Source organism: Hippichthys cyanospilos, chromosome 6, assembly GCF_059441005.1.
Source record: "Hippichthys cyanospilos isolate Australia breed blue-spotted pipefish chromosome 6, RoL_Hcya_1.0, whole genome shotgun sequence".
In the NCBI taxonomy this organism is placed as follows: Eukaryota; Metazoa; Chordata; class Actinopteri; order Syngnathiformes; family Syngnathidae; genus Hippichthys; species Hippichthys cyanospilos.
Window position 1 is genome coordinate 3,764,151 of NC_142374.1, and position 144,179 is coordinate 3,908,329.

Below are 144,179 nucleotides of genomic sequence, written 5' to 3' on the forward strand. Positions count from 1 at the left end.
TGTCCTTAAGGCAGTCGTTAACACGGGCCTCGACTTATCAGGTATGGCCGTAAAAGTTGGATTCGCATATTTAATTAGGCAAAGTTTTTTACATCAGATACCCATCCTAACACAACCTTGTGTGTGGCATCCTAATAAAGGCAATGTTATAACTTTAACCTCTATTGTAAGCCTATGTAAATTGTCAAAAGTTTGCAGGTACAAAATATCTAGCCCAAAGCACTGCATTGACTAAAACCCTGTTGGTATTCTGCAGTATACTGTGTTATGGTAACTGGTTTGCCCAATGACTTGGTTATCAAAAGACTTGCACATCTATCTGGATTTCTTTTTCCTCACAGAACTTCCACAAACGCTGTCGTGCATTCTATGACCTATGTTAAGAACACTGTGCCCTCGTAAGAACCTTGAATTGTCAAGGGGATCACATCCCAGACATGTTTAATCTGTGTGTATTTGGAACTATGTGGGTTGAGATATGCCAAAGCTGATACTTGGCTCTTGTGATGCTTGTCTGGTGAGCGATATGATGCATAAGAGATCAGTTTCACACAGCGCAGAGGTTTGTACACGCAGAGGATGGTTATGGCAAAAGAGTTGATCCACTATTCAAAACACAAGCCATGTAAATTGACTCAAACTGTTGTATTTTGATAATCTAAACAAATTGATAAAGTTCACTGAGTCCATTGTTGTGAAAAACCCACTGACGAAGGTGTGAGCTGTCCTTTAGCACTAAAGTAAAGCGGCAGATTTTACTGTTATGATAAATCATCTGTGTTAGGACTGCCCTATAGGCCACGCCCATTATCGCAACACCGTAATATTTGGTGGGGGCATTAGATATTTCTGGAGACCTCTCAGACAAAATTTCAATGCTATTCAATGGGCTCAACAAAGTACATAAAAATGTTAAAGCTGGTATATTTCTTGCTGCCACTAGGTGATGCTGTCTACGATGAGGAATGAGTTTGAATTTACCATTTGTATCGGACTACTATCAAATATATGAAATTTTGAAACGATTGGATCATCTGAGTTACAGATTCTTCTGAATTACAGAAGCTTTTACTGTTACGGTGAAACATCGGACTTTGAGGTGACGAAGGAGGCCATGCCCATTAGCGAAACATGTCTCGATGCACTTCTCACAAATTTTCAGATAAATTACGTTAACAGCCTTAGCACAGTACATTAAAGCATAAGAAAGGACTTTTGCCACTGGGTCGCGGCCATAAAACTTTTTTTCAGGGAATGGGCGGAGTAACGTTTTGGCGGTCTTTTCAAGCCAAAATGAAAGGAAAAAAAAATCTATAAAAAGTAAATGTTGATTTTGAGGACACTTGCTGTACTTATTGGTAATGACAAAACAAATTTTAAAATCGATCGAAGGCAAAGCTAGCATTTTTGATGCTACAGGCCAGTCTAATTTTGACATTTTTGGTTATTGCTTACACTTTCTAATAAGTGGCGGCCATCATTGGGAAATTTTCCCAAATCATGGAATTAGGACATCACCTGCTTCTAAAATACTCCATACTAAATACATTTACAAAAAAAACAAAACAAAACTTTCGTACATGACCTATTTTGCTGTTCATGGTCCTTTTTTCACCCAGTATTTCACCTGTGCCAGTTAATTTGAGATCAAGACAACGACTGGCCGTTAAGGTGGTCTTTCCAAACATAATTTGCATTTTGGCAGATTTTCATTTTTAAAAGTCCTGTCACGTTGCCAAACAGTGATTGGCTGGTTTAAGTTGATGTGCCACCACAAGCTGAATATATATGGAACTTTTACTTGGGATATCATCCAGGCACAGGAATTGTGACAACATGCGTCAGGAGGCATTAGTCGAGTTCTGGGTGGGGTTGTGACCATGTAGGGGGCACTACAACCTTGGAATGCCGTGATCTTCAACCGTCCGATGTAGCTCAGCAGTGATGCCAAGAAAGTTCTTCTTTCATCACCCTGTTTGAATAGCATCCCTATTTACTTTGTGTTAGTATTTGGTCCTTCCGTATATTCTATACAATGTATTCTTTATTTATTTTTTACTAATTGACGCACACTCATGGTGTTTGGTGCTTACGGGATGCAGCATAAGTATGGGAGCTGATGATGTCATGCCTCGTGATGATTGGTTGGTGACTTCCTCTCCTCCCCCCCTTTCTCCCCGTTTGCCTTCTTTTAACGGTCCATCCTCATTCACTACATCATCCGCCCACTCCTCTCTCCATCTCCCATCTTACTGCTGTCTAGCTCTCTCTCGTCTCTGCTCTGCTCCTGCCAGGAAGATGATAGTGACGATTCTGATGTGACAACGAGCCTGGCCAATGATCGAGCATGAAGGCAGAACAAGGGGTGTGTCCACTGGCTAGTTTGCGGCTGATTCAGGAGTAGGAGAAGGAAGAAGGGGAGAAACAGGGAGGTGGAGTAGACGGAGAACGCACTCCGGTTTAACAAGAGGGAGAAGAGGAGGAGGAGGAGGGTGGAGGCTGTCACCACTCCATGGGGGCTCAATCCGTGCTGTCATGGACAAATATCGACCAAAGAGGCCCACCACGCTAGCTCTAATGCCACAACGACCACAAGCCGGCACCCAGGTAGGGATTAGGGAAGGGTCCACCCTTGTGATTTGTGTGTCATTGAAATGAGGTGTGGGAATACTGTATGTATGTTTCTGTTCGTCTGTGTGAGAGAATATGGGTGGATCCTCTATTTAAAAGCAAGCATCAGTAACCCACTGTAAGTGTTTTTGTGTTCGGGGATTCTGTCGACATCATGATACAGCGATGGATGCTTGTTTGTGTGTCTGTCTTTGCAGTCAGGTACCTGCATAGTTCCTTCAAAACAAAACACATTTACTACCAGCGCCTATATACTAGAAATTCTATCTCCTTTGTGTTTATTAGTATTGCTGTCAGATTTTCACAGATGTAAATGCAACATATTGTCTCCGTAGCAATTCAGCACAAAAGAGATGATGGGTGTAACACTGAATATGCTGATGTAATTTTCGGGGAGATATACATTGTAGACAGGAAGTGCATACGAGCAAACCCAGATGACTCATAGTTTCATTAAGACTATATAAAGAAGCTCAGCATTTGCCAGGATCCAGCAATGAGAAGTGTTAGTAGGCCACAACTGGCAGGAGTAGTATCCCTTTAAATGAGCTGCATCCTGTTTACGGTGTCAGTTCGTATCAGACTGGAGTCATCCCACAGCAACATCCCTTTAGCATTAGCATTCAACTTTCTCAATAAAACGTCTTCTGCCACTTCATACAAGAGTAGGAATAGACAAACTAAGGTTTGCATACAATTATGCATTGAATATTAACTGGTGACTGTAGTCCAAACTGTAAAATCTTTGCCTTTTGACCAAAGGCCTTAAGCCTGACACTTTTGATTGACTCTTTGAGGATATTTTTTAGTAATACTTAAAATCCCACTGATGTGTTTTATATCTTTTGAGAATCAAGTGAATGAGTTAAGTCTTGCATAAGTTGATGGCTAAAGTGTTGTAATTACATGTCAAGCTTGACATGACCTTTCAGGCTTCTATTATGGAATGGTTACATGGACAGCAAGCACACACACGCACATGTACACACACACACACACATACGTGTGTTTGCGTGTGTTTGTCTGTGTGTATTTGTGAAACCTGTCTATTAAAATATAAGACAACGGTTCCATTGAGTGTTTCTTGACCAAGAAATACAGACATGAGTAAATTGAAGAAACTGAGATCAATGGACCACAAGGACATACAGCATTGCCAATTAACTATTATGTCAGGACAGATATCATCTATAACCCTCGAAAAATCAATTACAGTAGTAAAACATGAGTGTTGTACAGCTGTTGAACAGTAAACTTTCAAAGAGAGGTCCAAGTGAAAAATATAAATTGAAGATTGGAGCATAGGAGAGTGCAGTGGAAGATTTATGACCTCTGCTATTTCAAGCATCTTGGATTAGATGTCTTCAGTAGTTTTTTTTATCATTCCAAATCAATATTTTTGCACTGATGTGCAATGAAAAATTATTGATTTTTCTTTTTTGTCAAAGAAAGAAAAGGAAAGCAAAAGAAAGCAAAGAACCTTTGCTTTAAGAAAAATTGAATATCTAATTAACATTCCGTACATTAAATGGGATGACAGGAATCTACATGTTTTAACAAATACAATTTTTCACAGTCACTGATATATTGTGATTGTAGTTTCATTCATTTAGAATTCTACTACACCATACCAGGATGTGCTAATACTGTATTAAAACGATTTGATCATTATTTATTGATTTATTTTATAGTAGAAATGTTTGTCAATTTTAATGTACAATGCATATTGTAAAGAAAAACAAATGTTTACATGTACAAACAAATAAATTCTGGGCACGTTTTCATATCGCAAAACACAATTAAGAGTTTCTTTGATATACGGTAGTTACTTCAGAGCTTGCTGTAAAATCAACCTCCGACTTCTCTCATGGCAAAAGCCGTTTGACTGGCTGCTATAAACTTTGTTCCTCTAACCACTGAGCCAGCTGGACTGACCCCAGGATTTGCATTAGCCAGATCATATGCAATACCACTTACTGTAACACAAACCAAATGTAATACAGTCCTGAAGTCAGTATGATGATCAAAATTGTTCTAGAGCAATTCATTGTTCATGAAAAAAAATCTCCTTTATTTTCATACTTATGGCGTTATATTTGTGCCACAATTACGCACGCGCGGAAAAAAAAATTGAGCGGAGAAAATCAAACTGAGCGAGCGAAAACAGATTTTGAGAGCAAGAAAAAAACTATTGAGCGCGTAATGATAAGAGTTTGAGCGCGCGCCGATGGAGTTTGAACACAGAAAAAGAAATTGCTCGCTCAAAATTCCTCTTTGCTCGCTCGGGATAGCCCTCTCTCGCTCAACATCTCGCTCTCGCTCGCGATACTCCTCTCTCCCTCGCTCAACATCGCGTTTGCTCAACATCGAGCTCTCGCTCGCTCGAGTCGTCCTCTGCGCTCGCTCAGTTCTGTTCACGCGTTACGTTTGTGCCACAAAACCAGCCAATCAGAGCTTGTAAAAGCACTTTGATTGACACAGCTTAGTATCCAATGAGATTGCTTGTACGCTATCCGTTGACGCACTCTCGTTTGCCCTGTGTTCACCCGAAAAGGGCAAACGAGTGTGCGTCAACACGGACTTGGGCTGGAGAATTACTTTTAATATTATTATTATTACTGTATTGTATCATTTGACAGAAATACCTTGTTAGTTTTTGTACTTTAATAATATAAGCCCACCCCTCCCGCCTACGTCGATGTGACGCACTCTCGTTTGCTCGTTCCGGGTGAACACAACAAGCAATCTCATTGGATACAAAGCTGTCAATCAATGTGCTTTTACAAGCTCTGATTGGCTGGTTTTGTGGCACAAACGTAACGCGTGAACAGAACTGAGCGAGCGCAGAGGACGACTCGAGCGAGCGAGAGCTCGATGTTGAGCAAACGCGATGTTGAGCGAGGGAGGGAGGAGTATCGCGAGCGAGAGCGAGATGTTGAGCGGGAGAATGCTATTGCGAGCGAGCAAAAAGGAATTTTGAGCGAGCAATTTCTTTTTCTGTGTTCAAACTCCATCGGCGCGCGCTCAAACTCTTATCATTACGCGCTCAATAGTTTTTTTCTTGCTCTCAAAATCTGTTTTCGCTCGCTCAGTTTGATTTTCTCCGCTCAATTTTTTTTTCCGCGCGTGCGTAATTGTGGCACAAATATAACGCCATACATACTTTACTCTTAAAATTGTGTGAGCAAACAGTTATGACAAATGATGCAGTGTATCAAAAAGCAGAGCTAAAATTTCAGTGACATGCTTTTAGTCATTTTATATTGTCAGTCGAATGCTATACACTAAACAATATATATAAAGTATAAAACAGGGAGAGCTACTTCTTTGGTACTGAGTAATATGAAGGGCTACCAGTTTATGTGAAAACACCTATCATGTTCATGATTTCGCACAATAATTAAGGAACAGTTGTTCTAAATCTGTAAATCCAGTGTAATATGTAATAATGTAAAAGTAATTGTTTGTAACATACCTAGAAAATCACAATATTCTGTCACTTGTAAGCTATTTGTAGAACAGGCCTACGGGCTACTCATGTGATGGGCAGGGGATACCTATGGCACCACGTTATTGACCCCTGGTATAAAATATTGATTACCTCTTGTGATCCAGCCTATTCATTTTCGTCCACTGTTCTGTCCATTTTTTCTCATCATGACAGAAATTATTTGCGTTCCACCCAATTACTTATGTGCATCATGGGAAAGGCCAGGATGTCTTCAACTGAGCACATCATTCAATAGAATAGAATAGAATAGAATAGAATAGAATAGAATAGAATAGAATAGAATACTTTTATTATATCCGGTATACAACAAAATTAAAAGCCCGAATGAGTCAAAAGATACAGACCAAAAACAAATATCCACCACAGTGGACACAAATGAATAGACAAAGTCTCAGGAGGATATGGTTGATAATGTCTTTAAACGTGATCCCAAGTGTAATTATGTAGGGCAGTTGTAAATACAATAGGTGTGAAATATGATAGAACTCTGAGGACAATTTATAAGAAATCACCAATCCTAATAAGAGTGGGGTGTCAAACTCAATAACTCCAGGGATTGTAATTTAAAATATAGGTCCCTATTTTCATGCCTAGCAGAAATCTAGAGCAAAGTGGAGTTTCAGTGACAATTTTGCGAGTGCCGTTTTCTTTTCATTGGCATCAGTTTGCGCCATTGTGGGACTGGACAGGGCCAACTTGATTCCTGGCCAATAAGATCAGCCCTCCATCACTCCCTTGAAATTCAGTGCAAAAAACAACAGGTGGTCTACATAGGGCAAGCATAATAAAGGTGTCCCTGCAGGAGATTGGCGCAAGCAAAATTATGAGATCGCCTATTGCAATGATGTAAAGTTGGCGCTGAGAAATATACCAAAGCATTTGAGAAAAAGTGTAACAGCAAGCACTAAAAATGTTACGACTAAAATGATTTTGGAAATAAAATACAAAAAAAAGAAAAACTGGATATCAACAGCTAAAAATTTTGTAAGACCTTGGCTTGAGACCTCAAGTGTTGCAGATGAATAAAAAATGGGAATCAGTACCAGAGAGGTGCACGTCTACTTCTTCAGCAATGTTCTTTAGCAAGGCATCATTTCCCTCAAATCACATACCTTTACAGTCATGCCTTTAGAATCTACTTTAAAGAATGTGGCATGTGTATATGCACATTAAAAAAAAACAAAAAAACATCACTTACCCTGTTCAAGGTTACAGCAGGACATGGAACCTATTCCAAAAGTGGACTACCTATTGGACTGGTCACCAGTCAATCATAGGAAAAAATGTCCTCAGATGGAATTGATAGCAAGACAGACATGTGCTGTATATGCCCTCATGCTAACTAGCAACCAGTCCAGGCAACATACTGTAGCAGTAAATTAGCAGGCAGATTGAATAATGTATTTCATGTAGCAGTATTCCAGTTACTACAAAAATATGCTGTACTATTTTTATTCTTGGCTATTTGCCAGGTACTTTGCTGCATGGGCTGCACCCGAAATAATGTTTTGGAACTGATCTAGTTTATCCTCTTTGATTTTTGGTGTCACCTCTGGCTGCTGTTTATATTACATTTTGTAGTGAGGAAAGATGATGTTGCATCAATTGAGGGCAGTTAGTCGGTGCATTGAGTTTTTCATTGAAAAGAACACATTTGCATCTAATTATCGGTTTGTATTTAAAAGAATCACATTTGTAGTTCAGTTATGTGATTGACTTAATCAAGAAAACCGAGGGCTCCTATTAGTCTGTCGTTAATGGGGAGCTCATATTTCATGTGCACTTTATATTCGCCATTTGAAGACCCTCACTGTCCTAGTAAAAATTTCAAGCGTTGAAAGCAGTCCGTGGTGATAAAAAGGTCTACAGTGTATTTAAATTTGGCCTTGCGTTGCGCCTTGCTAAGCACTGGACAATACACTGACAGAAAATAGACTAGAAGTTAGACCAGCTAAAAGCAGGTCTATGTTGTGGTGCAGGGGGTTTAATCAGATTTTATTAGACTTGATTGGGAATCTGAGACTCTGAGCTTTGTGGATTTATGTGGTGGATGTCATTGTATTTCATTCATAAATAAGACAACAGCATGCCTCTTGTAATCATTGTAGAAATCAATGCATTGAGCAAATTATTATTATCTTTAACCTTTTACGTTTTACCCTCTATAAATAGTATAATTTGTCTATTGAATTGTGATTTGTATATCTTTACCTAATGTTGTATCCCTTGCAAGAAAGCAAACAAAAACAAAAAATCTGCTTAATAACATGACTATTTTTTTCTCCCTGTGCTCACTCTAACAATGATGGCAGCACTACCACCTACTGTAGTGGATGTGCAGTTGCTTTTTATTCTCAAGGACTCCTACTTTATTTGAGAATTGCTAGTGGCATGGCGCCGATCATTCAGTCATACTGTGCTTCATTCAGTTTTTACTTTGACATAACTACTCTTTTTTCCATTACCTTCCCCCAGGACACAATTAACAACAATTCTTTAGGGAAGAAGGAGAGCTGGAAGGATTCTCGATCTTCATCCCCGCATATTACAGGTATTTCACTATATGTGAAAAAATGGTAAATGAGTAAAATGTAATGATATTTGTAAATTATCAGTTGTTGTGAGCAAGAAAAATTTGTTAGCTTAAAGTGTCCCTCTGGAGATCCCAAATTGAGGTCTTGATGGAATAGATGGTGTTTCAATTTTTGTGTCTCCCAAAATCACCATTGTTAGTTTTAATTGTACATTTTGGGAACGGCTGTGACGTAAAGTCGTTGACAGGGTCATTCCTTGCCACGCTTATATGCCAGATCGTTGTTGTCATTGCTAAAATGGGGTGATCGGACAAACGTCATGAGGAAATGGTCCAACGTGGCTATTTATTTGAGCCAGAAAAGTCCTCCGATTCTGAAATGGCAATGAAAATTGCAAGACTGAGTTACCAGATGAAGAATATGATGAGTTGCATTGCAGAGATTGGACATGGCAGAGCTGGAGGCTGTTGCTTCCATCAGATGCCAAAGACTGATATTGAGTTCTTTTGTTGCCACCAACACACACTTACAATGGAAACAATCCATGAAAATTGACTAAAATGCTTAACTTTGAAGGCTGATTTATGTATGTCGGCAACAAACATCGCTGCCTTGATTAAGTGTGTGCGTGTCGCTCCTGATCAGCTGTCTAACTGGTAAAGTTTTTCATCAGCACAGAAGACCACTCTCTCTTCCTGAATTGCAATCCAGACATTACCCTGCTATTTTGCAGTTCAAAGATGGATATTCTCCATTTTAACGCAGTTCCAGCCAGACTTGTGTGAACAGTTAAGTCTCTCGCTGATTGCCAGAGCCCCCTTTGATGTGCTACCTCAATTATCTCTGCATGTTCAGCTGTCTAATGGGTAAAACCTTTTCGACAGCACACAAGACTGTTCTTGAAATGTAATCTGAACATTGCTTGACGCTCAGCTATTTTGCTGTTCAGAGCTGGATATTCTCCGCTTTAACATGTCCAGACTTGTGTCAAGTTAAATGGATTGATCACCCCAAGCGCCCTTTTTAACACGCTATCTGTTGTCTTAGCATGGCAAGCAGTCTTACCTCATCACACCTTTTCAGTTTTGCTTTTGGCTATATAATAATAAGGTGCATGATACATATTCTAGCCTGCAAACAGTGCAGTATTGGTATGACATTGCAAGTCAAGTCAAAAGTCAGCCAAACAAATTACATACAAATCTAAATAATTTATGGAACCCAAGACTGTTTTTTTTTGCTTAATGTTGTCTTTACCAGACTTTTCGCAATTTCCACATCAGGTTACCTAATAAATGATCTGATGTTTTTTTTGTGTGTGTTAAGGGGATCAAACGGAACCCGATAGCCAATCAAAACCAGAGGATAAAGTCCGACCCTGCGCCCGCCGCCCAGCGCCTAAACCTCCAACAGGCAATGGGGTCAACAGCAAAGCCAGCGCTCAAGCAACAGTTGGCGACACTCGGGCTCGACCTCGAGAAAAACAGCCCCTTGGAGCAAGGCACGTTCAGTCCCTTAGCATGCCTAGAAGCCAACAGAGAGGGGGAGCAGTGGGATCGGGAAGAGGAAGAGGGGGAGCGAGGGGAACAGGTGTGACGAGAGAGAGGAGCTTGGGGGACATCAGAGGGAAGGATGGCGTAACATCAGTGAGGGAAGAACGAAGAGGTGCAAGACTATGTGATGAGTCCAAAGGGAAGGAGAAAGACAAAACCATAAATCAAAGAGCAAAACAAACAAATGGACTTAAAAGCTCAGGCTCAGATGGGAGGGGAAAAGTATGTGCCAAAAAGGATAACCTGGATGGAAGGGGGAAGCTCAACAACTCGCTTTCTAACCAGGCTTACCTGACAGCCATGGTGGTCCCACGCACACCGGTAGCACCAAGAAAAGAGGACAAGACCCGGGTCCAAGGTAATAAATCATATTTGAATAATAATCACAACATGACTCATTTGCCAACATTGAAATTTACTGTATATTGTCTGTGTATTATAAAAGTTTGCTTTTAATTTAAAAGTGTGAGGAGCAGAATGTGGACCGAGAAGCAGACAGAACACAAAAGGGGAAAAGTAGAGAGTCCTTATGTAGAAAAAAAAGCAAACACTAGACTCAGGAATTAGACTTGTAAAATTGATTCAGAAACAAACTAGGAAGACAGTTTGACACAGCAACTTTGAGAGCATGATATTCTGACAACATGTCACTCAGAACCAAGATCAGAAATACCGACATCAAAAGTATGTGACATAATAATTTACAAAGGTAATAAACGCATAAAATTGACAAATACGTGACCATTATGACAAAGGTGAAAAATATATTTCCTCAGCAACTACATGGCACTGCTTTCACAGCAATTTACCTTTTAATATTGCTTTTTTAACCATCAATATGAATTAACGTTAATTGTCATTATTTTTATTCATAGAGAAAAAAAATAGTCTTCCTATAAAAAGTCATATTAATGTATCTGAAAGTAAGACCTGGTCTGGGTAGTGAGTCCCAAATACAGCTTGGTGCAAAAACTGGTCCAGGTAGTGAGTCCCAGACTCACACTTGTGGTTGAGCGTGATGTTTGTTGTGAACAATCTCTGATAATCATAGAAATCATACAACAAAGCCCCTCTTTGAGTCAGGTCACGGGTACTATTTGAATGAACAGGGAAGTCCCCTGCAACATAACAAGGAAGCACTTCTTAAGAAGAATTAAAAATAATCTTCGATAAAAAAAAATCTATCAAAATGCACATGTTTTTGAGCTGATCTTTGATTATTTGCTTGTTTTCCAAGGCCAGAACCACGACAGGAAAAGTCCAAAGTCCAATGTTCGGTCTCAGTCGAGCAGTGAGGGGCCATCCAACAGAATGTCCCTGAGCTCAGACACTGAAGGACCTCCACCAGAACCCCAGCATCCTCCTTCATCCCATCGAGCAAACCCTGACATCCATGAAGAAGAAGCTGAGGGACTAGCTTTCTCCCAGAAAACCCAACAAAGTACAGAATTCTGCCCTGAAAGTGAAGCAAAATCAGGGAAGACGCAGTCAAAAGTGAAGTCACTGCATGGTAAGGGTGATACTGTGACTGAGGATGAGAGCACCAAATGTGTGTCTCAGGGAGGTTTTACAGGCACACACACTATACCAAAGAGTGAAGCATCTGCGGTGTTAAATAAGGACTCCATTAAACATACAACAGAGGTAGATGAACATGCACTACTGGAACTGGTCGGGGTCAAGGACTGCTTGCACAGTAAGAGTGGACACAATGATGACAGTGATGCGGAGACGGTCTATCAGTCAGCCAATGAAGAAGAAGACCCTGAGTATAAGGAGGAGAGGAAAAGGAAAGAGGAAGAAGCAAGGAAGCAAGGTGAGACATTTTTCATTCAAACTTACAAGGAAAAGTTCTTATTGAAAAATGTATATTCATCCTTCATATTTAATTTTAGGATTTGTGGTCTGAATGTTATTTTCATTGTTTTCTCTGATTTAGAGTCCTATTTTTAGTATTTTGAAATACAGACCACAGGTATTCATTCAGCAAATCTGATTATTTCAGCAAATTTGTGATGGATGTGGAGCTGTACCGGTCTGTCGTGGTGAATAGAGAGCTGAGCCGAAAGGCGAAGTTTTCTGTTAACCAGTCGATCTATGTTCCTGCCCTCACCTATGGTCACGAGCTGTGGGTTCGGAAGAATGAGATTCCGGATACAAGCGGACAATATTTGTTTCCTCCGCAAGATGTCTGGGCTCTCCTTTAGAGATAGGGTGAGAAGCTCGGTCATCCGGGAGGGATTCGGTGTTGAGCCAGTGCTCCTCCACCTCATGAGGAGCCAGTTGGGGTGTCTCTGGCATCTGCTGAGGATGGCTCACGGATGCCTCCCTCAGGAGGTGTTCCGGGCAAAGTTCCCGATAAAGTGGTAGCTCATGGATGGATGGATGAATGATTATTTTTTGTTTTTTCTGCTCCAAGGTCGGAGGAAAGAAGAAGACTTGAAGAGAAAGGAGGAAGAGAAGAGAAAGATCAAAGAAGAAGACTTGAGAAGGCGGCGGGAGGAAGAAGTGAAGAGGAGAAGGGAGGTCGTGGCGAGGGTCAGCAAGCATCCCAAAATAATGTCAGTCAAAACATCAGACCAAGAGGAATCTAATGGCGGGAGGGCAAGTGCTCCCAGAAGCAAGAAGTTCCTCAACCTGTTTTCTTCTGACAATAACTACACTTCTGCTGGTTTGTTCCCTCTTGCGCTGCTGTAATTTTCATTCGCGAATGAAATATCATCGCACATTAATTTTTCACTGTATGAGATACATTGACAAAAGTACTTCGACCATCACTAAATTGGAAGACAGTCAGGTCTTTCTAATAATATGCTTTATGAGCCCCACCAGTCTAAGTCTGGGCATTCTCATTCTTGCGTGAAATATGAATTGGCCTGGGCCGGTAACTGGTTTAACATTTTATCTTAGACTTAAAAAGTCAAGGTTTTAATAGCACATTTTGATTGGCTGCTTGCAGAGGTGAGTAAACGGGCCGCTTCTTTGAAGATGATTGACCCTAATTAACGTGTTTTTCTCTCTTGCCTTAACACCCAAAATCCATCCAACCATTTTCTAAAGTCGCTTCTTTTTTTTTTTTTAAATCCACACACGGGGCGTCCATTTTGACACGTACAGTGTACTTGCTGTACATGAAAAACAATTTCTGGCCAGCCCACATAAGTGCATGTGTACACATGCTTGCATGTCTTGGCAGTACGGATGCTTGCAACACCCCCTGTGGCCCGCGTGACACCGGACATCTTCCCTGTATGCCAAATGGCCCTCAAGCCCTGCTGTCGACGAACATGACAGCACAATCCACCTGTTTTTAAGGGGAACAACTGAGCGAGACTGTTTTCTGGGCTTGGTTGTGTGATGTTTTCAAGTTGAACAGTGATTGGTGTTACCTGACAACTCTGATGTTGTTCTCAGTTGTTCTTCAGCAAGTGTCAAAGTGATTCCCCCATGAACTGGATAAAAATGGGTGGATTTTTCTGCTTAATTCATATTCCACAAACACAGTACTGACCGAAATGCAGTGTTGAGACTGTTAGGGATGCATAGAACATATTATTGTTAAGAAATGTTTGACTTGACAATGCTCTAAAGTCCTAGGTCTCTCAACAAAATAATACACTTTTCTCACATGAAGGTTGTCATAAAAAGTGAAATACTGAAAACAAGCGACCATGAAATGTATCCATATATTTCAGGTGCTGGCTCTTTTGGTGTGTTTTCTTGTGTTTTGGATGGAGTGGAGCACCAGCAAAGCCACAGGGCCGTGTACAGGTACAGGTATCCTTCTAATTGTTTACTTGTGTCAATTAAGACATTGGACTGAAATGTGTTGCTCTTTATTCGCGATTAGGTTTGTGCCCCGTCATTCTGATGAGCTATACCTGGAGACAGATGACCCAGTTTTAATTCTTAATCAGTCTGAGGATCTGTGGTGTCAGGGTTACAACATGAGGACTGGATCTACTGGAATCTTCCCTGCTTTCTATGCTGTCAGGCTAACCAAAAACACTAACAAAGGTGAAAAATTCAATATGAATGTCACTGTCTATATTAGTTTACATGGGAGTATGAACTTGGTGCATTCAGTGGTATTGTGGCCAATGGTTTGTCCTATCGCCTCAAAGCAAGCAAGTGCAAGAATAAGTATGCAGTAAAAGGCTCAAAAAGGTTTAATGCTGGACTAGCAGATGAGACACCTTTACAGACCCAAGGCAAATCAATCAATTCATCAAATTTTATTTGTATAGCCCTAAATCACCGATGTCTCAAAGGGCTTCACAGATGAAAAGAGGTCATGTGGAGACTTCTTTCGAGAAAAGAAGTCGTACAAAGACATCTTTTCAGTATAAGGTACACAACAGCATCCCCTGTCAAAGCTCCCAGAAGGGGAAGGAAAAACTCAAAAAACCCCAATTAGGGGAAAATCAGAAACCCTCAGAAGAGACCACAGCTGGGAGGAGCCCCCTTCCAGGCCCACAGGTTGAGGTGGATGCTGCATGTACCAAATACAGACAAATAGATACACATTTCAGACAAGTACAGGTAAACAATATAGATTACAGAAAACATATTGTGCTATATAGCGCAATGATGTATTGACGAGCAGGCAAAGCCATTGGGCAGGAACCATCCCACATTCCAACCAAGTGGACCACAGACGGCCGATCTCCTAACCCGCGATGGTCGATCAGCGCACGGCCAAATCCTGTTATGTCACTGTCGGTCTAGTTAGCTTACTAAAGTTTAGACCAGAAGGTTTTAACCCCCTCTTGTCTTGATTGCAAACTTGCCAATTTTCTTTACTTTTCTTTACTTCATAAGTTGAATGATAAACTTTGATTTTCTTTCTTCATCTCTTTCACAGGACAAAAAGAAGGTTCGATAGAGCAGTTCCTGGTGAGATTCTTAGGTTCTGTTCAAGTCCCCATACACAAGGGCAGTGATGTGCTGTGTGCTGCCATGCGCAAGGTAAACAATCATGCATGCCGTATGGAAACCTGATGGCATCTCCTGGCGTTATGGCATCTTTGCACTGGACACTTACAGCTTAATGAGGCACAATGTGTTTTTTTGACACTAGGCATCTAGTGCAACCTGTAGAGCCTGGAAGTCTCCTCCCACCTGTGGTCCTTTCTCAAGGTTTTTTTTTTTTCATTTCCCCATTTGGGGTTTTTGAGTTTTTCCCTTTTTCTTTTGAGAGCTTTGTTCAAGGGGATGCCATTATGTATTTGTAATGTCCTGTATACTGTAACCCTATATGTATAGGAGTTTTCGATTACCGATGTTGGAACACTGTATTAACCTGTTTCTTTGTTCGCCTTGATTGTGGGTTTTGACTAAATTAAGAGCAGCTGTAACAAAGCCACTGTTTACTTATTGTTGTTTTGTTTGGACAAACATTTTTTTAGAGGGGGTCACCTATGTGTTGACTGTAACGACTGCAATTGGTTGGCAACCAGTTCAGGTTCTCCCCGCCTACTGCCGAAGCCAGCTGGGATAGTGACCAGCAAGCCTGCGACCCTTGTGATGATAAAGGGCTAAAGATAATGGATGGATGGGTGAATGTAATGAGTATTTGAAGGAATTGTCTGTAACTTGTTAAAAGGAGTCTAAAACAATGATGATTTTTATTGTTTTTTTTGGGAGGAGGGGGGTTGAGCTTGGTGTCAACAGGAGCACAAAAATGTATTCAGTGACCATGAATGACATTTTCCCTTACAGCAGTGCTTATCAAACAGTGGGGCGGGCTCCTTGAGGGGGGTGAGAGGTGATGTCAGGAGGGAGCGCAGATGACCTCAGGGAAAAGGCTTTGTTTATATCATGTGAAGTTTAATTGGAATAAAAAAAGGATTTTTTTTCTTTCTTTTTTTTTTTTTTAAGTTTTAGCCACTTTGATGCACTTGGTCATATTTTTCAGTTTTAAACTAAGCTGTAACCCGTAAAAACACTGTAATTAACGGTTGTTAAAAGTTGACTTTTATTGCTTTTTTCTTTTATTAATATATATTTATTATTATATATCCTCAGGGAAAAGGCTTTCTTTTTGCAATGAGAAGTGTCATTGCAATAAAATAAGGATTGGCATTATGGGGGGGTATTTTGATGCAATTAGTTATTTTTTTCTGTTTTAGAATAATCTGTACTTGTATAACACTGTAAATAGTAGTTAACAGTTGTTGAAAGTGAACTCATTTTTCTTTTTTGTTTCGTTAAGGTTGAAAATGATACAGGTTTAAGTATACTTTTATATAGTTTTTATAGATAATAATCTTATTTATAGTCACCGTGTTGAGAAGCACTGCAATACAGAATGTAACACGAAAGATATGTTCTTTGGATTACAGAAACAGTGATGTTTGCTAGTTTTTTTTTAGAGATTTTGCTTCACCATGGATTATCACAAAGGAATTTGGCTCAACTAATGCACAAAAAAAAAAAAAAAGATTACTCTTTTGCAGGCAGAATTTTCCATGTAACTCTTGATGTGTTTTGAATGGTGCTGATAAGCTCACGGACTGATTTTTAAACTCATGTGCCAACAGGTTGCATATAACAGGCGATTAGCAGGGCAGCCTCCTTCAGCCTGTGTGGTGGAGGTCAGTTTAAGGGGTGTGAAGATCAGCGTCCAGGACCAGTGTCACTCGGCTCATAGGGTATGTGCAAAAAGACAACCATTCAGTTTTTGTGCATTCATCTTTTTATTTTTTGTCTCTCTTTTAGGGAGAACAGTGCTTCCATTTCTTCAATTTGAAGAACATCTCATTCTGTGGTTGTCATCCAAGACATAGCAAGTAAGTGGAGACAATTATTTAGCTTAGCTATTTTATTAGAGATAATCTCTCTAGGCTTGATCCTTTAGTGTCATTTTATTTCTATGCTCATTGCAAGTGATCCTAATTATGGTACTGCAGGTACTTCGGTTTCATCACCAAACATCCTGACCAACAGCGCTTTGCCTGTCATGTGATGATGGCAGACACAACTTTACATCCTCTGGCCAAGTCAGTAGGGTAGGATGTCTTTTATTCTGCTCTGTCTTCCACATAATAAATTATACACTTCAGTTTTTCAAATTTATAATAGCTCCTCCGGGTACAGCACCATACTTACTGTTTTCAAAGTATTGTATTGAAGAATTGAGCGTCTGGGTCCTTGCTAAATACATTTTGTAAATCGTGATAGACGGCGGGCACACACTCTAAATTGATTTCTTCGCGCTCGAGAGTGGCACGCGGAACATCTGCGTAGTTGGCGGCTCACAGGGAGCGTGGCAAAAGGGACTCCATCCAGTAATAGCCAGCTTGGTCCAATTAATGCTTGGGTTGTGATGAACAACCAATCACGCACCAAATCACAGTTAAGGACAATTTAGTGTTTCCAATACACCTACCATGCATGTTTTTGGAGTGTGGGATGAACTGCCCGGTGGAGAACGTGCAAACTCCACACATGAAGGCCGAAGCCAGCTGGGATTGAACTTGGGTCCCTTACCTCTAAGGCGTACAAGCTTAGCACTTAACCATCGAGCCACCTGATCTGGACCATTAACACCAATATCTTAATTATTTTAACCTGAAGAAAAAGGTAACAAACATTTCGCTGATTTAAAAAAAAAAAATCTAAATCAGATTAATCATTAGAACAAGAGAACGAGAATGAGATCCAGGATAGAAGTGGCTGAAATGAGTTTCCTCCGCAGCGTTTCCTGGCTCTCCCTTAGAGATAGGATGAGAAGCTCGGTCATCCCGGAGGGACTCTGTATCAAGCCGCTGCTCCTCCGCATTGAGAGGAAGCAGTTGAGGTGGATCGGGCATCTGGTTAGGATGCCTCCTGGATTCCTCCCTCGGGAGGTGTTCCAGGCATGTCCCACTGGGAGGAAACCCAGGGGTTGACCAAGGACACGCTGGAGAGACTATGTCTCTCGGCTGGCCTGGGAGCGCCTGGGTGTCCTCCCAGAGGAGCTGGAAGAAGTGGCCGGGGAGGGGGAAGTCTGGGCTTCCCTGCTCAGGGTGCTGCCCCCGCGACCTGACCCCGAATAAAGCTGTAGCTCATGGATGGGTGGATGGAGGGATGAATTTTGATGTAGAAATTTCATGTTGTTGACAGTGATTGAAAAAAGTTTAGAACTCCTGGGCAGACTTGAGAACTGCAACCACCTGGTGCTACATGTGCAATAACACCACACAGTGCAAAAGCGAGACCCTGTTATGTGTTTGCATATTCAATAAACGTGCTAGTAGATTTGAGGCACAGTTTCAGCTTCTTTTCAACGCTCTTGGTCCTGAAGCGTCAAATTCCAGTCCACTGTAACCTTCATGGACTGGAGTATGATGGTTCCGGACTGAGAGGGTTTTAAATAATTTTTTTCTGCCGCATAACTGAATGGTATTCCTCCATGTTTTACAGGAAGGCCTTCCAGCAGTATTACAAGGAACACATTGGATACTCTTGTCCCACTGAAGACATCTTCATTGAATAACACTTCTTTTTGCTTCGAGCAATCGTATGTCCTAAATATTACTGGTGTGCATGTGCAAACCATCCATTTGTGCAGATTTTCAATCAGCAGGGGTACCCAGCCTTTTTTGACCCCAGATTTACTTTTCAAGCAACCCTGCAGCAAATGACCGCACAATATTTTTTTGTGTGTGTCATGCAATTATTAGACATCACATAACATCGCAATACATGGATCTCTGTGCTCCCATCCAACTTGACAGGCAGGATATAAACCGGTTTGATATATTGTTGCCAGAGGTCTTTTATTGGATATACTTTGGCAGCTAAAACATGTTGTCACAGTGTGTGTAAGCATAATAAACCTGCTATAGATGAAGTAGGATAACTTGTTTAATGCTATGTGCACATTGAAGACCTTGAGAAGATTTGCGAAAGACTCTTGGAAGACTACCATCTCACATCTAAAGACAGATTTGAATTTAATCCTAGTCTCAGACTGAGATTTATAAAGACTGAATATTGCAGGGTCATAAATTAAAAGATTACAACTAGATTTTTTACGCATTCTCTGTCGACAAAGAATTTTTTTCACCATCAGGCTATTGGTAGAAACATACAAAATGGAGAAGTTAGAAAGCTGCTCTGCTTTATGCAGCAGTTTGTTCAGGAAAAAAAAAGATAGAATGCAGCAGAATTTTGGCATTGGTTTAGTAATACAAAATATACATACAAATTTGTAATTATTTGTCATTTTATCACATAACATATTTAAATACATTTTCAGTTATGTCACCAGCAGTGTCCATGCCACTTGGTGTTCATACCCACTAATATCACTCGTTGCTGGCTTGGGAACGCAGAGCGCTAATGAATGAGCTAAAACAGCAACTATCAACAGCTAAAAGTGCCAGTGAAGTGGTTACCACAGCGATCTGTTGGATCGTGTACTGTAGCTCCAGATATCATATCTTGACACTTTAATCGATGACTCTTGACTGTAGTGATAGAAGAGAATCGGTGGGCTGTCGTTACCAAAGTTCTGTCACCCGCTCCTTTATTTGGATGCTCCATTTGTGTGGAGCATCAGCGTTTTCGCCGGTGTTTCTCCTACGTTCATGCTGCTTTTGTGACTGCAAAGTTTCCTATTTATGGTTTTGTTAGAGTCCATCTATTGGTTGTTGGTTGTGTCACGTCGCCGCAAAGGCTGAAAGACTTAAAATTTTACCAAACTATTTTGATATCATCTTAGGTCCAAGATTGGGAAAAGACTAACTTTGAAAGACTAGCATGCCACACTACTCGATCAAGATGACAGAAGATGCCAATAAATAAACCTTTTAAGCCTTCCTTAAGGCTTCTAGTCATTAGTTTACGATATCATTAGGTGTGAGCCCAGCATAAGTTAACCAATCATTCAAAGTTCGTTGATATCTGCGCTGCATCAAATTCATAAGACATATATTTTCACTTTGGAGTTTTTTTTCTTGTTTCACGATTCATATTAAAATCGTGTCATCACTTGTAATTACTAGTTTACAACTCTGTCCATTTAGATACTACAAGAAAGTTTAAACAGAGGAATCCTTTTGGAAAACAGGGGAACCATCTTCAACCACAAGGAAGAAATCCAGTTGCCTTTGGAGGCAGTCTTGGCGTTGGGGTTACACCGCAAACTGGAGCGCCTCAATGACCTGCGTGAGACTGCTTGCATGATAGATTTCCTTCGATCTTCATTCACATACAGGCAACTACTCTCGCCTGCAGCTACTGTATGTTACATAGAGATGTCTAGATGGAAGTTTGAACAGCTTGGACCACATGTGAACTATCCACAATTGTAAATGTAAAGCATATCGGCCCCCCCGGACCACACATATTCGATACAGAATGTGCTTTATGTCTACGTCTGGAAGCATAAAAAGACAACAAAACAATTGTTATTTGATCAATCTAGACAATTTAGTGACACAAAATTTGGGCAAGATCAGCAAATTCAGATCGATGCATTCCTTCAGTCAGGCAAATTTGACCCTTTAATCATGTAAAAATATGAGTCATAGCCACAAAAGTAACTCTGTGAGCCATCTTAAACGAACTGGTTTCCTGACATATTTACATTTGTATGTTCTTGTCATGCGCTGGAACAAAACTGTGTTTCTCTCCTTCTCATAAATTATTTTTTTGTATCTTTAGTTTTTTCTTTTGAATACTGTTAGTTTGCTTTGCTGTAATTAATTCTTGAAAGCACAGATTCACAATTGATCTTTGCTCAAAAAAACGGCAGTTCTAGATTTGAATGAAAGGGGCATGAAGTGCACATCTCAGCAAGATGCGTCACATTTCTATATTGTTAAAAAATAATAATCCTTGTGCCTCTCCAGTCTTTAAAATGTCTTCAATGACTCAGCACAGCAAACAAGGGCTTTTTATCAAGAACTACAAAAGGCTGTTAAAAGGTTAGCGCTATTAGATAATGTATCATAAAATAATGGCCCTGCTTCTTTCTTTGCACATATATGGAAAAAGTGTTGAAAGAGAACACATAGAAAAGTACACATTTTTATCTTAAAGCCCCAAGACAATCTACTTTTATCAGTTTCCAGATGACCTATTGTTTATTATTATTTATATTGTACTATTAACTTATTATTTTTCTTCACCACAAAATTAGTATTTCTGATTAAGGGTTGCTTGACTTCAGATTTACGCAGAAGCTGCACAAAAAGCACTGATATGGGCTGGGATAATGCTCAAAACCTGTCCTTGTTTTTCACCCACCACAGCAGCGGGTTCTGCATGGTGGGAATTTGCCATGTATACAATTACGACGGTCCTCTTTCTGCTGTGAAATAATTTACTAGTGTCCTTCCACCTCTATTGTGCAAAGGTTCCTCAAAATCCTACATGAGCCATTTGTCCCATGAACTGGTTCCCCCCTCACTTTAGAAAAGCCACATCTTCAGAAATAAATAACAATTTTAATCAATAATGGTTCTGCGCTCACCGAATCCAAAGCACTCATTTCTTGCTGCAAGCAGCTTTGCCTCCTCCTTGAGCCAAAAACATGTGATTTGTGACCTGTTGACATCATGCTTTAAATCAGGGGTTCTCAAACGTTTTGCAGCCAGGGACCCCTTTTTGGAAAGCAAATTTTCCAAGGAGCCTCATTGCAAATGTTTTGGGGAAAAAAACTTTTAAGCCACTGCTTCTCAATTATATTTAGCAAAGTGCATCAAAATGCCTGAAAAAAAAGATGCCCATCCTTATTTTATTGCAATTACACTACACATGGCAAAAACAAAGCCTTTTCCCTTGGGTGGGGGGTGACCCACACAAACACACACACACACACTCACCGTGCAAACTCTAAATAAGATTATCTATAAAAGTTGTATAAGTATACCTAAAATTGTATCCTGCAATTTAAATTAACTTTCAAAAACTGTGAACAACTTTTTAAAACCTTTATACAGGTTGCTCTCAATCTGACCCCCCCCCCCCCCCCCCCCCCCCACACACACACACACACACACACACACACTGGGCCTAACTCACTATTTGAGAAGGATTGATTTCATCCAAACAGAGGTGCCCTTTTTATTCACCAACATATTCAATTTGATGATTATATTTTTTTTTTATAAACTGCACGCTTCCTCGTCAATTTTCCCCAAACACGTTGCTGCCAAATATTTACTGACTAAGTAATCAAGCTTTTTGATGATGACATAAATTACATGGGTAAATTAGACACATTTTCAAAGTATGACTTAAAAAATATATATATATTAAACTGGTTGATTGAATTTATTGGATTGCTTTATTGAAGACTTGTGAATACATTCACAATTTGATATAAAATACAAGAAAATTAACACAAATATATTTTTTATTAATAACCCAAATTAATGCACGGACCCCCTGTAATCAGGCCACGAACCCAACTTTGAGAACCACTGCTTTAAATGATATTGTGGCCTAGTAAAGCCGACAAATTGACTGGACTGTGCAACATGTGCTCCTGACATGCTTTTATAGGTCTGTGCAGCGAAAAGACCCAAGTGTTTTGTACATTTTTGTATAATGCGCAATGCTGCAGTATGTTGTCATATCAGTCAACATCACCCTCAACCAAGAGTGCAGATGGGATTTTGAATGGAAAGCAGGCTAAACAGGAAACATTCTTGTAAAATACAATGCGTACCGCTCAATTAGTGTTACATGACGAAACTCTTATTTGTCTGCCCCACAAAAGCTTATTTTAACATGTTTGGATATAAGACATTTACATCCAACGTCTACATGAAATTCACAATTCAAATAACGTAAATACTCAGTATTATTGTGATTGTGGTAATATGGGGATTGTTCTGTAATGACTACAGCAAAAAAAAAAAAAAAAAGTTTTCATTTCATATTTAAATCATCTTAGAACAAATGCTGTTTATTTCTGACTATAGATTCTCAATCTTTTATCATTGTGACTAGCTACCCAACATGACAGAACAATTAACTGCCACATCTTGTGACTAGGGCCACAGGCATAGGATATGATAGCAGCCTACTAGGATTTTTTTTAAATTTTATTTAGAAAATGCTATAATTGCGTCCATCTCATTTCTGAACATCAAAAGAGGCACTGCACAAGCAACTACCAGTTCCTTAGGCATCAAATCAGCAAACCCCACAAACGGTAGAAAAAACAAAACAAAATGAAAAAATAAAAAACAGTGCGCTTGGAGAAGAACAAAACAAAACAATTTCAACAAAGTAGGGGTTCTCAAACTATTTGGGGTCTGGACCCCTTTTTGAAAGGACATTTTTCAAAGATGTTTGCGGAAATAAAACATATAGAGAAAATAATGATTTAAGCCAAACAAGTGCCCTTTTATTCAGCAACAGATTCAATTTGACAAGTATATTTGTTAATTTTCAGCAATACTGAAATTTAAAAAGTACAAATTGCAAATTGCATGCCTCCTTATAACAATTATTTAGTCCAAAACAGCATTATAATATAAAATTCCGCTTTAGCTTTGCTGGTTTCATCGCCTCATTAGTGACTTGTAAAAATATATGAAACTGGTTGAATTGATTGCTTTATTGAAGATTCATGAATACTTCCACAAATTAACATGACATAAAAGGATACTAACACAAATCTATATTTTCATCAATAACAAAAATGAATTCACTGACCCTCTGCTATCAGGCCACGAGAACTCGGGGGTTCGCGGATGCCACTTTGAGAACCACTGCTTTAAAGTAGATTTGAAATCAACTTGAGATCAGTAAATGATACTAGATGTACCTTGCATAGGAGAAAATGAGTAACAAACTAGTGGAATTTGTTCCTTCTTGCTATAATGTTGAGCAAAACTTTATTTTTAGTGTGTGGAGACTGATTATTTGTTCAAATATGTTTATTTGTTTCTCATTTTATTAAGTATTCCCCACCAGTTGCCTACCCCTGACATACGCTATGCAGCAACAATGTCATCTATTTTGCCGCAGATTTTGGAGTGGACGGGGCAGATTATGGTCATCATCCTAAATTTAAGGGGTGCGTGACCTTCATCCCCAGTGCCATCTGCACCCATTCCCTTAGCTCACGTGACCTTACTTTTGTTTTTTTCTGCTTAAATCTGATCACACCAGTATGGCCTCTAGAATAAGAATGGTATATATCAGATTTAAGAAGGAAATGTATTTTGAAGTTTTATGCAAAAAAAAAAAAGGTGCCTATTTATTTTACTTTTATGTTTTGTTTTGGGTTCTACTTGTATTTTCTGATCTCTTCAGATGAGTGCCGTATATGTACAGCTTGGTATTCATGGCTTCACTGATATGGCTAACATGGCTATTTCAGGTGGAAAAAATAAGCGGTAATTAAGTCAGCAAACCTCAGGTTTTGAGCTCAAAATGGCATTTTGAAGTAAAATAGAAATATTAGAACATGTAGGGATAATGTAACAGAAGTTATAAATTACCAGCTTTAGGGGGAAAAAGACAGAACTGGAGCATTTCATGATTTCCCTGAACACCATTCCACTGTTCAGATACAGTGGAGGTTGTTTTGTTCATTAGAAAATCATATTCAATCTCTTCAATCAAGCATTTTAAGGGTCAATTGTACGTAATTACTGTATCAATAGAGATGGTATGTTTGTATAGATTTATTCTATACACGAAAAAAAACGAATTGGAATTTGGAGAAACACTGCATGATATTGATCTTGAATTATGCACAGACTGACGCTGATGGTTATTCTTGTCAATAAAACACATTCACAATTGCAGAAAAGAGTTTCATTTATGTATGTAATTTCACATGTCCTGTACCACCTGCATGCCCACACAGCATTAGAACAGCTTGCAGAACCTATATCCAACACATGACTTCTTACTGGTGCACTCTTAATTGAATCAGCTGGAAATCGGCTAACACGAGCTACTGTTAGCTGCAACAGGCACTTGATGCTAATGGCAAACTGTAGTCCCACTGCTCTAGCTCGTTCTATTACAGTAATTATTGTAAGCAAGAATACGGCTGATATAAAAGTGCACATTTGTGCGTCAAAACCCAGCTTATCTGGCTGATGGATCAATCTTCCTTAAATGGTGTCGAATTTAAAAAATAAATAAATATAGTCTAATTTTTAAATGACCTTTTATAGGACAGACCCATACTTTTGGTCTTCATTTTTGGGAAAAAAAAAAAAAAAAAGTGTGTCTTATAATTGGGGAATTACGGAAAGTCACGTGAGTGGCTTGACAAGTGTAGATAAGCTGAAAAATGCAAAAATAGTCATTCAATAACGTCTACAAGTATTATGATCGGTCTTTTGTGCCAGAAAGTACTTTTGCCACCTTTAACGAAAACTTCTTGTCAAAGGTGTGATCAGTTTTGGTTTTGGAAATATCAGCACAGTCACAGTTGCATCTTTAATAGCGTTAACATATCCTTCTGTCCAATACCCCCTCCAAAAAAGATAAAAGACCATTATGTAGCTTAGTGTATGAAGGACTGCAGGTCAGATGATAGAACCTTTCAGTCACGTTGTTCTCAAACAAGCATAATAAATTACATTTGTACAGTAAGGTCCTCCTTGTGATACTTCCTTAAATTAGAGATTCCAGTATGTCATGCCACTATACTACTCGGGAATGAAATTAATTGGTGTTGTGATTTGACAAGGTCAAGAAAGTTTTGTCATGTACTATAGGAAAACCATGGCGAAAGACGACAGCTCAGTTTTCAGAGGAATCTGTCTCCTCTGTAGAGCCGTCACTCTCTACCTCCATCTTCCTCCTGTGGTGAATATTCCTTCTCGGGGAGGCCTTTCTCTGCACCTCCTTCAACATCCCCACTGCACTGCCACTGCTGTTGCTGCCTGGGCTGACTGAGATTTGTGCAATGCTGTGGAGAGAAAGTGACATTGGACCAATTTAAGGAAAAAAGGGAGAGAGAGGAATCTTTAAAAAAAAAAAAAAAAAAGAAGCAAGTTGAATGTGGTACAATCATAAAGAGAATGCAATCTATACACAGCTCACAGTTTGTCCAGTTCCTGGTCCATCTCTGGGTCATTCAGTACCTCTGTTTTACTCGGTAAGGCTCCTGTGACCAAAATGCAAACAAGATTTTAAATTTGATAAAACCACTTATCCATCCAACACTTTTCAATCCTGCCTTTGTAGTCAGTGCTATGCTAAAAAATAAATAAATAAATCATCATTCAATCAATACATCCATCTATCCTCAACCGCTTTATCAAAGGTCAGGTCGCGGGGGCAGCCGCTTGAGCAGGGAAGACCAGACTTCCCTCTCCCTGGCATTTCCAGGCCAGCCGAGAGACATAGGCATCCTTACCAGATGCCCGAACCACCTCAACTGGCTACTCACAACACAGAGGAGCAGTGGCTTGACACTGTGCCCCTCCCGGATGACTCAGCTTCACACCCTATCTCTATGAGAGAGCCCAGACATCCTGCGTAGGAAACTCATTTCGGGCCCTTGTATCCGGGATCTAGTTCGTATGGTCACGGCCCACAGCTCGTGACCATAAGTGAGGGCAGGAACGTAGATGGACTGGTAAGTAAAGAGCTTCGCCTCTCAGCTCCGCTCTTTCTTTACCACGATAGACTGGTACAGAATCCGCATTACAGCAGACGCTGCACCGATCCACCTGCCGATTTCACGTTCCATCCTACCCTCACTCGTGAAAGAGACCCCAAGATACCAGCCGCTTCAAACTGCTCCAGTGAGAGTTGGAGGTCATGGCCTGAAGAAGCCAAAAGTACCACATCATTATTATTTGACCATTATCATGCAGCCTTAGTTTAAACCCTTTTTTGATGTTGTAATCTGCACAGGTGCAGTGGTTATGGACACTGATAATGGCACATGGGCACGAAAGCAAAATACTGTACAATAATCCCTGATCTGTTGGACTTTGTAGATAGAACAGTTGAGATTTAAAAAACAAAAAACAAAACAAAAAAAAACATTAAGCACTAGTTAGACAATTGAAGACCCTACAATTTTAATTATACACACACACACACATATATATATATTATATATACATATATATATATTATATATACATTATATATACATATATATATATTATATATACATTATATATATATATATATATATATATATATATATATATATATATATATATATATATATATATATATATATATATATATATATATGACCATGATGCTTAGCAGCGTGTATAAAGTAATTTTAAAGCAAAGAGACACATGGGATGATGACTGTGGGTATAACATATTGACAAAAGGAAAAATATTTACCAATCATTTGGTTTACGGTTTCATTTTTAGCCAGGCTCATCATCAAACTGTAGTATGACACCTTGTCAGTCTCTTCCAGTGCTTTTTGTAAGCAGGACCTGGGTGGGTGGCTACACACAAAGCAAACGCACAGAGGTTTAGATTATGTAAATCTAGCAGAGTCCTTCAGGGCAGATGGTGTTTGGATGAAGTAAACAAGAGGGCGTGGAGTTCCAAATGATCGTTTGGTGGCATCTACAGGCAGCAAAATGAAAAGCAGGAATTTGTGGACACAAAATTTACAAAATGGAGAAAATGTGGTTTCTATTACAAAATTGAGAAAATGTATCGTTTCTATCAATGGAAAACAAACCAATTGTGAAATTAACCGACAACCATTTTGATAATCAATTAAGCATCTAGAGAACGTGTTCAATTAAAGTCTACAACCTCTGAATTTCAGGAAAATATTCGAGTATTTGTCTACAGTGTTGAATCAAATTAAGACATTTGCAAACATTGGCTTTTACTTTGAAAATCAATTAGAGTGTTGGCCTATTTTCTGAAATGTCCTGGTATTGATAAAGAATATAATAAAGAATGGAAAGCCAAAGATAAATACCGGTAAATAAAGTATCTGATTTAGCAAGATTATTTGAAAATACAATTGGCAGATTATTTTAATATTAAAATAATTTAGTTTCAGCCTTAGTATTGTGTAACAAAGAAAAGGAAATTCAGTGCCACTCTAAACCCACCATCAACTTGGGTGATAAGCAGGGCAGTAATGCCTGGTTGCTACTGTATTAAAAATACTTGTACACTTAATTTTATCAGACCAGAGAATCTTGTTGCACACATTCTTTGAGGCCATCATACAGTCTAAGGCAGCTATCCTGGTTTGCAGTCCAGACTTTTATCTTGCCCTGAAAAGAGGTTTCTATGTGGCTTCTGACACAGGGCCCATCTTCCAAAAGCTATGCTGTAGATTGGTTTGAAGGCTTTAAGTTGTGTTCTTCTGAAACTTCTTCCCACTTTCCTGGAGGATCTTTGGAGCTGATCTATTTCATTCAGTTTCATGTCCCCAAGGCTCCGTTCCCATAATTGCACAGTTCTGTGAACAGTTTTGCCACCTGTCTGTAAATTCTATCTGCCATTTTTAGTCAAGTCTGTCAAGTGAATTCTTTTGTCTGTAGAATTTTTCATTTATCAAGATACTTTTTTTTGCCATTATGGGTTGCAAAATATTGATGTAGAATAATGAATGTGATAAAATCACAGTTTCTTGAAAGTAAAAAAAGAAAAAAAGGGGCTGGAAAAATTCTGAATGTATTGTATATTTTGATGTCTTCCACGAGTTTTTGTTTTTGGTTTGTTGCCTTAAATAAAACTGGTCTACCTGTATTTGATGCGGTCACATAGAGCATCTAGACACTCAGCTAAAGTAGAAGCCTCCACTTCTAAAACCTGCTCCTTATTTTCTTCGGCGGCCAAGCAAGGAAGCTGTTCGACAAATGTTGATGTGGGAACAATAACAGTGTTTGGACTCTTCCCAGCTAACAGATCTTGGTAGATCAGTAGCACGCTATCCAGGAATTCTGTAAGCACAATTGGGAGTAATCAATCTACAGTATGAAAAATTTGATTTCTTTACTGATTATGCAAAAGGCCCCTTCTTTATATGAGTACTGTAGATCCAGACAACATGAAACAGTACCTTGGTAGTAGAATTGTAGCTGGAAGGCATAAAGGAAGTCCGAGAAAGACATCAAGCAGTCTAAACCATCATCCATCAAAACAATTCTATAGGGAATAAAGAAGTATAATTGTTCAACACACTGTACTGCCAAAAACAACTGCTCAAAAACTGTGTTAAATGGATAGTATTTGGCAATTTGCGGAAGTACATTAAAAATATTTTAGACATCAAATTATTTATAGGCAAAACAATAACCTTTCACACCTGAAATGGCTTAATGAGCGGAGTGTCCCTTTAAATGAAAATCACAGTCACATCAATCTAGTGTTAAGTGAACACATAGTGTATTTACAAATCATAATTATTCATAATGTCTGACTAAAACTGTCTTGGCTGTCTAGAGGCATTTTCCCCTAGCTGACTTCAAATAAACATTAGAAGTTTGTCCCACTAGCCCGTTTAGGAGGTCACTGAGTAAAATAGATAAACTTGAACTCGGGTAAAACCACAACGGAGTTTACCCTTTTAAAATCTTTCTCAACCCAACACTAAAACTGAGATTATTGGCTAAACAGTCAAGCACATTCAGAAAAAAGTTTGAGAACCTCCCCAATACCAGGTCAACAAAGCATCACAGATGAAGCTCGCACTTCCAGTACACACATTCAAAATGATGTTGAACAAGAAAAAACATTTCCGGAATTGATACTGGAATTTTGTGATGTGTTACATTGCAATGAGCAGACCTAGCTGCACTCTTTACTATCTCCATTGGGAAGTCTGGACAAAGCAACTGGAGCAGGGAGCTGTACTCCAACATGGAAAGCAGCTCTAGAAGCAACAAACACAAGATGGAAAACAGATGACTTGACTTGCAAAAGGCAACAGTACTGGACATTTTGGATGCTTGTTATAGTATGCATTTGGCTTGAAAAAAAAACACACACACACACAAAAATGTGTGTCCATTTTTGTATTTTTACATCAAAATCAACAGTATCTGTGAAAAACAAAAATGTTTAAAAAATGCTGGAGAAGAATGACCAACGTCCAAACACAGGCAAGTATGTATTTGACAATGAGTCAGTTAATATTTTGTTCACATCTACTTCTGGAAAATTGTGCGACCATTTGTCCTCAAAAATGTTCTCAGGCCATTAGGTAATATTCTGACAGTTTAAGTGTTTCTCTCACCTCCACTTTTGCCAATCTGCCGGTAGCATCTCCAGAAGACCTTAATGAATGAGGCTCTATTATGAGGTGTGCCTCTAATATAGTTAAAGTCTCTGAAGAGGATATGGTTACTATTCTTCACGCTGCTGAAACTGCAAAAATACAAATACATGTTTTAATCACAGCCAAGTGATGCAGATTAGACTGCACGTCATGTAAATGAATAGCGTCAGAAATGTAACATACTATTCAGCAAGGTAGCGGATTACACCAAATTGGGTGTATTCCTCTTTATGTTCCAACAGTTGGGTCAGAGCATCACTCAGGTAAAACAACACATTACTGTCAGCTGTGAAGCAAAGAAAAAAACAATTGAATAAAGACGTTTACATTTCCAAGCTTTGGGGGAGAAGGCGAAGGAAACGTGAACTACTGCAGTCTCTGAAAGAATGTACCGAGATATTCGTCCACAGTGATGATTGGGTTAAAGCAATTCAATCCTGACGTCATGCTGATAAAAAGAGTAGAACATGACACGTAACCTTAGTAAAATAGACAAAGATGGAAAAATATACACAGTAATCGCTACAGGAGGCGTGACTGTCTGGCGCTGCAGTCTTGAGAAAAAAAAAATCCTTCGATCGTTCCCCAACGTACCCGGATTGTGAGTCACGTGTGAATAGCCCTGAAAACACAGAAGCGAATGATTGGTTCCGACCCAGTATTTACGTTGCAAGTGAAAGGGCTTTTTAAAAAAGGAAATTTAAAAAATGATTGAAGATTGAATTGATTGAAGACTGAATGCTGTTTTGGGTTTATTCTCTTAGATTATATTTTGATAATGTATTCAACGTGTTAATTTATAGGATATGTGATAGAGACTGAAATTGTTGTGCTGTACCGTGCAAATATTGCAATTATGAAGCACAGCTGGCTCCAGCCTTCCTGAGTGGACTTTGCACGTTGTGCCCAAGCCCGCATGAGCTCTCTCCAAGTACTCTAACATCTTCATGCATGGTACATGCATAGTACATGCATAGTAGGTGAATTGGACGGACACTCCTAATTAAGGGTCATCAACCATCTTGAAACCGAGAGCTACTTCTTTGGTACTGAGTACAGTGAACCCTCGCAACTTCGCTGCTCCAATATTGCGGATTCACCACATTGCAGATTTTTTTTTTCCATTACGTAGATTCACTCCAAGGAATTTTTCTTTTCAATACATAGTGAATTTTTGCAATAGCTCCCAAGCGTGCTGCTCCCGCAAAGGCTTGTACTGAGACTAAACGCCATCAATACATAATGATAATTGCTGAGAAGGGGGGGGGGGGGGGGGCGAGTTTGCTGTGCACTTCACGGTAGATCCGGAAAAAAGAGCATTGCTGAGAACTTTCACTTTTCTGGGATGTGACAGAGCCAATATTTTCACCGACAGCACCTTTATTCTTTGCGGCAATACTCGCCTGCCAAAAAATAAAAGTTTCAATATTGCAATCGAGTGGCCGAGACCGTGCTAAATATTGTGCTGACAATGCTGCGCTATCGTTAGCTTAGCACAGTAACTACGGTTCAACGGTTGTTAAGTGAAGCAAACACTGCCCATACCAATTGTCCCAAGTTCTCGCTTCCGCCGTTCGACAAGCCAGGTGAGGGTTCTTGCTTGGCTCTGTTTCATATTGAAAGCTCAGCTGGCCGTGTTGGATCGCTCCCGGCAACCGCAAAGCGGCTGCCATGATTCATCCCTGCCCCCTGCGTGAGCCGTTGAATGTTCCCGAAGTTGATTGGCTGTGGCGACTCGAAACGCGGAAAAAGTAAATAAAAATTAACTTCACTCGAAAGGCGCTTCTCGCGACCGCGCGCAGCCATTTGCGTCGCTCCATTCGCGCCGCCAGACGTGCATTCGCGCCCAGGCACGCGAACTCCATTGACTACGATACACAACGCTTCGCTTGTTCGCCTCGTTTGCGTTCGGTGCACGCGTACCATTAAACTAAATCATCTCCAAAACATTATTTCGTGTGCAGCCCACGCGGCCCGGTACCAGTTGATCCACGGACCGGTACCGGTCCGCGGACCTTGGGTTGGGGACCACTGCACTATTGTACTGTGTATCAGGTTTAACAATTTAAGATTTAAGTAAATATGTGTACTGCAGTAATATTTGTCTTAAATAATATGTATAGCATGAAGACTTCACGTTTAAAAAAAAAATCAAAAACATTTTTTTTGGGGGGGGGGGGGGGTATTTATTTTTTATAATGTGAAAAGTGGGGGCGCTACTTGGGGGATTTTCAGCTGTCGCGGCCGGGGCTGGAATGTATCTACTGTGATTAAGGAAGGTTCACTGTATTACGAGGGGCTACCAGTTTATGCTTATCTCAGATGTCTTAGGGCAGGCATGTCCAAACCCGATCGTGGAGGGCCACCTATCCTGCATGTTTTTGACATTTCCGTCATCCAATGCAGCTGATTCAAATGATCGGGTTTGTTGTCAGGCTTCCGCTGAGCTTGCTGATGAGCTGATCATTTGAATCAGGTGTGGTAGGAGGACAGAAACCTCCAAAACATGCCGGATAGGTAGCCCTCGAGGACTGAGTTTTGACATGCCTGTTTTAGGGCATAGGTCTCAAACTCCAGTCCTCGAGGGCCACAATCCTGCATGTTTCCATTGCTTCTGTCATTAGCGCACCTGATTCAAATTATTAGCTCATCAGGAAGTGCTGCAAGAGCTTGTAAATGATCCTAATCATTTGAATCAGGTGAATTTAGGAGAGCGGCATGAAAAACATGCAGGTTTGTGGCCCTCAAAGACTGGAGTTTGAGACCTATTTCTTAGGTGTAGGTACACTTTGAAGTGGTTGCCAGCCAATCACAGGGCGCACAAAGATGAACAAACATTTACTCACACAAATCACTTAAGGACAATTTAGAGCGTCCAATTCACCGACCATGCATGTTTTTGGAATGTGGAAGGAAACTGGAGTGCTCTAAGAAAAGCCATGTAGGCACAGGGTGAACATACCAACTCCACACAGGAAGGCTGGATCCAGATATGCCGCCAAAGACGCTAATGCCGTTGACGTTAAGAGAGGGAAGTCAGTTGTTTCTGGACAGAATTTGGCTGAACTACTTCTGCCTAGCAACATGTTTGTGGATAAATAAAATCACATTATGCATATTTGTGTACTGGTATTTTTTATACTATATCCAGCTGTATGGACAGAATTTGATTTCTACTAGAGGGGAAAATTATCCGGATTTAAATTGCCCTGGTTGTCCTTACATTTCACCCGGATGGTGACATCTGGTCAAAATTTCACATGGCATGACTACTTCATTATCACACTATCAGGTGTGTGCCATCCCTTGGCTGAAATACTGTGAGGATGATGTGGGGCAAAAATGACCCAAAAATGGTCAAAATACTGCAGAAGGGTTGATTTTTACTTGTGTCCATTCTAAGATTGTCATTGTTCAAAAACATATACAGACACGTGTAAAAGCTCCTCGGAAAAATTGCAAGTGGTTTGGGTTGTGGTTTAAAGGAGAAGCATATTTGGCAGTGATCAAATACTGTATGTTGCTACAGTATGAGCTGTCATATTACAAACATTATGAAATATTGCCAACTTCTGCATAATTGTTTGTTGTGATGGGTAAAATATGGAGTTTAAGGTTTACAGTGTCTTGTTAATAACTACTGTGTAATATATATTACAAGGAGAGTGACAAACATACTGTACATATAATTTAATACAGTGGAGTGCAGGTAGGGCTTTCATAGTTTTATCAGTAACCAGTATCCTAAGCACTGGTTGGACAATTGAAGACCCTACAATTTTAATTATACACACACACACACACACACACACACACACACACACACACACACACACACACACACACACACACACACACACACACACACACATATATATATATATATATATATATATATATATATATATATATATATATATATATATATATATATATATATATGTATACACACAAGCAATCAACATAACTGTGTGTGTACATACAGTTGCATACAAAAACGCAACGTAGTCAAATTTCAAGATGTTCTAACTCGTTTCATGTTTATTTTCCTAGACCAATTAAAAAGTTCCTCTATTGAAAGTTACCCCCTTAGGGTGGGGTTTTGGTTCAAATTTGACCAATCGGTGTTCGACTTTTGACACAAGAAATACATGTCCCCAACGCCCATATAAATACAATAAATAAGATGCGCGCGATTCTTGTAACAGTAGCTGATCAGTGGTACAGTATATTATAATCTATTTATAAAACGAATAAATAAATTAAAAAATAATTACCGAGTATGGAATCATAATAACAACGCTCAGACTCGCCCATTCTTTCTCCGCCCTTGGAGACGATTCAAATTAAAACAAGTTGGATTTAACGAACAGCGTTACACCGGAAGTGGCGAATACCATAGCGTTAATTGATTGAAATTCTCTCCCAAATATGCACCATATTTTGAAAAACAGAGCATAATGTCATAATAACATAGTCAACACTAAATACAAGAGAGTTTAGTTCTCTAGCACGTGGTCCAGTGTGTAGTTTTTTTTATTATTCCCCGGATGTTGCATTTTGAGTCGATCGAGGTGGGTAAATCTCGATCGAGGTGGTTGCATTTCACGTCAGTCTCACCACCCGACGTCTAGCATCACGGTCTCCAAGAACCCATAAACAGGTATTTGTTCAATATAAAAGTAATAGGTGTCTCTTCTTGGTTAAAGGGTGTATTCGGCAGATTGACAGTGCCATAGATTAGCGGGTTTTAGTTGAGAGGCATTGCGTTGATAGGCCTGTTTGTGTTGGCGCCGATGGTTAGCTCGTAGAGCAGCTAAAGGTGGCTATCGTCCGCAGTGAACAAAACGCGTCTTCCGTGGCAGCTACACGGTTGGCATATACTGTACATCAAAGCTTGTTCACTTTTTATTTATTTCTTCAACATTCGTTGCTTAGTAAGGGTATACGAGTAGGTCTTGCTTTTCCAGTCGAAATGTCTTCACCATGAATGAACGGTGATGCGCGCTAGCTTGCTTGTCACTGTTGATGTTGAGTGCATGACGTTCACCCGCTTAAAAAAACAAACCAAATGCAAAACGTCTTAAAACTGTTCCAACAAACAGTTAACAATGTATCATAACACCCGATCCATGGAACAAAGTGGTGTTGCAGGTCTGAGTGAATTCACAACACTGGCGCCAGGCCGTGCGAAATTTTGTACCTCCAAAATAGTCACTTATCAGGCGACCTAAAAACTGCACGTTCCTTCAACCATTGATATTGCATAATCAAAAAGCCGAAGTCATAATCCACAATGTACATGAGTTCGCTATTTGTATAACTAACACCTACACGCGTGAACTTAGAAGTGCTGATTTAATTTGAAATTAAATTAACTAAACTGAATGTGTATATTTGTTCCGTCTTCTAGTATGCGTGTGCGTGAGAGATTCACCTGTTAAAAGCACTATATTATAGTGTTTAGATATCGGTATTAGTGTAAGGGCTTTCTTTACAAAACTACATCAGATGTTTGTTATTCTGACTCTAATGTGGTATTAGTGTAATGGTTTTGTGTACACAACTACTTTAAATGTTTGTTGTTCTGATTATAATGTGGTCAAGTTTATTTCTGCTTTTACTAAAGGTTTCTTCAATGTATCTAACAAAACAAGCAGGCCACTTAACTCTCATCTTTAGTTGTCTGAGGGTGTCTGTGATCGTGGATTTAACTAATTCTTAGCATCTAGGCTAACTAGCATAATTTAATAATATAAAGTTAAAGTTCTTATTTTACCATGTCACTCTATGTGCAATGTCAAAACATGTAAAAAAAACAAAATAAGCAAAGTGCATTCGTGACATAATAGCATATAATAATAATAATCTCTCTAGTCTACTCTTCATGTGCTCTAAATGTTGAGTCTGGATCTTTGTAACTTGTCACAAATAGAAGGTAAGAGGCAAAACACATCATGAGCCGGAAGAAAAATGAACAGATACTTAGTTACCTGTTTGCCAGAGTGCAGAGTGATATGGTTGATTTGATGTGTGTGTGTGTGTGTATATATATATATATATATATATATATATATATATATATATATATATATATATATATATACACACACACACACCGTGTATTTATTTGATGCTGACTAAACTAGGCCGTTTTGAGAAAAAACATTTTTATTTCATTAATTGGATTAGGGTTAGCGTTGCCACAGGAAGGCAAGAACAAAAGCCAAATACATGCCCAAAAATTAATAGTGCTCTTCCAAGGTATGGTGTGATTTTCTGAGTTCTTCTTGGGTCAACTTCATTTTATTTAAGATAAGCATGTAGTGTTTCTCAAATTTTGGCGAACTGAAGTGTGGAACCTTAGGGAGATTCACCTTTAGAAGTTCCTCACCAAACCGTTTTTGCTTGATGGACCTTAATCAATATAAAATGGGAAGTAATGCCCCACCATTACCACACATTCATTCATTAAGTGCTAATGCTTTTGAGTGCAAGGAGTGGGGTCAAGTAGCTAAGTCATGCCGTTGAAGACATGACCATATTTTGAGACGTTCTGCATGAACTCCATTTTGAAACAGATATACAGTAACATTAAAGAAATTGAAGACTTATAAATAGATTTTAAAAAAAGTACTGTCAATCAAAATGACCTGGAACACTGTAAGTTATGCAAGAAATAAAACAATGTATGATAAAATGTAAACACTTTTAACTGACCTATGTGCACAAATGTGCTAAGACTAAGTTATAGTATTAAACATTTTTTATGTTCATAAATTTGTAACACAGGAATCCTAACTTCATCATGCACTCCAATCCACCCTCACAATAAGTGAAATCCACAATATAGAAATACCAGATTTAAATAGTCCATAAGCATGTTTTTTTTAGCAGCTACTACAGCAGGTACAGTAGCAGCAAATGCCAGACAAATTAAAGTGAATTCTTGCTATGCCCTTTAGGATGCAATTCACATTAGCATGTCTATGTTTTGAAGGTATATACAAATTTCCACTGCTGCTCTGATCATCTCAACGCTGTCTCAATCTGTAACAATTGCAAAAGTTCTGGTAATTGTTCATCTGTGAATTGGGGATAGAAGTAGTTTTTCTACAAATAAAATGTATTGACGTTAACCTGAGTTTCAACTGTACACTCAAATGCAAAAGTCTTGACTTTGTTTTTAACGGCTGAAAGGCTTCACTGGTTTCACACTTTTACTTAGTTGTTATAAGCTGATGAATAGATGGTTTATCCATATTCTACTGAGTTTAGCTATCCTTAAAATTGTGTTGATTTTCCAGTTGAGTACCTTTTGGGGAAGCCTGCCGCTGCAAGTGGCAAAATGGGGGACGATAATGAATGGATGAAGCTTCCCATTGACCAGAAATGCGAACATAAGGTACTTGTTTTCTGATAATTGTCTGGTGAAATGATGCTCCATACCAGTGGTTCTTAGCCTTTGTACCTTTTTTTGTGGGGTATTGGCCACCCAAAATGTAGGACTAGACTTGAGCTAGGATCCAAAATCCAGTTTGTGCATTTATACATTTACTGTGAACCTTTTGATTTCCAGGTGTGGAAAGCCCGTCTAAACGGTTATGAAGAAGCGCTGCAGTTGTTCAATAGGATAGATGATGAAAAGAGTCCAGAGTGGGGGAAGTACCTCGGCCTGATAAAGAAGTTTGTCACAGAGTCAAATGCAGTTGTGCAGCTTAAAGGCCTTGAAGCAGCCCTGGCCTACATTGAGAATGCCCACGTTGCTGTCAAGTAAGTAATGAAAAGTTCAGTTCCAAAATCCTTAAATAAATAAGAAATGCAGCTATTAAAAAAAAAATGCAGTGATTAAAGTGTTTTAAACTTATGGACATTGAATATGAATGTATTTTGGTGCCAAACACAAAAAGGTCTCAAAATAATTCATACAACAGGGTCTGAAAGTTTGCTGTGCCCAAAGCCACAATTCAAAGATTCAAAGAGATTTATTGTCACATGTCACAATTGAGCCAAGGTGTGATGGCCCTGTCATAACTTAAACTGGCCACGGTATATACTGTGACACAGGTGTTAAACTCCTGCCTTTGAGGGCTGACATCCTGCATGCTTTCTAACTTTGATTCTCAAACACCCCTTATTCAAATGAATAAGACCATTTTCAAGTGCCTGCAGAGCTTACTAATGAGCTAATCATTTGAATCGGGTGTGTTGAGGAGCGAAAACCTGACAAACCGCTGAATCGAGGTCTGGAATTCGACACATACAGTATGTAATGCAGTAGCATAAAAGTTGTGATGACTTTATTTTGTATACAATTGCATTTCTGGATTACCGTCTATTCACCTCAGTAGAGTCAATGTATTGCTGCTGCTCAAATTAATGATAATAAAAAAAATTGATTAGTGTTATATTCCACTGTAATTATACAGGAGAATGCACGGTTAATACAGTACAAGCCTCGAAACTAAAAGGCTTGCATAGTAAATTTAATTCGTAAATTCAAATGTAAACACGTGGACTCAATAAATTGAGAATCAATCGCCTGCTGACTGTCCCAAATTGCATTTGAACGACAGTTCATTTGTGTACAACCCAGTCAACCGCTGTGCAACTAATTTATGCGTCTTGCACGTGGCACCGTGGCAAACTGGTTTGCATGTTCACCTTGTATGCAGTAGTTTTGTGTTCGCTTCTGGCTCCGGCCTTCCTGTGTGGAGTTTGCATTATTCTTGTACATAAGTACTGTATTCGTTATTAGATCTGAAAAGACATGGAGCTGATTTTTCTTTTTTACAGAACAACAGGTGATGTGGTGTCAGGGGTCGTGACCAAAGTGTTTAACCAGCCAAAGGCCCGGGCTAAAGAGCTAGGCACGGAAATCTGTCTGATGTACATTGAGATTGAAAAAGCCGAGGTGGTGCAAGATGAGCTTCTGAAAGGGCTGGACAACAAGAACCCCAAAATAGTTGTGGCCTGTATTGAGACTCTCAGGAAAGCTCTAAGGTCAGTTTTGTTTTGCCCCATAGAGAATATCACTGTAAAGAAAACACATTTTATGACATTTTTTATTTCATCATTTGGTTTGCAAAAAGCCAGTTGAGATATTTGTGAAGATAAGTCGAACTTGTATCTACTTGAGATGTGTGACTACTACAGTCAATCTACCCATTGAAACAATGTTCTCAAAACTTAAATATATGAATAATTTTTCCTCGGGTGTCTTTCAGTGAGTTTGGATCCAAGATCATGACTTTGAAGCCGATAGTGAAGGTTTTACCCAAACAGTTTGAGTCCAGAGAGAAGGCAGTGCGAGACGAGGCAAAGCTGCTTGCTGTCGAAATCTACAAATGGATTCGAGATGCTTTGAGACCTTCTCTGCAGAATATCAACTCTGTGCTGGTGGGACATGATCATCTCTGGAAACAAACCCCACTGAAACTACTTTTTGAACTAGTGCATTAAATGACACTGTGTCATTGCCTCATCTGCAGCTGAAGGAGCTTGAAGAGGAGTGGGTGAAGTTACCTTCAAGCCCACCCAAGCAAAGCAGGTTCCTGCGCTCCCAACAAGACTTAAAGGCCAAGTTTCAACAACAACAAGCACAAGGAGAAGAATCTGGTATTTTAAAATAACAAACAAACAAAAAAAAAAAACATTGCTAATGAATGTTGCGCGAATTGTACTTTGTTTTTACTTAACAATGTAGTTCAATCAATATTGCTTATAATATTCATTCTTGCAATTTAATGTAGTTGTTTTTTTGTTGTTGTTTTTTTTTGCTATGGTTCTGGGCTCCAACTAAAGTTTTTCACGCGTGCACCAAATTTTTCTTGATTGCTCCAACACTGAAGGTAGTTGCACCTAGGCATGGCACGAAAACAGTTTCTGATGGCATACTAACCTTTAGCAAAAAAAATCACGGTACTGAATTAAACTTTTTGCTGTACAGTATAAGCATTTTTCTACATTATAGAAAGTTTTATTTTTAAACAAAATATAAAAGACATAATTTGTGACAATAACAAACATTTACCATGCTAAATTAAATAAATAAAATCAAAACAAACTTTTGTTGACCATTAAACGTATACATGAATTCTATCTGATTGAACACATCCAATTTAAACAGAAATATGGGCACTTACTTAATTTGAAATTAACTACCATTGAATGATGGCAGTTTTTTTTTTAAATTATTATTAATCAAACATTCAACTACTATGTTTATGAATTAATAGTGCAATGTGGAATCTGCCATTTCATCTTGACAAGAGTCTATTTCCCCATTCACGCTTGGTTTGTCTTGCTTTCTCTCTCTTGCTCACTCACCACTAGCTCATAACCTACTTGCAACGATACCTGCTGTTTTTCGAAAACCGAAAACTTACACCATAGCCGACTTTATTTGTTTGGACGGGAGGTAAAGTTGGATTTTTTTCCCCCACCTTGTTAAGCCACACTCGAGCAGGCTGGACAGCTTGTGTCCTACCTACTGTAGAGCGATAGCATATAAAATGCTCCGTGAAAGTAGCATATGATAACATGTTAGCCACGTTGCCCACAGTAGTTAGCCACAGGAGCAAAATTATTTTGATACTAAAGACCACAAAGCAGTAAATGGCCAATATGATTTTCCTGCCGCAATGAGACTCAATGGGAGGAGGCGCCCACTGCACACTGCAATTGCCCGTAAAGGCTTACAACGCGGCAGAGGAAAGAAAACAAAACAACCGAACGCTTTTGACAGATTTGGACGGATTTAAATAACTGACTTTTAAAAGTCCGAATATTGGCACATGCTTTGTTGTACCAAACTTTTTAATCGCATCACATGCAGCTGCCGTCTTATACAAATTCTTGAACAATTTATCTGAATTTTCATATTTTTTAAAATTTCTCAAGAATATCACAACCAATAATTCTCTCAATGACTCTGTGTAAATAAAATATTTTTATTTATGTTTTTATGGTCACGTAAGAAAAAAATCAGTTCACCCACGAGCCCTTATTGAGCATAGGCAACAGCCCTGTGGATGATATATTGTGCAAAAATGTAGACGTTTAAATGCAATTCCAGCTTTTCAAAAAAAAAAAGCCACAAAAAGGCTGTTTCTGCTATTTTTATTTGCAAGAAAGAAATCTAAGAATGAGTTTTAATCAAGTTTTGTTATGCAAATTTTAAGTGTTGTTAAACCCGTCTGATTGGTTTCCCTTGTAACCTGCTTTTTACAGAAGATGAAGAGGAAGAAGCAGTGGCATCAATGGACCCTTATGAGCTAATGGAAGCTGTGGATATTCTTTCCAAGATACCCAAAGACTTTTATGATAAAATTGTGAGTAAAGTTACCTTAACAATGTACAAAACCCATTTTGCCATTTTCAGCAATAAAATGTTAATATTTAGCCTACAATTGATCTGAGAACTGTGTATGGGATGAGATACTGTACAAATCCCACAAGATGAGATATCTCACAAGATTGAGTCCACGAGAACGAGATATAACACTTGCAAAATTTTCAAAAAACAAAAATAACTGCTAATATCAACTTTCAAATTTCAAAAGGATTTTTTGATTGAGCAGGCTGCAATAAAGTATCTTAAGTTTTTCCATATCCTGCTGCAATAACCAAAGATGCAGGTGAGATTTCTCAGAATAGATGAACATGAACAAAATAAAACACTTCCTTTTCACACGCTGCTTCAAGAAAAGTAGCAGCTGAGCTCTTTCATAATTCAATGAAAAAATTGTTTAAAGTGCCAAACATTAAATAAAAAAAACATTAATGCAAATATTAACCACAATATTGAGTAACTACAATAGTGATTTTACTTCTGGGCACCACAACGAGCCATCCGTGGTGCAGCAAACTAACATTTGTTTACTTTTCAATGTTCATGTTCTTTTTTAGAAATACAAGCATGTCAACATTATCAGGGTTCAATTTTTCTCTTTGGGCAGTAAATATACCACCTGCTGTGGAAAAAGAGATGCTCACTGCCAACTGATGTCGCAGGGATGGAAAGGCGCACTTTTGACATAGCCGCAAGCAAAAGAGTCAGTTGTGATGGCAAAGATACTTGCATCTTTCATGGCATCAATTACCTCAGCTTTGGTTTTCTTGTAAAGTGTTGGAACTACTGTGCGCCTAAAGTGATGTCGTGATGGAGCCTCATTCAGCGGTCAAGGGTGTGTGTGAATAAGCTGCCGAAATCCACTGCCTTCCACTGTCGAGAATGGCTTCATATCGAGCCCGATGTATATACAAATATCCCGTGTTATTTTGGTAGCTCTCGCACTTTATGGGTCCAGTGGCGATGCAAAAGCCTTTCTTATTGACTGCTTGTTAGAACTGTTTTGTAGATTAGGTTAGGTGCATACCGTTACCTACTATACGACTGTAACACTTACACTTGTCCATTGCACTTCTGGCTCAGTAAGCCGTATCCTCCAAAAAAGTGAAAATAAAATGAATCTCGTGGCATGCCGGAGGGAGAAATTTCATGGTGTTCGACCTCGTGAAATCTCATCTTGCGATATCTTGTCCCATCCCTACTGCGAAAAAATAACCAATAACAAAACAAAACAACAACTACAAATAACACCTTTTAAAACATTTTCTCCACTTGCCAGTGACTGAAAATGACTTATGTGCTCAAGGCTCTGTTACAGCTTAGCTTGTGAAAGGCATATGACCAAACCCAGAAAACAGGTCAGTCATGATGGGTCATTACCTCAGCCTTTAGCACACGTGAATTTTCAGTCAACAGCAAGTGGGGAAACCGTGCTTTAAAAAGGTATTAATTGTATGTTAAAAATAATCCAAATATAGACAAAATGTTTATCTTTTACTCCTGAAAATGGATAAATCTGTTTCATATTCCTTAAAGTGTGTCTGCAGTGGTCATATGCACCCCTAAAGTATCGAGGTTATTTATTGCATTCTTCAACTATAATTTAGTTGTAAATTCTGCCTCTTTTCTTCAGGAAGCTAAAAAGTGGCAGGAGAGAAAAGAAGCTCTGGAAGCAGTGGAATCTCTGTCAAAGAATCCAAAACTGGAGAGCGGGGATTACGGAGATCTTGTTAGAGCACTCAAGAAGGTACGTATTGGAGTTGTTTGCCTTGTTCACTTTCGCCTAATGTATTGCTGGGTCTCTATGGTAAGCTAAGAGCAGTGGTTACACTGGTATAGAGATACCAGTCAGTTCAAGTTTAAACCAGCCCGTACAGGTTTTAAAATGTGTTTGCATTTTATTTCACGATAGAAACTTTGGCTTACACACAGTTCTGTGAAAATTTTTGCCACCTTCCTGATTTCTGTATTTGTATGCATATTTATCACTCACAGAGGTTTCACTTCATCAAACCAATATTTAGCTAACACTGAGACAAGCCAAGGATATATAAAGTGAAGTTTCTAAATAACGTATTTTTCGGACTATAAACCGCGACTTTTTCCTCATGATTTGAGCCCGTATCTGCTCAAGGAGTCAGTTTATGAAACAACTATGAAATAGAACTGCAAAGATGTGAATCAATGGCTTTTTAAAATATATTATTAAAAATATATTTAAATATATTTTTAATAATATTCATTTTTGTCATTTTTGCTGCTGCGGCTTATATACCAGTGCGGTTTATAGTCCGGAAAATATGGTCATTAATTTATTTGCAAACATTGCCCCGGTTTCGTGTTAGTCCCCCTTGAGACAAATTGTCATTTAAAAACTGCATTTTGTATATCCTATTACCTCCTATTTGAAAGGAAACCTTTGAGAGTGAAAAATGTGCTACAAACACAAATAAGGGAGGGGGCAAATACTTTTAGCCAGACTAGTTGAGGTAACAACGTGCGTGATACATTTATTATTAATCCTGGGAAACTGCACTCACAGGTATAACCCCCTGTCTTAAAACTAGTTGTATGACAAAGAACAAAAGTATTGTTATTGGAGGCTGTATTACAATTTTCGCATATTGTACTGTCTGATGTGTTATAGGTTGTGGGGAAAGATGCCAATGTCATGCTGGTTTCAATGGCAGCTAAATGTTTGGCTGGACTGGCCTCCGGTCTCAGGAAGAAGTTTGGGACATATGCAGGACAGGTAAGTTGTAAGAATAATTTAGTTGTAAAGCAACACCGGAAAATAGAGAATGATCCAGCATGAATCGAGTGTATTTTATTATTAATGCAAATGAGCCCTAAATAAGAGGTGCAATTGCAGGTTGTTCCAACTATCCTGGAAAAGTTTAAAGAGAAGAAGCTTCAGGTTGTCCAAGCCCTTCAAGAGGCCATCGACGCCATTTTTCTTACAGTAAATATACACCAACTCAAGCACAGAATAACTCATTTAATCACCTGTGAAAAGGGTATTTCAGAAAGTAGTGGTATTTCATGTAAACCATATGCATCGATTACATTAGAAGGACATTCACTGGTTGCAACTTTTTGTGACCCTTTTGAATTTATTTGGCAATCCAGTTTATCATGTAGACTAGTATTCTGTTGAGTTATACACTATAAGTCACGCAATGCTAATGAAATTAAAGGACCAATAACCTGATATTTTATTCTTTCCACTGTGTAATATGTGCATGTAAATGACATGACGCACATTGGGTATTTATTTACTGATTAAATATGAGTTTTATTGTACCGATATTTCTTACCAGGAAGTAAAACACCTTGTTTGCAGATACTGCGCCTCTTACCGTGTGGCCGCCTTGCCCCCTTCATGACATCGGTCAATACCGACGGGCCACGCAACATGCATCCATCATCTTGACCGCTTATTTTCACGATGCTCGTGGCTGATGGAGAATTATCCAATAGCATGAATACGGGGCCAAAAACGTCGTTTTACTGACATTGAAATGCGAACCGGCATCAATAAATCGGTCTCACTAACACGCATTCCTTACATCAAATCAGTCCCTGTGGGAACCAAGTATTCATAACAATAGTTCCGTCTGCGGTTGAATTATTTACTACTGATGTTGTGTCTGTCTGTGTGCCCCCAAACATGTATTTTGTCCACTTCGGCATTTTTTACAGTAAAAAGTTGTAGCAATTAAATGAAACGTTGCTATTTATTTGGCTGAATCTCCTCCTCAGCTCTGGAGCCAAAACTAAACTAAAAGGCATCGTTAAGGCCGGCATGTGTTTTCTCTTGCACATGCCTTGCACTGTCTTGCTCCTGTTGTCATTAAGCGCACCTCAAGCTGTTTTCATCCGCATGGGTGGGGCGAGCGCTGAATAAGCAAGGCATGCTTAGGAATGCATCAATAAAGGAAAATAACATTTTGAGAGTGATAAAGGTGAGAAATCAACTTTGGAACATGGTAAAAAGCCATGAGTTTTCATGTTGTGGCTCCTTTAAGATAACCATCTGAGCATTGAATTATTTATTCGGTCTGTAAATTCCATCTACTTCGAAATGAGGAATTGTTTCCTCCCTATATCATATATATTGTACAGGGATCTTCCTGACCGCTAAGTATTAAAATGCACTGAATATAAAACAAGGCCTTACTTAGGTAGTTGGCAAAAAAGATGTCTTAATTTAATCTGTCAATTCTGAAATGTTAACATGATAAGTAAGATTTTATTATAAATGGTGTCAAATCTCAATTCAAATCGTTAAGTTACTGCATGACGGGTGGTTAAGTCAGGCAATCAAAATAGTGCAACCAACAAAATATTTTTTTTTTTTCTATAAGAGAAGATGCACGCTGCTCCTAACCAACGGTGATAACTTTTTTTTGTATCCGACAAATATTTTTATCACTGTGTAAAAGAAATCAAATCTCATTAATCCTGCTTCCTACTTGTGTTTTGGGAAGTTTTATTTCTGTATTTTTGTACATTTAATGTAATGTGCCACTCTCTCTCCTAGACCACTCTTCAAAATCTGTCTGAGGACGTCCTGGCAGTAATGGATAATAAAAACCCTTCCATAAAGCAGCAAGCCTCTCTTTTTTTGGCCCGCTCTTTTAGACACTGCACTCAAGCCACACTGCCCAAGAGTGTACTCAAACCCTTCTGTGCTGCCCTTGTAAAGGTACTCGCATTCACATTACAGTCTCTGACAAGTCTTGTCTCTTATCATTTGTGTAGAAACAACAACCAATAACCTGACTTTTGTGTCATCCATTAGTTTTAGAAATAGTTTTAAAAACCTTTTGAATTATGTTTGATACTCCAATGAATTTGGTCATTTGGTCACATTTTGGCTAGACAATAATTTTGTCACTTGCAGAGTAATGTGACAGTTGAACAAATGATTGACTTCCAATACAAAAGTATTTTGCACATCATCAGAGATTTAGGTAGTGTTGTAATAGTCTTATTTAATATCTGTAAAACTTCCACAAGTTGGAAGACCGCATTCGTTCAAAATGGATGTGTGTCTGGTCATTACCATTACATTACAATATGAACATAAGAATGTTTTTCATTAGTTTTATTTGACACAAAAATATAATTTATAAGTTTTTGGTATTGAAATGAACTATTGTTTAAAAAAAACAAAACTGGTTTGAAATATCTTTTAGGCGTACTTGAGGTGAACTGTTACCCGAGCCACAAGACTTGTGTCAGAGACTGTGTATAAAGAACATAAGATAAGCCTGATTATCTCCACATCTGTACTTACTTTTTCTCCATCAGCAAGTGAATGACTCTGCTCCAGAAGTGCGTGATGCGGCCTTTGAAGCTTTGGGGACTGCCATGAAAGTGGTTGGCGAGAAAGCTGTGAACCCTTACCTGGCTGATTTGGATAAGCTAAAACTTGATAAGGTGAAATTATTATAATCAGTCAAACAGTTGAGCCTTGTTACTTATGTGTTCCTGGGTTGTTTGATGACAGATAAAAGAGTGTGCTGATAAAGTAGAACTTCCTGGAGGGAAGAAAGCTACGGGAAGTGGACGAGCTGTAGAAAAAAAGCCAGCCTCTAAAGTATCCCCTGAAGCCCAAACTAAAACCTCTGCCCCACCTAAGAAGACCTCAGCTGCAGCCACCAGCAAGGTAACATCTTCACTTTGTCATAGTTTAATTGTTGGATCATGGAGTATGGCTTGAACTTAAACCACTTGAACTACCCTGAGACATTGGTTAACTGTATAGATGATAGCTATACATTGTGAACACCCCCCCCCCCCCCCTTTTTTTTTTTAAGCAGTCTGCTGGACCACCAAAGAAAGGCAAAGTAGTTTCTGCTGCCAGTGGGAAACCCAAAAAGAACACTGAAAGTAAAGACTTCACAGAAAGCGAACTGTCGGTAAGTCTGAACCTTTAGAGCTTTATGGCATTTCATTGCTCACAATAGCTTTGGTGTTGTCCAGTGACAAGCTATCCGCCTATTTTTTCACTCGCTTATCTGATTTTCAGTATGCATTTGTCTAAAGTACCGTTACTATCCTGAAGTGGCCACCTAATGAATCCATTGCTGCTCCTAGCCATAAGTACTTAATATTTTTTTTAATTATGTAAGCTAATGATGTTTGAGTCGTGGCGTTCGATTTCGCGATCTCTTATCTTACGAGATCTTGTCCCATCCCTTACACGCACACACACAAAGCGTTCCCTTGTTTTTCGCTGGACCACCAAAGCCAAAAAGTGTTGATTACCTTATTTGGTTTGCATTAAAGAAAATGCCTTATGCAGTTTTTGTTTTATTTATTCATTTTTTGTAAGGAGTAATGACTTATAATGTTTTGTAACTTGACACTGATCCCCATAAGAAACATTTTACCGTTCACATTTTTATTTCAGATTGAGGTGTGTGAAGAGCGGGCAGCCGAAGTACTTCCTGCATCCTGTCTTGAACAGTTGGACTCAGCTAACTGGAAAGAGAGACTTGCCAGTATGGAGGAATTTCAGAGGGTAGGCTTTTTTTGTTTTGTAAATTTGATCATTTTAAGTATTAAGCATATTTACAACATAATACACACACACACAATTTTAAACATTTAATGTCAATAGTTACTATTTATTTGTTTTAAAGGTTTTTGTAGCCTGAATGAAAATCCAATGCCACAATGCCTAAAGAATATTAATTGATGGATGTTTCTTTCAAGGCTGTTGAGACAATGGATAAGATATCGATGCCATGCCAGGCCTTAGTCAAGATGTTGGCCAAGAAACCAGGCTGGAAGGAGACGAACTTCCAGGTAACCATTGTATTATATTCACCACAATTAGTTTTGAATCTAAATTTGACAACTAAGCAATATGTTAAAATGATGACGCGTTTATATTTTCGAGTCTTTGTGATTGAAATTAATTACGATGTTTTGGGCTGTTCTCTCTTAAGGTCATGCAGATGAAGTTGCATATAGTGGCCCTTATTGCCCAGAGGGGCCAGTTTTCAAAGACATCCGCCTCTATAGTTTTGGATGGCTTGGTGGATAAGGTTGGTGATATTAAATGTGGTGGAAATGCCAAGGAGGGAATGACTGCAATTGGCGAGGCCTGTTCACTTCCATGGACTGCCGAACAGGTTCTTACTTTTTAAAACCATTTAAAAAACATTTTAAACACAGAAAGCAGGAAAGAGTAATGCTGTGTTTTAATCCACTATGGACATAGTTTTTACTATGTTTTTTTGTGTCACAATCATATTCATAACAGATTCAGCATTTTCTCGTTTTCCTTGTCTTTAGACAAGATACTTGTTTGCTGCTATACCCAGTGTAAATTTAATAAAAACTGATTTTTGAGGGTGACAAATTAATTAGTTCTGACATTTTTATACTTTAAAAACAAAACAAACCAAAAAAACAACAACCTTTCTTCAGGTCTTTGGGATTAACCTTCAAAAAATGTACTCCCAGAAAATAGGACCTACAATTAAGTTTTGATTTGGAGAAGGAAAAGCTCATTAAAATTCTGATGTTAATTTCTTATCGCAGTACATTAGTGACTTAGTTACGTCATACGCATTTGATGAGTAAATGAATACTTCAATGGGTAAATAATGTTGCACAAACTTCCATGTTTAGGCATAGTTGGAAATGACGGCCTTTCTAAACCATCTCCTTTCTGTTGGCAGCCGCTGTTAGTGTAAACAATGCGTAAGTTAGCACCCTGACCTACAGAAGTTGCAAAAATTAATTGAAAAACTAATTAATGTATCAATCACCCAGGCATACCAGAAATGGATTTATAGGACATTAAATGTTTAAGGATGGTTTAGAAGACTACACAGTATTCACTTTGTTTTTTGTTTTTTTTTAATCAGGTTGTGTCTTTGGCATTTGCACAAAAGAACCCCAAGAACCAGGCAGAGACTCTCAACTGGTTGGCTAATGCCATGAAGGAGTTTGGCTTTGCTGGGTAAATACATTACATTACAAGTGTTATAAACATTTGCAACTGAAAATTCACCAGACTGTAAAAACTTTTTTTAAGTGTCTTTAGCGTGAGTAGAGGAAGTATAAACAATGTCAAGAAAATGTGACATTTTACATCTTTTTCTCAGTGTCAATGTCAAAGCTTTTATCAACAATGTGAAGACGGCCCTAGGAGCAACTAATCCAGCTGTTAGGACAGCAGCAATTACCTTGCTTAGTGTGATGTATCTCTACATGGGAGCTCCCCTGCGCATGTTCTTTGAGGATGAGAAACCAGCTCTCCTATCACAAATAGACGCGGCATTTGAGAAGGTAAATGTCTGTCGTATTGCTCACAATGAGCAACAATGAACAAGAAAACCTTGCAAACTGCTTTTATTTACCTTGGATTTCTGCATCATAGATGCAAGGCCAGTCACCGCCAGCTCCAACAAGATTCACCAAAAGGATTGGAAATGAGGATGAATGTGACAATGCAGAAGAGCAAGAAGAAGATGTGGGAGGACAGGACATCATGGACCTACTGCCCAGAACAGATATTAGGTGACTATTTGAAGATCAGTTTGCCATGTGGAAGTCGCTACATGTTTGAAGTTGTTAAACAGTTAAAAAAACACATGATGCGTGTCATAGTTTTTATAGAAGACTGAAGAAGATGACTTTTAATTAGTGTCGAATACTGTCATTGTGTTAGTGTGAGCATTAAGAAGTATGCACGAATGTGACCAGATGAAATTTGTGTTTGCATGTTCCTGAAAAACAGGCGGCATTAGCGACCATTTTGATTGCAACATTGATTCCTGGATAGCTGCAAAATGAGTCTGTTGAAACATTTTTCTGCCAATTTAAAGCAAAATGCAACCCAACTGAGTTCGTCAGTGGAAAGAAGTTACAGATTGACTGGTTTTTAAACTGTCTAGTCATTCTTCCACACTTAAATCCGAAAGAACCTGCGTTTTACCGAATGTAGAGGCAACACAAAGAACTAACTAATAAAACAGACAACAGCTGAACAAGACTGCAGAGAAATCCTGTAAATATACAAGAAAAGAAGCATCGATGTAAGAATGCAAAAAAAAAATGCAATTTAGATTGTGAGGATCACAGTCTTGATGCCTTTATTACAAGCAAAGGTTTTACTTCTAAATTTCAAGTCTGAATTAATGAATTAATTCAATCTTTTGTCCCACCTTTTTAGCGACAAAATTACATCCGATCTGGTTTCTAAAATCGGGGATAAGAACTGGAAGATAAGAAAGGAGGGTCTTGAAGAGGTTGCAGCCATTATCTCGGAAGCAAAATTCATCACAGCCAGCATTGGGGAGCTTCCTCTGGCTATGAAAGGACGACTCAGTGATTCCAACAAAATGCTGGTAAGTCAATGACATGGGAGAATCACAGTATGTAGTTAACGTTGACTGTTCAAACCCATTGTTGCTGAAGCCTGGATTTTTTTTTTTTTTTTTTAACAAATAAACCGAACATTGATTATATTTATATACTGTGACAGAGATTGATTTAATTTAATAAATAAAAAAGAATGCCTGCACAAGGGTGTGGATAACAATTTTGGTGTTACAGCTTGTCTTTGTAGTGTAATCAACTGAATAACCCCTTTTTATTTTGACCTAACATTTAGAGTCTAAATGGTAAGTTGTTGTAATTGAGGTTTTACAATGGACACAAGTAACACACGTTAGACAATATAAATTTATGAATACAGCCAAGGGGGCATATCATACAGCTTACCTTGGTTTAAATAGTTGGTATTGTAATCTTGTAATCAAAATATATTAAATGATTCTGCTCACATTCAGGTCCAGCAGAGCTTGACCATCCTGCAACAGCTTGCCACAGCCATGGGGCCTGGGCTCAAACAGCATATTAAAACACTGGGATTTCCCATCATCACTGTGCTTGGAGACAGTAAGGTACGTACGTTGAGGGCTCAAAATATTCATATGCATTATTTCATTATTTATACATGTCATGTTTAAGATTCCATTTTTCGTATATATGCGCTTATTGAACAATGCTCATTTATAGGTCAATATCAGGGCAGCAACAATGGCCACTCTGCAAGCATGGGTGGAGCAGACTGGGATGAAAGAATGGTTGGAAGGGGAGGAGCTATCAGAGGAGTTAAAGAAGGAAAATCCCTTTCTACGTCAAGAGGTCAGTGGAATGCTGTCAGGGCCTTCAAAGCTTGTTGGCTCTATGTTGGCCCAAACACTGTCAGAAGCACAAAATTACATTTACAATTTACATAAAATTGTAATTTGTCTTTTGTCTTCAGCATATGTCTTGGCTGCATGATTTCCAGTCATTCCTGTGTGTCTGTTTGTCTGTCCCTCAAATCAGTTTTCAAGATTCAACAGTTTTATTGTCATGCATAGTAACACGACACAATGAAATCTTACTCTGTTTACTTCCCCGAGCAGATTTGGCATTTCACACAATACAGAAAATAATAAAGTAGTCAATAGTAGACAATAAAAACAGTAATAGGGCCAAAGGGTAATGATTATGAAGCTCTAATATATGAATAAGATTTATATTCTGAATATATTACTGAGTAGATGCTATACTATACGTTACTATATAATGTACATGTCTGAGGATGACAGTGCAAAAAAAAAAAAAACTTTTATTGCGTGGAGCGCTATAAAGGTTTCCTGCATGCCAGACATAGGAGGTGTAACTATTAATACACTATAAGCTACTTTGCGGTTTTCACCTATCACGGGGGGTTCCGGTCCCCATTAACCTCGAAAAACGAGGGATCACTGGATCTTAATTTATTACATTGGTGCTGAGTTGTATTTTGCACCATCACTGGTTATTGGATACATCGATAGATTGTGGTAGGTTGGTGGAAAACGGTTTGGGCACCCCTGCTGTATGTCATCAAAAGCCAAAATTGGCACTGTACGCATGTGGGAGAGAGTGCTTGGGATGTTAAAGAACCTAGTGAGAATCCTCCATGAATGTGCAAAGTTGTTTTTAGTAACGGTTGTTGTAACATGCCCTTCAGTGTGAATTTACCCATAGATAAACAGTATTATTTGTGTATTATTTTCTGACGTGATGGTTATAAAAAGGTGGTTTAGTTCACTAAATACGCCATGAATGCCCAAGTTCAAAACTGCAAAATGTACAATGAATGAAAATGACAGATTGCAGAGTGAATAGGCAATAGTAGAGGGGAAAAAAGGCCCATAGAGTTCTGAACAACATAATTAATTGTGTTTTAGAAAATAAATGCTTTCTTCCTCTCATAGTTGTTGGGCTGGTTAGCCGAAAAGTTACCCACCCTGAGGTCTGTGCCGGGAGATCTGATGGGTTGCATCCCACATCTATATGCGTGCCTAGAAGACAGGAACGGTGACGTGAGGAAGAAAGCTCAAGATGCCCTTCCCACATTCATGATGCACCTAGGCTACGACAAGATGAACAAGGCTACTGGCAAACTCAAGGTACCTGGAATTTTAATCATGGACAACAGTTTATTCTTCCTCATTACAATACAATGCTTACTCTGTGTATTTACTCTTGTATCCTTTTAGCCTTCTTCGAAAGACCAGGTGGTCACCATGTTAGAAAAGGCCAGAGCAGTGATGCCAGCAAAACCGGTTGCTCCTGCCAAAACTGGAGAAGCGAAGAGCCTATCGGAGACAAATAGAGCAGGTTTGTATCACTCGGCATTTTCTTTTTTTCGTCGGCTTTAGTACCACTGTAAGTTGGGCACTACGGTAGCTAAAGTGTCTCAATTAATAGTCAATGTGAATTTTGTCACTTACGTTGACTATTTCCCCCCACACACGCATGCACGCGTGTACACACAAACAAGCTTCCTCTGTCACTTGTGCTCTCTCGTCCTATGCCAAGTGAATGAGATCATACGACACTAATACACGTTTGTTTCGAGTTACACCGTACGCCTTTAGAACCCTGTTTTACACTTTTTACACCAATTTTTACACCTAGTGGGATCAGAGACAGCATTGAGAATGCCGCTCTAGATGCCTACCAGCGACCAGTGTTTATTTTGGAAAACGTCTGACGCCATTTGGAGCATTACATGACCAAACTGTCAAAAATGTAAAGCGCCGTTCCAAGTGCCGTCTGGTGTTTTTCAATATGAACGTCAGCCACCACTAGCCGTCTAAAAGGGTATTTCAGTATCTCGGACATTACTAGCCTCGAAAAGCGGAATTCCCAACTGCTCATTGCTCACTAAAAGTTTGTTTTGAGTTTATTTACATATTTATTTTACATGAATAACATTGGTATTTAACTGGTATTTGCCATAATTATGTTATATTATTATGGTCGAGTGAATTTATTTCCTTACATCTAGTTCATTGTTCAGATATTTTTTTATTCCTGTCGGAATGATTGTTTTTCAGATTGGCCCTACATATTCTGCTCTGTGTGTAGTTTCCAAATGTTTCATATTTTACTCCAGCCACCAGGTCTCAGGCAGTAAGTGAGGATATTGCAGATAAATCTGAAGCTAAAAAGATCAGAGGAGGAGCAGCTGCTAAAAAGGTATGGTATATTTGTATGAACATTATGGAAAATTATATTGCAATTTATATAGATTTCAACTTTTTATTTGTCATAGTTGCTTGCTATTTGAATCCGAGCATAACGTGCAATATTTGCTTTCAGTCCAGCCATGCCATTATTCACAGTTGTTGTACAAACAAATTGTTAACCTTATATATTGAGTTGAATGCCGATACGTAACCTTACAAACTGGGACAATTCTCTTACTAGTTTAAAGTCTTAGGTTCGTTTACATGGCCTTGGAGTATGTGTGCAGTCAGATTAACAGCAAAGTTTTTCGGTTTCAGAGCAAACTCACCATTTTTGGTTTTCTTGCAGATCCTATCTGTAGTTCAGTCTTTAAATGTTAGTTTTGATCAGACACCACCAACATTTTTGAAACTTGAGATTTAGGATCTACCTTGAAAAGCAGTTGGCATTGATTAAATGCAAATGAATTTCGATTTGATATTTATTTCACAGGAAGGAAAAAAATAGCTCAAATTATTTGGCCGTAAATCATTTCATTGTGGTTGTCCCCAATAGCTTATTCCAGGCATCATTTGAATGGCCCCAGTTTAGATATTTCGTAGTGTTACCATCTGTATCTCTTAATGTGTTGCCCCTCAATTAGTTCTGCTCTGATTTGTTAATATTATTTGGTTTTTCTGTCCGCTCAGCAACCTTCTCTCCCTGAGGAACATGACCCTACCCCTCCCTCAAAGGACAAGGACAGTAATGCTAATAAAAAGCCCCTCAACAAAGGGAAGGCTGCTGCTGGCAGTCAACAGGTAGATGTGGAACAGATGTGCTCCTGATGAGACAATTGTTGCACAACTACCACTAATCAAATGCTTCAGTGAGCTCTTGCTGTCACTGATCAATTGTCCAGCAAACATAGAACAGTTTTGTTAGACTAATAAGTGTGCACTGAGCTTTAACGTTTGCCGTGACACTTTGGCTGGTGTTTACACTGTTAAATTCTGCGACCGTAGTCACTAATGGTGGTGTTAATGTTTAAATGTATAATTCATCTAATTCTCTCTCTCTCCTAGGTGAAAGCTTACTAACCTCTCCACATATCAGTTTTAATGAAATAAATAATGTCCTTCTGACATATTATGATTTTAAATTGCAGTTCCTGCATGCTTACAGAAATGCACGTTTTTCATGTCACACCACTGAATTTATCAGGTTGTTGCATGTTTAGGAACTAAACAATAGTTTTCACTTTTTTTCTTTGCCTTTTTTTCCATTGTGGTGTACATATTTTGTTATACCACAAAGTTGTTGTGTTAATCTGTCGGACAAGTCTGACGTACAGGCCTTATTTTCAGAGCCCATCCGCCAAAAAGCCCACAGCCAAAGGCATAAAAGATGACGAAGACAGGTCTGGGCCTCTCTTCATCCTTGTCCCCAATGCAAAGGAGCAGAGGATCAAAGAGGAGAAGCAACTTAAGGTACCCAATTGATTTTGATCTTATAAACAACAGAGCAGAGAACACCCTAGCCGTTCATCTTTCACTCAGTTATGTTGCAGACAGACTGAACGTGGAGCTCGGTGTTTCTGGCTACGTGTTTCCTTATTAAGTCAAAGCAGCAATACTTACAAAAAAGTAGTGGCTAACAGTCCAGTACTATGTCAGTACTGTGTCCATTGCAATGCAATGCAAGCAGTCACATAGCCAAATGTTCAAAAAAAACCCCACACACATTCAAAGACAATATCATTGCGGAACCCAGAGTGATATATGCAATAATATAATTTTTTTTTCACGGCACAAATTGTTGAAATATTGTACATTGTAGAACGTGACTGGTATTTCTAAAACATGGATGACCAATAATTTCTGGAGCATTGTATTAATTGAACTTTGGACTTGTTTGTTTTGTCCATAGATTTTAAAGTGGAACTTCATCAGTCCTCGAGATGAATATTTGGATCAGCTTAAAGCTCAAATGTCTACCTGCTTTGCCAAGTGGCTTCAGGATGAACTATTCCATCTCGACTTCCAGAGACATGTAAAGGCTATTAGTGTCATGATTGAGGTGAGAATACATGTTTTGCTTTTTCCCCCTAATTCTTTCAGACATACATAATTGTTTTTTGGGCTGCATAAACCACACTCTAAAAAGTCACTGCATGTGTGTCAATTTAACAGAGGTTGGACAGTGAGAGTGATGCCACCATAAGCTGTCTGGACTTAATTTTGAAGTGGTTCACGCTGCGCTTTTTTGACACAAACACTACAGTCCTCATGAAGGTGCTGGAGTATTTGAAGCTGCTTTTTGCCATGCTCGATAGGGAGAACTATCATCTTACAGAGTATGAGGCAAACTCCTTTGTCCCCTACCTTATACTCAAGGTCAGCAAAAACAGCACTTGCCTAGACTAGCTGTTTCCTTGTGGGTCTTCTTTAATTTTGGGTTCCTCTTTCTTTTTTTAATCCCAAGGTTGGAGAGTCTAAGGATGTGGTTCGCAAAGATGTACGAGCAATACTAGGCATGCTATCGAAGGTTTACCCCGCATCTAAGCTCTTTCCTTACCTCATGGATGGTACAAAGTCCAAAAACTCCAAACAAAGAGCTGGTGAGTCACTGTCATCTACCAGCTAGCTGAGATTGCAATACATTTTTCAAAATTTCTCACTGTAAATGCAAGTTTTCTTACAATATGTCTTTGGAATTACATTTTAAGAATGTCTGGAGGAGTTGGGTTGTTTGATAGAACGCTATGGGATGAATGTATGCCAGCCAACTCCGGCCAAGTCTTTGAAAGAGATCGCAGTTCACATCGGCGATAGAGACACTTCAGTTCGAAATGCTGCTCTAAACACGGTGGTGGCCGTCTACAATGTCTGTGGAGAGCAAGTCTATAAATTAATTGGAAATGTAAGTTTGAGAATTCCAAAAGTCAATGCTTATTTATAATGCATCCCCAAAATTAATATAGGCGGCCCCTTTACTCTTATTTCTTTAGCTGTCTGACAAAGATATGAGCATGTTGGAGGAGAGGATCAAACGTTCTTCAGCAAAAAAGGCAGCTGCTGCTCCAGCCAAGCAGAGTATCAATGAGCGGTCACAAAGAGATCAATCAGCAAACCCTAATGGCACTTTCCTTCGCAAGTCTGCACAGGAAGACCCCAACAAACTCAAGTAGGTTACCAAAGAGACATTTGTATCATTGATGAGAGTTAAATGGAACAGTAAATGTTTTAGCATGTGAGAGAGATAGTTATGCAAGATTAGCTAACTCTGGCATTATGTGAAATTCTCATACTGCAAAAATCATCAGAGGACCCCAAAAAATAGCATGTATGTTTCGCATTGCATCGTCAACACAGCAATTTTCAACACTTGAGATCGATTGGTATGTCATTTGTAAAAATAACAGACACGTAGAATGGCCAGTAGTTTTGTGGGAAAAAAATGCAACTCACAAAACATTTGCTAAGAAAAGTTTGGCCTCATGTCAGCAATATTCATGCTACCATCTCAAAAGTAACATGACTTATTGACAAACGGATCGCAAGTGCAGCATGTACATAATAAAACTTGCATGCTTGTATAACTTGTAAAACTATGTATGCTTATATAAATATTTTTCACTTAAGAGTGATTACTATTTTGGGTGACAGTTTTTTCGTTTCATTTTCGCTTAAAGAATTTCCTCTCAGTTCCTGGCATAGGTGATGTGAGAAAATTGATGATCATCCCTATCCTAAGTTTTTAACAACCATTTTGCAACTCACCCGTAATAAAAAAAAACAAAACACGTCTTACCGGGTTAACATACTGAACTAAAAAGTTGAAATTGAACTGTGGGCAGTGATTATTCAGGTGGCACCAAGGGGATGCCACTTCTGATACTAGTTCCACTCTTTTTGAATCCCTAAATAATCGCAGACTATTTCAAGATGTAGAGTTCCTCCTGTAAACCTTTTCCCTCCTCAACCTTGCATGTTGGGTTTCTCGTAATAGACTGTACAGTACTGTATGGGCAAACAAATTTGAGGCATTAAACTTAAGTAACATTGAGGGCCTTGGCCTGACCCAATATTTACTACTTAAAATTTTTCATCTCAACAAGACAGTGAGTTTTCAAATACCTTTGAGATGATCAAAAATGGAAGTTGTGAGCCAGTTGACAATTGTTCTTCTCTATTGATGAGCAAAAATTCTCATAACACCTTCCAGAATCCTTTAAGTAATCTCCTCAGAAGTGAAATCTTCTATGAGGAAACCAATTCTGTAGTTTTCTATGAGTTCCTGTAGGTACAATGGTTTGGTTTTTACTTGACAGAATCTCACAGTCCAAGCAAGCATTGTGTATGTCTTTTGGATGGAAGGCGCACCTGTTGCATGCATGCATGCCTCTTAACTCCACATCTTTTTTCCTGTGATTTCCTCCTTTCTGTATTTTCTTGCCTTCTTCTCTGGAGCAGAATTATGTATCGCACTTACAGGATGTGAGTACATTTTCCTCCTACTCCTCCTCCTCTTGTCTGTTTTTCTTTTTTTTTTCTCTCCCCCAAAAAACCCATAAAATATAATCTAATCATTAAAATGCAAAAGGCCGCAATCTTTTGGATTTACTTAATTTCATAGATAGCTTCGAGTTATTGTCATCATGTATATTTGGGTTTCTGTCATCAACAGCGTTCCCTCGCTATATCACGGTTCACTTTTCACAGCTTCGCTATTTTGTATATTTTTGTTTCTATTTTTTACAGCGTATGAGCATGCAGTATTCTGCGTCCTGATTTGAATAGAGAAAAGTGTATTTTGTTCGATGACTTCATTGTCTTAGGGATTTAGGCAATTGACAATCAATCTTCCATGCTATGTCCCCTGTCCATTACGGGTCGTAATGCCTTTGCTTGCAAGTTTTCTTCACTAGTCACAATGTTGATAAAACTATCCGCATCAACAAAGGCACTTGTGGTTGCACTCAAAACTTAGGAAGACTCACAGTCCCACAAAAAGGTGAACTTGAGTTGAAGTTGAAGGTAAATCTTATGCGGTTCTAGGGCACTATGGAATGAATGAATCATTGTTTGTTACATACTGTAAAGGAGAAAAAGACCGTAAGGGCAACAGTAGCTTTAATAATGATTAAAAAAGGGTTGCAAATGGGGGGGGACAATCGCTAAAATGTGTCTTGAAATATTTTCTGACGGTGAGTAGCAGAATGACGTGGAGCCCAGGCCATATGAAAGCATCTCGCATCGTACCAAGCCCTTTTAATGCCAGCAAGGGTTAGTTTGACATATTTCAGAACCTATGCACAGAGAAGCTGCCTCTGTGCATACTGCTGGAGGAGAGGAATAGCAAGTTTAAAGCTATTGTTGTGGGAGTTGAAATGTGAATGAGACAAGATTATTTTGGAAACAAATGCCTGCTTCCTCTTGTATAATGCAGGATTAGGCCAAAAGCCCAGGATTTTACTCCCCCCAAAAATCATGGGGCTGGTTATGTGCAGAAATCCTGCAGGCTATTGTATATGATAAATAGGGCTTTTCCCACTCATATCAGTCAAAATGTTGTAGAGCCCAAATGAAACCTAGACTTAGATGACAAACTGGCTCAATCTGGATTGGTTCAAATAGCAGAGCAGCACCAGGGCAAAGAGGCACAGTCAGGAATTACATTTGTTATTTCTAAAACTTAATTACTCCCTTGGATTAAAGAAAATGGATGAATGGATGTTTTTTCATTCCTTTTATAATTTCTAAAATAAGTCTTTTGTCCTTCAGTTAAATTACAAACAAGTATAACTATAAAATCTACAAAGGGTAGGAATTTTTGTCAACTAGAGATCTGAGAAAATGCCTTTGAGAGTTATTTATTCTGTGAAGAGTGGTTTTATTGTTTTAAAACATATATAATAAACGATAGGTTAAAGATATATAAAAAAAAATACTGTAAATGAAAAACCTTAGTACTGTGCGAATGGAAAATGATCATTTCTAATCATTACAAATATTTTTTAGCAAATATATAAAACAAAAAACACTTGATGGAAAAATCTAACATTTAAAAAAAACACAACAAAAAACATGATTAAATTAAAAGCCTTCACAATACGAAATGAAATGTAAATTTAACAAATACAGTGGGCCCCCGTGTTACGAGATTAATTCGTTTCGCGGTTGGGCTCGTAAGGCGAATTCACCGTATGATGGGTAATCCAAACATATGTTAAATAGCTAATGCGTTTAGAACCCCAGATAAAAACATCAAAATTGTACATACATATTAAACATTGGTACCAAAATAGTATAGTAAATGCTACGTATATATAATATACATGTATACAATCAGAAAACATCATCAATAAAAAATATAGAAAAGATTTATTTACCTTTTGAGTGGTGCTTGTTATGTCCATATTCCCTAATAACGGTCATCTTCTGCATCGTTTCCATATAAATCATCCTCTTTCTTCTCTCTTTAACATCACTAGCAATATTGGGACCCATGGCTAGCCCTTTCACCGTTTAATTAAGCAGTAAAGCTCTATAAATACGGTTTTGTAACCACTCACAGTCGAACAAAGCTTTCGACCAAGAGCAACATGAAAATAACGTAAGTCAGGGACGCTGTAACACCGGGGTCCACTGTATAATAATCAAAAATACTGTATGCACTATAATGAAAAAGATCATTTATCAAAATGATGGCAATGATGGCACCTGTGATAAAAGAAAGGAGCACTAATTCAATTATCGTCAATCACTTGCGCCACATCAAACATGAAATGTTTTAGTTTCAAATAGGAGTTCATTTTGGATATTCATGTTTAAACGCGACATTTGTTTTTTTTTTATTTTTGTGGCAACTGCAACCTTTTTATGTAGATGTGTGGCCTCTACTGCTATAGCTAATTCGTAAATGCTAGGGCCTCAGCTGTGTTTATTAACCGACTCAAAAAAAATAACTTAGTTTAAGGAACTTCTTTAAGGCAAGTAATTGGCAGCATTTAAAACAGTGCTAAGAATATATGGAAATTCTGTCAAAGATCAATACTTTTAAGTTGATGGTTTGTTGAGTAATAGCACCAGGTTACTTTAACAAAAGGAATTAGGCACCTGGCTAATTTTTAAAAATATGTATCACTCTATTGCTAGAACAAATTTTGCTTTTTTTTCCCCCCTTCAAATAGATGTTATATATATATTTTTTAGAGGAAGTTCTCAACCCACAATTTTACTTCAACTTTCACAGAAGTAGGATTGGATGATTATGGAAGAAATACAGTCATAATCACATTAATAAAATTGATTATTCAGAGACTTCAAGTGACTTCAGGGTACTTTCAGTTCAGGAACTTGCAAGCATGCAACGTTCTTTCGTACATTACTTGCTTTTATTTAGAATGTTTTAAGATCGAGAGGGGCCAAAATCAAAATCACAAATAAATTTTAGTTTCCCAGCCCCCCAACCCCCCAAAATAGACGAATAATCTTGCAAAAATGTGAAAGTGCTTTCATCTTATGCTTTTAGAGGCTGCACACACTTTATAAACTTAATTACCTGAGTTGCTGATTTTTACTTCACCTCATAATTATTTTTATTATGTTGAATACTTTAAAGTTTTTGATGCTTTTTTTTTTATATATATATATATATATATCACGGTGTGAACAGTGGTGTGAACTATTTGAACCACTGTGTGCAAACATGATCATTTGTATATATTGGATGATTCAACATCATAAAGTAAGCTTTCAAACGTTACCGCTGGGCTGCTCCATGTCTGTTGTATAAGAGTGACACTTAATCTTCCATATCTTACTGCCTTCAGTCAAAGTCTAATAGTTGTAAAAGAGAGAGGCAGGGCAACCTTGGCAAAAAATTTGGAAGTGTAGGCCCTGAGTCACAAGCATAAAATATTGATACGTTTGGCAATGTCCAGCGAAAAAGTCTGATAAATCAGTAAGGTCAAATAATCACCATGTCTTAATAATTAGTACCACACTTAACCTCATATACTGTTCTTTTCCCCAGCCAAGCCCGTCAGAATGCCCAGCACAGTGAGTCCTCTCACATGCCCATCCCCAAGCAGTTCCAATTAGACCTGGACATGATTGAGATGGACCAGAGCAGCGTAAATGAGCTGCCGGACCTTGTCGAGCACAAGCTCGATGAGCTGCTGGAGCCCATGGTCATCCCTGAGCCCAAGTAAGTATAACTAAGTTGCACAGAATACTCTATATCTAAGAACAAATCTTGGAGATGAAACTTGTTTATCTTAACTTTTTAGACACCAGATTTTTTTTTCCTTTGCACTAAAACCTTTAACATATCACTAGTTTTATTTAGTTTTTATGTTTGTAGCTTGAATGTGATTAATGTTAAAAGCATACCATGTTGCTGTGACTCTTAAAAGTTATAATGTTGCTGTGTTTTGTCTTTCAAGGATGCGTACTATTTCCCCACACTTTGATGACCTCCACAATAGCACTGCGTCCACTATAAACTTTGTCATCTCTCAGGTGGCAAGTGGGGATATTAACACCAGCATACAAGCACTTGCCCAGGTAAAAATTCACTGCTTGCCATCTACTATGTGGGATATTATGACAGCTATAATTGCAGAGGCTTCTATATGACCATTTTATTTTTTGTATTAGTCTCGTGTCAGCTGTAGGAAGTCATTTGTGCTAATATGGATCACAGCTTATCACAGCCTAATTTATTTTTCCTCCTCCATCCTTGCAAAAAAATGACAGGGTATACTCCTGGTGTTTCTTTGCATTTATTACACAAATATAGAAAATATTGCCACAGCATGCCTCATTAATTATTAAAAGAAGTGCAAATAACCAAATAGCTAAAAAACACACAGGAAAGCCGAAGCCAGTTTGATTCGAACTCAGGTCGAACTCAAGTCTCCCACTTGAGGAGGACATGCTAGCCGCTGCGTCACGGAGCCGCACTTTAAAAAATATTTTGAACTCATTTAGGCAGCTTGGTGGAAGAGTGGTTAGCACGTCTCTCTCACAGTTCAAATCCAGCTTGCTCTGACCCTCCTGTGTGGAGTTTGCATGTTCTCCCTGAGTCCGTGTGAGTTCTCTCCGGGCACACCGGCTTCCTCCCACACTTCAAAAACATACGTGGCAGGTGTATTGGACACTTTAAATTGTGTGATTGTCTGTGTGAATGGTTGTTTGTCACTCTGTGATTGGCTGGCAACCAGTTCATGGTGTCCTCCGCCTCCTGCCCGTAGACGGCCGGGAATGGCACCAGCATGCCTGTGAACCTAGTGAGAATTAGCGGCTCTAGAAAATGAATGGATGGTTAAACTTTAAACCTCCCGAGGAAATTGCAGAGAATTACATCCGTGCATGTATTATAGATATTAATGCTGCAAAATTTGTTTGTCCTCACAGATTGATGAAGTATTGTGTCAGGAGAACAAGGCAGAGGTCATGTCAGGACATATTGACCAGTTCCTCATTGCCACAATCATGCAGCTGAGGCTCATTTATAATACCCACATGGCAGATGACAGACTGGACAAGAAGGTTATATTTAAACTGTACAGCTGCATCCTTGGCAACATGCTGTCTGTAAGTACCTTTCACATAGGATGTTATTGGATGAGCTTGAAACGGATACACTGGATGCAATAATGTGTCCGAATTCTCGTCAACAGTTATTTTCTTTGGAGTCTTTGGCAAGAGAAGCCTCCATGGGTGTGTTAAAAGACCTGATGCATGGCCTTATAACGTTAATCCTGGACAGCAGAATGGAAGACACAGAGGAGGGGCAGCAGGTCATCAGATCTGTAAACCTGCTTGTAGTCAAAATACTGGAGAAGTCAGACCAGACCAACATAACTAGGTAATTGAGCCCTAAATGTTAACAAACGCACACACGAACACATCAGTTTTAATATCAATCTTTTGCAAAATCATGAGGATTTGCATTTTCCCCCCCAATGGCAAGAGCAACAAAACAAAACTGTAAGCGCAATAGCAATAACTGCAAAACAATGTCAAACCCCATTTTGGCCTATGTGCAATGGCTGCCTATATATTGTGATGTATATGATCATTGATATGATTTACGTACAAATTCAAACATACACTGTACCAAGGCTCGTAATATGCATTTTTGCATCACTGTTTGCAAAATAAATTTTTGACTTGACGCTTCACGTAAAGTCATGGAATCGTTTCACTTGGCATCAAGCACCCACCAACAGTTCCAAATGATTTCGGACTGTTTAAGAGTGCCAGGTTTTGTTAGATTTCATCAGTGATCCATACGGAACAATTGCTGTGGTTCTGGCTGCACATGGTTTGTGGATTACTGTGTGCATTCTTATGAAGTCCTATGAGCCCAACCGCGAAACGGATTAATCTCGTAACACGGGGGCCCACTGTATTTGGTAAATTTACATTTGGTAAATTTACATTTCATTTAATGTTATGAATGCTTTTAATTTATCATGTTGCGATCCCAACCGCGGAATGGATTAATCTCGTAAACCAGAGCCCACTATACAGTCGAAAACTACCAACAGACAGAAAAAAGCTATTGATTCATTTCAAGCCTTACATATATGTAAATAAGTATATGTGTGTTTGTGTGTATTAATATATAGCTCCTCTCGCAATCAATTTCGCATGACAGTTCTTGATTGTCTTAGCGCCCACTTTCATTGAAGGTCCTCCACCAGATTTGGAATTGAATTGCAGCTCTTCAAAGTTAATAACGTCCCACAAGCTGGACATGTTCTGGGTTCGAGGGTCAAATTCCAGCCACATTTTTAGGCTTTTGCATTTCAGGCAAAGTAACAGATCAATTTCAGGCAAAATAACTTGTCCTTCTGGCTCTGTCTATCAAACTGATTTATTTTATGTCAATCTGTTGACTCCCCTCTGCAGTGCCCTACTGGTGATGCTTCAAGACACTTTGGTCGCAACTGCAGGGTCTCCCACATTCACTGAACTTGTCATGAAGGCAAGTCTCTTGGCAAAGAACTTGAAGATAAAGAAACTACAAAAATGAAGATTAATGTGACGTGTGTTTCCTCAGAGCTTGTGGAGGCTGATCCGCCGCCTCCCGGAAACCATCAACAGCATCAACCTTGATAGGATTTTATTCGATGTCCACAACATCATGAAGTTATTCCCCAAAGAGAAATCTAAGCAGCTCAAAAGTGACCTACGACACAGAACCCTCAAGACTCTGTTGCATACGTTTTGCAATCTTATAGGGGCTAAGGTAACAAGCCTGAATGCGCTAACACACTCAATGATTTGTTTTCTATCTTCCAGACTCCTTTTGCACATGAAGTTGAATTTTAATAGCATAGTGAGGATGAGTGGCTAAAGAAAATGGACGAATGTTGTAAATACAAAGTATATATATTAATAAAAACAATAACGCATCAGTTTTATATATCGCTTTTATAGACCAAAACCCTTTACAATGGATTCATTATTTAGGCATCTGAACATTCTAGTGGTGGTACATTGTGTGGCGGCAGCCCCTTTGAGCACCACCAAATATTCTCACCCAGCCATATATATCAGTGTGAGGGACACTTGAGGCAAGTTGGGTGAAGTGACTTGCTCATGGCCACATGACTTGAACAGAGCGGTTTTCACTCGACCGTTCAATTATTGGACAACCTGCTCTACCGACCAAGCCATGGCTGATTTGTTCTGGCTGGTTAACAAACATTTTAGAAATATAATATAAAATAATATAAAAAGTTTAATCATAAAATGTCTAAAAATCTCCTCTTAGGCCTTGTGTGATTTGAAAAGTGCTTAAAAAATATGTGGATGTTCTTTTTACTTAAAACATGAATAAACTCTTTGAAATGTTTAGATTTTTTTTTTTGGACCCTAATCTAGTTATAAAGCAGAACTGAATGTAGGCTACCTGTGCTACTCGGTTGGATCTTAACGATGACCACCAGCCATTACTGGGGTGTGTTTGTGTTCCATCAAAACTTTTGTTTATTTTTTTTGTTTAGTTTTTGTTTGTTCGCGAGTTGCAATGTAAAATGCAGACACCTTGTTTGGATGTTTTTCGCTTTGGGTGAATTGTTTCTCTGTAATTTTGATATTTTATGTACCTATTTTATATCATCCTAGGAATATTTTTTAATTTTTAATTGTTGTTACACATCTCTTTCTGAAATGACAGATCCTGGACCACCTTTCAATGATTGAGAATCGAAATGAGTCCGAACTGGAGGCCTACTTGAGGCGGGTTGTCAAACATTCTGATAACATGTTTGGTAGCAAAGGTGACCGAGGCAATGAGAAGGGTAGTCTGCACATGGTGAGTAACACACTTAATCCAATTGATTGTGTCTAACCATCGCTCTATTACATTTAAGTAATTAATGCATTCAAAAAGATTTAGAGGTCATATTACTTGAGGGGTGTCCCAACTTTTTTCCATTTCTGATGTCTTGCCGATATTACAGCCTAGTTATGGTACTGTTCAGTACTGATACCGATCCGATACAACTTCAGCGCGAATACTAGGATGGAATGAATACCGTTGAATGATTTCCCTGTTTTTTTTTTGTTTTTTTTTTTACTTCAGTTTGGGTGAATTTGACAAAAACGCCATGATAAGTCTACCCCTGACTCTCGTGGTTACATAGATCTTGGCTGTCCAATTATAACACATAGTGTGTGGTTTTAAAATGACAAAATTGCAGTAGTTTTAGAGGTATTTCTTCAACAACATAACATGCGGTTTTGGGGCGAGCGAGTGGGGCAGAAACGAGACAAGCGCGAGGCAATTACAAGTGTGCACAGACGCAAACGCTGAAACTAATTGTCAGAGAAATCTCTAAAAGAAGACTAGGACAAGCCTAGCTGCTAAGCAGCAAAAACAGTCACTCAGACCTGCCAAGATTGACTTTTCTATGCCAGGCATAGGGAAAAAGCTTGGGCAAATGAACTTGTGGGTTTTCCAACGCTAATTCAACGCCCAAGCGCCCCTGCCTGGTTTTTATTAATCCAGCAAAGCATTGCACATTACAAGACATAACAAAAAGAGCCAGTTGGGCGCCAGCAACAGCTGGGCCAAGGTCCCGGCTCACACTTTCCCGCGTCAACAGCTTTATGTAAGGACTGGGGCCAGATGAACTCGGACTGCACACATGGATAGCAATGCACACTATTCTAGACAAGAAATAAGCACATAATGATAACAACCTAATATACGATTTCCTTCACACTAATGTTGCAACATTAAAATTATTTGAAGTTTCAATGCTTTATATTTTGACACAGCTGAATATTAATTTGTTGAAAAGCCCCAAAAGTCATCATCAATATCAGATAGGCTAAAGGGCTCCTCCCATTTAACTCACGGAGGTTCTTATCTTCCTCCTTGTCATCCGTTAAAACATCCTCGTTACTCTTCCACGGTTAGTCGTCTTCGGGCCAGTCCAATTTGTTGGAAATGGAGGTCCTCGGAGGTCATTTGCTGATCATCTTACTTGGGATGTTCTTTTACCGAGTGAAAGGTGCAACAAAGAGGCAATTCAGCGGCACTTGATGAAAGTGCAGTTTTGGATGCATACTATATCCAATTGGAGGTATCTGATGATTTTAGGCCTTGTAAATGACATTATACTTATTTCACACTGAAATTGTTATTGTAATTATATTCAAACAGAAATGCGGAAAAAATTGGGTCCGTTTTGAGTGGTTACAAGTCGACCCCCCTAATATGGAGGGACAAAATGAGGAAAAACAAAACTCAACTTGTACACAGAGAAATACAGTAGTACAGTACAGAATTTTTGCCTAACTTGAAAAATTTGAGGAACCATTAAAAAGGGCTGCCTCGCTTACAAAACCTCTTAATTGTCCTTGCCTTACAGTATTGGAGAAATAGCTTTAAATGTTTTGATTGTATGATGAATGTATTGTGATTATGGCACTGAATCTTGATTCGTTAAAAAAAAAAAAAATGCAAACGATATCAATCACAATATAAACTGCCATTTGCTTACACCAGGGGTCACCAGCGTGGTACCCGCGGGCACCGGGTAGCCCCCGAGTATGACATGAGTTAGCCCGCAGACCTGTTCTGCAAATCGCTTACAAGGGATAGAACATTGTGATTTTCTGGCAATTTTACTCATGCATATATGACATATACATTACGTATTCCACCTGATTTACATATTTAATACAGCTGTTTCTTAATTATTGTGAGAAATCAAAAACATGATCCAGGGTCTTCACATAAACTGGTAGTCCTTCGTATGACTCAGTACCAATGAAGTAGCTCTCTTTTCTCGTTTCAAAAAGGTTGGTGACACCTGGTTTACACTCATTGTCATTGTTTACAAGAAGGCCGTTCAGACACGTCACAGTTTTAATATATGTGGAAAAAAAGCTCTATATTTATTCTTTACAACTACAAACCCGTCCTCCAGGCTTTGATATTTATGACAAAAGCTGTTTATTTACTGACTTACTTACTTTACAGTACGGCTGCAAACTTGCCCTTCAGGTTTGTCATTGTAAGATAAATGTTAATCATATTAGCTTGAAGTCAAACATAGTACCAAAAAAGTCTTTGACTTGAATTTGAAAATCCAATTTTGTTCTAAGGAGGATGGAATGGCAAACGCCAAGGTTCGCGACGATCTGAGTGAAATCTTCAAAAAGATCGGCTCAAGGGAGAACACCAAAGAGGTCAGTTTGATCATTTTGGTAAATCTCGAGCTTTATATTGTACAATATTCAGCTTTTGGAGAATTATTAATGACATGTTTAATGACTGTACTTAATCCCCAGGGTTTGACCGAGCTGTATGAGTACAAGCAGAAATGTAGAGACGTGGACCTGGAGCCCTTCCTGAAGAGCACGACCCCATTCTTCCAGAGCTACGTGGAGCGAGGGCTGCGAATGATCGAGTCCGAGCGAGAGGGCAAACCTCGCATTCAAAACCCGGCAGGTAACAGAATGGCCAAAGGTGTTACTGCACTTTCTTGAACAGATAGCAATGGGAAATCATGTGCGATTCTCCAGTGATTGCTCAGCATGCTCCCGACAACAGTCTAAGCAGCAACGAAGACCTAAAGCCGGCAGTCTACTACGAGAGACTCAAGATCCTACGTCAGAGGAAAGGCCTGGAAAACACCAGGGTAAGTTTCTCATGCCCCCCCCTCCCCTTCAAATTTTCTGTCTGAAACACATCTTTCACCTTCGGAGTCAGGTACCCCTTTTAAAAGCAAATTTTCCAAGGGCCCCATTTGCAAATGTTTGCAGAAACAAACCAAAAAAAAAACATTTAAGCCTAAGTGCCCTTTAATTCACTAACCGATTCCATTTGACAACAAGTACTGTATTTTTCGGACAATAAGACCCAACTTGTTTTTCATGATTTGAGCTGTGTGGCTTATCTGCAGGGTTTCTCATTTTATTTTTTTTGCTAGCCACCAGAAGACAGTCCACCGGTACAGGAAACGTGTGTATCTTTTCAAGGTGTCAATTTATGAAACAACTATAGAACTCAAAAGATTTGTGTATGTACGCTTTATATATGAATTATGTGCAATGCGTCTATATGTTCACTAAAATAATCAATCAATTAAAAAAAGGGAGACGGAAGAAGACGCTGTCAAAACATTGATTTTAAATTTGAACTGCAAATGAACTCTGTAGTATTGACGTTATGACGATATTTTCGTGTGTCTTTGAACGTGTGTCGCAGAGCATCAGCAGTAGTGATGATGAGCCCCAACAGCGAGCCCCTCTTTGCGCTCTGCTGTCATCCAAGCCATCGGTGGCCTCCTCCACCGACATGCTCCACAGTAAGCTGTCGCAGCTCAAAGAGTCCAGGGAGTTCTATCAGCAGGAACACAACGCTCAGCCCCGCTCTTCGTCAAACGCGCACGCCCGCTCGGCTTCGCCGGCGGCTAACCTGGGCGACCTGAAAAAACGCCTGGAGCGTATAAAGAACAATCGGGAGTAGGAACGCCACAATTGTGTCATCTGTTTTGGTGGGAATCAGCATCCTCGTTTTACAGCGCGTTCTGTTCGTCTTCCTGCTCTCATGATGGACCTACGAAGCATTTGGAACCTAAACGCCACTTTTCCCGTGTTAAAAAACAAAAAAAAAAGTCTCTTAAATCCAGTAGATAATTCAGTCAATTTTTGTTTATATTTTTTAAGACGCTCCTCTACAAGAGCTGCATTAAGTTACATTGTTTACAAACTGATGCATCTCAAAACTTACAGTGTTCTCAACCGAGAAGGAGGACTTGTATTTATTCTTTGATTAAAAAGTTGCCAGACCTTCTCTTATAACAGATGTTTTGGTGTTTTAAGGCTGTGTAGCCACTGCTTTTACTGTAGAGGCAAGTTGCACAGGCAACCCTAGTCTTGTATTGTCACTATTCATAACACGCAGAGCCATACCGGTGTGTTGAAGTCGATTGTGCTGTGCGTGAACTACAAGGTTAAATGGTGTGAAAATTTCATATCACCATGATTGTTTTCCTTTGTCATGTAAATAAAGTTGACATTGCATAACTACATGCTAAACAGTTGCCCCCTGCTGAATTTGTGTGTGGTTCTCTCTCTCTCTCTCTCTCTCTCTCTCTCTCTCTCTCTCTCTCTCTCTCTATATATATATATATATATATATATATATGTATATGTCCCATTAAAATTCAAATATGCAACAAATAAATTAGTTATTTTTCAAGTAGTATTTAGATTTTGTATTGCACATCTACATTACGATTCAAGTTTCTTTGAGGACAGCTACAAATATCGGGTGCAGTTCTGTCGTTGTCCACAAGGTGAAAGTAGGCACACACTTATGCTTATGAGTTCTCAAGAGCACAAGGAGGATCGAATAATCGCATGTTTATGATGCAGAGCAACAAAGCTAAATAAATAAAATAATGTACTTAATTTAAACACTAAACGGCATTTTATCAATTGTTTTAAAAATGCAAATATTGGAAAATTTTGAATTTCACGAGCACAACGTCCTCTCTGTCTCACTTCAGACAAATGACATACAAGTAGGGCTACTGTCCTCAAAAGTCAAAACGTCTTGATGATTCTTCTACTCGACAAGTTAACTAACTTTTATGTGTCGTGTCTCCCTCACGCATCAAAACCATACAGGAAGTTCAGATGTCCGGCGACTCTCAGGTGGTTAGGCAAGCACATTAACACAGGTGTGGTGCTATTCGTCCTGAAATGAAAAAGGTAACATTGTTGAGGTGGTCTGTCTATTGATCATTTGCACAGAGAGTAAATGAGTCATGAGCAACTTTAATTTTTTCCACAAATGTCATCCTTAATATAGTGAAGCAGTCCAATAATGATAGAGACAAGAAACTTGTAAAAGCAAGAGGTAGATATTGAAAAGGTAACGACAGCTTGTTGCTGCTACACCTGCAGGGGTGCACGTTCAAAACATTGCTTTCATAGTCACAAATTCAACTTCTTGTTAATTAGTTTCCTTGTTTAAATTACAAAAAAAAAAAAACATTTTTTTTTAGGTGAAATTAAAACGATATTAATATATTAATTACAGACCTTATTTAATTAATCTTTGAGTTTGCATGTTCACCCTGAGCCTCCATGGGTTTCCCTTAGGTACTCCAGTTTCCTCCCACATTCCAAAAACATGCATGTAAATATGTTGGACTCGAACTAAATTGTCTTTAGGTTCCGTGCGATTGGCTGGCAACCACCTCAGGCTGTACCGTGCCTATACTGCCTGGAGACAGATGAGATAGGCTCAAGCACGCCTGTTCCCTTGTGAGGATAAGCCATTATATTAATGGCTGGATTAAATGAATTCATATCTCAATTTTTGAATCTCTTGATGGCACTGACCCCGGAAATTGAAAACTGGAAGTCAAACATGAAATTTTTTTCTCATGAGCGCCCTCACGGAAAACTGGATCACTCTTATGTGTCGGAACTCAAAACCCGTGTGCATGTTCTTCCTGGGCCCGTGCGGGCTCTCCTAAGGCACTCCGGAGTCCTGCCACACTCCAAAAACATGCACGGCAGGTGTATTGGTCACTCTAAATCGTCCTTAGGTGTGATTGGGTGCGTGAATGATCGTTCATCTTTGCGTGACCTGCAATTGGCTGACAATCAGTTCAGGGTGCCCCCCGCCTTCTGCCCATAGACTGCTAGGATAGGAACCAGCAGGCCTGCAACCCTGATGAGGATAAGCGACGACAGAAAATGGATGTCCATCCATCCATTTTCTAGAGCCGCTTATCCTCACAAGGGTAGCAGGCTTGCTGGCGCCTATCTCAGCTGGCTTCGGGCAGTAGGCGGGGGACAGCCTGAACTGGTTGCCAGCCAATTGCAAGGCACAGAAAATGGATGCATGAATGAATAATTTGTGTTCATAATTTTGTGTGCTGCGAAACAAAATGCTGGTGTAAAGTAATTTGTGACATGAAATGGATTTTTTCAAGATTTATTTGCTTTGTACAAAAATAAAATTACAAATACAGTCTGCTGGAAGAATTGTCATATATCTTTTTTGAATTCTATAGATAGTCAGTCTAAAGTTGCTCAGGATATATTTTACAATGTGTACACACTATGTTGAACCAAATGTAAAATGTTATGATGGAAACGCTGCACAAAAATAGAGATTAGATGTTGATATAACAAAATATAACAAACTTGATAACCAAAGAAACGGTTGAGCTTTTCACCTTTCATCATACCTCCCACAGTAAGTGTAGTGCAAAGAATGAGTCTTTTACGAAACAGTGATTTCTTCGCCGTCTGACTCTGATTGTTTACTGGACTCTGACGGAGAGGAGCGATGATGCTGGTGGTGGCGATGATGACGATGGTGTAGATGTGTCTCCTGGCTCTCCAACTGTCCCTGACTGGTAGTTGCAGTCCTCTCCAGCTCACTTGAGCGGTATGCGCTGCCCACATCCGTGAGGTCTGGGTGGGGGTTGGTTTTGGTGGGGAGGGTTTGCTGACGGCAACCCCCCGTGGACAGCAGCTCCCTTTCTTTTGAGTTCCTCCATTTCATTCTCCTGTTCTGAAACCAGATCTTCACCTATAGGGTAAAACAGACAAAGTTCCGTTTGTCCTTCTGTTTGCTATATGTATAACGGATATGTTTGATGAACTTGGCGGCTGCGTGAAAAATGATGTTTTCGATGTCTGCCTTCACATTCCTTCCTTCATTTTTCATTCCTTCCTTCCAAACTTTTAAAAATTTGGGAGGAAAAAAAACAACAACAATTTTTCTGTTCCCAACCTCTCTTTTGAACAGTTTTTACTGGCGTCTGACCACAAAGCTTATGCAAGTTGATGATATAAAGCACAGTTCTCGAGGACCGGAGTTTGACACCTGACAGCTATCCTGCATGTTTTCGATGCTTCTCCCTTAAACACACCTGATTCAAAATATTTGGATCATTTTCAAGCTCCTGCAAAGTTTTCTGATGAGCTAATCATTTGAATCAGGTGTGTTCATGAGAGAAGCTTGGAAAACATGCAGGATGGTGGCCCCCGAGGACAATTGTAAAGCTTGACAATGACTTAATGTATGATATTTCCCTCTATATTTTGCTGTAACAAGAATTGTCAGCAACGAGCAGTGTCAGGCAAAACCAGTCAATTCTTTCGTATAGCATTAGAGAGAACATTGAAAAAGAACCAGCTTTGCTTTTATATGATATTATTTTGTTCAACGCAGGGGGGCAGCTCCTTTTGTGAGGCCTCCTAACCCTCTTGCACTTGGGAAAATCAAAGCTTTGCAGACTTCCTTACCATTATAATCAACCAAGCCTGGCCTCCCAACACTGCTTTGGATTAGGGCCTCCAAAAAGGTCGCACATTGGAAATCTCAAATGACTGAAAATCTGTGGAAATCTCGAATGACTGATAGATTTCTGATCAAATTATAGTCTGCCCCACCCACACACACGCACATGCGCACGCACACACACAAGCCCCAGTGTAACATAATTCATTATCTGTTACGCCACTGATAGAAACGTGTACTCATGCTCATGACACCGGATCAAATTATTACCAGCACAGAGTAAAGTTGGCCGCATTTGAAGGCATATTGCTCAAAGTGTCAAGCCCTCATAGGTGGGACATGATACAAATCTTGCAGAGAAACTACCTTTTGCTTTTGGGCATTCATATGCCCAATATAGAAAAAGTTAATTTGAGTAAGTTAAATAATGTTTTCATCAGTGTAATCAGGACGTGTACAGAAGAAACATTAAAGGACCTAATTCAACTTTCCAGTGTTAATTCTAGGTATGTATGTGATTACAGATCACATTTGGCACCAGAAAGTGGAATTTGCAAGAGACCGGGCCTTTAATGGAACCCAAATGAACAAAGTAGCATTTGATTCTGTATGTACCTGTGAGTCTTTGAGTCCTAGTTTACTGGCCAACTTCTTCCTGTCTGGTTTGCTGATGTACTTCTGCTTCTGGAAAGTCCTCTCCAGGGCCTTTCTCTGGAGGTCTGAGAAGACGGCTCTTCGTAGCATGCCTCGTCTAGGCTTCCCTCTGGGGACCAGGGGCCACGAAAAGGTTCCTGGGACAGGGACCACAGAGGAGGAGGAAGCTGAAGCGACAAAATGCAACAGGTGATAAAACAGAATTTGAAGTAAAGCAAAATTCACATAACGATAAATCAAATAAACAAACCATCCATCCATCATCTTGACATTATTTTATCCTCACATTGTAATAGTTTTTGTCAGAGGGTCGGAATGACTGTGAAGTCAAAAAAGTGTTTTCGTCACACACTTACCTAATTCCAAGACAGTAAAAACTGTTCAAAAGACAGATTGGGAACAAAAAACGTTCGTTTTCCCTACTCAAAACAAAGTTTTAAAGTTGGAGACAACTTGCAATTTTGCTATTTTCGGTTCTGGCCCCCAGGCCATGAGTTTGACCCCCGTGATTTAGAGCATTCTCTATACCTACCATGCATATTGTGGAATGTAAGCGGGATCCGGACTAGAAAACCCATGCAGTCAGGGGATAACATGCAAACTTCACACAGGAAGGGCCGGAGCCGTAAGCAAAGCCAACTCACGACTACGTTGCCTGGCAGACATGCAAACCGTTCTGCCACCCCCGTAAATTCACATTCCATATAAGTAGTCAGAGTGATTATTTAAAACACTGTGACAGCTTATAAAACATTATGAACTTTCTAGCTCGCAGCTAGCAATTCGTTGTTGAGAAATAATGTATAGGTTTTTTTTTCTTTTCATTCGAAGCTTTTTTGTTTGACCTGCAGTGCAATGAGCGTGTGTGTGTTTATGTATGCATGTACATGTGTGAGAAAAGGTTTTATGCGGTTATTTACTGCAGGCTGAAAAATGTGTGTGAGTTTGCAATACTGACATGGAACTGGAGGTTGGATGCTTGAAAAGTAGATCTAAAAATGTTAAAAAAAACAAACTTGTGCACCCTGGCTCTACTGTAGAGGTTACATCGTTAAGAATAATTCCACTGGATACGCAAATACGGCTGTAAAAGTTGATGATATCTTGCTACCGCTCTTGCATACAATTCAACTACAAAACACAATATGGCTTTTTCTATTGAAACCGCTTTCTAGATTCTTAACGTTCTCTGTTTTTCTTCACGTTTGGCGGAGTAGTGCGTCTGTTGTCAGCAGTAGGAGCAAGTCATGACTTTCATCGTCTTGACTCTGCCTCAAATAGAATTGTCCTCTCTGAAATGTGATGTTTAAAAGTCCAATTTGTCAAGTGGCGCAAACAGAGCCAATGCTAATGAGACCGGCTCTCCAAAGCTCAGCTCACACTACCTCTAATGAAGCATGAAGGGGGATTGTATTGGCTGCAAATGCATAGAGAAAGCTGATTGTGTTTCAAAGAATTGAGAGGAGAAGGCTGTCGACATGCCAGTATATTACAGGCCCATTAAAGGCAGCTCAGTATAATGTGCTACTGTTAAAGCTGCTGGGATCTTTGAGATGTTGCCTCTTATGTACTTGCCTTCGTCGGCTAATGCAGATGTCATATGCCTTGTGTACCTGCAATGTCATTCCAGTCACTTTTAGCATTTGTTTTGAGGTCAAGTGAGGGTGTCCACAGAGGTGCATATACACGCAACATATAGAACTAGCAGTGAGATGCATATGTACAGTAGATACAGAATAAAATCGATGACGTGTATGTGTGTGTGTGTGAGGAGTTGGGTGCTGTGGCTCCTATTGGTCACGGTACTTGGAGTTTTGTGAGCAGGGAGAGGAGCCTGGTGGGAAAACGACAGCGCATGAAGAGGCAGTGCGTCCCCGAGCTGGGAAGAGACCCGTCTCGCATTTAAACCATGACTAACGGCACTCATATATAAGGAGCGTGACAAACTAGACTAATTTGTAGATAACAACAACTGGTGCTAATGTCAGCAGTCAGATTGTCCCCTAAATAGGTCTTCAAATTGGCGGAGCTGATTCCATGCGTCCGGGGGGGATTCCCATGCTAAAAAGCTGACAATGTCTTGGAAAAGGAGAACTCTTAATTGACAGTACCCTATAAAATGTGTGAAATTATTTTCTTTTTGATGTGTGTCAAAAAGTTCATAAAATTAAATTAGAATTACATGTGTAATTTATATGGTATTATTCAATGTATTTTACTAAGCAACCTACACACCTTAATCAGCTTTAATGCAAGAGTCTCTCTTTACACAGATAACAATATTGAATTTGGACTTACCGTGTCCGAGTGGTATTAACAACAACGTTTAAATTTCTGGTTGGAGTTTGCAGCTGTTTTGAATTCAATGAGAAGACTCAAAATATTAGCCACATCCCTTAGGATGGAACAATGCAATGAACTGCAAAAGACAGATACAATAACTTCAAAACAATTGTCTTTGAAGCTCTCAAACTCAACACCTCTTCAAGTGCTGTCAATTAGATGGGGCGGGTGTGCTTTAGGTTGGCTACACAAAAGTCTTTTGTGTGTACCGCTTCATTTTCAGTGACTTCCCTCGTTACGAAATCCAACCCTTTTTATTGGTGTGTTTTCGATGATCACTACAATCAAAATGTACATTGTCTTCTGACTTATAGCACAGATAAAACATACAAATCCCAGTTTTGCACAGTGAACCATTAGCCCAAATCTATCACAATGAAATTTGCAACATTGGATGAATCTAGCATTAAAAATGTCGCGTAATCATATAACACATAAACGATGTGATGATAATTCAGTTCGGAGTTGTGTCAATTTGTAAGGAAGGTGAAGGACTCCAACCTGTGAAATAGGACGCTCTGATGAAAGGATGAAGACTAGTATCCAAAAATGGTAAGGGGAAGGATTTGGCCTGCAAACTGTGCACTGGGGGAGAAGGGCAACCTGGAAAACATTTACATTGGAGTTAGAGTTATGCAGTCATGTGAAATTTCCTGAGGGTCAATTATGATGAAAGGGGCTGCAAAAAGAGCTTTACATTTAAAAAAAAAGAAAATATGCATAAAGATGAATGTTTTTTGTTTTACCATACAAACAACCTCCTGTATAATAAACACAACAATTGTAACAGTAGTACACTGTTGAAAAAAAGCACAATAATTAATGTGTTTATTGTACAAGCTACCTCTTGTGTAAGAAACACAATACGTACCCCCATTTTTATTTTTATTTTACTATATACCTAATTTTAAACACAACCCCAATACACTGTTCAATGACATGAGGGCCCTGAACCTTTTTTTAATCATTTTAAATTTTAAGTTTATATAATTATGGATGATCATGTTGAATATATTGAATATTGAATATATATACTTCTGTGAAAATTCAGTTAAAAATGAATCCTGTGTCCAATATAAATATTGTTTTATATATATATATATATATATATATATATATATATATATATATATATATATATATATATATATATATATATATATATATATACCCCACCCCTAATGAGCTTTTGTCTCTTTATTACAGTAATTGCACAGTAACTTTCTTGATTTTCAGGGGTACATATTAGGCTGATTAGACTGAGCAAGTGATCGCCAAAGGAGTGTGGGTTGATCTACTTTTTCTTAATGGATGATCAGCTAACAGACATGGCACTGGGCAGCAAGTCAGATTGTCCCATGCTTTAATATACATGCTAACACAATAGTGCTTCTGTACTTGCCGGCAAAGTCAAGCAAACTAGCAGGTTGTATATACTGTATACATATATACATATATGTGTGTGTGTGTATATATATATATATATATATATATATATATATATATATATATATATATATATATATATATATATATATATATATATATATATATATATATATATATATATATATATATATATATATATATATATATTCAGTTAAAAAAGTCATACACTAGAAAGAAAATCATTTTTAGTAAGACCTCTGACCCTAATCATTGGTTGGTCTGACCGATACCGAATATTGTATTTTTACTTGAATAAAACATGATCGTATATGATCGTATATATATATATATATATATATATATATATATATATATATATATATATATATATATATATATATATATATATATATATATATATATATATATATATATATATATATATATATATATATATATATATATATATATACACATCAGAACTTGCAATAAGACGTTGATAATAAATTCATATGTACACCGCGCGTTTCAAAATACAGTAATAGCAAAATGTCTAAATCTTCCACACACACTTGAATACCCAACGTGTTTCTCACCACTCCTGGTGGACGGTGCCAGAATGGCACTGACGCCGAACTTGAGACAACTCGCGGCGGGACAGGCCGCCTGCGTGGAACCGCTGCCGCCGCTGCGGTCGGGCTGCCCGGAGCATTGAAACGTAGAGCGAGCAGTGCTCGGTGCCAACGCCCGGGATGTGGCGCCCTGCTCCTGGCTCAGCGAGAGCGCGTCCCCGGGGAACGTCCGCTGAATGTAGCTATAGGCCGGTCGGCTGATTCGGAGGAGATCTTCTACGCGGTAGCCCGAGGGCGGTGACCGAGGGAGAGGGGATGTCAGAGCGGCCGGGGGACGCAACAGGTCCGGATAGAGAGGATGCGGCAAGGCGCTGCACGGAAACATCATGGCTGACAACGAGCTTGCTCACTTTCGCTTGGATGCTGTCGTCGTCACCTGTGTTCTTACTAGCAAAGTTTTTGATGGCGACTGATAGTAACTTTTATAGAAGCGACTTTGGCTCACAAGTTGAACGCCCGGCCCATCATCTAAGTGGATGAGGCTGGAAGAAGGTCCGTCACCAGCGATTGGTCAATACGTTTCTGCTCCTGGCCTGATTGGATTCCAGACTAGCAAGTAAGGGCCTTTTTTTTTTTTTTTTTTGTCCCTTCTCATTCAAACTTTATGGACTCCAACAATAGTTGGACAATAGTCCGAAGGGGCGGAGGGAATTTATTTGGATGGTAATTTTAGCAAGTTGTTTTTTTTTTTTTTAATATAATAATAAAATCTCCTCTCATTAAAAAAATGTTCCCTTTATGGAAATGTGTGGATTTAGCTGTTAATAGGTATTTCACTATTGTAATACTGAACAGATTACTATTTGTACATCTTTTCATCACAGATAGACCTGATATTCCATTTTCATGAACGATATAAGCTGTGTTTTCACAAAATCAGGCGTATGTCACGAGTATTTGACCAAAATATGACTTGCTCAGGATATCCATTTTGGGATTTGGACAAAAACAGTCTCCTCCAGGTCTCGAGTTTTCATTTCCAGCAGCCAGAAGATTCAAGTTGTAATCAAACTGTGTGAAAATAAGGGATTAGTAGATAAAGTGCAGCATGCCCTGCACGTGTTTGTGAATATAAGAGAACCTGGAGAACACCCACGCAAGCATGGAAAGAACATGCAAACTCCACACAGGAAGGACAGAGCCCGAATGAAAACGGCGAGTTTTGAACTGTGAGGGGGACGTGCTAAGCAGTCTCCCACCCATGCCAGCGATGAAGTTAAGTTAATCCATTTTCACCATGCATGGTGAAGCATACAGCCTTTACTCTGAAGTTAAAAAGGCGATGGCCATGAAGCAATAACAAAGAAAAACACTCACATAACAATGGGGTGTGTAAACTTACCTATGCAACGGATTTTACAGCGTAAAAAACCTTCAAAATAAGATGTAGCCAATACCTAACATCGAGAAGATGAAAAATGCCCTATCAAAGCATGAATGTGCTGTATAAATGAATCCGATGCACATGATGCATTTTTATACAATGAAACTAATGTGTACTTACAGCTATGGCCCCATAGTTGTGAGAATTGCGCCAGCTTTCATTCGTAATTTTACAGCAAATCCGTTCTTGTACAGTATTGGCTCAGGTTCACCATATCGTCCTCCATGAAATGATTGCGATCACAAAGGCCTGCCGCTTGTCCAGCCGCGTGTTGACAAAACACACATTTTTGCCGCTTCAACATTTTAGACTGTAAAACTTTGTAACTAATAAATGAAACATTGTTGTTTACGAAAATCGGAAGAAGAAGTAGACACGGCTGCTGGCCGGTGTTTACCCTTGTGCCAGCAATACAGAGGCAGTATTAGGACCATCCTCATTAATAGCTTTAATCACTGAACTGTAAAATTGGCCTACGTCTTCTTTTCTTTATAATCTGTTTAGTCTAAGATTCTGTATTTGTATTGAATACATGAATACATTATAATTTCGATATTAGGATGCAGCAGCTTGGTGGTGCACTGGTTAGCATGTCTGCTTCACAGTTAAGGGATCCGAGTTTGAAGCCATCTGTCTTCAGCCTTCCTGTGTAGAGTTTGCATGTTCTCCCTGAGCCCTTGTGGGTTCTCATTGGGCACTCCGGCTTCCTCCCATACTGAATTGGACACACTAAGGTGTGATTGTGTGTGTGTGTGGATGTGCGTGATGGTTGTTCGTCTCTGTGTGCCCTGTAATTGGCTGGCAACCAGTCAAGCGTGTCGCCCAACTAGATCCCAAAGTCAGCTGTGATAGGCACTAGCAAGCCTACGACCCTGGTGAGGAAAAGTGGCTATAGATAATAAATGGATGGATATTAGGAAACACCTGAATGTGTACAAGATATACAGTACGTAAATATACTTTGCAGCTCCCAGAACTAATATATGTATATATTTTTTAATTCAACAACAAATGTGCCTCTAATAATACAAAGGCCACAATTATCCACTATCTATCTATCTATCTATCTATCTATCTATCTATCTATCTATCTATCTATCTATCTATCTATCTATCTATCTATCTATCTATCTATCTATCTATCTATCTATCTATCTATCTATCTATCTATCTATCTATCTATCTATCTGTCTGTCTGTCTGTCTGTCTGTCTGTCTGTCTATATATCTATCTATGTCTGTTTTTTTGTGAATTTGATCAAGGTGCAGGCAGACGGGTAGTGCACCAGATGGGCATGTTTGGTGGATGCCATACATATTAATGTAAATATAACCGTTAATATGACAGTTGGTACAAAAAAGCCCCAACATGGGTTTCAATTTTATTGATTCTTTTTTTATGATGCCACCAAAAAAATTTGCTCATTTTAACCATTTTACAAGCTTCCCCTCTAAACAACCCACCAGGTGCTTAAAGGCTATCACCAAAAGGCCGTCAAACATGATGAGACTGCAATGAGATTAGAACAGAATGGCTTTTGAAAAGAAGAATGGCTGCACTTAGAACGGCAAAGATTGTAGAAAAGCGATGTGATGCTCTTAGCTCCCATGACCAATCTGCAACTAATGAGCATGCTATGTGTCACGAGTTCCCCAATGATGGGGGCACACAGGCATGCTACTTCTCATATTTGTCAGCAACACAGTCTAATTGCTTTGGTGCACTTTCACTTTTGTTGCACGCATAAATTCAGGCTGGAGACGTTCTCACACTCTGACACTGATGAAAATTCATGGGGGTGGCCAATGAACATTTCACAGAGCATGGGCGTGGACATCATGGAACTAAATCATTAAAACAGAGACCATGTTTACATGCAGTCAATATCCCTTTCAAATATGCACATATTTCCATTTTTAAATACCTCTAAAAGTCGCTTGAGTTACTTTTTCTAACCCAAATATTTGGTCCTATAAATGCATGTCGGAATATCTTTATTGAAAGGTGCTTCATGTACTGGCCATGTTCTATCCACAAGTAAGTTTGGTCTGTGAGTCCAGGAACCACTTGTATACAAAAATACCTGTCACATGATGTAAATAAAGTCAAATTTGCGGTGGGATAATTGTTGATGAATAAAAGTGACGAGAAATGGTTTATTAAATAAATCTGCTTAGAATGTGTCTAAATTATTTTTTTCCAAAATGAATAATGAAATATTTTAAAAAATGTTGTATCTCTTGCTTTACTTTTAGTATTATTTTGCCGTGTACAGTGGTACCTCTGGCTCAAAATTAATTTGTAACGAAAGTAATTTCGTAACGTGAATTTTTCGTAAGTAGAGCCACTTTTTACATGTAAATAACCCAATCCATTCCAAGCCCCCCAAAATGTTCCCAAAACATTTAAATAATATTAATAAATTGTAAAAATGCGTCACAAATGAACAAACATACATATGTTAGAACTAGAAAATGTGCAATTGCTGAAGAAATTGTGTGTGAAGACGAAAACGCTGAAAGGAGAGGCGTTGAATGGTGGAATGATGTGAAATGTTTGAATGGCTTGAATCTGTGAAGTATTCTGAATATTACAAAGTTGGAACGCTTTGAATAGACCAAATAATGTAGACGATACAAGGGAAAAACTGAAAAAAGTGAAATCGTGGGAAAGTTTTGAATTGTGGGAAGAGGAAAATAGATACACCCAAGGAATGCCGGGAATTGGGGGAACCAATTAAAGTTGGAGCGGATGAGTAATAGCAAAGAAAGAAGGTTCCAAAATTTTGGTGAGAACAGTGGGAATGAATGAGGAATTAGGGGTAATAAATTAAAATAGCTATGAATTATTGGAACGTGTGATTATTAGTAATGATGAATATGTGAAAGGAATTAATTGAACGATGTATATGGGAAATGGGGAAGCGTCAAATGTGAAATGTTACATATGCCGTTGGGAGTGAATTATGAATTATTATAGGTAAAAAATATGGAATTTCGGGAAAATATTAATATTTATGAAATATTGGAACGATAGAAATAGTCCTTAAGGCGAAATGAATGAGTTAAATGTTGTGAATGTGTCATGGAAAAGCTCAAAATGTGAAGTGTTGAATCTCCCATTGGATATGACTATTGGAATATTGAAGTGAAAATATGGAATTATGGGAAACATTAAATTGTATGAATTATTGGAATGATCGGAATGATCCATGAGGTGAAATGAAAGAGTTGAATAGTATGAGTGTGAAATGGGAAAGCTCAAAATGTGAAATGTTAAATCTCGCATTGGGAATGAATGGGGAATCCTCCCACTGAAACTGAAATGTGAAATATTAAAGGGTTTAAAATATGGAATTATGGGAAAATATTGGAATTTATGAATTACTGGAATGATTGGAATGATCCCTAAGGTGAGATGAATGAGCTAAATATTGAAAATATGAAATGTGAAAGCTGTAAATATGAAATGTAAACTCACCCAATGTTAAGTCAATGGGACTTTTGGTTTGGAAAACAGGGAATTGTGGACACATTTGTAAATATTTGGAATGAGAAAAATGGAAGCAGTCATCACACGATTAATTGGAATAATATGAAATTGGCACAGTGTGAATTGGATGAACTGGGAATGAGTTGAAACGCGCCAAAAAACGGGCGGAATAAAAAGAGGAATAACTTTCGCCTTCACACAATTACATTAGTGCAAAATAATCATAGAATTCAAAATACTTTCTGTAAAGAATGATAAAAGAAAACGCTCATAACCCTTTTAATTCAATCATATTAATTGTAGCAGCTGATAATATGTATTCTGTTGTTTTCTTTGCCTTGAGATACTGCTGGTGAGCAGAGAAAGACCTTTTTAGGTCGTTTTTATTTGTACGTATTTATTTTACATTTCCAGGATTTTAGACATCATTTACAAGTCCAAGGGAGCAATAGTACTTATTTTTGGATTGTTTTGAGCATGTAAGTTAACATATGTTTAGCTTGCGGGCATGGGAAGTGCTTCCTGTGTGACGTCATTCAGCACGCTCGCCAAAGTGCTAAAACGTGCTTTTAAAGACCAATTAAGGAATCTAAACTTTTGGGGCTCTATTTTCGTGCCTTGTGCATGTCTGGCCCAAGGCATACTGTAAATATGTGCAGGAGTGGACTTAAAAGGGTGTTTGGTGCAGTTGTGGGTGTGAACAACTGACTTGTTTCACTGGCAATCAAAGCGGCTACTTCCCTTCCTTTGAGAGACACGTGGACAGTCAGACTTCCATGGCAGAAGAAGACATTAATTTGCTTGAGTGCTTTAGCAAATTGATTTGTTTAAAGAGCATTCGTCGGGAACTGTATGACCCTCATGTGTGGATGATATAAAGTTGGTTAGGGAGATCACAAATATGAGAACTTGGCACCTGGAGATCACGTTCCACTATTTTATCAAGTTCCTCAATAGTTCATGAGTGAAATTTGTGGTTTGATGACAAACTGCATTTGTGTTCTGTAAAATGATGATGAGTCTTTTTAACGATATCCAATCTATGAGCACAATCACAATGTCTGACAAAGGCATTGTTCTAGGGGGTTTTTTCAGTGCGCATTACATTGAGAGAACAGGTGCATTGAGGAGGACTGCTTCTCTGTCTGTCTCTCTCTCGCTCTCTAAGCAGCTTTGTTCACAGGCTTGTCTCTCTCACCCACTACACAGTGAGGTGATGTTTAATGGAAAGTTAATATGGTTTTAATGCTTGTCGCTGCTCTTCGACACCCAGGGCCCCACTAATCCACTCTGTTCCACACCGCCTGGAAACAGATGCTCTGGTGGAGGGAGAGAGAGAGAGAGAAGATGAAAAAGCATGCTACTGAATAAGACTAGACTGTACTACATTACAATACACTGTCGATATTAGTTGATGCATTAATCAATAGATTTTTGGAGGGGGGATTTTTTTATCCATCCACACTGTCATGTTCTAGTGCCTTTCCAAGTTTTTGTTGTTGTTTCTACGTTTTGGCTGCTGTAATATTAACCCCTGGAGAAAAAAAAAATGTTAACAGCTATTCATTACTGCAGATTTAGTGTCACGCGTTGCATGAAATAAAATGCTACCCTGCAGTAAAATTAAAAATTTTATGCAACATTTAGCTCTTGGATCGAAGCCTTTTTTCAAGTACAAGTCCCACAGAGCAGAGCAAGGACTTTGCATTAAGCCACTCAATGAAGTCAATGAAAAGCTTGCAAAAGTTATAAATTGTCTGCTAGCGCCCTCCCCCAAACAAAAAACACACATTATTCCTACTTCACCCTGTTTGCAAGTTGCTGTTGAAAGGATTAATACAAAAATTGGGGGCAATGCATGATAAAATATTGGGTTTTAATATGTCCGAAATTAACAATATTTCCCATTTTTAATGGTGGTAAATGCACCACATGGGCGGAATTTGACATCTGCAGGGTCTACCTCTCAAAAACAGCTAAAAGCCAGAGTTGGGTCAACTTTTCCCCAAGGAGTTAAGGTGTGGGGTTTGATAGGCTATTGCATTGATATTTTCTGAAGTTGCAAAAAAAAACGAATTCAAAATACTGTATTTCTAGAGCACCGTAAAACTACTATTGCTGTGTATAAAGGCTTCTATATAAAACAAAAATCTAACATATAAGAACAGTTAAAAGTGAGAGAAACAGTTCAAGCAATAAGTGAATTACAAAACTGCTCATATTTCACATTGTGAGGGGAACATGTCCATTTTTTGGTACTAAAATTAATTGCCTTTTATGATGTTTTCATCTGGGCAACTTTTACATGAATCAGAGGAAAATACAGCATATTTTCTCATCATCAATTTGTCAAACGCTTGAGGTGTCCCCTGAAATATTTGGCCTTCAAGTTACCCAGCACTCGATCCATTTTCTCATTTAGAGCAATCAAGTGTTAATGCATTGGCATGAGTATTAAACAGCTATTACATCCCCATAGTCTCATAGTGTGACCTTCTTTGCATGCGTTAGGCAGTTATAGGGGAGGGTTCATCATGGAGGACCTCTACAGCCAAAGCGCTTTAAAATCAGTCTTGACTGGTGTTTAATTCACTAACAGCTGTTACGTTTGTTAAGAATCTAGAGCAGGCTGTTCTGTTTCTCGACCCAGGAGGAGAAATTAGTTCTGCTGATGTCCATTTTCCCTCCCAGAGAACCATCTGCTCTACTTCAATACAAAAGAGGGATTTCGCCAACGAATAAAATGCTTTGAACATAATAATTTCTCGTTCTCTCCCTTTGAAAGAAGTTTTGGTTAAAGTGTCGTATTTCCCAGCAGGTCAAGTGCTCAGCGAATCAGCTGCACATTTTATGATTAACTTCTTTTGTTGAAAAGTGGATCCTTTCATCATAACGAGTGGTGTAGAACTTACGACTACGTGTTTTAACATGTCCAAAATGTCTACACTGATACTTGTATGCCTTCCATTGTCAAGGTTATGTTGTATATGATAGTGAAGTGCTGGTATCATGCTTGTCATTGGTTGTTGTTGCTTCTCTTTATTTAAATTCTCTTTTTAACTACATGTAACTAAAACATATTTTTAAATGATAGGCCCTTTCATAATTGAAGTTGCGATGTATATGATCACCGTTTATCAAACCATTGTATTAAAATAGACAATTTGTTTTACATAGGCGTCATTTTGCATTTTTATCTTTTACAAGAAAATGTCCAGAACAAATCCTCGTGCCTGTCTATCAACTGAAATCATATGTGATGTGTTTTCACAAAACCAGGCTTACTGTATGTCTCAGAAAATGAACATTTAGATATTCCTAGGATCTAATTCTACACCTCTCTTTTTAACTCTATATTAATCAAAACATATTTTCAAAATATAGTCCCTTTCATAATATGGAGTTGCAGTGTACATTGCCACTGTTTATCATCTTCCTATCAAAATAGACAATTTGTTTTATATAGAAATAATTTCGTATGTTTATCTTTTAAAGAAAAATTCCCAGTACAAATCCTCATGCCTGTATCAAATGAAATCATATGCAATATCTTTTCACAAAATCAGGCTCATGTCTCAGAAAATGAAAATTTGGATATTTATATTATCTGATTCTAACTTCTATTTCCCTTTAAAACGACATATGATACATGACTGTAGCTCAAAAGTGGACAAAGTTACAGCAATTTGAATGTTGCCAAGTTGAAATCCCTTAATGTCCATACTGTAGTAAGCAGTACCTATACGTGTTGAATTACCACTAAAAAGTAAATTCCAATTGCAGGTAAAGACATTTCTCAGATTATCTGGAAAATTCTCAGCAGATGAAATTGGGAAAGAATGGTTCCTTGGCTCCAAAACAATTTTCCGAGTAAGTTTACAGTTCAATCCTGGGGCATCATCAGGCAAAGTGTGCTTGTTTTTACTGTTTTTTTGTACAGTTTTTTTTTTTTATGTCAAAATATGGCAATGGGAAATTTAAATCCCAGTTTTTATGTCAACTAAAAGATGATTTGGATGGTGTGGCCTAGCTGTGACAAGCAAGTTTTGTCATGGATAATATATCTCAAATGCATTTGGTCGCATAAAGAAACGAAAATTTTGATTACATTTTGATAGATTCCCACAGTTTTTATTTATTTATTTTTTCTCAATGTAATAAACACATCAACATAGCGGGATTTACAAGTCACTCATATAATACGCTACTACCATTAATGGACAGTGAGAATGGCTTTGCAACGACGGTCGCTATAATCTTTTCTTCAGCTTTCATCTTCTTTTAGATTTATATTTTATGTGTCATTAATAGTAGATAAACTTCATTGGAACGATGACATTGCAATCAAAAATGACCTTTTTTTTTATTCCATTATCAAAGTACATGATTTCACAAAAGGCATTTCAAAACTTTGACAGAACCAACTCGCTATTCACTCAGTGGTGGAGGGGCAATTACTCTCATCGGACGCCGCCACAACTTGCTTCAATGCATGATTGAAAGCATTAAATTAAAAGAATAGACTCGTTAATGAAACAGATCCCAGAACTGATGGTTAATTACATTTGGATTATTATAAGTGTAATTCCACATGGCTGTACTTTACATGCGGCTGGCTTCCGTTCGATAAAAGGTCACATCGTGGTGGTTTCGACTTATTGGTCGCTATGTCCATTTATATAAATCATTTGTGAAATGACGTCCGAGATGACAAACTCCAGGTTATCCCGAGTCAACGTCACGGGGACGCGCAAGATAGTTTAATGGATTAAAACACTTTAGCATATATTCAACGCTCCAGTTTGCGACCGTGAATGGTTATTCGTCTCTGAGTGCCCTGCGATTGGCTGGCAACCAGTTCGGGGTGTATCCTGAAGTCAGCTGAGATAGGCTATAGCACCCCTTCGATCGTTGTGAGGAAAAGCGATCAAAGTAATGAATGGAAATTTAATACAATACAATGCAGTACAATGTAATACAATGCTTTACAATACATCTTTATTTAAGTAGTGCTTTCACAACAGCCACAGCTGTAGAAGAGCACTTTTACTCGGTATTAAAAACTTTAGTAATAATACAAAAGAACATAAATTTGAAAGCATTAAATTAAAAGAATAGATTTGTTAATGAAACAGATCCCAGAACATAACATCAAAATATTATTCCTGTAGTATGTTAAGCATTTTTATTGCATGAAACAACGAGCGATTGGTCCCATAAGAAATGACTGTGTAAGGTGTTGGACTGCCCTTTCAAACAAGTGATCGTAAGTGAGGTTCATTGAACTATGTTGTGTGACTTTTATAGATAAATGTGCGTTCCTGCATGTGGTGATGTTTTCAGCCAACATTATTATAAATGACGTCATAGTAGTAATGTGACGGTCACGATCAAATCGAGTCTATCACTGTGAACGATGAGAGTCGAGTCTTTTAAAGAGAGGTTCACCACTTCCCTCCGTCACTTCTGGAGAGCGCATCATCTTAGCAAATTAGCGCTACAGTGGTAAGTGGGTCTTTAGCTTTGAAGCAAGCGTAAAAAAAGCTAAAGGTCACACAGAGGGACGGAATGTAGAAGGGGGCAAGGGTGGAGAGGAGGAGCTCTCATCGGGATAGACATGAGTGGTTAAGAGTGCTATTTGATAGATGGGATTGCTTTTGTCAATCTATTTCAGATGCAATGTACACTTGTGTGAACCAATGTGTCCAAACTGTCCTGTATATTTACATTTTTTTTATTTTCTAAAGTGAAAAGGTAGGTATTTGCTATATTTTTGAAACATGTCCATACATTACAATATTCAATGTCAATAGTCAACGTCTTTTCAGTATGAATTGCATTGCATCACTCATGCAGTGTTTATTGTATGAGTAAAACATTGTTGTTTTAAAATAAAAAAGCATAAGGGCCAGTCTTTTGAACAGCTTTTCCTGGTCTGTGAATGAACAGCTCCCCTTGAAGAGCCAAAAGTTACGTCTCTATGTTTAGAACACACAGAAGTTTTGTCTTCTGGTGTCACATTTGTAACACATTACAAGAGTTAATAACTGTAATAATTTTACAATAATAGAATGAGTAACTTGTTAAATAACTTTGCTACCATTTAAATGCCATTTATTACTGTCATGTGTTACCCCTAACACTGCTCATGTTTGCAGTGTTTGTGAAAGACAAAAAAAAAAAAAACAAACAGCCAAAGAATGACACTTGCATTTATTTAAATTACATTCAGCAAAATTATTTTGTGTGATTTGGGCCGAGCAAGTGGGAAACACTTGGCCGAAATGCCAACGCAACAAAGATGTGAATCCGCCAATAAACAGCAGCAGGCATGAGCGTATTGCAAGAAAATCTCTCTGTTTGCTGATCCTTGTGAGAAAGCGTGTTCCTCGGCATATGCATATATAAGCCTGCTATACACTTTCAGTTACAACACCGTTCCTGTTCTCTCCCACACACACATCCACACACGCAGGGACACTGAAAAGGCAGAGTCCCTTCTCCCTGTTATGCAAATAACACCAGCCCTTAAAATGTTTTGAGTGAGAATTAAACGTGAATTAAATGAGGCTTGGCTCTTTTCTCTCCATTCTGCCTGAATAAGGCAAAGCTCCGTCACCATGGGAGATCCCCACGCTGTTGCCATGCCTGTTATGGGATTGACAAGACAAGAAGTGACATAAATACCGTAGCCGGCGTTCAATCCAATTATGTGGCGTGGTCGGCTTCAATACCTGGTAGTCATGCAGAGTTGCGGTGGCGTCCTTGTATTCAGCCTGAGAAATGAGACTGCGTTTCTCATTCAGCGTCAAGCCCCTTGCTAACCTTTCTGTCCCTTCACCTCAGCTTGCTCAGAGTCTCTGCCTGCCCTCAACTCCGAGCTCAACTCAGCGCAATAAAGGCCTTTTGGGACAGGACAATTTGCTTCCCCTGGCTCACTCAATCTCCAAACGTGAAAGAAAGTCCCCTCCAAAGTAAGCAACGGACCGTCAAAATGAATAGCTTCTCATGGAATTATACATACAGAGTAAAGAAAAAGAAAAAAAAAAGGCTAAGCGAAAGGAAACGTCTACTATATGTCTAGAAATCCAGTTACGCTTCAAGAACAAAATCTGTTCTCTGATTTCTGTTGTGTGGCCCTGAGTGCTCTCAGCATTTCAACATGGATTGGAAAACCCTCAAAATTAGGTCCATCGAAATTAGGTCGGAAATATTCTGAGACAAACTTGATCAATAATACCAAAGGATTGCAAGCTGTTATTTAACATCCGACTATTATGACACATCTTGGGAGAAAGCTTCAAGTAACATCTAGAGACACACGCAAACATGATGACTGGGTGGGAGAAAGCTTAAAGGAACATCTAGAGACACACGCAAACATGATGACTGGAAGATGAGTCAGATTAGGTCAGACAAAAGTTAGGCGGTCCTCTCCCCAACAGAGCTGTATCAAAGCATCAAAGCTGAACCTTTAAAACTCTTGTCTCGTGCACTTTTGTCAGAATCACAACAGTGTTCCCTTTTGTAGTCTGTGACAGTCTTTATTGTCTGTAAGTGAGTGATAGTTAATTCAAAAAAAATTCTGGGTGACAGACATTAAAGATCAATAGGAAGAAGAAGAAAAAATAGGGCCTATTTTTTAGGCTGTCGGAAAATGCACGGATCAATAGATTATAAATACAGTGGATGACAATAGAATGTCACATACAGTCGTCTTTTGGTGTCAGTACCCAGAGGACAAAAACAACTATAAATAATACCGGGCAACATGATGAGGTGAGCTACTGGGTAGGATGTATAAGTTATGAATCCGTGTGGGGTTTGTCTTCTTCCCAAATTCCTAAAATATTCACGTTCGAATAACTAAAGACTCAGAAGCCTCCACGGGTATTATTGTGAGTGTGAAATGATTGCTCATCTATATCTGATCTGTTATAGGCTACCATTCCAGTGTACCTTGCTGTTGCCCAAGGTCAGCTGGAAATGGTGGCAAAAGAGAAGTGGACAATTATTAGGAGAATAGAAGTATTTTCCATTATTGACCTTGATGAATCTCAGCTCCTTGACACAACACTCAGCAGTCAACGAAGTGCCTTTTCTACTCACCGTATGTACAGTAACACAGTTTCCCGACACAGACCGACATCTAATCCGGTGGTCGACAAAAGTCATCCTCTCTGTGTGCTTCTACGACTCTCTTTTAACCCGAGCCTCCCTTCAGATACACCCCACCTCCCCTCTCCCCAAGGCTAATCCCTGGTTTAGCCTTTGATTTTAAACTTCAACTTTCTCCCTTTATCCCACCTTCTGGTTCAACAAGGAGAGATGGCTGGGATAGAGTGACTAGTCAGCTTCCTGCTGCTCCTCTCTTCTTGATCTTTGTTGCCTTTCGGCCCTTTAGCCTGCCTCTTTGCTCCCAGCAAGCGCACGCAAATCCATGCAGGCACACGTTATATATGCAGAGTCTACACATGGATATGAGTGTGTGTGGTTTGATCTGGTTTCCTAGTGGACTCTATTGTGTCGGGGCAGGAAACAGCTAATCCAGTCGGATCTTACCCCAGTCAGGGGCCCGATGCTCTTATTAGCATCATCATCGTGGCTTTGGCACAGCTTATTACCAAAGGAATAAATACAAATCCTATTTCTATTGGGGTTTCTGTACCTGTTGAGTATGAAATAGATGTCAACCGCCATGATTGTTTAAAAAAATGCCATGATGAAAGTGCAGTCAAAATCCTCAACAATAAATGTATTTTACACTGAAGTTGGATTATTATTGGGTTATTGTGCTTCAAATCACATTGGAAATCAGATAAGAGGGATAACTGTGTTCATGCACTGGTGGTTATAGACAGTTTCATTACCAGGTCAAATTACACGAATACGGCCCTATTTTGACCCGGTAGACGTTCTGCAGACAAACTCATTTCCGCCGTCGTTGTCTACCCTACCCTACTCGACCAAAGACCAGTTATCATAGAGAAATGTACTGGTACTCGCTTCTCCTGGCACCTATTGTATTGTTCTTCCCAAAAAGTAGCCCCGTTCTAAAATTTGACGTAAATACTAGGCTGTTGATTGGTTCGGGATGGATTTGAATGTGTCAAATTCAAATGATAAGAAAAAAAAATGACCACTAACCTTTCTCTGATGGACTTTAAGTCAATATTGTCATCTGGTTGATGAGATATTCCAAAACAGTTACAAACCAGGCATCATGCACAATAATCCTCACACACTCTTTTGTTTTAGTTACTGTGAGTAACAGTGTACGCTCGTTATTAGCATTACATATTTCTAGCTTTTTTTTTTTTTTTTAATCTCTGAAACCAAGAGCAAAAACAGCAGGTACTTGATTGCACCCGGTGGTGGTTGGACTGATTGAATGGATTGTGTTCAGCCAGGTGTGTGAGAGCAAATGAGTGGTGCCAAAGTGGACTGGACAGGGGCCCAGATGAAAAAAATTAAAATAATAAAGACTTCACATAGCCTTTAACTCACAGACATCCTATCTCCTAGTCAATTGTTCAAACATCCTTGTTACTCTTCCACAGGCAGTCATCCTCTGACTTGCCCAATTTTGAATTGGAGGGCTTTGGCGATGATTTGCTGATTATCTTACTTGGGATATTATCCCACACTTTCTTTACGCAAGTGACGACGGTTGTAAGAGCAGAACGTGGAAGGTTGCCCTATGCTGCCCCCCCTGCCGACATCCATGCTTGCTCAAGCGCAAATCCAAGGGCTGAAGGAGACAAGACAATCAAGCCGTCTTTTCCTTTTCATAATGTGTCAAAGTCCGCCGAAAAAATGATCCACGCAGCGTCGCTGTTGAAACAAAAAGGCAATAAGGCGGCGCTTGATGAAAGTGCTTTTTGCGGCGTTCTATGCGAGTGCTTTAAAACGGATGCATACTATATCAAATAAAAAGGTATATATAATCATTTTAAGCATTGTAAATGACATATTACTTATTTTGCATCCAAATTATTTATTGAAACTCAGATATGTGGAGAAAATTGGTCTGATTTTGAGTTATGCGTTTATAAATCGACCCCTCTAATATGGGGGTTGAAGATGAGGAAAAAAAAAACTCGACTTGTACTCAAAAAAACACAGAACCTTTCCTATGATTCTTAGACACAGGAGTAGGAAATATTTGTGGTTTTGATTTGACACAGGCAAAGCCTGCCTGTTGCGTAAAGTGAAGTTGAGAATGGGATAGGACTGGTTCTAATAAAACAAATCCAACACAGTTTCATTTTGGCCCGGATCAAACCAATACAACGGATTGCCTCTAATCATCCACAAAACTGTTCCTTTCTTTGTCTGAATGCTGCAGATTTTCAGCATTAGCATAGTAACCTGGTTTGAATGAGTAAGGGCAATATCCATTGCTGCCTCTGATCTGTCAAATGAGCATGGTTTCCAACCTTGGTCATGTGATGTTACACACATACTTTTTTTTTTTTTTTAACTAAATAATATATCATTTTACAATTCAATAACACAGCCTTCGTCAATGTAGCAATAAATGATAACCAGCAAAAGAAAGCCCCTGCAATATCCATCGCTGCCTTTAATATGTTGGTGTTTTCCAGGTTTAGTCATGTAACGCTACACAAACCTTTTGAAAATTAGTCAAATTTTACAATTCAGTGAATTATTTGTCAATAAAGAAAATGAACTATAACTAAGAAAAGAAGTATTTAGTCAGACATTCCTGTTCAACATTTCGCACATACCTAAAGCTACATCAGCATTTGTGTCATATGCAGTGTTGAGTAAGTTACTTCAAAACATTATTTATTATTTATACAGTTATTTCAAAGTAATTACTTACATTATGATCTGTATTGTATTGTAAATCTTTAAAGACATAATCTTTTTTGTATTTTAATCCCTTTATTACTTTTTTCACAGCAGTGTGATGCATTATTTATGTTTTAGGCAAAATCAGTGATATCCACAATTTCAATGTTAATATTCAAATTCAAGGTCAGTTGGCAAGGTTAGGGAGAGACTTTTCGGTTTTTCAAAAATTAAAAAAAATTAAAAAAATCTAACATTAACAGCGATCCTACATCATCAATATTGCATTTATCATATTGTTTAACTTTAGTTTTTGTATGCTTCATCTTGATACACGTTGACTAGAACTATTTATAGACGATTATAAATAGCAATTGTACAGTGAAAATTAGCATTAGCCTACCTTGTCATTATTGCTAGTTGTTACAGGTATCTCGCTGACAAAGTTACCAAATGCTGGCGAATCCACTGTGGAAAGCAGCAGCATCTCTTCCATTTACGACATACTTCGCCACGAGTCTCCTAACTCCTTGAGGTGGAAGTGGCATCCCTGAGTGATAGAGCACTAATTTTGCCTGCTTTGTTTTATCCCCACTCTCAATCCTCTGTGTGTTTTCTTTTTGCTAACTTCACAATTCTATGGCACCATTCTAAATGGTTTGTCAAATTACTGAAACTATATGGCAAAGTGGACCGCTCTTTAGGCGTTGCCCACAAAGTGCGCCTAAATATTATATTCTCCTCTGACAAAATGAAAGTAAATGGGCGTTTGTCCATTTTGTGTAGATATTGTCCGTATTCAAACTGTCGTATGCTGCTGCCACGCTCATCTCTGCTGTATTAGATACTAACAACAGCAACTAAACATTTTGCCCCAGACGTTTCTCCTCTGATTTTGCGGTGCGAATTTGTGGAAAAAAAAAAATCACTTTCAGGTTAAAAATGCGTTGTAATGCATTGCATTGCTTTCATTTGTCCTGTGTAAAATAGGACTATTTTTTGTGTGTAATTTATTAAACTATCGTGTTACAGCCAAAAGTAATTCATTGTAGTAAATACTTTACTTTTGTAATGCATTACTTCCAACACTGGTCGTATGTAACAGTTGTTAAGTAGGATGAAAATGTCCAACATTCCGCCCTGAGGATGATGAACTTTCATGTTTAACAGCTATTCCAGAAAAGCATTGTTCAGCTGACTTGTGTTTACATATGCTGTATATTCTTTTAAAAATTGATTTCGGTTGACTTCTCTTTAAATATGCAAAAAAAAAAAAAAAAAACATACAAAAAAAAAAACAACAACCAAAAGAACCCGGTAAAAGCAAACAGAAACAAGTGGGTCAAGGTGGGTCAAATCTTGCCTTTAGCATTTTTGTAGCTGAGAATGCTAGTAGCACTACAAGCAGAATTATTGTTATACAAACCAATTTTCATTTTGAGCCAGTTTTTGCAAGACCCCAGTTGAACAGTCTAATTTTGGGGAAAAAAAAATACAAAAAAACACATGCACATCAGGTTTTGAACACAAGTGTAAAAAGAAAGCCCCGTTCGAGACAAAACAGAAAAATAGAACACCCTAAAACATGTTTTCCTGGAAAACATTGTCAAAAACCCTGGCACACACACACACGCACACACTCGCGCACACGCACACACATCCCACATTGTGCTGTGGTCATGGTGCCCAGCATGACTCCATTCATTTAACTTCCTACTTCAGCTTTGTTTGATAATTTCACCAGCACCGAAGTCAGCAGCCCACGCCAAACATCCTGTACATGTCCGCAAAGACACATTGACCCACACCTTGGACAAGAAAGGAACAGCTAGGAAGGATATCCTCATTTCTTCCATATCAGGGCTCCTTTGAAAGCTTTGATTCTGAGCTGAATGAGAGGTTTCACTAAAGCCATTCACCTCAATGATCTGCTCTGATCCACTCACAATTGACCATATCTGTTATACATGGCTAGGCCTTTCACACACAGCGACAAGGGAATGGGATGGGGGGAAAGGAAGAAAGAGTGAAAAGAACGAAAGAAAGGACGGACAGCATAGCTCGACTATGCACATTACCGGCACACGTTTATTTCGCATGTGGTAAATAATCAATGAGACAAAAAAGTGCACACACTGTCTTTAACGCAGGGTGTGACTGTCTTCAGAATCAACTGCTGAACCACACTGGTATATAAGCCGCAACAGCAAAATTTGAGCAAAACAAAAAACAAAAACAAACAAACAAGCAAAAACCACTATTTTTGTCACGGATAATCAGACGATAAGATGCAAGTCAAAACATCAGATATTTATCCAGAAAGATTGTATATAGAAGTTTTATACCTTTAAAAAAAAAGAAGAATGGGAATAAAAAGCACATTTCACACATAGTACATTTCCCTTTTTCTTGCTATGATTTTTAATGGCGAAACGGAATCCTTATCCAATTCTGGCTGCATTCTACAAAAACACACTTGAAATCTTTCAATCATGTGGGAAAGTGATTTATAGGCCAATGAAATAAGGGTTGAGTTTATGGAACATCAGTGGTAAATTTCAACATTACATTTTCTATTAAAAAGCATTTGTTTAAAAAGACACAAAGTTGTAAGAAAATGCACAGTTGTAAACTTCAAATCATTAAGCATTTTTCACACTTTAAAGCAGGCTAAGAAAATGTCAACATGTGCAAAACTCTAAAAGTGGGCAAAAATTGCCTTCTAAAAGAGTTATGGAAAAAAAAGATCTTAAAATAATTCCATGAAGTCTTCATAATGTTGTTGACACTTCAGGAAACCTTTGAGGAGTGAAAACTATAACAATGCTAACTTTGCAATTTTGGTCTCATTCTTTCCAATGGCAAAAATCTGGCTGGTGAGCAGGGTTGTGTAAACTTTTTTTTAGCTACTCTAATCAATGGAATGTTTTATTACAGGTGACCAATGTGTATTCAATGATGGGAGGAATGTTTTCATATCTCTTCCAAGTGTCTTCCAAAACAATAAAGATTGTTTTTCAGTTCTTTTATTGTTTCCATTTAGCTCTAAAATGCAGGAGAGCTGAGAAAGTATGTGCGTGTGTGTGTGTGTGTGTGTGTGTGTGTGTGTGTGTGTGTGTGCGTGTGTGTGTGTGCGCGTGTGTAGGTGTGTGCGTGTGTGTGCGTGTGTGTGTGTGTGTGGCCTACACTCCCAGCATCCTTAATCCCTTTAATTGAGTGGAGCACATGAATTGCCCTCAATTCTTGGTAGCTTGCTCCACTTCACCATATGGCCGAAAAACGCTGCTGCTCAAGACAATTTCTCCTCCTCACTTCTTCTGAAAGACGGCCAGAGTCTCTTTTACTTCTTTTCTCTCATCCGTCCGGATCTTATTGTGTCAATATAATTGTTGCTTTTCAGCTCGTAAAAGGTGCGGCCAATGAGGGCCAACCATACGTGTGTAAGTGTGTAGTTGTCCGTATTTGCGACAAAGACCGATCAATAGGCGTGCAAGTTTTGTCAAATATCCACTTTAATCCCTTGCAGAAAGAACGGTTTTGAACTTGGCTATTGTGCATTCTCATCTTTAGTTTTGCTGTATTTTGCCTTTATACACCACCACAATGGATTTAGAATGAAACAATTACATTTCTATTGATGCCAAGACCTACATCTTAAATTTAAGAGTTTTCTCGATCTATAGCATTTACAAAATGTCTCGGAGAATGTTCTTTGGTTTAGTCATTGATGCAATCTCCAAAACTGGAGATTTGTTTTCACTGTTTCCAGGCTACTATCAAATAGTGGTACTTCTTCTTACCAAATTAATTTGTTCCACAAGTAATTTCTTAACATGACACATTATGAGCCGCTTTTTACATGTAAATAGCTTAATTCGTTCCAAGCCCCCCCAAATGCACCTACATCCTTTAAATGATTATTATTTAAGGATAAAAATGCATTGAAAACGGTAACAAATACATATTAGAATTGCATTAGTGCATAATAATCGAAATATATCATGTAAAGAATAATTAAAAAATACTCCTAAATCCTTTAAATGAATCATATTAATTGTAGCAGTTGACAATGAACATTAGGATGTTTAATTTGTTTTATTATTAGTTTTTATTTTACATTTACCGTGATCCAGGAATCACTTACAAGTCCACAGGAGCAAAAATATTTATTTTTTGGATTATTTTGAGCATATAAATTTACTTAAGTTTGTTTGGGGTCATGCTTCCTGTGTGATGTGTGATGTCATTGCTAAAGTGGTAACGATGCGCTAACAACGTCGGACATGACAGCCCAAAGTGGTATGTTACATATGTGTTTTTATGTGAATATGTACAAAGTTAGTCATAGTGTTATGTTTATTGGTTCTGCGGTGTAAATTGTTGGTGGGAAGTGTGGATGAAACGAGTAAAGATGAAAAGAGGAAGACCCCTGTAAACATCAGTGCATCTTTTGAAAATTATTGTCTTGCTGGTATATTGATAAATTTTAAAAATGCATCACAAACTGTAAAAAATACGGTAGACATCACGGATTATGACGACGTATTACATTACAGCAGTTGCGGTCCGTGGGTTTCACGACTAGGCCTTCAGTGATTTGACCCCTTAGAAGCACACATACGCATTACTGGGCTACACAGGCAATTTTCCAGAGCATTTCAACATCAATAAACTCGCATTAGCGATTAAAACTTACCATTATACGTGATACTGTCAAAACTTAAAATAACTAAGAATAATTTTAAAGTATTTGTCCACAAAGTTTTATGAAGTCCACCAAGAGCAGGCAAGCTTGAACAAGATTGTACGCTAAATTACAATTCGCAGTTCCATATAAGAACAACAAATTATTTCTTTACCACTGATTGAATATGAACGAAATAATATTATAATAACATGTTAAAAATGAAAAAATAAATAAATCAAATGTTTTATATGCTTGTATTTTTATATTCTCACCTAAACGGCTGTCCCCCTCTTATTTCAATAGAAAATCCATTTTTCTTTCTTTCCTCAGAAAGACATCAATGACTTGCTTGTCGAGTCTGTCTGTGTGTTTCATTTCCAATGATGTATCCTTTTCTATTCATCTGTCCAATTTCTATTTTGCTCTTCTTCAGCCATTGTGGGTTAAAAAAAAAAAAAAAGCGAGTAGATGTGATTTTTCTTCTAAGTGTGCGCGGGTCTGGCTTAGCTGTATGCTACTCCTTTTGTGCAGATCAGCCAAGCAACATGGTTAACTTGGTTGAGCAACATGTTTTTTGTTTTTTAAATAACTTTATTCAACGACTTCCAACGTTGAACACGGTTGATGAACATAGCACCACCTCCCTGCAGTGAGCATCCAATCACGTCACGTTCAACGTGGCCAGCGTATGACTCGATTGGCAATTGCAACTGTCTATGAACTATATGGGCCCATTCACATATGTCTTCGCGCACTGCGCATGTCTTTGCCCACAGCACAGAAGGCCTGCAACTCTGAATTGGAATGCCCTCAAATGGGTCTGTTTGCAGGCAGATTTCATACAGCCTGGAGACACAAGTTAGCTGAATTCTAATTCCTAAAACCTCTAACCTAAAACTACAACACTGGAAGGAGCATAACCAAAATGGATATTATAATGACACAAAAAGAACAAAATTTGGATTATAAATTTCTATATAAAATATCTGTATTTAGTAAAAATACATTTTAAATGGAATTGTCTTTTATTATAGTTATCATAGTTTATAGTAGTTATGATAATGTCAGGTTATATTAGTTCAACAGAGAATGCCTTGCTGACCCTGTCGGTCCACCAGTGCATTACAGTCATGTTGGTATGAGCGCCGGTGTCTCGTATATCCTATTAAATGCCAACAAATTCGCCTTTTGTATCTTGAATTTTCTCTCGTTACTAGAGACAATATTTTTCCGCCGAAGCGTTACGTAAGGTGAATTTTTCGTAACAAGAGACGTTTGTAAGCAGAAGCACCACTGTATACAGAAAGACCAGTACTAAAGATGGAGAGGCCTGGTTATGCTCTGAGACGGTTTTTCTGCATCCAGAACTTGACCCTAATCAAGGTGCAATGAAATCTCAAGTCCGTCAAGAAATTCTGGAACTGAATGTCCTGGTTAATGCTAGAAATCTTGGTCTAAGACATAGATCATTGGTACCCCAACAGTATAATGACCCAACGCAGAGGGCTACACTGCCTGAGTTTGGCCAAGAAGAGCAATGACCCAACAGGCAGCCTGGAGAATGCAATCTTCAAATCGGAACAAAAAATTGCAGCTAGAGAAATTTCAATGAACGTCACAGATTATTATTATTATTTTTTAACTGCAATGATTGACACAAAAGGTACAGCTACAATATATTATTGTTTTTTTGTTTTTTTTCAGTGCCGATACTATTTAATCTTGTCAGTCACCATTGCAGGTTTATATGTCTTCAGCGGAAGTGTGCCAACAATTTAGCCAATATGTGAAGCACCCCACATACAAGCAAAGTGACACCAGAGGAAGACCTGATGGAGCATCCACATCAAGGAAATCTCCCAAGTTCAAGCACTCTTTAACAGCAAAGCAAAACAAAATCACAATAAGTTATGAAATTACAAGAAGAGAGGGATTTGCCCAGGACTCACAATTATGGTTTTGCATTTCTTGCATCTTAATTATTACATAGACAGCTATGACAAAGTAGGCTTTACACGTACACGTATGTATGTTGGCCTATCAAGGTTCCAACAGGATTTTTGAAATCCACTCCTAATCCAACTATTACCCTGCATTCTCTCACTTAAACTTTCGTGTCTGACAAAAATGATGTAGAGACTGTGGAAGAAGGCGTTTTAATTAGAACACCATCTCTCTCTTTCACTTCAGTAATGGCACTTATCGTAAGAGCTGTCAGGCCGCAAGGACCCTCTAAAGGCAGGATTGGGGCATTCCTTCTGCCACTCTGGTGAGAGGATGAAGGCATAAGAGGTGATCCAAGAAAAAAAAAAAAGTTAAGGTGGCATTTGTGGAGAAAAACCAAAAGAAAGAGAGGCAGACAGAGGGCTGTTTATTCTTGGACTTTAATTAAAGTCACCAGAGGAATCCTGAACTACTCTCTTCCCATGAGTGCACAGACTAATGTGTTGGAAAACTTGTTGGGGTTACAATGGAGGAGGAATGAGAGAATAGGTGATAGGAGTAGCAAATAAGAGGATGTTTGTAGATAAAGCCATTGCGGTTGATCGTTACTCAATAACCTCATTCAAGGCTAATGAAAAGTCTAATTAGCTTTAGGTTAAAGGTCAAAGGAGGTTTTTGAGGGAAAAACGGTTTCTGAATCAGAAAGTGCAATTACGACAAAGTAAAAATCATTTACAATAACCAATGCTATTTTTATATAAGAAACAATAAATTAAAGACCAGGTAAACTACATTTACACAACTATTTCTACATTTCTTCAGTGAATCTGTCCATTTGAAGATAAATGCTAAAAATGTACAGTTGCTAAAAATGTACAGTGATTGAGAATGATTTAGAACAATTTTCACAATGTTAAACAACAATCATTGATATGTATGATGGATGTAACCGATTGTTGTTTTGTTGATTGTTTCGCCCCTCCCTCACTTGACAAAACACGAGCGTTTTTGTTAGAATCAGCGGCTATCAGCTACAAGTTCCATCCATCCTCGTCTAGCTTCAACAGGGAAGCCCATCTTCCCTCTCCCCAGCTTTTTGTCTAACTTCTCTGGGGGGATTTTCGACGCGTTCCCAGGCCAGCCAAGACACGCTGACTCTCCAGCGTGTCCTAGGTTGTACACTGTGCCTCCTACCCGAATGATCAAAGTTCGCACACAGTCACAGCTAAAGCTTCAATCCTGAATGATTGCTGCACCTGGTCCCTGCTGTGATCCAAATATGGGAACCACAAGTTAAAGGAAAACAAAAATGAAAAGGTCAGTTGGTGGCGCATTCAGTTGAATATAGTATTCATATAGTATAGTATATAGTATAATACATACATTTATACATATAGCATAAATGGAAAAATTGTCGAAAACAAAGTGTTTGTATAAAAATAAACCTAGCTTTAACATCAACAGCCTCAGACAAAACCTACAGTGTGCATGAATGTTCTCATTAAAAATACAATCCTTTAGCTTTGCATGTCAAATAAACAGACTAAAAACAGTAACGAGAAAAGTGCAGTGCACTAGTGTAAATATACAACTTTTACATGCTCTCTGCATGGATCAGGAACTAGAGGTAAGATCTTATGCCTGAGCCCGACCCGACCTAAGTTTTGGGTTAGGTCAATTGTCAATTATTATGTTCGGGTTGGGTCGGTCTCTCTCGCTAACTTAAAAAAAAAAAAAAAAAAAAAAAAAAAAACAGACAAAAAACCAGTAGTCATATAGTACATATTGTATGTCACACGACTTGTTTTATTTTGCGTATGACAGGTGACACAAATTACACGAACAGACGCTAGGGAAAAACAACACGAACCCTAAAGCGAAAAACCCAGGCAGAACGTGACACCAAAGCAGGCAAGTTTTAACAAGATTGCACACAAAATTACAAAATTGCACTTTAATTTAAGAACATTATTTTATTTCTTTTCCGCTAATTGAATGTGAACATCAAATTACGAAAACATATTAAAAATGAAAAAAAAAAAATCAAATGCTCGATGTGTCTCCAACTTCTTTCAATACAAAATCTATTCTTCTTTCCTCAGAAAGACTTCAATGAATGGCTTGTAGAGTGTCTGCATTTCATTTCCACTAAATCCTTTTGTGTTGACATGGACACCAATGCTGAAAGTTGCGTCAGTCCAATTTCTGTTTTGTTCTTCTTCAGCCATTGTGGGTTGGAAAAAAAAAAAGCGAGTACATTTGAATTTTCTGCTAAATATCCGCGGGTCTGGCTTCAATGTACGGTGTGCCTCATGGTTGCCGTTAGCTTATGGTTGAGCAACAGGTTTTTTTTTTCAATAACTTTAACTACTTCCAACGTTAAACATGCTGGATGATAATGGCACTGCCTTTGTGCAGTGAGCAGCCAATCACAACACCTTCAACGTGAGGCCTCTAGATGGCAAAATTATGACTCGATTGAGTATTACAGCTGTCTATTAAGCACTAGGGCCACTGACATATCCATCTGTGCTTGCCTAGAAGCCTGCACCATGTTGATGCGAATGCCCTGGCTTCTGGCGAAGGCAGGTTTCACACAGCATAGCGACACAAGTTAGCTGAATCCTAATTGGCTAAACCTAAAACTACAGCACTGCAACGAGCATAACTAAATGGATATAAAATGACATGAAAAGAACAGAATATGGAGAATACTTTTATAAATAAAATATATATATTTAGTAAAGATAAATGTAAAATGAAATGGACTTTTATCGTAGTTATTATAATTATTATAGTTTATCATCGTTATGATATCAGGTTTCTTTTAGGCTAGCAGAGAAGGCCTTGCTGGCCCTGACGATACACCACTGAGATAAAAGACACACACAAACACACACAGTGGGCCCCCGGGTTATGAGATTACTCCATTCCGCGGTTGGGCTCTTAAGGAGGATTCACCGTATGGCGGGCAATCCCAAACTTGGTGGGAACACAGGTGCTGCATAGCATCGGGTATTTATGGCAAAAAGAACTTAGCCATGTTGCGAGGAAAAGGAAAAACAACTGCGTCGAGTATGTTTATTGTTTCACTGGCAAGACATTCACTGACCGCTCTCAATGTGGGAAATCTGACGAGCAATCTTAACGTGCAACAAATATATAAAACAAGAAATTATAAAGAATTTACAAAAATGAGAATTATTCAGTTTTGCTCAAGTTTTTATATTGTTGCCAAACTGTTGGTGAACAGATTCAAAGTCCATATTGCTGTATATCTGAACAGAGTTAAAGCCCTTATTGCTGCATATATGAAAAGAATTAAAGGCCTTATTACTGTGTATATGAACAGACTTCATCGTTGAGTATTGTTCAGTTGACATCTAATTCTTGAAACATTTTTCATTATGTTCTGACCAGGGTTCATAACAATAATGTCTGGAAGGATGTTATCTCAGTTAATCCAGCTGCTCAACACATTATGGATTTTTGGTATGTGTTTTTGATTTTCTTTGTAATCATACCCAAACCTTGGTGTTGGCCTTTTTCTGGCAGAACATTGTAAAGTCGCATTTTAAAATATAGAAATAATAACCACTCAAAAGTGTATATATGTAACTTCAAAAGACAGTAAACTTTGCCTAGCTTGCCGTAACAAACGTGGCAAAAATTGCAAGCTTGAATTGCAAGACTGAAAAAGAGAAACTCAAGTTCAGATCGTGTATTACTGTATATTTAGAGAATGGTGGTATATAAGCAAATGGTACCACTAACTGCCTTTATGATACTGCAAAACACATTCTGTTTTAATGTTTTTTTTTTCCATTCCATTCATACAGTGCAACAATTTAGTCACAATTGTTGACCATTTTCTTTTTCCATTCCATTCATACAGCATCTGGCATTTCCTCACAATCAGTTCAGTTTTCTTGTGGAAAAGAGATTTGCATCGGAAATACATGTGCTGATCCCTGTGAGTACACAGCACTGGATGATGACTGGCGTTCAACGCAGTTTAAAGTTACTGAGAAAGATCACCGCTACTGTGACCAAAATATTGCTTGGGAAGGATGGTATCGCCTGTTTCTGAAGAAAAAACAGTGCACATATTCCTATGCGATGTTTGGGCGTTTTTACATGTGGAACCACTGGCCCTCTGTGGATAACCAAACCCCATCCCACACAGTTGAACGTGGTTGAAAAGCATACCGTTTGTACTAATGTAATACTTGGGCCAGGACAAATAGCTTAGTGCTACAGGGAAGACACCATCCATGTCAAGTTTTGTTCTACACCTGCTAGCAGCTCCTACGTGTACAAACCTAAGTTGCCATTTACATGCAACACTGCTTCCTGTGCAGGTATTGCTTTAATACGGTCTCAAATGCACTATAAATATTTGTGATGAGCACATGAATGTCCAGTTCTTCTTGTAACCTTGATAATGAACAACAAAACATTCCCATTTTTCAGAGGTTGATAGCTATGGATCTTACACAGAAGGGGAGATCCATCCTGTTAATGGCGGGAATACCCCCTGCTCTGGCAGAGTGGAAATTTTCCAACCTGGACAGTGGGGAAGAGTGTGTGATGGCATCTGGGACCTGACAAATGCACAATGGTTTGCCGGCAGTTGGGCTGCGGTCGGGCCCTGAAGGTCCCCCAGAGGGCTCATTTTGGACAGGGCATGGGGCCCGTTTTGTTGGACAATGTCAGATGCACCGGAACCGAAGCAAAGCTGGGTGAGTGTGACCATGAAGGATTCGGTTTGCACAATGGTATTCACCATGAGGATGCTGGAGTTGTTTGTGAAGGTAAGAACAAAAGTGAACAATGACATTTCTGTGAGGGACTTTCAATTAGCTCCACTTACTGTATTTGTGGCTTTTGACCCAAAACATAGCAAATATTTTTTTTTCCATCTGCTGTATTAGCAGCTGTTGCCATTAGGTTGGTTGACTAACAAACGCTGCTCTGGAAGAGTTGAGGTCTACCATAATCGCCAATGGTCGTCTGTGTGTGACGACCACCGGGACTTCAACGATGCCCACGTGGTGTGCAGGCAGCTCGGATGCGGCAGGGCTCGTTCAGCACGTAGAGAAGCATCTTTTGGAAAAGCCAATGGACCCATATGGTTGAACAATGTCAGCTGTTCTGGAGATGAAACTGCAATAACAAGCTGCAAACATGGAGGATTTTGGTACCACAAATGTGATCAAATGCAGGGTGCCTGTGTTGTTTGTGAAGGTAGGTTGTATAAAGATATGACAAATAAACAAAAAAAATGATGAACCGTCCTGTTTTATTTAGACCTCGGACTTTTGAAGATTACTTGTGGTCCTAACAAAATCCAAGTGGGCCTGGATGCAGTTAGCAACTCAAACGCTGGTTACGACCCACGTTCTGGCCACCTGGAAGTCCGCAGCTGTTCCCAGCTCAGAGAGAAAGATGGTGTGTATTATGGGGCGGACGCTAAAGCAGATGCCTGCGGAACTGATTTGGTGGTAAACAAACACGACGTACACCTTGACAAACATGTTAATCGTAGGTCCATTTATATTGTTGATGGTTTATATACAATCCTGCTTTATTGGAGGGAATTAGTTGAAAACAACAAAATGCTGGAATAATCCATTTTGGGTCTGGGTCATTGCAAAAAAAATGGACATCCCTGCTGTACATTGCAAATTGAGAAAATTCAGTCCAATTAACCAAATACAGTGGACCCCCGGTTACGGCGTCCTTAGCTTATGATTTTTTCATGTCACGATGTGGAATACTGTGTTTTTTCGTCCCCGCTTTAAGGCATTTATCCCACTTTACGATCAACAACAACTGTCATGACCTGTGGGCTTGGTTGTGTTTGTTGTTTTGCCTCCCTCTTGAGGCGTTTTTAGGTAATTGCTCTTATTTTCTGTTGGCATCAAACTGCCTCCGCTGCATAATCAAGAAATACAAAGAAAGCTAAACTAGTCTAGCCTAGGCTAACCTTACTAGGGAATATGGCCATAACAAACGTCACTCAAAGGTAAATAAATCATAAAGATACAAATTTTTAATATCTATATTCAATTTTGATGTTTTTACCTTGGGTTTTACACGCATTAGCTATTTAACATAGTTTTGGATTGCTCACCATACGGCGAATGCATGTTACGATCCCAACCGCGGAACGGCTTCATCTCATAAACGGCCGACTGCTTGTTTTTGACAAAACAATCAAAAGTCTGCGTGTGACTTGCAAGTACAAATGTTTCTTTTTAAGAAAACACTAAAACAAAAAATCACAATCCAGGCAATCTTTAGTGTCAGTGTATGTCAATGTCATTTTTTTGGACTCACGAACATCTACACTCATGCTAAATTTGCATGGCATTTAAGTTCAAATCAGATCACATCGCCCCCCTTAAAGCGAAACTATTCTTAATTCTTAATTTGTCTTTCAGACCAACTGTTCACATGCCAAGTACTCCAATAGTTCCACCTATTCAAACATGATTCCTTCGCTCCTGGCCTTCTGAGACTTCCGTACTCATGTGCCTATCGTTTGAACATAGAGAGCATTCTGGATTTTGCTGTTAGACCTCTGCCCGTGTGAGTATTTGTTTCTTGAATGGGAAGTCAACAGTGTTGTTCAGTTATTTTACAATTTGTCCGGCCAGTGTCAATGGAAATGTAGTGTTATAATGGAGTACTTGGAACGCAAAGCAATTCAAGTTTCCAACCCATTTCCAGTGACGAGTGTGGAGATCTATCCTTTTGACTGATGACATGCACTTTTTCCTAACAGTCGGGAAGATGGCATTATAAGCTTGGCTAATAGATCCATTAGCTTCCACAGTCATCTACCGCTACCCCAACTATACAGGACGTTTTCTGCCAGGTGCGGTAGCCCTTCCAGTGGGCTCCCCATTGTACGTGAATGTTTCCATGACCACAAGAGATCCCGTCTTTGCCGTTGTTTTGGAGGATTGTCGTTCGTCTCACTCCTCAAACCCTGTTGACACAAAGCGGTTCGCTCTCATTCACAACAAGTATTGCATCCGCCTAGTTGCGATGACTATGTACAGTATTAAAGACTGAAAGATAACCAACAATCTTCTATATTAGATGTCCCGTTGACTGCCAGCAGGTGTTCAGAGTTGAGAGCGGCTCATCCCTCCAGGCTCGTTTTGTCGCCCTATTCTTCCGGCTTCCGGGCAAATCCCAAAAGGTTTATTACCACTGTAGCATTAACCTGTGCAACCAGAAGGACTCTTGCATTCCGGTGAGTACAGTATTCCATTGGATTCACTCCTGTGACTGCATGTCTATTATTGTTCACAAACCAATTGGTAATGTTTTCTTATTCTGTATCATCTACCTCTATGTAGTCTTGCACAAAGACTGCTAAATTGAAGAGAAAGCGCGTTAAAAGCATTGGGTGAAGAAAAAGCACGTTAAGAAGAAAAGCACTCCGTGAAGAGAGAGCACGTCACCCTCTGGCATGAAACCTATACAGTGGGTTGATAAAAAAAGAAGTAAAGGCAAGGAAAAAGACATCGTATGCTGTGATGATCATTTATCACAAAATGTTAGAATTTTATCATTCATTATTGTCATGTATTTTATTTCATCTGTAAACAAACGTCTGTGACTCATAATCTTGGTTTTATTTATATTCAGTGGTGAATCAGCTGTCCACCCTGGACAATGTATTTTTTCCTCCATGGTGTGACAGCATGATAATTTATCACAAAATATTATTCTGTATTTCCTTTTGTAATATGAAAATAAAGAATCAACCAAAAAAAAAGGTTGTTGTGTTCATTGCAATAAGTCAAGTATGTTACTTTACAAAAAGAATGCTAAATGTTTTCCTGGGTGTACAGCAGTGATCGACTGATATGGGTTTTTCAGGACCTATACCAATTACAGTCGGCCCCCGGTTTACGAACACCCTGTTTTACGAACAATTCGACTTACGAGCCTGGACCACGGAGATTTTTGTCCTCCACTTACGAGCAAACCTTTCGTCTTACGAACAATCGGACATGCCGGTCATTGTGTATGCAAATATATTTTCGCTTAGTTGCGTCAACAAAATCAGCAGTTGACGCTTGTGACAGTAATGTGAACGCTATTGCTCTCAAAATATCACAGTCACTGTTTCAGTCACGGTGTCAGTCACGGAGTCAGTCACGGAGATGCCAATATGCTATTGGTCGATTAAGGTCACCCAGTCTCACTCACGGAGATGCTATTGGCCGGCGTCACGTCAATCACAGAAATGCCGATATGCTATTGGCCGAACGCCTTTATCTAGCTTGATGGCACAGCTGGTCGGGATGGAAGGAAGGAGAGAAAATGAGTGAAAAACGAAAGGAAGGAATGTTGTGAAGACTTTGCAAACTTTATCTGTTAGACATAGCTTCTAAAATTGCTAGTAGCGGTAAAGGAAGAAGTAAGAGGATGATATGTTTTAGCATCTCCGTGACTGACACCGTGACTGAAACAGTGACTGTGACATTGTAAGAGCAATAGCATATCAGCGTTGGTCTCTGCTCCCCTCCGCCTCCACCCATCTCAAGTCACGTCGCTCCAAAGGTAAATATCATATCATTTTTCCTTTGTATATGTTGTTTAATTTAACTGAACAGTAGATTATGTTAGTCATTTTAAATATATGTATAAAGTCGTGATGTTTTTACCCAAGGTTTTTGCACGCGTTGCACGCATTCACGAATTAACATAGGTTTGGATTGCCCGTCATACGAGCAGTTCGAGTTACGAGAGTAGCCGCTGAACGGATTAAGTTCGTAACCCGGGGGTCCACTGTATTAGTAAAGAGGCCGACCAATATTTGGAGCCGATACTCATTTGCAGAAAAGGTAAAAATTGGCAGAAAAAATTGAATCATACAAACACTGAACTCCCTTGAAATGCCTGAAGCATGTCTATTAAACCACACATACCTTAATATCAATACTCATGTTTAAAATATATGATGAAACATTCCTGCCTGATATTTCACTGAGTATGGCGTCAGAAAGCAAGCTGTTCTATGAGCACAGCCGTCTGCAAATCCAGAAATGGAAATGTGTTATTGACAACACTGGACGTACATACTTCTATCGGCAAAACGTTTCCTTTACACAAAACCATAACCCATCGAAAGGCAACAATCATTTAACAATATGGAAACTATCTTCTTCGCAGTATTTGAAACAAAAAACATCCCCTTAAATCAGCCTAAATCAGCCACATTATTTACATTGATTTCTTCATATCGGCCGGTCAGGCCAATCAGCCCGGCCGATTATTGGTTGAGCTCTAAACAATAGCACTATGACATACATACATGACAATAAAACGACAGTTACGTATGTAACCGGTTCTATGAGCCCCGGAAGACCGCCAGAGGCGGTGCTGAAAGCACGGAATAGGCCTTCGCGCAAGCGCAAGACGAGAATGCATCCCATCAAAAACGTCATGTATATGACACTTTGGACATATATAAGGCAGCGTCACCTGGTGGTCTGTCAATCAGAACCTACTCGCGCAAACAACGCAGAGACAATGAATCCGGGTGAAAAGTAACTGGCGGTCATCCGGGTCTCATAGAACCGCTGTTACATAACTGTCGTTCTATTTCCAGCCCGCCAGAGGCGGTGCTAAAAGCACGAAATGACGAATAACTGAGATGGCACAAGGAGACCGCGGTACTCACCTCAACCTCACATAGACGCCCCCGAGGAGCCCAGGACCACAAACAGAGAATGCGGGGCTGCAACATCCATACAGTAGAACCTGGCAAAAGTGCAAAAAGCGACAACCAGGAAGCAGCAGCACAAACATCCTCCAAGGGAACTCCTTTCAGCACAGCCCGAGAAGTCGCGACACTCCCCGTAGAATGGGCGCAGACTACCGAAGGCAAGGGCTGTTCCATATCCCCGCAAGCATGCGTGACCACGATAACGATCCAGTGAGACAAATGTTGTTTGGAAAGCAGGGAGCCCTTGGAAGGACCCCCGTACGAAACGAAAAGCTGAGACGACCCGAACTCAGGCCCACGGAAGCATGAGTCTGAAGCAGACAGAGAAATGGCATCCACATCCTTGTAAAGGTCCGGTGCAACAGTGCCTTGAAAAGAGGACGGTTCACCGGAAGCCAAGGAACTCGGATGAAGGCGCTCCTGCAACAGTGCAGACATGCCTTCCAATTGGGAATGCAAATAGGCAACCTTATCCTCTAACCCAGAGGCCCATTGCTGGCCGGAAACATAACCTCGCTTAGAGGAAGAAGCGGGCAGAGCTAGATTGGCAGAGCAGCGTTTCAAGCCTCGTCTTCAAATGGGCGGTAAGGAAACTGCCAACTCAACAGGAGGAGCCACGGACGTAGCCTTTTTGGACTCCAAAGAACCGGTCACATCATCCACGGCCACACCACCTCCGTGTCAACGTGCGCTGAGTCACGGCCACGCAATATATCCTGGGTGAACCCAGTCTCTTGCCCACTTTCTGTTGGCGTAGGCTCCAGCACACTTGTGATGCTAATGGGCATACACATTGAATTAGAAATATATATATATATATATATATATATATATATATATATATATATATATATATATATATATATATATATATATATATATATATATATATTTGGTTTACTCTTGTACTAGATTATTTTCAGTGGTGGGTAACTTATTTTTTTGCCGGTTCCAACATTTGTCAGAGGTGCGCCTCCTTTCCCTCATTGTCGGTCCGTCATTTTTTTTTATTTTAAGCCATACGCAATTAGAATTGTCAGTCATTCGGTGTATTTTTGCCCAACCTCCCGCCATCAATAGAGGGCGACATTTGACATTTTTTTTTTTTTATTCGCCAGTCGATAGTCTGCTAATGTTTGCACACATACTAATTCTCTTTTCTGTAGTCTGTCTGTAGTACAATTAAGGTTAATGCCATGTCTGTGGTTCTACAGTTACACATTGAAACACAACACAGAAATATAAGTGTAACACGAAAACAAAGCCAGCTAAGGGGCGTAACCCTAGACTATAATACACAATCATGTTTAAAGCAGAGGATGAGAGTGCAATTAGACATCATGTCAACTGGATGGCATTATCATGCTTTACATGACTCTCAAATGGTGGATGTCTGTTCTTATTTATAACTGCTTGCCCTACAACTACAGAAGACGGTTTCATAAACATTTGTCTAAATTTCATCTGTCACGTACACCTCAAGGGAAACAAAGTATTAATTGGATGAATTTACTAATCAGGGAATTTTCCTGGCCAAGAGCCAATCAGCGAAAGAAAGCAAATTTGGTCGACTGTACATTCACTGGTTACTTGAAAGGCATCTTAGCTAATCAGCAAGAAAGCTGAAAGCAGAACTAAGAAAGGGAGCAACTACAAATAAATCTCTGGTAAAGTAAGTTGTGTTATAGCTGTGAATGTCAAGTAGCGAATTGAACCAACCCAGTTTATTCTCTCAACTGAACATGTTTCTCCACTGCTTGGTATTGTGAAAGATGCATAAAAGAAAGTACAGTACACAACCAATGAAACTGATGGAACTTCAGCGGATGGGTGATGGATGTGCCAAAACCAGGATTGATTCAACTTTGGTGGCCACATGGTTAAAGCTGCAGATATGTTCATTTGTTTTACTTTTCATAGTTTACAGTCCACTGACATTGTGTTGAGATGGGCCAACCATGACTGAGAACATGTAGTGGTACAGGATGGCCTTGCTAGTTGATTGCTTTAGTTCCACATTCCCACATTTCCTGGCCATAACGTTGTGGGGGGAACAAAGAACCTCACTTTTATTGAAAATTTATTTTAACCATCTTTTTGCATACTTCTATTAGTTTGAAAGGTTCAATGAATTTCCGATGTTGAGGTTTAGCACAGAATCCAATTAACTAGTGAAGAATGCATTAACCACATAATGCCAACATATGGTTGCTGGTGTATGTGTGTGTTTGCATGTGCGTTTGTGTGTTAGGAGATACCACACAGAGCTGTGACGAAAGGAGCAAAATACAGACATTTCACACACACACATACACACAGATACGCTCACACAGAGGAGTTTTTCAGCTCATTAGGCAGAAGGTTGCGTGTCAAATCTGGTTTTGTATAGAGGCTGCAGGGTCATTATGATCTAATTTACCTTTAGTGGTTATTCAGCTGGGCAGACAAGGAGAGGAAGGAGGAGGGAATGGAAGCGGGAAAAGATGAGACTGGAAGGTAAAGGAGTGAATGACGGAAGCAACGCCATCAATTAGGATCAATTGCTTTTCATGGTATAATTCAAAATATTATTCATGATGTTTTCATTCAAAAATGAACAAACAGAAACTGAAATTTATGAAATTTAAATCAAAGACATGTAGTTGTAGTTGTCGTTTTATGGAATAAACAGATGGAGATTTAATGCTTGTGCAGTATTTTGTCCAGTCCTTTGATCTTTACATCCAAGTCATTTCACATCAAAAGGAAAGTATTGGGTTGAAGATCAGCACCTCCAAATCTGAGACCATGGTCCTTAGTTGGAAAAGGGTGGACTGCCCTCTCTGGGTTGGAGAGGAGGTCCTGCCCCAAGTGGAGGAATTCAAGAATCTTGGGGTCTTGTTCTCGAGTGAGGGTAGGATGGAACGTTAGATTGTCAGGTGGATCGGTGCAGAGAAGCACTGAGCCGAAGGGCAAATCTCAATTTACTGGTCGATCTGTTCCTGCCCTCACCTATGGTCATGAACTGTGGGTCGTGACTGAAAGAACGAGATCCCGGATACAAGCGGCCGAAATGAGTTTACTCCGCAGGGTGTCCGGGCTCTCCTTCAGAGATAGGGTGAGGAGCTCGGCCATCCGGAAGGGACTCAGTGTGGAGCCGCTGCTCCTCCACGTTGAGAGGAGCCAGTTGAGGTGGTTCGGGCATTTGGTTTGGATGCTTCCCGGACGCCTCCCTGGTGAGGTGTTCCAGGCATGTCCCACTGGGAGGAGGCCCCGGGGATGACGCGGGACACGCTGGAGGGACTATGTCTCTCGGCTGGCCTGGGAATGCCTTGGGATCCTCTCCGCGGCGCTGGACGAAGTGGCCGGGGAAAGGGAAGTCTGGGCTTTCCTGCTGAGGTTGCTGCCCCCACAACCCGACCCCGGATGAGCGGAAGAAAATGGATGGAGGAAAGTACTGAAGGAAGACACTTTGAAGATGAAATTTTACCCAGATGCTGACAATATGTCAAAGTTCATCATGGCATGACAGCTTAGTTATCACAGTACCAGGAGTGTGCCATCCCTTGGCTAAAATATTGCAAGAATGTTGTGAAAAAAACTGTCCCCAAAATGATCAAAATACCGCAAGAGGTTAAACGTTGCATGAATGATGACGTTGAGAGATATTAAAGCATTACATGATTTACATTTCATTATTAAAGTAGACAATCATATGAAAAGCATTTAAAACTTTTACATTGAATGCTGACTAGCGATTCTCTCATGTACAGAAATCATTGGATGCCATTGTGATACAACTTGTGTTAAAGCAGTGCTTCTAATTTACATTTTGCCAAGCATCGTGGAAAGAGAAAACTCTTGCCCCCCCCCCCCCCCCCGCCCCACTTGACACGCTGACTATGAATAAGATTATTATATAAAAATTGTGTGTATACCTAAACTTGTATCCTTTTAACAAAAGAAAAAAGCATTATAAATCAACTTTCAACAACTGTTAATTATTAAATGACATTAAGGACAAGGAACTCTGTTGGGTTCAGAGCTAACTTTACTGGGAAGCTGTGAAAGTCAAGCCCTTAATTAAGGAGGTTGTTTCTGCCAAAGTCCCAAAATGGACATCTCTTTCCAAATAAGCATTTTTGTCACTAACTAAAAACAAATGTCCATGACATATACCTTGTTTTTAAACTAAAATGGAAAAAAAAAGTAATAGTCACTCCATCAGCTATTTGCTGGCTAAGACCCAATCAGAGTGAAATGGCGTCTCTTCTTTCAGCGAGCTAACAGAGTGCTTGAATAAACACCAAGAGATCCAGTAAGAGTTTGATATTTACTGTCAAAGCAATGTGAAACTGCAATACAAAAAAATGCATATAACATACACATACAGACTGTGGCATGTTGTATGTTGTTATTATTTTATACAACAAAATGTCAAACACAATTATTCTTCGACTAGTTGCTTTTTCCAGTAGCTAATCATAATAACGATCACAGATTTGCTTATTGCTAATGTTACATTGAAAACGGTGTTAACAAGATAACATATTAACATCGTACAGTCGGCAGGTTTATTCACCTAGATAAACAGTTGCTTCTGGGGCAAAACAGTAAATAAAAAAACATGGGAAAGTAACATTTTTTTACTGTTCCGACGTTCGTCAGAGCCCCACCACTTTTCCGTCACTGTCGGTCTATCATTTTTTTCCGTCAGTCCAGGTGTGTTTTTGCCCAACCCTTCACCACTACCAGAGGGTGGCATTTGACTATTTTTTCTGCTCTGTCATTCGTCAGGCACTGGTCTACTTCTGTTTGCACTCATGACACATTGCACTCACTTATAGTTAACACAGTGACTGTAGTTGGTGGATGTCGGTTCTCGTTTATAATTGCTTGGCCAACAATTGTTGAAGACGGTTTTCAAAACCTTTCATTCAAATTTGTTTAAATTTGTCTAAATATCTTCTGTCACATACACTACAAGTAAAACAAAGTATTGCTGAGGTAGAATTTGTGACGCTTTACGACATTGGAAATAACGGAAGTGACTTGATCCAACGGACACTGAACACAAAGTATCAAATGATGAAGAAGTTTAATAACAAAAGGAGCACGGAACACATGAACGAGATTTAGAAAACAAATAAAAACCAAAGCACGACAGGGGTCAATTGAAGAACAAAAGACGGCATGGACCAAGAGAGTCAGTGAGAGAATAGCACAAGTGAAGCAAACCACGGGAGGGGCGGAACCCACAGGGCGGTGACGTAAAAAACAAAACAAACAAACAAAAAAAAACAGATAGAGCTGGATAAAAGTAGCAAAGTAAAAAACTCGAAAATACTCATGTCCAAAGTGACAACTTTGAGGAAAACAACAAGGAGAGTAAGCAAACATATACAACAGATAGAATCCCGGAATAACTCGGGACGTTGAAAATGCAGATGATGGCGGATGTTCGGAGAATAATCCAACATCGTCGTCGTGATGGACATTAGGAACAGGTGCGCAGCCTGTGGTTCCACTCTTCACTAAAGGACAGGCCCGTCCTGCAATGAGACAGACTCCCACCGGGGGGAGACAGAACAGATCATGTCACAATTCACTAAAACACATCTTTATTTAGAGAATTAAAAACTTCTATCTTGCATTACCTGACCAAGAGCCAATCAGAGAAATAATGCTAATTTGTTCTGCACCCATTGGTTATTTGAAAGGGTGACCACCTTGCAGGGGAATGCGCTTATCAACAAGCAGTTTCTTTATGTATAACATATTTTTAAAAGCAAATCAACACAAAAGACCTCTCAACACTTAATTTTAAACATGACTGTACTTTTAACTTTTGTTTTGTAAAGTTTTGTAAAGATTTTGTAAAGTATGAGTTTTGTTTTATGAAACCAGGACAAAGACAGGGAGCAACTGCGAATAAATGAAAGACCATGACAACATTATCTTCACTCTAAGCCTTCTGTCTGTGAGAATAAACTAATGCCAAATGGCCACAACTCAACAGTGTCAATAGTCTGCCTGCTCCCTTAATGGGGCAGCACAATGCCACTTTTTTTGCCTGCATTCCAGAATGCTTTGCTCAACTATGTGCAAATGATTAATTAATTCCAATCATATTTAAAAAGCAAAACAACACAAAAATTTCAATTCCAAACGCCACTTTTTATTTTAAGCTTATACAAGGAATGGACTGAGTAAGATTGTGTACCATATGCATTTCAGTTCATGAAACTATGACTGTAATGCAGTGCCAATATTGGCTTCCCAGCCATGCTGGGACAAAGTGTTGCTCAGTGCAATTAAGGACATTTTCTCCCTTAATAGTTGTTATTGCACACTAATGCTTTAGCACTCAGTTATTCTTGTGTGTGTGTGTGAGTGTGAATGTATGTATGCATGTATGTATGTACGAACCCTTACCAACAGTGATAGATGACGCAGGTGCAGAGGTTTACGATGAAGATTAAAATGACGAAGAAACTCTATTGTTCCATCAGTCTTAGGCGGTGGTCTTTCAAATGTTTTTGCTATTCGGTGGTTCGTTGGCAAAACGTCAGTCAGGACAGTCTTGTCAATAAAGACAAACTGTTCAACTCTGTTGACTGGCAGACTACACCCTTGTGAGTCAATCATGGAGTCCAAATAAAAGGTCTGCCATTGAAACCTACATTTATATCATCACGGAGTGGCACCTTAAAGCAAACTACTTCGTGATCTGACCAGAAAAGAAATACCCCTTTTTAAATGAAGCAACACAGTGTCATGCAGAGGCTAACGAGTCCTAATGTTTGAATCCAGGTGCTGATTGAATTCCACACTGTTCATGTATTCCCTGGGGTCCCCTGCCTTTGTAGAAGTGTGTTAAATGGGTTAAAGTGTGATGTCCAAGAGCAGCAGAGTGTGTCCTGGCCAGCGTGCACAGATAAAGGCCTCCATATTGTGCTGGTCACTTGGCTCCAGTGGCCAGCCAGAGGGGGTGTCCAGCTGCCAATCAAGTCCACCTCAGGCAAACAATGGGAAAGTCACCCTGAGCCTATACACATGCATGGACACACTTTCTTAGATTTTAAAAATCACCCCCCTGGCCGCGGCACAGTTGAGGGGCCAGTGGGTTAAGTGTGTACCATATGGTCCCCAAAATTCCCTCTACCTACAGTATATTTAATACTGACATTCCAAAAGATAAATAGCTTCTTTGGAGATTTACAGACATGGTATGCTTGTCCAAGCTTACAAAAAGAAAGATAATATCAGGAGACATGACCACCTCGTCTACCTTAATGAACTCTATGTACACGTCATTTACACATTTAAGAGTAGGAGGGTCGTGAACTTCCTGTTACTCATCCAACGCATAGTAAGAGAATTAAACTTTTAAACTTAACATACTCACAGTCTGCTGAACTTACATCCTGTTATCATAAGTCACGTGTTACCTTATTAATTGCTCCAGTTAACCAAGTGTTGGCGAAGCAATGAAAGCACCACATCTCATTTAATGGCACATTTTCAGTTTCACAGCTCCATGTGAACATAGACTTGCGTGACGAATTTTGACACACTCAACTCAACTTTATTTAAAGCAGTGCTTCTTAATTATATTTTGCCAAGCCCCCCTAGGGAAGAGAAAACACACACACACACACACACACACACTTAATTGGCTGACTTTAAATATGATTATTATCTATAAAAGTAGTAGTAGTATTAGTAGAAGTATACCTAAACCTGTATTCTTTTTAACATTAACAAAAGCAACAAAAAGCAATCTAAGTCAACTTTCAACAACTGTCAATTACAGTTACAGCTTAGTCTAAAACTGAAAAAAATGTGCATCAAAGTACCCGAAACAAAAAAAAAGGAGTAAATGATGAAAATTCTTATTTTATTGCAATTACACGTCACATGACAAAAACAAAGCCTTTTCCCAGGGGTCATCTGCACCCCCCCGACATCACCTTGCGCCGCCCCACTATTTGAGAAGCACCGATTTAAAGAAAATAAAATCAAACACAAGATAAAATAGAAAACATCATTGCCACATAGCACAACCGGGGTCCACCAGCTCAGGTACGGAGCATTTTCACACCAAAGGATAATTTACAGTGTCCAATTTATATACATACTATGCATGTTCTTTGGATTTGTGAGAAAACCGGAATGGCGAAAACCAACACAGGCAAGGAGAGAACATGCAAACCCCACATGGGAAAGTTGGAGATGGACACGAACTCACAACCTCTGGATAGGAGTCCTTCCATTCATTCATCCATTGAATGCTTATTCTCATGAGCGTCGCAAGCACACTGGAGCCTATTAAGACACGGGGACAACATGCATACTGCGCACAGGAAGGCCGGACCCAGAAGCAAACTCGTGATCTCTGCGTTGCGAGAACGAGCGGACGAGCTACATTTATCAAGGCTCAAATTAGGTGTGTTTGCGTCAATGTTTGCACCTCATCTAAACACAAGGAACTTGGACTGAGAATCAATAGCCCATCTAAGGACTGAAATGTCTTAAATGTTTTTTTAAACATTTAAGCATGAGTATATATATATATATATATATATCATATATATATATATATATATATATATATATATATATATATATATATATATATATATATATATATATATTGTGGCATCATAAGAGGACGTGTAGTGGAGGACCGCTACTTCCCCTTCTATGAGCAAACGCCACACCCCAAAATGGCCGACATGCCGAGGACTCCATTGTGCAGCATGCCTCACCGCCTCAACAGGTGCAGCTGCTTAAGTAACGGAATAAAAGCAGGCCTGGCTGATAGGGGAAAAAAGACTGTGCTGCGGAGGAAGAGACACGTGAAACAGGAAGGAAAGTGCCACTGAAGCCAAAGCCAGAGAGCAGTGAGAACAGGTTTTATTTGGACTTTGACCGTTTGTTGAGCTGCTTTAATTTGAAGCCAGTTTGTAAATCCAGTGAACAGACTTTATTTCAAGTTTTTATATTTCTGATCATCTATTTTTCCTGCTTTTAATTGTACTTTGTGAAGAGAGTAGTTTTGAACTCTAAGAACCAAACTGATTTCGATTACTGCCTTTTGACCACCTGTTTTGATTTAGTTTCTTTGAACTTTGTGTGACAAAATAAACATTCAATTCAGAAAATATTACCTGCTTTTAATTGTACTTTGTGAAGAGAGTAGTTTTCAACTCAGAGAACCAACCTGATTTTGATTACTGCCTTTTGACCACCTGTTTTGATATAGTTTCTTTGAACTTTGTGTGACGAAATAAACATTAAATTTAGAAAATATTACCTCTGTGACCCCGTCTGCCCTGTCACACCTCATGTGACGTCACTATATATATATATATATATATATATACTGTATACACACACAGTGGGCCCCTGTGTTACGAGCTTTTTCCGTTCCGCTGTTGGGCTCGTAAGGGAAATACACTGAATGGTCCGAATCTATGTAGCTAATGGGTTTAGGACCCCAGGTAAAAACATCAAAATTGTACATATTAACAATTGGCACCAAAATAGTCTAGTAAGTGCTACATATATATAATATAGATAATATAGAAAGGTTTTATTTACCTTTGAATGGCGCTTGTTATGCCCATATTCCCTCATAAGGGTAGCTTCGTATTTTTTGATTATCTCCAGCTTCGTTTCCATAGAAATCATCTGGCAATCTTGGGACCCATGGCTAACCCATTCAACTTTGAATTAAGCAGTAAAATGCACTATAAATAGGTTTTGTAACCACTCATAATCGAACAAAGCTTTACCTTTCCGCCATTTTGAAACAAGTGAGGCCGACCAATAGCAGACCAGCATCTCCGTGAGGAGACGCCGACCAATAGCAGACCAGCATTGTAGTGACGCACTGCATGGAGGCATAGACGGCAAGAGAAAATAAGTGCAATGACCTAAAAACGCCTGCAGATAGAGATAAAACAGCACAACTACAGCCAACACCCTAGGGCAGTGATCTCAAACTCCAGTCCTTGAGGGCCGCAATCTTGCATGTTTTTGATGCTTCTGTCATTAACTCACCCGAATCAAATTATTAGCTCATCAGCAAGCTCTGCAGGAGCTTAAAAATAATCCTAATCATTTGAATCAGGTGTGCTTAAGAGAGCAGTAAGGAAAACATGCAAGTTTGCGGCCCTCGAGGACTGGAGTTTGGGACCCCTGCCCCAGGGTGATAACAGTTGTTTTTGTTGCAAAGCCAGGAAAATACCGTAAAGAGGGGATGAAAAAACTCAGTATTCCACATCGCAACATGAAAAAAACGTAAGCCAGGAACGCTGTAACACGGGGGTCCACTGTATAAGTTAAGTACAACAAGAATTTTGTATGTCTAAAAGTTCATGCACACATTACCCATCGGTCACTATTGTGACCGTTACCATTTTTACTCTGTGCAAACACTTTTGTTTGGGAGCTTTAAGGCAGCCATCTTCCTCTCAAGGTGCAACCAGGAAGTAAACAGCTCTGGTCGTGTGACAGTTTTCACTACTCATATGAAACTGCAATAATTTCATCCAGACATTGTATTATTTCAGTTTTTAAGGAAATTGTATTGAAAACTCATTTGGCAACATTTTATCTTACAAATGAGAGATAATTTTATGGTCACTATTGTGACTGATGGGGTGAAAGGGGTTAAGTTTAGTTTGGGGTAATGCAACGTGCTTCCTGTGTGATGTCGTTGCTAAAGGGCTATCGCCGTGCTAACAATGCGATTGTCAGATGCGACAGCCCAAAGTGTTAGGTTACTTTTTTTTTGCAGTGAACGATTGTGTATTTTGTTTAACATATTAGAAGATGCTTGTAATGGAAGAAGGTTTGGGTGGGGTCAAATTTTACAGCTACATCAAGGGCATCCTGGCCCTAATCAAAATTCCTGACTGGAGGAATACGCCAGACCCCTGCCAAGGATGACGCATGAACAGAACTGTTGGAGCTGATAAGTGGGCGAAATAAATGACTGAGCAAAAATGTTTCAATTTGACCTGTGATAGTGTTGAATAAAAACCAAGCTGAACTGTGGACTGGAGAATCACTGGTGAGACAATTTACAGGTTTGAGCCATTCCGTTCTCCTTGCTTGCTTGTTCTCCTTCTCCAAAATGCGGGTAACAATGCTGTTCCATCGCCCTTCTTGACTGAGCAAGGTGATTGGACAAATAATAATTTCCTGAGCATATCCTGCAATGGTTAGAGCCCCGATTATAAAATTACAGATGTTGCATGTAACAAAGCTGCTTGTCTGATCTTTGTAAACTAACAAACAGACAAAAACAAGCTACATTAAATTGCTAAACAGTTCAAATGCGAAGTCATATGCAAATTCATATACAGTAAGTTAATACTTGCTCTATTGCACGTATATCAACACCGCTCTGTCTCCCCTCCTGAGAGTGACAGGTGCCAAAGTCGGGTGATTTTACAAATATTATGATCAGCATGTTTTTTTTTAACATCGTTTTTGTTTTAACGAAATACCCAGTCTATTAAGCCCCAATATTTCTCTGAAGGGAGGCCTTTTTATGGAACTACTTATCATTCTGGAGATAAAATATAATCTTTCACGTAACCTCTGCAACAGAGTTGGAGTCAGGGATGTCCAAAATTACTCCTTGTCACTCTAAAACCCACTGCCAAAATTGTGGGAGCAGTGATTTCATCTGCTATTTTTACATGCATGTAAAGACGTTTTGATAACTGCTTATTGCATATTGAAAATAACATAATAGAATAAAATACATGTTCAATGAGGGTGGCTCGTTGGCGCAGTCATTAGCACGTCCGCCTCACAGTTCAAAGGTCCCGATTCAAATCCACCTGGCTCCAGCTTTCCTGTGTGGAGTTTGCATGTTCTCCCCGAGCCCGCGTGGGTTCTCTCCGGGCACTCTGACTTCCTCCCACTCCCCAAAAACATGCATGGCAGGTGAATTGGACATACTAAATTGTCCTTAGGTGTGATTGGGCGCGTGATTGGTCATTCGTCTCTGTGTGCCCTGCGGTTGGCTGGCAACCAGGTCAGGGTGTCCTGTGCTACTGCCCGAAGCCAGCTGAGATAGGCGCCTGTGACCCCTGTGGGGATAAGCGGCTATAGAAAATGGATGGATGGGTATTTTTAATGAAACCGTGACTGCGCATGTCACCCTCGGCCAAACCCTGACCGAGGTATTGTGACACCCCGACCACCCCATAAAACATGCGATACCCCCTGAAATCCCAAGGTACCACCCCTGATTCTGTATTTGTCGCAACAGTTTTTTTTCTTTGTTTTTTTTTTTTTTAACCTCTAAGTGTTCATATTCATGCAGCATTTCTTAAGAAGATGATTTTTTTTGTTATTTTGTTTGGTAAAAAAAAAATAAAAAGCAATAAAAAAAATCTGTTACTCCTTGTCAATTCTTCTCCAAAAACACCTAATTTGGATATCAGAGTACAAACTGTTGGAAGTCCTGCAGTCAATTCCCTGCAGCAGCATTCAGTGCACGGCCTCCTTTCGTTCCATTTCTAAGGCCCTGCATTAATCTTTTGTAATAACACTTGAAGCCTTTGGCTTGTCCATGAGCTCTGGAATTGTGTTTATCTTTTCAAACGCTTTGAGAAGTCATTCAGTGACAACCATTCACTGCAACTACCCTGTCACAATGCAGGCCCACTACAAATCACAGCCCTTTAATGACCTCATTCTTTTGATGCTGAATTTCAACCAATGGTAATTTCTGATGAAGCTTTCCGCACATTTGATTAGAAGATTAGAAAAAAAAACCTCAACATTGGCAGGATTAAAAAAAAAACAAAAAACGCCTCACAAGTGTTTATAGATTTCAAATGTGGCTGGGGACAGAGGGCAGAGTGTGTGGTCGAGGTCCTCAAGTGCTACTTCACATCTTTGGAAGGATTGGATCCATTTGGATCGGTAACAAAAAAAGAGACTAAATTCCAAATCCAGGACACAGATTTCCTAATAACTCATGAGAGGCTCATGGAACAGGAATTCAGAAAGGCCAGAACAAGCAAGTGATACATGTATACCGACCATCCAACTAATTTTGGTCATTTTAGCTAAGCACAAATGAAATCCCACAATTCTGTGTTTACAATCAAACGTTTTTAGGAAATTAAGGAGGAATTGGACTGTTGTGATTTTTTTTTATATAAATATTTAAAAACATCTATCTATCTATCCATCTCTCTCTCTCTCTCTTTATATATATATATATATATATATATATATATCAATATATATATATATCAATATATATATATATATATATATATATATATATATATATATATATATATATATATATATATATATATATATATATATATTTGAAAGTTCAATAACTATTAGAATTAAAAAAATGATGGTACCTCAAAATATTTTTGAGCTATTGCCAGCTGTTGTTCATCATGAAATCAATCTTATTTTTCTTTGTTCTTGTGTCTTAGTGCTTTGATCATGTTTGCCAGAATAAATAGATTCAAGTCTGCACTGTGACTAGGCCACTTTGAAACCTCCATTTTTCTTTCACAAGTTGACTTGATGTGTTTTTGGTCGTTGTAATTCAGAAACCAAATGTGCTTCGGCTTGAGGTTAGAAACGGTGACCGCACGTACTCCCTTAGGATATTCTGGTAAAGATCAGAATCAGTGATGTTCTCGACATTTTCAAAGTAAAATGCACAACAACTTGCAATGAGAATCATTTTATTAATTTAAAACCTTTTTTTAATGATTTGTTTCTGTTTGAATTGTGAATATGCTTTGTGTTTCATGAATTCGTCGGTGATTGTCGCACAAATAATGACTTTTCGGTCATGTACGATATAATAATTTAATACGTAAATAAATACATTTATATAATACTTAAATTGGGTACATTACTGTTGGAAAACACACACATGCACGGACACACACACACACACACACACACACTGCTTTAAACAAACTATAGAACCACAAAAAAAAAAAAAAAAAAAAAGAAAAGCTTATGGTATAGATGTTTGACAGCGAAATTCCGGTCAATCGTCCATTTTGGTGGTAATTTGCTGCCCTCCTTTGGTGAAACTTGGAATTGGAGTTGATGCTTATCCTTCATTAGGGACGCTGGCTCAGTGCCTATCCGAGCAGTCTTCTGGCAGCGGGCATACAGAGACAACAAACCAACGACCGGAATGCCCGAAGGAGATCCACGCAAGCACGAGGAGAACATACAAACTCCACACGGGGGGGCTGGGGCACGCAGGAATTGAATTTGGGATTTCTGAACTGTAATGCATTATTTTAACCACTTATCTTCTTCCTATTTATTCCAGCCATAATGCCAGGGCCACGATACAAACCAGTCTGCTTCCATAATTTAATGGAAAGTGAAATAATTGGAACCCCCTATTTCCAAATTATGCAGAGCGTCTTATGCAGATTCTTGCTTATTCCCAGCATAGCCTTGAAAGGCCTGAGCTGTAATTAAGACGGCACTCGAATCATTAATATTGTGAATTAAAGCTCACAAAAACTACTGTCAGTTGGCCATAACTATTTCTTTTGTTCGTTTCATAAAACACGTTTTCATATGACTTCAAATGCATAAAAACAACCAACAAAGATGTCCCTTGTTTGTCCATTAAGTTCGCACTTTACTGCTTTTACTGTTTATTTAAATGTATTAATTTTGTTAATATCGTCCTGTCGAAGAGAAGTAAAGAAGGTTGAGCAGTCGTTTGGGAATTGCAGGTAATTACACAACGGTTAGTGACCTTTTTGTTTTCCAAATCCTGCACTCGATATACTTCACACCCAAAAAAAAAAACAAAGTCAGCTACTTAGCTGACTTTTAGGCAAGAGGCAAGGATGCACACTGATTGGTTGGCATGATCAAACAACAACTTTCCTTTTTATGAGAAGAATGCTTTTATTTTCAGTTCACAGAGCGGTGTATATACCTGTCAAAAGTAGAGTACATATCAAAAAACGTCTACACACCCCAGTCCTAATGTTAGTTTTTTAACTAACATAACCTCAATACATGAGAGTACTGGCTGACTGTCAAATTGGTGTGAAGAAGCCTTGAGGAGGCGCGGCTCAGTGAGTGAAATCAAGCGTGGGACTCCAACTCCAGCCATTTACCACATAATTACTCAGTGTTTTTCTTCTCCGAAGGTCATTGTGAGTGTTATCATTTGACATTTCTGTGCTTGACTGTTTGTCCCATTCAACAAACTGCTAACTCTCTGAACAAGACAGTGTCCTAATGGCTTTTTCAGCATCACGGATTTCACTTTGCCACAAGTTATTCTGCGCTGCCTTGTATGATATCCCTAATTTTTTGTGTGTCTGCCTTCAGTGCTTCGCTGTTAGGGTCAATCTTTAAAGCAGTCTGGTATTCTTGTAGTCCTGTGAAAAATGTTAGATTAGTTAGCATCACTGATAGACAAATTCGGGTGATTTGTCAAGAACGATCATAATGGTAGCCCATTATGTGGCGACTTTAGGTGCTTTGAAAACACTTGAATTGGTTTTGATTTTCTCCCAGTACAAGTCCGTTTTTCAACTCCCATATTATGGGGGATCGACTTACGATCGCATACCTCTGAACAGCTAAAAAATTTTTCACATATCTGTGTGTGAATAACATGAAGTGCGAAATAAGTAATGTCATCTACAAGGCTTAAAATGATTGTGTATACCTCAAATTCGATATAGTATGCATTTGTTTTAGAGCGTTTGCACAGAACATCGCAAAAAAAGGCAATTTTGTCAAATGTTGCCTAATTTCCTCTTTGTTGTCAACAACAAGGGTGCCTGGATAATTTTTTTGGCGGACTTTGATGCATTATGAAAAGGAAAATATGGCTTGACCTGTCTCCTTCAGCCGTTAGACATTTGCGTCAATATAATTTAAAATAATTCAATACAGTACAATACAATGTAATGTAATGTAATATAATATAATATAATATAATTGCCCACTTGTTGAAGGAAATGGATTTAGCAGGCAGTAGATATTGGACTGTAGTTTTTCAACCATAGACTTTATGGTTAGCAAGAATGTCTTTAGCTCGTACCATTAAATCAAAGTTGAAATTCCATGTATTGTCAAAGTACCCCAAAGAGCCCAGTTTGAACATACTGTATCTATCACACAGCTACACTTTACTTAAAATACATACAAAGCTTGATGCGAACAGTGGCTTGCAGTTCAGTGAGAGGATTGTTTATTGGAGCGTTTTGATATACCACTTTGCTTAGTCAGACACAGTGAGGTGCATTTCAAACCTTCCGCATAGAGTTGCAGCTGGCAGAACGCAGAGCCTCGACGAACATGAGCTCTCACTCGGGCGGCCGCATTGGCAGAAACGGCTGGAGTCAGCAGTTCAAGAGCCTGCGGAGGAAGATCCGCTGAAGTCTTGACCAGCACTCTCAGGAATGTTGAAATTTAGTGTTATCATATCATATATAAATATAAATATATATATATGTATACATATATATATACATATATATATATATATATATATATATATATATATACATATATATATATATATATATATATATATATATATATATATATATATATATATATATACACACACACACACACACACACACACACATACACAGTATATATATAAAAATGAACACGCGCATATACATTTTTGATGAATAACCCAATGTTGTGTCCTTCCTAGACGTTCCAACGGCTTCTATCTAGGTAGACAGACAGTGAACAGCAAATGAGTGTAACCCTTCTTTCATTTAGTTGTGTCGGTAGTATCGCAGATGAGTCCCTATATCACGTCTGATTTATTTCCAGGCCCAGTATAAAACAAGACAAGCATGCATGGCACACTGCGCTCTCCCAATTTTCATCTCATCTTTGTGAATTAAAATGTCCATAAAGTTTAGCCCAGCGTTGATTTTTAGCGAATGACATTTTTGTCACGTCGTCATCGGTCAACGAACATGCATACTGTTTTCATCACAGACATTGTTTATCAGCAAGGGTATTTGTCCCATCTAGTCTAGTTTTTGTCCCTAGAAAGATGTGCACCAACTAATATATTTTCATTATCATGAGCAAAATTTACACTAGCTCTGAGTCAGTAATGTTCAAAGGGAGTTACAACTAAAGTCAATGCCAGTTCCTGTGTTCCTCCTGGCAATCTGAGTGGCTTCGATGTTTGGCAGAAATATCCCATGTGCCCATCCCCATCTATGCATATGGCAGCCATACATTCTGCCTTTTAGCGATATCCAGCGGGGCTCAGCCAGGGTTCTGGAATATATCTTGTTTTGGTTTCACCTTCAACGGAGTGGAATTAGTCTAACACATTTTCATTGGGCAACATGGAACCCAGACCACATTGGAAAAGAACTACTCTGAGTTTCAAATATGAACAGACAAGATTGATCAAGTCATGTAGTTCATGATATGTGAAGTATCATTACTACAAAGACAGAGCACATCGTCTGTAATAAATCCAATGTCAAATTTTTAAGAAGGTCCCAGGACTTAAAACTGATGACTTGGAGTATAATAGCATTCTGACCTGAGAGGAGTCCTCAATGGCTTTGTGAAAGTTGCGTAACTTGAGATGACATGCGGCCCTGTTTGAATACAGAGCTGGGATCTTTCTGTTGAGTCTGATAGCCAGGTTGTAGGCATTCAAGGCACTCAAGTAGTTTCCAGCTGCAAAATATTTGCTTGAGGAAAGATTTTTTTTCAATATTTAGTCATTTCATATACCACAAGTCTGTAATTAGTTAGCAATGGTGATTAGAGCAGACTTTACATACTTGCCTTTCTCTTTCAACCAGTCGGGATTCCTTTCCTCCTCTCGTAAGTCCTTGAGCTCTTCAATATCTGCATTGACGGCACGCCTGGCCTCGGCTTGTTTTTTTAGCCACTGTGGTGAGTAGAGAAGTACATGCGGTGAGTGCAATTCCCAATTCTTCATTTAGTGTGGTTGCAGTTGGACAGTTTTGAGTCTGGACTAAAATGTTACCTCTTCTTCCTCCTCTACTCGCGATTCTCTGAGGGCCGTGGGGAAAACTCGAGGGGTAAATGAGACCTGAATGTTTCCTCGAACTCTTGGAGCAGGAACATCCACTTGTTTTTTCTTTTTCTCTCCTTCGCTGATACATTCCTCTAAATGCAAGGGTAAAATGAGTTAACTACGGTTAACCAGTGTGTACAGTGCTCGGTATAAAAAAAAAAAAAAAAATCACACTCCAACATGTGTTTGGTAGATAACTGGGAGAGGTAGCTTTAGAATCAATATTTGTATACATTCTTACATTACTATTTTAATACATTCTGTACTACTAATACAAAATGCTTGTAAGTCATATACTGTAATCCGTTCAAACTTTGACTGACCCCAAACATAACAGTGAAAAATCACAGATGCAAGTTCCAACAGTACTGATCGGCACAGTTTGTTGTGTGCTGTCACGCGGCAAAATCAACTTGTCACACATGAATCAATTTAATTCATGAATACAGCGATTCCTTGCTATATTGTGATTCAAGTTCTGCGGCTTCATCGCATTAAAAAAACAAACAAACAAAATGTCAACCGTGGCATGTTCACTGGAAATTCGTTAAAAATGTGACTTTTCAAAGGGGAAGCTACTGATTGTTTGGCTCTGTACAAAAGCACGTGACACCTGCACATTACTCACCAAATATGACATTTCTTCTGCGTGTTCCACCACAGTTGCGTTTCACGGATTTTACTTGACTGAAATGATTGGCCTGGGTTTGGGATTTAAATTGTGTTTCTTCCTCAGCTTTCTTGGTCTCTTTCAGCTGCCATGCTTCGAGCTCAGCCGTGGTTCGCTTTCGTTCATCGTCCTTCATTTTCTGAATTCTTTCTCGTTCTTCACTTTCAATCTATCGCCGGATAAATACAGGACTGTGAAAAGACTTAGACCTGTTCAGACTTTGTTTTATTTAAGTCAGTTATTCAGTAGCAGCTGTTACTGTTTACAATGAGGCAAAAAAAGGTCACAAATCCACAGTTCTTCAGATGCGTTTTGGTTTGCTATAAAGTATGGCATCCTAATTTCTTTTTCCTGTCTTGTTTTTTGTGTGTAAAATATCAATGCAGGTTAGGGAGTGGAGTCAACCTGCAATTTTGTTACTTTTTGAGGTGGCGCAGAATGTAAAACTTTGAATCTGTGCCCTTGGTGCTCAGAAGGAAAAATATTCATGGTTTAGGTCAACAATCCAAATATGTTTTTTGGTTTCGCTGGTTGTCATAAAAGCAAGCTTAAAAAAGCTGGAGATATTTATTTGCAGACATCATGCACACAGCTATACTCGGGGTTGAGACGTGACAGACAGCCGTGTGAATCTGTGTCATTTTCTTGGTGAGTTTGAGACGAAGGAGAGTATATTTCACAAATTTCCAGATTCATGACCAATGGATTGAAGGACCTTTCGTCAGTACTGACTCTGGGAAATTGTGAGATTTACTCAGGTTTGTCGTAATCTCATCATGAAAATGACTCGCATTGAATGAGAGTTGAATGGAAGGAGGTGGCTCCTATTGTCTGGGATAGTATTTTCCCACCTTTCATAAACTTGATTTAAAGGGGCCTTATCATGAAAATTCAACTTTTTGGAGCTTTTAACCATGTTACAATTTGATTTCTCAACCCAAAATGTTTTTTGTTTCCTTCACTGATGCATTTCTAAGCATTCCTTGCTGATTCTGCGCTCTCACACCATCCCCCTCCCGAGCAGAAAAGCACGACTTGAAAAAAAAAACACATGACTACAGAAAAAAATGGTACCTCCCTTTCACGGTTGATTTTGTATCTAACTGTGTGAATGTGTGAAACTGCAACAGCTCAACAGCCCTTAAATTATGACTTAACTCTGCTACGGAGGTAGTGGAAAAGGGATTTTAGTTGATAGCATGGGCAAGGCAGAGTACATTTTGGTGAGATCTGGATGAAGGTTCATATCATGTTCCCCTACTATTGATGGTGGATCGGAAGGCTTGAGTATTGGGCTGTGAATATTATCAAAAATATTGAAAGCCCCTCCTCAAAAAAGTGAAAATATGGTATGTATTACACTGATTATTATATTGCACTGGAGACAGAAAATGTTTTTAGACAACCAAAGTGTTTCTTACATTCATCATTGTCTTCAGAGCATATTTCTTCTCATTATGTCTTTTCTCCGACCTGTTTTTGGCCTCTGCTGCAAGCTTTTCCTGCATTTTGGACAAAGCTCTCTCTCTGATTTCTCTTTTTGTTTCTTTATCGTCTGAAAGAGACCAGACACAGAAAATACATCAAATCAAATGTTTTCAGCCTATATTCGTATTAGAGGATTTGCGGTAACATTTAAGAGTTTCTCCTAAAATAGGGGCCTTCCACCGCAGATCACCCAGAAAATTTGGATTTTGAAACTTCACCACTTCTAACTTTAGTGGCATTTTGAACTATATTTTGACCTTGAACTCAACAACAAGGGACACACTCAATCACAGAGTCACAGATACAAAAAATGTTTCCCTAGATGTCAACTACAACGTACAACATACTGGAACCTTTCTTTTTCATATTGCAGAGTATAAAACGTAATTTTCAACTCCCTAATTAATCCTTGGTAAAATAATTTGCATACTAAGGCAACATGCTTGCACTTGAATTGAGTTATCTCATGAATAACTCTTTGAAATCTGGCTGCTTCATCATTTAGGACACTTTTTCCTCAGTTACTCATTACTGTTACAATGTTTTCATTACATTTCTCAGGAAAACACAGTATAAGCATAGGCTATGGGTGGAAATAAGGCTATGCAGATCACATCCTTTTTACCAGAATAGAATATAATAGAATAGGAAAGAATGCCTTATTGTCATTGTATAGCAGGTATAAAACATCATTGGGAATGGTAATTCCATTGGTGCATCTTAAGATTCAATATTCAAGAGTTTTGTTGTCATATGCATAGTAACACTACACAATGAAATTCTTATTCTGTTCACTTACCCAAGCAGACTAACATTCCACACAACAGAGCAAATAATAAAGTAGGCAATCAAAAAAAAGTAATAGGGCAATGCAATGGAGTCTCATTTTGAACATATTATGGAGTAGATGGAGTGGAAGAAACTATGTACGTATGAGAATGATAGTGCAAAATATATATATTTTTAAGTTATTGAATTTGATAAAATAGCATGTGCACCCTTGTCAAATGAATGATATGATGTAAAAAAAAAAAAAAAAAATACAACCGTGAGAGTTATTTTTACAGGCCACATGAGTGGAAAATAAGCCCCGCTGTTCTAGCGTCTTCCAAGCGCATCAACTGGAGTCTCGAAGTGTGATCCAGATACGCCCCATGTTGTCAGATCTGCTCTGATAAAGGAAGGCTCACAACGGGCTTAAAGTTCATGCACTCTTACGGGCCAGCCGAGACCTTCGACAGGCCATCATGTCATGACTGTTGTTGGGATCCCAGATTCAGATGTGCGCTGTGATAAGCACTCCTCTCTTAAAATCAATCTTCAACAAGAAAATACAGCCTCCTCCTCATAAAAATCATGCTCAGGCTTTCTAATCACTGTTTAAACAGGCCTTATGGGACCAGGGACTACACAGGAGTTCAACGCAATGGTTTTCATAAAATTTGGGCCAGTTGTGAAATTTTTGCCAAGTTTGGTTTGTGGTTTTTGTTTTCCTGTTGTGAGTTTATGCGCTTGGACACTGCATAGATCGATGTATGGCAGGACAAACCGATTGGATGTTTTTGACATTAAGAAATTAAGAAATCAATATCAATTTGAATGAAAATGAAAAAAACAAACTCTTTTTCTGTTGTAGTTGTCAACAACGACTGCATTTTTTTGTATTTGTCGTTGAGTTTGGGCGTGTCCCTTATTGTGAATTTCATGGTCAAATTATATGTCATTTAAAACAAATGCAAATATGATGCAAAAATAAATGTCAATTTGGGTTCCTGATGATTTCAAGAAATATGTTTTGAAATGGGACCGTTAGTGAAAGTAGAAAATCGGCGTCCATGCCCATTTTGTGCAAAATTCAAACTGCATTATCTTGAAAAACATGAATCCAATCTTTTCTCCACCCGTACTAGCCTGCCTGCACACGCTTCTTCACTTCTTTTCCACACTGTCCATTGCATGAAAAACATGAATCCAATATAAAGGTGACACAATTTCCCGCTCAATGTTCTTTGCCTTTCAGGCGGGTTTCTCCTGTCCGCCACGAGGTGGTGAATTCAACGGCGACACACCTGACAGCAATTTGTCATCGGGTTTTTTAAGTGCGGTCAGAGCAGGAGAACGATGCCGGGTTATTCCTTCGCCACTCCCGGAGAAGTTCCTGTGAAGATCCCAGCTGTCTAATCCCGAGTTGATCCCTTTCGAGTGAATTTTAATTGGTACTTTGTCTTTTTACCTTTTCCCTGCATATGACCATTTTTGTTGTTACTTTGTTTTCTAGTTGTTCTTCTTCTGACTTTGCTCCCTTGTTGCCTTGCATATGTTGGACTGAAGACTCTTGACCCTTTTTGTCTCACTTTGATTTTCACTGTGATTTTGGCTGTACTTTAGCATTTTTTGATTTTTTTTTTTGTTCCACGCTTGATGTGCGCCTTTTGTTTAATAATCCTTTTGCTACTGAACTCTAGTCAACTGTCTGTTTGGGGTCCTTATTCCTCTTGTGTCCCGTGGTTATTTGTGATAAATGGGAAAAAAAAAAATCTCTATTTTCAAAATAAAATTCAATGTAAATGCCACACTTACTATCATGAAAATATTAGCGAGCCAAAAAATCTAATTTATACACTGTATAATTTTTAGTTGTTGGAGGTAATACACTTCACATTGGAGCCTGATGTGGTGATAACAATCTGTTTATCACCATGTGGTCTTATCGCCATGTGGTCGCCATGTGGTCTTGCCCTTCTCTTCTAATTGAGGGCCACATAAATAAATTTGACTTGACTTCAACCATCGTTCTTATTTTTACTTCATCCAATTTTGCTAAAAAATATTTAAAAACATTAAATATATACAATAAGTCATTCTCGCGAATGTACTAAATGTTGACTTAATCCTAATGCTGTTGGATGGCAAATAACTGCATTGCATAACTTCATAGAGAGAGAGAGAGAGAGAGAGAGAGAGAGAGAGAGAGAGAGAGAGAGAGAGAGAGAGACAGAGAGACAGAGAGGGAGACAAACAGACAGACAGAGACAGACAGACAGACAGACAGACAGACAGACAGACAGACAGACAGACAGACAGACGCGCGCGCGGCCTTACATGTACTGGATGACAAATGGTCCCACAGTTTGCTGGTCCTTTTTGACAAGCTGATGATTGCGACCCCGTTTCCAATTTTTGCTGAGCTTTGCTCATCATCAACAAGCTCAAAAGGAAATACTTCCAACAGGAACGGAGGAAAATGAACCTATCGAAAATGAATCACATATCTGATATGAGTACGTTTGTGACAATATCTATCAGTTAGCAGGAGGGAGTATTTCTTATTCTTTATTCTCAGCCAGTAAATTGAATAGTTTAAATCCTCTAAAGTATGTATTGTGTAACACTGGATGATGTGTTAGTTTTGGTTACTATTACCTTCAGGTACTCGTCTGACGACACAATGTCCACTTTCTTGGCTCCTTTCAGAGGCACGCTAATGAAAACCATCGACTCGGTCTGCGTCCACGAATGGTCTGTTACGAGCAGGGGCATCTTGTTCGGCAATCTTCAAAGTAGGCTACAGTTCAGTGCAAAGACCGATTGAACACAAACGCTCTCATTTCCACCGAAAGACCAACCTTGTTACCTTGCACTTTTAACACGACGCCCTTTCCTACAATTTTCAGTAAGTTTGTTGATTTGGGTATATACCCGATTATGTATTCTCAGCTGCTCAATTAAACTCGCGAAATTTATGTTTCAAGACGACTATATCGCTTGTAAAGCGTAAGAGGCAAAAGGCAAACGAACATTGTACAACAGTCTTGTCGCTATGGAAACCATGGTGCCTGCACGTTGCCTTTGAGTATGTCGGAAACTGGAAGTGTCTCACAACGCACGATGACAAGATCAATTCTTACAATGCGTATATTTTACTTTTCAATTTATAAACATTATATATTATTTAATAAATATACATCTAATTAGTGAACAACTCGTATTGTAAACATTTACGAAACCTCTTAGTACCAACCTCATAAAACGAATATGACGAAACGCGAGTAAGCGTAAAGAATCCCCGAAGAGCACGCTATCGTAAATGTTTTTAATGTCTGTGTTTCTCTCCTAAAAGAGAATGCATTTTACGACCTCGGGTAGAAATATATTCTTCTCGCGTGTGAAAACGTTTCCTTTTCCTTTACACTTAAAACAATTAAAATAAAAGTTTTAACGAGTTGCAGTGAGCAGCCAAAATTGTATCCCTACCAATGTGCATTTCATAATGCAGTGAATTTTTTTTTTTTTTAATCATTTGAAATCCTCATAAAAATGTGGCATTTATGCAGCTACTTCACACCTCGTGTAAAGTTGTTGGAGCTTACGTAATGAACCTTTGCATCCAGCTTATATCAGCAGACTCCATAACCGTTTCCAGTTATCCATTCTAGCCAGTTCAATTATCGTTTTATACTGCACTCCAAGGTTAGGTTGTGCATTAAAATCATTTTTCATAAATGCTTCACAACCCTGTTGTTAGTGTGGTCAGCTGGAGATAAATCTACAAAAACTGCTGATCTGTTGTTGAACATCACCATTGTTTGTGAGAATTGAAGTCAATGATTCACTCCCACTTGGTTGTATCTTTTATTGTCACACTGGAACAAAAGGTGATATCTGCTGTGCTTTACTGATTGCGGGGCATTATACTAAAGATAATAAATGGTTATCAACTCCATCATAGTGCACCTTTCCGGCGGGTTTATGGACACAAAAGCCATTCAATCATATCCTTTGAGAGACTGGAGATAATGCTCACTCTGTCATTTTTGTCTATCAGTGTTCCCGGCAAGTTTTCAGGTAGAATATTAAGCATTTCAAAATACCTAATCAGCACCTATATGTGAAAGCCATATCCCCCAAACTAAATAGACTTAATCTGAGATTTGTTTTCAAAGAGAAGTAGTTTGCATCAAACTGTCTAGATCAGGGGTCTCAAACTCAATTTACCTGGGGGCAGCTAGAGCTAGGGTCTGGGTGAGGCTGGCCCGCATCAGGTTTTTCACAAGAAATGCTCGGCTATCAAATATCTTTTTTTTTTTTATCTTAAATATCTATCCACATATGGGTGGGGAAAGAAATCTAATCATTCAGATTCAAACGTGTGTATTGACAGTTCTTTAACCTTTAACTTTCTGACTGGAACTTTGAACATAAACTGTTCTGAACAGTTCTCTTGCCTACGTCTTGCCGCAGCTAGATACCTGACAGTGCTTCCTCCCTCATAGCCGAGCCACATTTGGCTTGAGGGAGGAAGCAGTTGAGACCCTCAGTAGACTTTGAAAATGCTAATCAATAAGTCTGGTCCTGCACTTGGACTTACTGAAGTTCAAGGTGGAGAAGACCTTTTCACACAGGTATGTGCACTCTAAAAGGCACATGGTCCGCTTGAACATTCAAGGTATCTCAGGCATGTTTGGAGTCAATTCCCTCACAAATTTCCCAAGCTTTTCCACTCACCTCCCTGAACTTTGCTTTGAGGTCAGAGTTGCACTGCAGGTCAATGAGCTTCATTTTAGGAGCAAGAGGGGCATCTTGCACATCAAAGGAGAAGGTATCTGCAAACATTTGAAATGTGGTTCTTTGTGTCTTGAAGTTTGCAAGTTCCTCCTGTAGCTTCAAAATGGCATCAGCATACTTTTCAATTTCCATCACTCAATGGTGTGCATGCATCCACAAGTGTCTTCCATGCTTGGAAATGGCAAAGGTGTATTGAGTGAGCTGAGCTTTCCATAACACACATTGCTAGCACACATTGACTCACATTGTCATAAGCAGCAATGACAAGTTGCCCCTAACGTTGTAACCTCTTGTTTAGTCAACTAAGCTCATGCATCAACAAGAAAAGCTAAGTCCGTGAGCAATTTAATAGCACATAGTACTGTAACAGCCATCCCAGCCTACTACATGTTTTCCCTGCTGAGCCGCCAACATACCTCACTGAAGTAGAGCCCAGCCCATCTCCTTGTTATACTGTATATCCATTTCCTCTGAAAAAAAAAAAAAAAAAAAAAAAAGCACAGAACTTTCAGTGTTCTAAGCCCCTGGACCTATGTGGTTGATATATAATAATGATTTTTCCTCCCATTGCCATACACTTCCTTTCACTGATGAATTTATGTTTTTGTAATGTGAATACCCACACAATTTCCACTTTTTCCCTTCTATCCTCTACATTATTTGGCCTATTCAAACTGTTTCAACCATGTAATACGGTATTCACATTTCTTCACAGATTTAACCCATTCAAACATTCAACATCATTCCACCATTCAACGCCTTTCCCTTCAGCGCTTAAGCCTTCATGCGCAATTTCTTCAGCAATTGCACATTTTCTAGTTATCTACAAAAAATGATAGACATACCTAAAAGTGCATCCTTTTTAACATTATCAAAGGAAAAAGCAATACAAATCAGCTTTTGATTAGGTTTCCTTTTTTTTTTTTTTACAGCGTTTATACAGGTTATAAGTTAGTCTGAAATCCTAGGTGCCTGAAATAAATATAAATGATGACAATTCATATGTCATTGCAGTTACACTTCAGGACTTGGGCTATGCTTTGACAGCTTTGAGTCTATCTACAATGAATTTCATAGTGGATGTTAATGTTTTAGATCAGTGGTTGTCAAATGGGGGTACGGGTACTTGAAGGAACTCCAGGGGGTATTCGAGGTTTTGAATAAAACCAACCAGTGGTGGACTGTCAGGGCCAGCAAGGCCTTCTCTTTTGGCCTAATGTAACCTGAAATTATCATAACTATAATAAACTATAATAATTATAATAACTATAATAAAAGTCAATTCCATTATATAGTTATTTTTACTAAATAAAAATATACTTTATATATAATATTATTCTCCATATTCAATTCTTTTCGTGTCATATTATAACCATATGGTTACGCTCCTCCAAGTGCTGCTGTTTTAGTGTAGAGTTTGTAGCCAACTAGAATTCAGCTAATGTGTGTCCCCAGGCAGACTTGGGAATCGCTCGGGCATTCGCTTGAACAAGTAGAAGGCTTCTGTGCAGTGTGCAATGACATGTTGTGTACGGGCCCATATTTTTGTCAGACAGCTGCAATAGCCAATCGACCCATAAAAACGCCTTCAGGAAACCTCACGTTGAACGTGACGTAAGTGGACGCTCACTGCAGGAAGTCAGTGCTATATTGATCCTCCATGTTTAACGGTGGAAGTAGTTAAATAAAGAAAAAAAAACATCTTGCTCAACCAGCTAACGTTAGCGTTAGCTTACATTGAAGCCTAACTTGCGGATTCTTTTTTTTTTTTTAACCCACAATGGCTGAAGAAGAGCAAAACTGAAATTGGACCGAGGCGACTTTCAGCATTGGCGTCCATGTCAATACAAAATGATTAATTATTGGAAATGAAACACGAAGTCAAACTATACAAGCAAGTCATGAAAATCTTTTTGAGGAAAAAAAGAATGCTTTTTGTACTGAAATAACTTGGTGACAGCCGTTTTGGGTGAGTTAATATTTTTTTGTCATTTGATGTCAATTGTCATGTTTGGTTGGCTTTTGTTGTTATGTATATATGGGTTTTGTTCATGTCGGTGCTCCACTCGCGTCTGCCTTTCTTGTCTGCGTTCTCGTTAGTTTGATTTGGTCCACCTGTCTGGTGACACTTAGTCCATCCAGTTTTCCTCCCAACTCAAGTCAACATGCCCCTGCAGACGTGACACTTATAATAAATTGCCGTTTGTAATTTAGCGTACAATCTTGTTAAAGCTTGCCTGCTCTTGGGGGACTTCAATGCACTTTGTGGACAAATAATTTAAATTATTACAACTTAATCTAAGTTTTGGCACGTATAATGATAAGCTTTAATTGCTAATGCGGGTTTATTGTTGTTTATATGCTCTGAAAAAAAGCCTGTACACGTGTGCATGAGGGGTCCATTCACAGTAGGCCTAAGTGTGAAATGCACGGACTGTCAATGAAACCAACAAACATGCAAAACTCCTTTTCAAATGTAATTATTGAATTAATTAAACAGAAAATATTAGATCATAATATTTTTTTATGTTGAGTCAGTGATTTCATTTCATGATTTGAAAAACCCAGATTCTCCCCCATACTAGAATGCTTTGACTCAGCCTGTCACTTGCCACCTCGCGTTACCTGTCAAGTTAATGATTTATTTTTGTGAACAGATCTCTACAACAATCCCAAAAGATGACACTAAGTTGAAAATTCTTCTGTGTATAGATTCTTCTACAGTGATCCCTCGCTATGCACTGTTAATGGGGACCGAAATCCCCCCACGATACTTTATATTGATTTTTTTTTGTTTGTGGACCAATACAAATGAAGTTTGAAAGTTTAATAAATTTAAGTTTTATACATTTTAAATTTAGAAAATTATTTTCACATGTATAGCACAAAATGGGACACCCATTGCATGTTTGAAGTCTTTTTTTTTTTTTTTAACCAAAAATGCTCTTTACTGGTTAAGGGATACTTGGCTGAAAACATATTTCACAGGGCAAATGACAATCACTGTTCTAAATTATTGTTTTACAAAGTGCTTATTTTACAATTGGTATAATTCAAAGTAATTTGAAAACAAATAAACAAAGCCTTTTTATGTCTCACGTAAGCTTCATATATGATTCCGTTCCTCCCGTGTAAAGAAAAAAAAAGGTGACTGGACTGTGAGTTTTCTGAACAGGCATGGTGAGTCAAGTGACAAATGGTAAGTCACTGAGATGTCATAACTTTTCAAATTTAATATGATGCCATTTGCTTTATTGTGTCAAACTGTCCATCTGACAGACTGACTGTCTTATGAATGGGCCGAAGTGTAATGACCCCTGAAAATGCTCCTTTTTAAGCATCACAAGCTGTTGTATGACATTACAATTGCATTGGTTTTGCAACCGGGATGTAGTAACGGGTATTGCAAATACAACCCGAGTGGGTTGAGCTAACTGTCTCTTGAATGCATCACCTGCTCCATGAGCAAAAAGGGAGGAGGAGTGCTGTTCAGGGCCACGTATAAAAGTTGACCTTTTCTCTTTTGCGTGCACTGTTTCAGAGTGGGGTTCACCTTCAGGCAGAGAAATGGGGAAAGGGTTCTTTATTAGTAAAGGCGTTGGGGTAGTTTGTGTTATTTTTGGAGCTGGGGCTGTGGCAACAATAATAGCTCTAAGTGTTGTGTATTCGCAAGAAAAGGCAAAGAATGAAAATCAAGTGTCCCCAACAAATGGAGCAAGTACATCTATGCCCCCTGCCACGACAACGGCCGTGTCCAACAATCCTTGGGACAAATACCGACTTCCCAAGAGCCTGGTACCAGAAGTCTACAACATCTCACTGTGGCCTCGGCTTACTCTAGACAAGGAGACAGGACTCTACATTTTTACAGGTAAAAGTTTTTATTTGACAAATCTTCTCAAGACTACGCATCGAGTAAATAGCTCATTTTTAGGAAGCTCTACTATTTTTTGTTTTATCACCCAACTACTCCTCAATGCTGTGATGTGCAATGATTTACATTTTGCCACAGAGAATATAGCTTAGTCAAATGTTAAATGAAATGACCTCTTTCAGTGCCATGAATGAGAATTTTCGTCATGTTAAATCCATAGATTGCGTGCCAGTGACAAGAATTCTTACCACCTCAGTTTTTCTTTTTTAAATGACACTTGTGGCCCGTGCTCCCCTTAATATTATGCCAATCGAGCACTGTTGTAATGTAGTAATATACAAATGCAAACTGTTATTTTGCCATCAAAAACACATTTTCACTGTTTTTGTTCACGTTTCATCAAAGGGAAGGACTGTTGAGATGTTTCAGAAGCTAAGCAAAAATATAGATTTGTGTCAAAGTCACTGTTGTGCACAAAGCACATCTTTTCACAAAAAAGTTCATTTTCTCCTTTTGCGTCCAAAATAGCTTGGCCTCACTATTTTCAAACCGTGATTGCTAAAGAACGGAATGAGATAGAATCTTACTTTTATTTCTAGGTAAAGAATGGAATCCAATATTTCCTATGGTACCACCAATGTCTATGTGATCAAATAATCCAATATTCTGTAGGCCTTGAAAAATGTGTCAAAGTGCTAGGGATTGCCTTTTCAGATAAGGCTTGACATTGAAAGAGTTAAAATTATTTTACTGTATTTGCTGAATTCATGCACCTTTTATCTGATTGTGGATGATACTGTTTTTAATTCAAATTCAAGTTTTTGATTCTTTTTAAATAATTTACAAAACTTCCATCATTATTTATATCATTTCCAAACTAACGATCATCACCTTCAAATTTAGAGTTGATTAGACTTTGTTGGAGTATTCTAGAAGCAGCCTTTAGAAATGTGAGCAAAACTCTAGATCTAAATTATATTTCAAATTGGTTGATGACTGCTCTGCCTATTCTTGGTTTATTGTATTATCCAGGTTTTAAATAAGCTTGTAGTAATTGTTGCTGCACAAGGACACCATTTTACACCTTTGTCTATTATCATATTATTTACAATTGATTAGGATACTTATCATTTAGTCACCTTCTTTCCATCAAATCACCCTAAATGTCATTCCAGGTGATTCCAGTGTAGAGTTTATGTGTGTTGAGGAGACAAATCTGATTCTCATCCACTCCAATAAACTGAACCACAGCAATTATGAGAATGACCAGAAGGCAATGCTTACGGCTGTGGATAGTGGAAGCAAAGCTCCATCAATAGTCTCCTCCTGGCTCCAGAGAGAAACTCAGTACCTGGTCTTAACACTGGAAAGTAACCTGGTGAAGGGCCAGCGCTACGTGCTTCAAACAAAATTCACTGGAGAGCTGGCTGATGACCTTGGAGGCTTCTATAGAAGTGAATACATAGAAGATGGAGAGAAAAAGTATGTGTGCATGTTTTCACATACTCTGCTTGAATGCAAAAAAAAAATCATGGCTCTTTGTTAAGCATTCACGTGCGTGAGATAATGATTTGCTTCTTTGTTTTCTTATCTTTATTGCACTTAACATGCTTGATCTTGAAGACGTCCTCGGGGACATATGGGGGCTGGACAACGTTATTATTATTCACAGACCTCGTAGGAGTTTAATGATTCCTCTCGCAAAGTTGATGATTGGTTAATTAGTTGAGGAGGTATTCCACCTTATTCCTGAAATCAGATGGGATATACTAGAACCCAGAACAGGATACATATTATGGAAAATGCACTGGTGAAAACATCATGCCTTTCGTGTTTAGAAAACACACAGAAATGACTAGTCGTTTGATTGATTGATTGATTGAACATGAAATATTGTAATAGTAGAAAGAATATTTAAAAAGTGAAAAACTGTACATGTCATGATTAAGCCACTCACTCAAAAGGATAAAGTAAAAGCAAATACAGTCCTTAACTTTAGACATTATATAGCGCTTTACACGATACGATGCTCAAAGTGCTCCCATTCAACCATTCATACACCAATTGGGGCTGCTACAATAACAAGACATCCATGTGCTTATTGCCTCCCCTTTTTAAATACATTTTTGGCAAGGAATCTCACGTCTGCCCACGGCCTCAGGTTTAAGGCATGGTCCTACTGCATGTGACAATTGGGTTACTTCACCCATATGCAATGCAGCCGTTTGCGCGATCAATCTCCATCATGCCCCGATCTTATCATACCTGCTTCCAAAAGTAATTGACTTCAACACAGCAAGTTGCTTTTTAGTTCTGTTGGTTGATACGATCTTGTTCTTCTCGCAAAGCTTGCCATTTTACATACTCGGATAGATGCCGTTGGGCAAAACACACTATAGCAATCAGGGAAAGAAAATATCAATTTTATTATTTCTTAGATTGTCCGTAACAAGATAATTGAACGAATCGAGAAAATCAACCAGATAGTTCCATAAGCAGGGCACTTAAGCAATTTCAAGCCTTGATAAAAAATGGGTTGATTGTGTCTAGAAAGTGTAAAAACTGTGCCATATACAACCCCAAGTCAACAGTAAGTTCTTCTTGGTCGAAAATGTTGGAAACACAATTACGATTAATTTTATCCAGCACTATATGGATAACCCGGTCACACATTTCTAGACAGCTTTAACCCATCATTATCAATAGTTTTTACTCCTTGTTGGATCAGAATCTTAACTCCTCATATTTAGTCAAGCCCTCCACTGAATGCACTGGGTATAAATAACCCAGCGTTAACTCAGTCCGCTTTAGATCAAGGGATGGGTTAGCTAGTTTGGGTTACTTTCAAAACAGCAGTGTTAAAAGTGTAGTAAGAGTTTTCCAGTGTGCTGTAAATCATAATTTGTGCTCTTATCGTTCAGGATTGTTGCAACAACTCAGATGCAGCCAACAGATGCCAGGAAGGCCTTCCCTTGTTTTGATGAGCCTGCTATGAAAGCTGTTTTCCACATCACCTTGATACACGACCGTGGCACTGTGGCTCTCTCCAATGGCGAACAAAAAGGTTATCAGTCATCATTCAGACAGATTGTCGTTATATTGATTTCTGTTTCATTTTTGTGCCAATTTGGTAATATCCATCATGTTTTCTGCAGAAACAAGTGAAGTCGTTATTGATGATAAGCCTGTACAGAAGACAGTTTTTGAACCAACCGAGAAAATGTCCACCTATCTTTTGGCGTTTATCGTCAGTGACTTTGGGCATATTAACAATACAATTGATAAAGTCA

The 144,179-nt window shown here is 38.9% G+C and overlaps 6 protein-coding genes, 1 long non-coding RNA gene and 1 pseudogene across 17 annotated transcripts in view; 5 read left to right on the forward strand and 3 right to left on the reverse strand.

Moving 5' to 3' along the window:
- Positions 1 to 2,426: 2,426 nt before the first annotated feature.
- On the forward strand, positions 2,427 to 25,019 carry LOC148421896 (C-Jun-amino-terminal kinase-interacting protein 1-like). The gene is made up of 13 exons (XM_088416826.1): positions 2,427 to 2,607; positions 8,618 to 8,693; positions 10,003 to 10,587; positions 11,467 to 12,045; positions 12,649 to 12,900; positions 13,925 to 14,000; positions 14,080 to 14,246; positions 15,094 to 15,197; positions 16,772 to 16,882; positions 16,950 to 17,020; positions 17,141 to 17,239; positions 18,636 to 18,732; positions 20,243 to 25,019. The coding sequence occupies exons 1-12, from the start codon at positions 2,536 to 2,538 to the stop codon at positions 18,706 to 18,708; spliced, it is 2,265 nt and encodes a 754-aa protein (XP_088272952.1). The 5' UTR covers positions 2,427 to 2,535; the 3' UTR covers positions 18,709 to 18,732; positions 20,243 to 25,019.
- Positions 23,556 to 31,020, reverse strand: cstpp1 (centriolar satellite-associated tubulin polyglutamylase complex regulator 1). Its single transcript, XM_088416827.1, has 9 exons — positions 30,822 to 31,020; positions 30,613 to 30,715; positions 30,388 to 30,518; positions 29,940 to 30,024; positions 29,212 to 29,297; positions 28,894 to 29,092; positions 27,516 to 27,625; positions 26,244 to 26,307; positions 23,556 to 26,109 (listed from the first exon to the last, which is right to left on the reverse strand). Exons 1-9 carry the CDS (start codon positions 30,874 to 30,876, stop codon positions 25,941 to 25,943), a joined length of 1,002 nt encoding a protein of 333 aa, XP_088272953.1. The 5' UTR covers positions 30,877 to 31,020; the 3' UTR covers positions 23,556 to 25,940.
- Positions 31,021 to 34,955: 3,935 nt separating this feature from the next.
- ckap5 (cytoskeleton associated protein 5) lies at positions 34,956 to 70,884 on the forward strand. Of its 4 annotated transcripts, none has more exons than XM_088416941.1 (45): positions 34,956 to 35,092; positions 37,737 to 37,834; positions 38,009 to 38,202; positions 39,226 to 39,432; positions 39,657 to 39,828; positions 39,921 to 40,047; positions 41,662 to 41,762; positions 43,416 to 43,529; positions 44,430 to 44,534; positions 44,655 to 44,744; positions 46,326 to 46,490; positions 47,099 to 47,227; positions 47,298 to 47,456; positions 47,608 to 47,709; positions 48,204 to 48,314; positions 48,509 to 48,601; positions 48,745 to 48,930; positions 49,672 to 49,766; positions 49,912 to 50,095; positions 50,187 to 50,326; positions 50,982 to 51,156; positions 51,601 to 51,714; positions 51,830 to 51,958; positions 53,065 to 53,259; positions 53,350 to 53,470; positions 54,252 to 54,334; positions 55,015 to 55,125; positions 55,672 to 55,794; positions 56,234 to 56,383; positions 56,497 to 56,700; positions 56,789 to 56,924; positions 57,033 to 57,226; positions 57,315 to 57,490; positions 58,780 to 58,803; positions 62,345 to 62,518; positions 62,757 to 62,877; positions 63,730 to 63,909; positions 63,996 to 64,183; positions 65,233 to 65,308; positions 65,384 to 65,572; positions 66,506 to 66,643; positions 68,947 to 69,030; positions 69,133 to 69,292; positions 69,367 to 69,482; positions 70,052 to 70,884. In XM_088416941.1, the coding sequence occupies exons 2-45, from the start codon at positions 37,778 to 37,780 to the stop codon at positions 70,310 to 70,312; spliced, it is 6,153 nt and encodes a 2,050-aa protein (XP_088273067.1). In that variant the 5' UTR covers positions 34,956 to 35,092; positions 37,737 to 37,777; the 3' UTR covers positions 70,313 to 70,884. The 4 variants fall into 4 exon arrangements, with proteins under 4 accessions (XP_088273067.1, XP_088273068.1, XP_088273069.1 ...); XM_088416942.1 differs by having other exon boundaries at positions 47,611 to 47,709; XM_088416943.1 differs by lacking the exon at positions 58,780 to 58,803.
- A 1,964-nt stretch (positions 70,885 to 72,848) lies between these two features.
- LOC148421899 (homeobox protein DBX1-B-like) lies at positions 72,849 to 79,618 on the reverse strand. 2 transcript variants are annotated; one of them, XM_088416193.1, is made up of 4 exons: positions 79,099 to 79,618; positions 77,615 to 77,716; positions 74,732 to 74,907; positions 72,849 to 73,402 (listed from the first exon to the last, which is right to left on the reverse strand). In XM_088416193.1, exons 1-4 carry the CDS (start codon positions 79,460 to 79,462, stop codon positions 73,091 to 73,093), a joined length of 954 nt encoding a protein of 317 aa, XP_088272319.1. In that variant the 5' UTR covers positions 79,463 to 79,618; the 3' UTR covers positions 72,849 to 73,090. The 2 variants fall into 2 exon arrangements, with proteins under 2 accessions (XP_088272319.1, XP_088272318.1); XM_088416192.1 differs by having other exon boundaries at positions 74,732 to 74,937; positions 79,099 to 79,617.
- Positions 79,619 to 106,097: 26,479 nt separating this feature from the next.
- Positions 106,098 to 108,666, forward strand: LOC148421900 (neurotrypsin-like; annotated as a pseudogene). The gene is made up of 4 exons (XR_015865785.1): positions 106,098 to 106,273; positions 106,397 to 106,706; positions 106,770 to 106,963; positions 107,906 to 108,666. The product of XR_015865785.1 is annotated as a neurotrypsin-like (transcript).
- Positions 108,667 to 126,147: 17,481 nt separating this feature from the next.
- Positions 126,148 to 135,496, reverse strand: dnaaf4 (dynein axonemal assembly factor 4). 3 transcript variants are annotated; one of them, XM_088417899.1, is made up of 10 exons: positions 135,472 to 135,496; positions 134,874 to 135,003; positions 134,553 to 134,700; positions 131,384 to 131,517; positions 129,921 to 130,131; positions 129,242 to 129,384; positions 129,033 to 129,142; positions 128,786 to 128,939; positions 127,509 to 127,614; positions 126,148 to 126,626 (listed from the first exon to the last, which is right to left on the reverse strand). In XM_088417899.1, the coding sequence occupies exons 1-10, from the start codon at positions 135,474 to 135,476 to the stop codon at positions 126,523 to 126,525; spliced, it is 1,245 nt and encodes a 414-aa protein (XP_088274025.1). In that variant the 5' UTR covers positions 135,477 to 135,496; the 3' UTR covers positions 126,148 to 126,522. The 3 variants fall into 3 exon arrangements, with proteins under 3 accessions (XP_088274025.1, XP_088274027.1, XP_088274026.1); XM_088417901.1 differs by lacking the exon at positions 135,472 to 135,496 and adding an exon at positions 135,085 to 135,441; XM_088417900.1 differs by lacking the exon at positions 135,472 to 135,496 and adding an exon at positions 135,077 to 135,441.
- On the forward strand, positions 126,261 to 134,237 carry LOC148421902 (uncharacterized). Its single transcript, XR_015865961.1, has 3 exons — positions 126,261 to 126,398; positions 129,054 to 129,168; positions 133,471 to 134,237. It is a non-coding gene; the product is annotated as an uncharacterized LOC148421902 (long non-coding RNA).
- LOC148421903 (aminopeptidase N-like) overlaps positions 134,557 to 144,179 on the forward strand; it is a 23,497-nt gene continuing 13,874 nt past the window's right edge. Inside the window, exons 1-6 of one of the 4 annotated variants that reach the window (XM_088417893.1) lie at positions 134,557 to 134,731; positions 134,925 to 135,123; positions 140,689 to 140,886; positions 142,065 to 142,371; positions 143,811 to 143,953; positions 144,045 to 144,179. The exon at positions 144,045 to 144,179 is cut by the window's right edge and continues 2 nt beyond it. In XM_088417893.1, coding sequence (XP_088274019.1) covers positions 140,742 to 140,886; positions 142,065 to 142,371; positions 143,811 to 143,953; positions 144,045 to 144,179 — 730 coding nt within the window. In that variant the 5' untranslated portion in view covers positions 134,557 to 134,731; positions 134,925 to 135,123; positions 140,689 to 140,741. Of the gene's footprint in view, positions 134,732 to 134,924; positions 135,124 to 139,859; positions 140,887 to 142,064; positions 142,372 to 143,810; positions 143,954 to 144,044 lie in introns of those variants that run through there. The other 3 variants (XM_088417895.1, XM_088417896.1, XM_088417892.1) reach the window with 3 other exon arrangements.

Excerpts from the sequence above, each read along its gene's own strand:
- ckap5 (XM_088416941.1), top strand. The coding sequence starts at position 37,778 with ATGGGGGACGATAATGAATGGATGAAGCTTCCCATTGACCAGAAATGC. Across the intron at positions 57,491-58,779 it reads GAAGACCCCAACAAACTCAA|AATTATGTATCGCACTTACA; the intron begins GTAGGTTACCAA and ends TCTCTGGAGCAG. Across the intron at positions 62,878-63,729 it reads GCATACAAGCACTTGCCCAG|ATTGATGAAGTATTGTGTCA; the intron begins GTAAAAATTCAC and ends TTGTCCTCACAG.
- dnaaf4 (XM_088417899.1), bottom strand. Across the intron at positions 131,518-134,552 it reads CCATTTGTCATCCAGTACAT|ACGATAAAGAAACAAAAAGA; the intron begins GTAAGGCCGCGC and ends GGTCTCTTTCAG. Across the intron at positions 129,143-129,241 it reads GAGTAGAGGAGGAAGAAGAG|TGGCTAAAAAAACAAGCCGA; the intron begins GTAACATTTTAG and ends TACTCACCACAG.
- LOC148421899 (XM_088416192.1), bottom strand. The coding sequence starts at position 79,462 with ATGATGTTTCCGTGCAGCGCCTTGCCGCATCCTCTCTATCCGGACCTG. Across the intron at positions 77,717-79,098 it reads GGCACCGTCCACCAGGAGTG|GTTGCCCTTCTCCCCCAGTG; the intron begins GTGAGAAACACG and ends AATGTTTTCCAG. Across the intron at positions 73,403-74,731 it reads TAGGACTCAAAGACTCACAG|GTGAAGATCTGGTTTCAGAA; the intron begins GTACATACAGAA and ends TTTACCCTATAG.
- cstpp1 (XM_088416827.1), bottom strand. The coding sequence starts at position 30,876 with ATGACGTCAGGATTGAATTGCTTTAACCCAATCATCACTGTGGACGAA. Across the intron at positions 30,716-30,821 it reads CACTGTGGACGAATATCTCG|CTGACAGTAATGTGTTGTTT; the intron begins GTACATTCTTTC and ends TTTGCTTCACAG. Across the intron at positions 29,093-29,211 it reads GCTACAATTCTACTACCAAG|AATTCCTGGATAGCGTGCTA; the intron begins GTACTGTTTCAT and ends TTGTGCTTACAG.
- LOC148421896 (XM_088416826.1), top strand. The coding sequence starts at position 2,536 with ATGGACAAATATCGACCAAAGAGGCCCACCACGCTAGCTCTAATGCCA. Across the intron at positions 10,588-11,466 it reads GGACAAGACCCGGGTCCAAG|GCCAGAACCACGACAGGAAA; the intron begins GTAATAAATCAT and ends TTGTTTTCCAAG. Across the intron at positions 15,198-16,771 it reads TGTGTGCTGCCATGCGCAAG|GTTGCATATAACAGGCGATT; the intron begins GTAAACAATCAT and ends ATGTGCCAACAG.